The sequence below is a fragment of the Hyaena hyaena genome, unplaced genomic scaffold, assembly GCF_003009895.1.
Source record: "Hyaena hyaena isolate Hyena2069 unplaced genomic scaffold, ASM300989v1 scaffold_181, whole genome shotgun sequence".
NCBI classification, from domain to species: Eukaryota; Metazoa; Chordata; class Mammalia; order Carnivora; family Hyaenidae; genus Hyaena; species Hyaena hyaena.
Window position 1 is genome coordinate 1,037,860 of NW_024080813.1, and position 144,179 is coordinate 1,182,038.

Below are 144,179 nucleotides of genomic sequence, written 5' to 3' on the forward strand. Positions count from 1 at the left end.
GGATTCTTTAGGATTTTCTAAATACAAAATCATGTCATCTGAATAAAGACAGTTTTACTTATTCTTTTCCAATCTGAATGCATCTTTTTTTCTTGCTTGATTGTGCAGGCATTTGCTTTTCATTTCAAGTAACTCTTTCTGTACTTTGTATTTACTATACAAAAATAGTTTTTATTTTAAGAATAAAAGTGATTATTATATAAAATACAAAGATAATATTGTTTAATTATGATATACTGGTAATTTTGTTAAACTTCAACTTAGAGTAATTACATATCAGACTTTTTATGATATAGCTTGTTTGAACTAAGTTTATGGGCTCAAACTTACATGTCTGTTTCAGAGATACAACAAACAGTGAAAATTTGCCTCCAATAATGCATAGTTTAGAAGTTCTTCATTTGGGCTATAATGGAATTTGTAATTTAATTCAGCTACAGCTTAATAGACTAAGAAATTTAAAATTCCTCTTTCTACAAGGTGAGTAGCCACACTGTCAATGTGCTTATTATTAAAAATTGATTTTGATAATCCTGCATGAACATTTACTTAAAACAGATTGACAAAAATATTTTAGTAATCACTAATGGGGTTTTCTTTGGTAATTCACATAAATAATGTAAATGCAATATTCTAGGACTAGAGAATATTGCATCTGTGCCCCTAGAAAATGCAATGTTCTGGGGCTATATATGGTATTATATCATAACTTACTCTTATATCCTATTCAGTTAAAAAAACAATAGAAAGTAACCAGTGAGAAAGTCACAAGAAATTATTAAATCCAGAATTGGGCTAGGTACTAAGAAATATACAGAAGCACTATATTATTGTAATTACATATAACTAAGATCGTCGATCTAAAGTAGTTTAAGATCTACCTATGGAAATATACTGAAAGAAAGATGAATCAGTTCCGAGTAACTATCCATTACCAATTTAAGTGCAGTAAGTTTAAAGAAAAGATAAATTGAAACATATATGGGATTCTTTGAAAGACTGATAGAATTTAGATGGAAGGTGAACATGACCAACAGTTTTGCAAGTAGTGGGGAGAAGGGTCACAAGAGCGCAGCTGTGGTGTTGATGGACCAACACTTGGAAAGGGACCAACCTGATAAAAACAGAGTGTGCACTTCTCTGAGAGAGTTATAAAGCTCTAAACATGATCAATTTGAAGTATACTGCTCATTTTGCAATTAAAAATGGGTAAGAGTTGTAAATCTTTAGAAAAGTAGAATGAGAAAAAAACAGTTTGAAATATTAGTCTAACAATAATTATTTAATGACACTGAAGAAAGATTGGAGGATCCATCACTGAGATATGTGGGGAGATATCTCTATAGTTGATCTGAGTATAGTAACTTTTTTCTGAAAGACAGGCTTTTCTAGACCATATTTTAAAAAATTTAGTGCATCTTTTTGCCTATCAAAGGTGCTTGTGAGTTGTGTCAAGACCATGGAGACTTAGCCTTAAAAGAACAAGAAATTGAGCACAAAAAATTACAGATTTTTAAAAAATACACAGATGTACAAAAAAAATGCAAGCAACCTAGCCCTGGAAAATTTCTTTTAATCTAATAATATAAAAGGGGAGTGTGTTCTCTTGCTATGTCAGCATGGCAAATCAGAATGGAGCAGCCTTATGCAGAAAGTGGGGCAGTTGACTCTGACAATAATGGCTACCACTTATTGATTGGGTCATTAGGCAAAGTACTTGTTTGCATAGATTATCTCATAAAACCCACACAGCAATTCAACATGATAAATAGTTTTATATACATTTTGCAAAAAAAAAAAAAATTGAATCTCAGTGGGGTTAAATAATTTACCTAAGTTTGCACCAGTGAATGGTGTAATACAGAGTCAAACACAGCTCTGGTCTGACTCCAAAACATATGCATTTTCTATCCACATAAGACATAATAAGGATCTGGGCTAGAGTGGTGTCACTGGGAAGGGTGAGTAAAAGGTGACTCCAAAATGCATTTTAAAAGAAGGAAATATTAGGACTTAATGACTAATTAGATATATACGGAGATGAAAACTATTTTTGTTCAAGATGTTTTCATGATTTCATTAGGAGATTGGGCAAAAGGAAGTAATAAAGCTAGATAAAGTCATTGGGAAAGGCTGCTAATTTGCAGTAAGGAATGATCAGGTTGTGTTATGACTATTTGAGATGTAAAAATGGAAATTTTTTAAGCAGTAGTACTGGACCACGGGTCAGGACTAAAAATTATACCAAAGGAGGTGACAGATGGAGTCATAAGTGTATGTGCTTACTGAGGAAGTAAACATAGAGAAAGAATAAAAGGCCAAAAGAGATATGGAGACACCTCTCCCAATATATACATCCCACTAACCCCAAACCCAGAATTAAGAAAGCTGAAGAAGTAAGAACCAATAAAGCAGTCCTATAAGAAATGTTGAAAGAAAACCAACCAATGCAGACCCTAGGCATTTTTTTAAAGTAGGCTCCATACCCAACATGGGTTTCGAACTTAGGACCCTGTGATCAATAGAACACATGCTCTATTGACTGAGCCAGCCAGATGCCCCAAGAAATAGAGACTCTAAATGTCAGAGGAAGAAAGGATGAATGGCCTCAAAGTCAAATGAGGGAAAGAATAAGATCTTTGAAAAAAATACTGGGGCGCCTGGGTGGCTCAGTCAGTTAAGTGACCAACTTCGGCTCAGGTCATGATCTCGCAGTTCATGAGTTCGAACCCCGCATCAGGCTCTGTGCTGACAGCTCAGAGCCTAGAGCCTGCTTCACATTCTGTGTCTCCTTCTCTCTCTGCCCCTCCCCCACTTCTACTCTGTCCCTCTCTCTGTCTCTCAAAAATAAGTAAATATAAAAAATTTTTAAAAAAAGATCTTTGAAAAAAATATTGAATGCAGAAAACTGGAGTAAACAAAAAGAAGAGCATTGATAATCACCAGAAGATCAGATTTGTAAACATGCAAAAAGCAAAAATCAAAGTGAAAACAATATAGAGGGAAGTGGTTCCATGGGCAGTAAAGACAACAGATAGAGGCTGCATACTTGAGGAGCTTGTCCCTAAAAATAAGGTAAGGGGTAAGAAGGTGGCTAGTCAAGTTATGAGCATATTTGGAGGTTTATAAAACAGTAAGTTAGGTTAAAGACCGAACAGAAGGAGATGGTTCTGAGATCAATCTAAAGAAGAAAGAGGGCAAAAGCTGTATAGGGAAGTACACAAATAAAAGCAATGATAAGATGAGGGCTGGCCAAGGTCCGGAAGAGAGAGCTTATGAACCAACCTTTTATCTGCTGTGTTAAATTTGCAAGAAGATGGGGATGGTGAATCTTTGGGAAAGGGCAGAGTAAGGCTGTATGGCATCAAGTTAGAATCTTAAAGATTAGGAGTCAAATTTATCTAAAATTTAACTATTTAGTTGAATAAGTGGGAGTTTTTCAAACAATGATTAATGTTCCTAGTTAAAGAAATGTTAAGACCCCTGAAATCACATTCAGATTAGTTTTGGAGTTTTCTTTCTTAAATCTGTTTAATGAACCTTCTAAAATGAATACTGCCAAAAGTGTGCTGTGGCAGACATTATTCAGTACCTGAAGCTATCCTGAAGCTATCCCATTAGGATTTTTTACACCATTGGCCTTAAAATATTAAAAGTGACTGTCTAAATGCATAATTTCATGAAGGTAATATATGAACACAACTGAGTCTCTTTTCTCAATCTGACTTGAATAAACTTTTTTTTCATTTACAAGCAAGGCACTGGTAAAGTTTCAAAGCCTGTGATTTAGTTCTGTGCAGGGTTGGTCACTTCTGAAGGCCTCTATTTTTGGCTTTTAGATGGCTTCTTTTCAAATGGCCTTCTCTCTATGTGCATCTGTGTCCTAATATCTTCTTATAAGGACACCAGACATATTGGATTAGAGCCCACCCCAATAACCTTATTTTACCATAGCTACTTCTTTAAAGACCCTACCTCCAAACAGCCACATTCTGAGGTACTGGGGTTAGAGTAAAAGGTCTAGGTTAGGCCTGGTGTTGCCACTTTTATGTCCCTATGCAAGTCACTGAATACCTCTGACTTCTCAGTTTTCTGATTATTAAAAAATGATAACATTTTCTCTGTCCTATTTTGAGAATCTATTAGAAAACACATTTAAAAGCATTTTGTCAACTCAAGGGTCTCCTCTTCTTATTAATTATAGTTATTATTAATACTTACAAAGCTATCGATTGCTACAGTAGAGAGAAATAATGAGTTACAGAGAAAGGATTGAGATTTTATAGAATGCAATGCTTCATTCATTTCTAATTTTTTAATGTGGCTATTGTGCAAAAATATGTTGAGAAATAAAGAACAGCATAATTAAGGTTTATTCTTCCAACTTAACAATATAACAAATTCATTTATTTTAAAAAATATTTAGATATATCTATTTGAATACCCATTAGAAAAATCAGATATACTCAAGAAGTATATCTTTTGCAGCACTTTTATACATCTGCTTTTGTCAATACCAACTATTTTAGCACTTAATTACTGAACAGACAGATTGGGTCAGTTCAGCACATTGTATACATCACATCTTGATCTCTCAAACATAAAGGAGAAATTTTAGCACATATTATTTGATGATGATTCTACCATCCTATAAACTACATTTCCATTTCTCCTTGGAAATATGTTCTTTTTAATATTTTATTTGTTAAAAAATTATTTTATAAAAAATATTTAAAGGAAGATAGGTAACCTTTTACTCAAGTTTGGGCTCGCTTGACATATCATAACTTATCTTTCCTCAGGGAATGAAATCAGTCAAATTGAAGGGCTTGACAATTTAGTAGACCTTCAGGAATTGGTAGTGGACCATAACCGCATCAGAGCATTTAATGACAGTGCCTTTGCCAAACCAAGCTCACTGCTGGCACTTCATCTGGAAGAAAATAGACTACGAGAGCTGAGCAAATTACAATCTTTGGCAAAACTTGAGAAACTCTTCCTAGGATATAATAAAATCCAGGTAACATTTTTTGTTTTTTGTTATGAAATTACAAGATTTAGCTCCTCTGAACATAAAGCTTCCAAACACATCAGTGGAAACTTTGCTACTGTGTTAATTATCATTTATATGCCATGTAAATACTCCACGAAGCAGAGACATATAAATAGTCTGTGATGCAAAGATGTTCACTCTGCTTCTAGATTTATAAATCCAACCTATCCCACATGTATTCACCTACTAAAAAAAAGTTAGCTCTAAATGTTCTAAGGCTCCTCCAGCAGTCCTCTCTAAGAGATCTCTTTTGTTCTTGACTGCTCTTGTTCCAAGCTATTTATTTCCACATCTCAATCCCAGACTTCCTCTGGTGCTTTAAACTTGGCATATGTCCTTGGTCTACTTGACACTTGAATCAATTCCTGATAATAGATCTTGACCTGACTTTAATATTCCATCTCTACTGATTCAAGTCTTCCCTATATAAGGTCCTGCTTTAGGACCTGTTCAGAATTCAACCTATTTTCAACAGACACTGTCCCAATGAGCCTGCCCAGACTCTCTCCTAACACAGTATTCAGATAAGAGGGTTGAAGGTATACATAACCTTATACAGCCCTAACATTTCTCTCAGTGCTTTGGTGATGATCTGTTAGCCTCTTTCTTACCAATTTTACTACTTTTGCCCACAATACCTCTAAGACAATCTCAAAGACAAAGTGAAATGTGGATTGTCAGCCAAGAGCAGAGACCAAGTATATCTTGCCCACATTTGATCAGTATATAGCATAGTGCCTAGTACATAGTAATTATGCAATCAATATTTGTTTGTGGCTCTACTTGCTAGAGTTCAGAAAGTCTTTTCTGTAGTGATATAAATGCCTGTTCAAGGCTAGAAGGAAATTGTGAGCCCTGTCCTTTTCTACATAGCAACTAGGAAATATACATACAGAGAAAAATGGCATACAACTACTTTTATCAAAGTTCAAACAACATTTACCTGAGAAAAGCCTTCTAAACTGGCAAGGTTCTTACAAAGTTTTATTCAGAGTACATCTAAACTGGAAAATTGCAACCCAGTGGAAAATCTTTCCACTGACAGCAACTGAGCTGACACAAAGGATTGTCATACCATACTTAACATGAATCAGATCTTACCTAGTACCAAGCTTTACTAATAATTTCAATATCTCAGACACAGTGTCTGAGATATTACTATGGCTTCTCAGATCCTTTCTTTCTACATACTGTCTAGCTTAGATTGAAATATAAGATCTCCAAGTGAGATTTTGTGTGAGAGATTTTTTTGTGAGTGATCTCTTATAACAAGGGAGTGTTTCATTTATGAAATACCTCCACTTTATACTTGAGTTTACATGATATTTTATAGGGAGCCATGCCTGATAATTCTATAGTTTTAGGTTTCTTTACCATAAACATTCCTTAACCAGGGAGATACTGCTAAAAGCGTCTCCATATATAAGGGCCTTCCTAATGAATATTATTGGTCCACTTGACAGCACAGCTATTTACCAGCATAACAAAGAGATTGGACCAGAAAATCTGATTTTTCCCAGGCGTATCCCTGCCCACATCCCCACCCTCCTAAGTCCCTAAAGGAGATGAATGAATGGCAGATCTGCCGTTGTAACAACTTCCTCTCTAGTAATTCAAGCAGGATAATGCCTATTCAAGGTTATTTTTTATCAAAATTTAATATAGAGGCTAATGGACAAACTATATGATAAATCATGGGAACTTATACATATATCAATATATGTATATATACTGAACTTATGTATATATCAGTATATGTAGATATATCATATATGAGTGAAGGGAGGTATTGATTGTTTAGTGATCAGTCCTCTTTTGTTTATTTTTATTCTTGAAGTAGTATTTTTCTAGAACTTAGATTGATCATTATACCATCAAACTTATTTGAACTACCAATATTATAGTACCTTAATATGAGTACACACTTAGCTGGAAAAAGATGAACTGAGATGAGTAAAAAAGTTAAGTTAGAGATTCTGTTTAATTCTACTCAAAATATTGTGTTCTTCAAAATTCTTAACTCTCCATTCAAATTTTCTTTGAGGGTGAGATTTTTTTTCCTCTGGATTCATACCAACATGGGTAGGCAACACCAGCATTAATTTCTACAAATAGGCAATCAGATTATAACCCTTGGGTTGATAAAGACTTCTAGAATAGGAGGGAAAAGGCTTAGAAAAATTTGGAAAACAACACTTCAAATGAAGTTATATGCAGCCCCACCACATTAACCTACTTTAAAATCTTTCATAAACTGTATATCCTTGATAATAGACTCTAGTGTGAAGCTTTTCACTTAGCCATCATGACCCATAATGTAGATTTGGAAAATTGTTGCCTATAGTCCTGCCTTCGTAAGTAGAATCTGAGAAACACAACTGAAAGGTGAGTTATTTAATTCAGCTTTTACAGTACTATTTGAATCCTGTGTCTAAATGATTCCTCTATCAGGCATTTGACAACTATGTCTACTTTTAAACATCTCAGTAATCGCCTGAAGCTGGAAATGACTCCAGGAAATAGTCCATTGCTACTTCTTGCTCTAAATGAAAGGCCCCAATCTAAGCCTAACTAGCTGTTACCTAACTAGGCTATTACCATGATTGCTGAAAGTGCTTATCCTGAAAATGTACTCATAGATAACAACCATTGATGTGCTGGTTAATGTTTAACAGCTGGCATTCCAGGAGGGGGGAAAATCCTGATCAACAGCATTTGCTAATTTCCATGGTATAATTTCTTCCCTCATGACCAAATTCAAGCTAAAACACCATCTTACATAATTCCTGAAAATTTACCAATTGACCTTTTTTGAGCCAGTACTAAGTCCAACACACCATTATAAAAAATACCCTACATTAAAAATGGAACAGGGCACATAGGTGGCTCAGTCAATTGAGCATTTCACTTCAGCTCAGGTGATGATCTTATGGTTCATGACATTAAGCCCTGCAGCGGGCTCTCTGCTGGTAGCTCTGACCCTGCTCCGAATCCTCTGTCCCCCTCTTTTTGCACCTTACTCACTCATACTCTCTCTTTCAAAAATAAAAAATAAACATTAAATAAATAAATAAATAAGAAGCCATTAGCCCTGTTTCCCAATTATGAACATATTAGTTTTCTGAATGTCTCTTTATACCAGCATTATCATCCACAAATTTAACACTCCATTTCTCACATTAATATCTTCCATGAGAAGACATTTTGATTAGAAATACTTCACTACTAAATACTGTTATACTCTGTTTCATTAGAGGAAATGATTGAGAAAAGACTTTTCACATTTCTATGCTTTCCAATCAGGCTTTAGTTCCACAGATAGGAATTACCTGTGAGTCAAACACATAATATCTCTATAGATAATTGGTCAGAACTTTTTCAAAGTCCTCCTAAATTTATGATACTTCTAAGATCAAAATTGCTAAGATCAGTCATTGTAGTCAAATTCCACTTCCAAATGGTCTAAAATAGGTCTAAATTTAGGAGATGAACTTGCTGTGTCTACTTGTCAATCCAAATAAGAATAGGAACATCTCAATAACTTTATTTTATTACTATAAACTAGCAGCAAACTGAAGCTGAGCTTGTTGCCTAAATTTTTACAGAAATAGCATATAAAAATAATTTTGCAAAAATTAAAATGTACTCACAAAGTTTCAGCAATGTTAGACAATAATAAATAATCTCATCCATAGGGAAGACAAGTCATTCAACTAGAAAAATAGTTTTCCAACTATAAATACTCCCAGAAAACATATGAGGATGCAGTCCACTCAATATCATATGTGCCTTTAAGGTTAAGGTTGTGTTTAAAATTATTTAGACTGGATTCACCTTCTTTTCCACACTTCTCAGTCAGCCCTCTGGGGGGATTAACCAACTATAATCTTAGCCTTAGATTATAACTTTTCTGAGAAGAAATTTGGTCTTTTCTTGCAAGTACTGCTGTACAGTTTATTTCCCATATTAGAATATCGTCTTTACCAATCATGCATTTGGAATTAATTGTACATAGATCTGTCCTTAATTAACATCACAGAGTTTCTCACTCAAGCTCACTTTGGAGAATTCAGCCATGAGCTAGCTGCAATTCAACACTTACATATGATTACTACAAATCAGTGTATATTTGAAGACTTGGATCCAACCAAATAATAACTTATTGATTAACTTTGGAACAGGATATGGCAGAACTGGAAAAACTTGATGGTATCTCTTCTCTCAGAGAGCTTACAGTTTATGGCAATCCAGTGAGTATGTTACTTTTCTAATTTATCAGTTAATTTACTTATAGTTGTATATAATTAATTTTTATATGTGAGAATTTTTTATGTTTCTATATGTACAGTCAGTTGTCTAAACACAATTTATTGACTACTGTCCTATTACAACTGGCTATAATATAATCTGCCATTGTCATATATAAAAGGATCTGTTTCCAGATTCTGTGTTGTATTCATTAGACTATTGTCAATCCCTGTACCAATATTATACTTTGTTAGTTATCAAAGTTTTATATTAAGTTTTGGTGTCTAGGAGAATAAGCACCTCCAATTTGCCTTCTCTTCCTCCTTCTCTTTTTCTTTCTTCACTGTCTTGGCTATTCTTGGCCCTTTACACTTCCTAGGAGTTTAAGGAAACAGCTTTTGAAGTTATATGAAAGTCTTATTGACATTTTAATTGGAATTGCATTGAATATATACATTAATTTGGGGAGAGGTGAAAATATTTTGCTTAGCTTCACAAGAAAGCCAATTGGCTGTGCTAACAGATCCCAGAAATAGGAGATCCTGAGCACCCAGTAAAAGGAAATGCTTGAGTGAATTCTTTCCACATACGAGGATAGGGCATTCTCCTAGCAATAAATTCCTTTCCAAGACAGAAAAGACAAGAGCTAAACATGCCCAGTTTAATCTTCCCAGGTTTATCAATTAAGTCACTCTGCTCGTCTTGGTAGAAGAGTGAAGGGGCTGAGAGAGCCCACTAGTGCATCATAGAGCTATTTCCACCAAGAAAGTATTTGTAGTATTTAGGCTTCCCACTCATAAGCATGAATGTCCCCACATTTATTTTATGTTCTTCAATAAAATTTATAGTTTTCTCCTAAAAGTTTTAACCATCTATGGTTTGATTTTTTCTGTTGTTTTAATAGCTATTTTGAACAATTCTTTTTACTAATTATTTGTGGCTGGAGTACAGCAACTCTGATTTTTGCATGGTCCTGATTTTTGCATGTTATTCTTTATCCAGGAACCTTGTTGAACTCTCTTTTTAGTTCTAATGTATTTTAATTTTGCTGGATTTTCTCTGTAGACTCTCATTATCTACAAATAATGACTATCATTTCTTTCCAATCCTCATGTTTTTTTATTTTCTTAGTATGTTGACTAGGACTTCTAGTACAGTGTTGAATAAAAGCACTGATAGTAGGTTACTGACGTCAAGAAATGCTTCTAAATTGTCACTATTAAATATGAGTTTGTTATACGTTTTGGATAAATAATCTTGAACATTTTAAGGAAGCTCCTTTTTTTTTTAAGTTTATTTTTGAGAGACACAGTGCAAGCGGGGGAGGGGCAGCGAGAGAGGAAGAGAGAGAGAATCCCAAGCACGCTCCTCACCATTAGCGTGGAGCCCAGTGTAGGGCTCCAACTCAGGAACCATGAGACCATGACCTGAGTCAAAACCAAGGGTCAGACGATCAACCAACTGAGCTACCCAAGGACCCCAAGGAAGCTCCTTTCTAATTCCAGTTTACTACCTGTTTTTATCATGAATGGTCATTGTATTTTGACTATTTGGCAATTCAGTTTTTCTCTTTAATCTGTTAATATGTAAATTACATTAATAGACTCCAGCGTTAAACTGTCATTAATCTGGGGGCTAAATACTATTTGGTCATGTTTTATACTTTGCTGGATTCAGTTTGCCAATATTTCATGTAGTATATCTTTGTTTATGAAAATAAGTAAAGTTATCCTATACTTATCTTCTTATGTTATTCTTTTAAATTCATCAAGGTTGTTCTTGCCTCATAAAATTAACTAGGAGCTCTCTCTCTCTCTCTCTCTCTCTCTTGCTAGTCTACAAATTAGCTTCTGTAGGAAAAATTTCACTCATTTGTTCCTTGAAGGATAATTACATCGTATCTCTAAAAGAATCTGGGCTCCATATTTTTTGAAGTTAGATTTTAAACTACTTATTCAAATTCTTTAAAGGCTATAAATCTAGTCATGTTTTCTATTTCTTCAAAAGTCAGTAGTGAGAAGTTATATTCTTCCATAAACTTGTCTTTTTTTATAAATTTTAAATGTATTGTTATATAATACTCTCCTGAATTTTTAAAATGTTCTCTATATTTGTGTTTTGTCACTTTTTAATACCCAAATTTGCCTTTTCTTTTTATCTTTTATTCTTGATAAGTCTTGCTAAAGATTTGTCTATTGTATTAATATCTTCAAAGAGCCATGTTTTGGAGTTATCAAATGGTTTATTTGTTTTTTATTTCATTAAGTCCAACCCTTAATTATTTCCCTCTTTTAGTTTCTTGGAATTTACTTTTTTAAACATTTTTAACATTATTATTAAAACTATTTTTAGCATAATACTGATTCTGTGGTTCAGCTTTTGTTTTAGGTTTTTATTTGAATTGTAGCTAGCTAACATACAGTGTAATATTAGCTTCAGTTGTACAATATAGTGATTCCACACTTAAATATTAAATACATCCCCTGATGCTCATTACAAGTGCAGTCCTTAATCCTCATCCCCATTTGACCCATTCCCCCCCACATCTCCTTTATGGTAACCATCTGATTGTTCTCTATAGTTAAAAGTCTGTTTCTTGGTATACTTCTCTCTCTTTATAACATTTTGCTTATTTTTTTCTTGAATTCCACAGATGAGTGAAATCATGTGGTATTTATCTTTCTCTGACTGACTTATTTCACTTCACAGTATACTCTCTAGCTCCATCAATGTCATTGCAAATGGCAAGGTTTCATTCTTTTTTATGGCTGAGTAATATTCCAGTCGTGTTTGAGTGTGTGTGTGTGTGTGTGTGTGTGTGTGTGTGACATTTTTATCCATTCATCAATTGATGAATGAATCGATGTCTGTTTCCATAATTTGACTATCATACATAATGTTACTATAAACATCGAAGTGCATATATCCCTTTGAATTAGTGTTTCTGTATTCTTTAGGTAAATATCCAGTAGTGCAACTGGTGGATTGTCAGGTAGTTCTATTTTTAACTTTCTGAGGAATCTCCATACTGTTTTCCAGAGTGGCTGACCAGTTTGCATTCCCAGCAACAGTGCAAGAAGGTTCCCCTTTCTCCACATCCTCACTAACACCTGTTTTTTTGTGTGTTGTTCATTTTAGCCATTCTAACAGGTTTTGATTTGCATGTCCTTGATGAGAGATATTCAGCATCTTTTCATGTGTCTGTTGGCCATCTATATGTCTTCTCTGGAAAAATGTCTTTTGTACCTTCTGCACATTTTTAATTAGATTATTTGGTTTTTTGGGTGTTGAGTTTTATACGTTTTATAAGTATATTTTAGATACTAACCCTTTAAAGGATATGTCATTTGCAAATATATTCTCCCATTCAGTAGGCTCTCTTTTAGTTTTATTGGTTGTTTGCTGTGCAGAAGTTTTTCATTTTGGTGTAATCCCATTAGTCTATTTTTGGTTTTTTTTCCCCTTGCCACAAGAGACATATCTAAAAAGAAGTTAGTATGGGCAATGTCAAATAAATTACTGCCCTGTGTTCTCTTCTAGGATTTTTATTGTTTTAGGTATCACATTTAGGTCTCTAATCCATTTTTAATTTATTCTTGTGTATGGTATAAGAAAATGGTCTAGTTTCATTCTTTTGCATGTAGCTGTCAAGTTTTCTCAAGCCATTTATTAAAAAGACTGTCTTTTTTCATTGGATATTATTTCCTGCTTTGTTGTAGATTAATTAATCACATGGTTCTTAACTTGTAACCATTGTGAGTTCATTTCTAAGTTATCTGTTCTGTCCCATTGATCTATATGTCGACATTTAGAACATATGATACCATACTGTTTTGCTTACTACAGCTTTGTGATATAACTTGAAGTGCAGAATTGTGATGCCTCCAGCTTTGCTTTTCTTTTTCAAGATTGCGGTTCCATACAAATTTTAGTATTGTTTGTTCTAGCTCTGTAAAAAGTGCTGTTGGTATTTTGATATGAACTGTATTAAAATGCATATTGCTTTGATTATTATAGACATTTTAGCAAGAGACAAAGAAGGGCACTATATAATAAGAAAGGAGACAATTCAATAAGAAGACATAACAATTGTAAATATGCATTCAACATGGGAGGACTCAACTATTTAAACAATTAATAACAGACATAAAAGGACTAACTGATAATAATACAATAATAGTAGGGGACTTTAACAACCCACTTACATCAATAGACATGATCATCTAAACAGAAAGTCAACAAGGAAAGATGGCTTTGAATGATATACTGGACTAGATGGACTCAACAGATATATTCAGAACATTCCATCTTAAAACAGTAGAATACATATTCTTTTCAAGTGAACATGGAACATTCTCTTGAATAGATCACATATTAGGCCACAAAACAGGCTTCACAAAATTCAGTAAGATCGAAATTATATCATGCACCTTTTCTGACCACAACACTATGAAACTAGAAGTCAACAATAAGAAAAACAATCTGGATAAACCACAAATAAATGGAAGTTAAATAACATGCTACTAAACAATGAGTGGGTCAAGTAAAAAAATAAAATTAAAATAAATTTTAAAAATACATGGAAGCAAATGAAAATGAAAACACAACAGTCCAAAATCTTCAGGATGCAGCAAAAGTGGTCCTAAGAGGGAAGTATACAGCAACACTCGTCTACCTCAAGAAGCAAGAAAAAAAAATCTCAAATAAACAACTTAACCTTAAACTGAAGGAGCTAAAAAGGACAACAAATGAAGCCCAGAGCAAGCATAAGGAAGGAAAAAATAAAGTTTAGGGCAGAATAAAAGATATAGAAACTAAAGAAATAATAGAACATATCAATGAAGCCAAGAGGTGGTTCTTTGAAAAAAATTAATAAAATTGATAAACCTTTAGTCAGACTCATCAATAAGAAAAGAGAAAGGACCCAAATAAATAAAGTCACAGATGAGAGAGGAGAAATGACAACCAACACCACAGAAATACAATTATTAGACAACCTAATGGAAAACTATATGCCAAGGAATTGGACAACCTAAAAGAAATGAATACATTTCTAGAAACATATTAATTACCAAAAGTGAAACAGGAAGATATAGAAAAATTTAACAGACCAATAACCAGCAAAGACATTGAATCAGTAATCAAAAAACTCCCAACAAAACGTCCAGGACCAGATAGCTTCACAGGGAATTCTACCAAACATTTAAAGAAGAGTTAGTACCTATTCTTCTCAAATTATTCCAAAAAATACAAAAGAAATTAAAACTTCTAAATTCATTTTTTGAAGTCAGCATTACCTGGACCAGATATCAAAACCAGATAAAACACCATACACAAAAAAGAACTACACTTCAATATCTCTGAAAAACATAGATAAACATAGGGGCGCCTGAGTGGCTCAGTCCGTTAAGCAACCAACTTCAGCTCAGGTCATGATCTTGCAGTTCATGAGTTTGAGCCCCGCACTGGGCTCCATGCTGACAGTTCAGAGCCTGGAGCCTGCTTCAATTTCTATGTCTCCCTCTTTCTCTGCCCCTCCCCTGCTCATGCTGTGTTTCTGTCTCAAAAATAAATAGTGGAGGAGGCAAGATAGTGGAGAAGTAGGGAGCTCCGTACATTTTGCTCACCCCCACCTCTCAAACAGAGAAGGCCTGAAGCCATAGGACACTGAACCGCAGGAGTTTGGCAGGAAAAGGAGACAGAGTCTGCTGAGAAAACAACCTCATAGGGCTACCACAAGAAACAAGCCAAAGTACACATGGTGGAGAGTCCCAAATACCACGAGGAGTTGGGAAATAAAATAACCAAAGTCTCAACAATAGATACCAAGAGACACCATTAAAAGAACACTTCCTGCACTTGCAGGTGCAGAGTGCATAACAAGCTTTTAAAACTAACAAGGGACAGAAAGCTAGCCAAAATGACAAAACAGAAGAACTCTCTTCTAAAGAAATTCCAGGAAGAAACGACAACTAAAGAACTGCTCAAAACACATATAAGCAACATAACTGAAAAAGAGTTTAGAACAATAGTCATAAAAAATAGTCAAAAAAAAAAAGTCATAAAATCGCTGTGCTTGAAAAAAGCATGGAAGATATCAGAGAAGCTATTGCTACAAAGACTATGGAGCTTAAAAATAGTTTTGATGGATTAAAAAATGCTATAAATGAGCTGCATAATAAAATGGAGGTGTCCGGTGCACAGATTGAAGAGGCAGAGAGGAGAACAGGCGAATTAGAAGACACAATTATAGAAAAAGAGGAAGCCAGGAAAAAGAGAGACAAACTGACCCAGGAACACAAAGGAGAGTTCAAGAGCCGAGTGATACAATCAAACGGAACAATATCTGTATCATAGAAATTCCAGAAGAGGAAGAGAGAGGGAAAGGCGCTGAAGGAGTACTTGAACAAATTACAGCTAAGAACTTCCCCAATCTGGGGAAGGAAACAAACATTGAAATCCAAGAGGCTCAGAGAACACCCCTCAGACGTAACTTGAATCAATCTTCTGCACAACATATCATAGTGAAACTGGCAAAACATAAGGACAAAGAATTCTGAAAGCAGCTAGGGATAAAAGGGCCCTAACATACAAAGGGAAACCTATCAGAGTAATTACAGACCTATCTACTGAAACTTAGCAGGCCAGAAAAGAATGGCAGGAAATCTTCAATGTGATGAACAAAAAAAAATGTGCAGCCAAGAATCCTCTACCCAGCGAGCCTGTCATTCAGAATAGAAGGAGATATAAAAGTCTTTCCAAATAAACAAAAATTGAAAGAACTCATCACCACTAAACCAGCCCTACAAGAAATCCTGAGGGGGACTCTATAAGGGAAATGTTGCAAGGAACACAAAGTACCAGAGACACCACCACATACATGAATCCTACAAAGGACACAATGACTCTAAACCCATATTTTTCAATAATAACACTGAATGTGAATGGACTAAATGCTCCAGTCAAAAGACATACGGTAGTAGAATGGATTAAAAAAAGAAAATCCATCTATTTGCTGTCTACAAGAAACTCATTTTAGACCTGAGGACACCTTCAGATTGAAAGTAAACGGATGGAGAAATATCTATCATGCTACTGGAAGGCAAAAGAAAGCTGGAGTAGGGCCACCTGGGTGGCTCAGTCAGTTCAGCATCTGACTTCAGCTCAGGTCATGATCTCACGTTCATGGGTTCGAGCCCCATGTCGGGCCCTGTGCTGCCAGCTCAGAGCCTGGAGCCTGTTTCGGATTCTGTGTCTCCCTCTCTCTCTGACCCTCCCCTGTTCACACTGTCTCTCTCTCTCTCTCAGAAATAAATGAAACATTTAAAAAAAAAAAAAAGAAAGCTGGAGTAGCTACACTTATATCAGATAAACTGGACTTTAAAGTAAAGGCAGTAGCAAAGGATGAAGAAGGGCATTATATAATAATTACAGGATTTATCCATCAGGAAGAGCTAACAATCATAAATGTCTACAAACTGAATATGGGAGCACCCAATACATAAAACAATCACAAACAGAAACAATCTATGGACAAGAATGTGCTAATAGCAGGGGACTTTAATACTCCACTTATAGCAATGGATAGATCAACTAGACAGAAAATCACTAAAGAAACAATGGACTTGAATGGCACATTGGACCAGATGGATCTGACAGACATATATAGAACTCTACATCCTGAGACACTCCTCAAGTGTACATGGCACATTCTCCAAGATAGATCACATACTGGAACATAAAGGGGCCCTCAATAAATATAAAAGAATGGAGATCATACCATGCACACTCTCAGATCACAATGCTATGAAACTTGAAATCAACTGCAGGAAGAAGTCTGGAAGACCTCCAAAAACATGGAGGATAAAGAACACCCTACTAAAGAACGAACGGGCCAATCAGGCAATTAGAGAAGAAATTTAAAAATATATGGAAACAAATGAAAATTAAATACAACAATCCAAACTCTACGGGATGCGGCAAAGGCAGTCCTAAGAGGAAAGTACAATGCACTCCAGGCCTATTTCAAGAAATTAGGAAAAGCGCAGTACAAAATCTAACGGCACACCTAAAGGAACTAGAAGGAGAGCAACAAGAGCACCCCAAACCCAGTAGGAGAAGAGAAATAATAAAAATCAGGGCAGAAATAAACAATATCGAATAAAAAAAAAAAAAACAGTTGAACAGATCAATTAAACCAAAAGTTGGTTTTTTTGAAAAAATAAACAAAAATGACAAACAAAAATGAGAAGCCAGGCTTCTCAGAAGAAAAGAGAGAGCACCCAAATAGACAAAATCATGAATGAAAATGGACTTATTATAACCAACCACTCAGAAATACAAGGAATTATCAGGGAATACTATGAAAAATTGTATTACAACAAATTGGACAACGTAGAAGAAATGGACAAATTCCTAAACACACACTACCAAAATTCACATGGGGAGAGATAGAAAATCTGAACAGACCCATAACTAGTGAAGAAATTGAATCAGTTATCAAAAATCTCCCAACAAATAAGAGCCATGGACCTGATGGCTTCCCTGGGGAATTCTACCTGACATTTAAAACAGAGTTAATACCCATTCTTCTCAAGCTATTCCAAAAAATAGAAATAAAAGAAAAACTTCCAGATTCATTCTATGAAGCCAGCATCACTTTGATTCCCAAGCCAGACAGAGACCCAGCAAAAAAGAGACTACAGGCCAATATCCTTGATGAATACAGATGCAAAATTCCTCAAGAAGATACTTGCAAATCGAATGCAACAGCACATAAAAAGAATTATCCACCATGATCAAGTGAGATTCATTCCTGGGTTACAGGGCTGGTTCAATAGTCACAAATCAATCAATGTGATACATCACATTAACAAAAGAAAAGATAAAAACCATATGATCCTGTCAATAGATGCAGAAAAAGCATTTGACAAAATACAGCATCCCTTCTTAATAAAGACTCTCGAGAAAGTTGGGATAGAAGGAACCTACTTAAACATCATCAAAGCCATCTATGAGAAGCCTTCAGCTAACATCATCCTCAACGGGGAAAAACTGAGAGCTTTCCCCCTGAGATCAGGAACACGACAGGGATGTCCACTCTCACCACTGTTGTTTAACATAGTGCTGGAAGTCCTAGCATCAGCCATCAGACAACAAAAGGAAATCAAAGGCATCAGAATTGGCAAAGAGGAAGTCAAACTTTCACTCTTCGCAGATGACATGATACTCTACATAGAAAACCCGACAGACTCCACCAGAAGCCTACTAGAACTGATCCAAGAATTCAGCCAAGTTGCAGGGTACAAAATCAACGTACAGAAATCGGTTGCATTTTTATACACCAATAATGAAGCAACAGAAAGAGAAATCAAGAAACTGATCCCATTCACAATTGCACAAAAAACCATAAAATACCTCGGAATAAACCTAACCAAGGATACAAGAGATCTGTATGATGAAAACTATAGAAAACTTATGAAGGAAATTGAAGAAGACACAAAGAAATGGAAAAACATTCCATGCTCATGGATAGGAAGAATAAATATAGTTAAGATGTCATTACTACCTAAAGCACTCTACACATTCAATGCAATTCCAATCAAAATTGCACCAGCATACTTCTCAAAACTAGAACAAACTATCCAAAAATTTGTATGGAACCACAAAAGACCCCGAATAGCCAAAGTAATACTGAAAAATAAAACCAAAACGGGAGGTATCACCATCCCAGACTTCAGCCTCTACTACAAAGCTGTCATCCTCAAGACAGTATGGTATTGGCACAAAAACAGACACATAGACCAATGGAACAGAATTGAGAACTCAGAAGTGGACCCAAAAGTATACAGCCAACTGATCTTTGACAAAGCAGGAAAGAATATCCAATGGAAAAAAGACAGCCTTTTTAACAGATGGTGTTGGGAGAACTGGACAGCAACATGCAGAAGAATGAAACTAGATCATTTTCTCACACCATGCACAAAAATCAACTCAAAATGGATAAAGGACCTGAACGTGAGACAGGAAACTATCAACACCCTAGAGGAGAAAGCAGGAAACAACCTCCTTGACCTCCACCGCAGCAACTTCTTACTTGACACATCCCCAAAAGCAAGGGAATCAAGAGCAAAAATAAACTGTTGGGACCTCATCAAGATTAAAAGCTTCTGCACAGCCAAGGAAACAACCCAGAAAATTAATAGGCAACCAACGGAATGGGAAAAGATAGTTGCAAATGACATATCAGATAAAGGGTTAATATCCAGAATCTATAAGGAACTCACCAAACTCCACGCCCGAAAAACAAACAACCCAGTGAAGAAATGGGCAGAAGACATGAACAGACACTTCTCCAAAGAGGACATCCAGATGGCCAACAGACACATGAAACGATGCTCAGCATCCCTCCTCATCAGGGAAATACAAATCAAAACCACATTGAGATACCACCTCACGCCAGTCAGAGTGGCTAAAATGAACAAATCAGGAGACTCTAGATGCTGGTGAGGATGTGGAGACACGAGCACCCTCCTACACTGTTGGTGGGAATGTAAACTGGTGCAGCCCCTCTGGAAAACAGTGTGGAGGTTCCTCAAAAAATTAACCATAGAACTCCCCTAGGACCCAGCAGTAGCACTGCTAGGAATTTACCCAAGGGTTACAGGAGTGCTGATGCATAGGGGCACATGTACCCCAATGTTCATAGCAGCACTCTCCACAATAGCCAAAACATGGAAAGAACCTAAGTGTCCGTCAATGGACAAATGGATCAAGAAGATGTGGTTTATCTATACCATGGAATACTACATGGCGATGAGAAACAATGAAATCTGGCCATATGTAGCACAATGGATGGACCTTGAGAGAGTTACGCTGAGCAAAATAAGTCAGGCAGAGAAGGACAGGTACCATATGTTTGCACGTATAGGAGGATTAGGAGGAACTTAACGGAGGACCATGGGGAGAAGAAGGGGAAAAATAATTGGTGAGAGGGAGGGAGGCAAACCATGAGAGACTGTTGAATGCTAGAACAAACAGGGCTGATGGGAGTGGCAGAGAGGGGAAGTGAGGTGACGGGCATGGAGGAGGGCACTTGTGGGGATGAGCATTGGGTGTTCTATGGAAACCAACTTGACCATAAACTATTTAAAAAAACTAAATAAATAAATGTTAAAAATTTAAAAAAAAATAGATAAACATAGATGCAAATATCCCCAACAAAGTACTACCAAACCAAATCCAACAGTACATTAAAAAAAAATAATTCACCATCAAGTAGGATTCATTCCTGGATCACAAGGGTGGTTCAATACTTAGAAATATATCACATTAATTAAAGAAAGGATAAGAACCATATGATCATTTCAATAGATACAGAAAAAGTATTTGACAAAGTACAACATCTATTCATGATAAAAACCTTACACAGAGTAGGTTTAGATGTAACATACCCCAACATAAAAAAAGGCCATCTATGAAAAACCCACAACCAATATCATCCTCAATTGGGAAATACTGAGAGCTTTTCCTCCACAGTCAGGAGCAAGACAGGACTGTCCACTCTTACCACTGATATTTAACGTAGTACTAGATTTCCTAGCCACAGCAATCAGATAACAAAAAGAAATAACAGGAATCTAGATCAGCAAGGCAGAAGTAAAACTTCCACTATTTGTAGATGAAATGATAACTCTCTATAGAAAACCTGAAAAACTCCACCAAAAAACTGCTAGAACCGTGAAATGAATTCAGTGAAGTCACAGGATACAAAATCAATACACAGAAATCTGTTGCACTTCTATACACCAATAATGAAACAACAGAAAGAGAAATTAAGGAATCTATCCCATTTACAATTGCAGCAAAAATGATAAGATGCCTAGGAATAAATCTAACCAAAGAGATGAAAGACTGAAAACAATATTGTTCTCTGAAAACAATAAAACACTGATGAAAGAACCTGAAGATGACACAATGATTTGAAAAAAACATCCCATGCTCATGGATCAGAAGAACAAATATTGTTAAAATGGAATTTACTTTAAAAAAATTCTTAAGTAGCCTGTCTAGTTCATTAATTTCTAACACTTTTCTAACTGAATAAAGTTTTAGGTTTCAAAATACTGCTTAGCAGCAGCTAAAAGTTTTGATATGTAGTATTTTTCCTGTTCTTTATTTCTTAAAATCTACTCTCCAAAAGATTTCTTCTTTATTCCATAGATTATTGAGAGGGGTATGTGTGTGTGTGAATTTCAAGCCTATGAGGTGTTTTTTGTTATCCTTTTGTCTTTTATTTCTGTTACTGCGTTTTAATCAGAAGAGACAGTCTCTACATCTTCTGATATTTATGAAACTTTCTTTCTGGCCTAGAATGTGGTCCATTTTTAAAATCTTCATTGTATATCTTAGAGATGTCTCTCCATTAATGTATGTGTATACACTACATTAGAAAAAATATATTGTTGGTGTACCTGAGTGGCTCAGTCAATTAAGTATCCAACTCTTGATTTCAGCTCAGGTCTTATTCTCACCATCATGAGATAGAGCCCTGCTTCAGGCTCCACACTGGGCATGGAGCCTGCCTGAGATTCTGTCTTCCTCTCTTTTTGCCCTTCTCCCCCTCCCCCACTCATACTCTTTCTCTCTCTCTCTCTCAAAAAAATAATAAATTGTTTATTCATTCCCCTTTGATGAAAATGTGTTTCTTTCTGTCTCTTCTTCATGATCACAAGCAGTGCTATATACTTTTTCTTTGCCGTCAGTCCCCCAAGAGCACCCCCACATTCAGAGATTTGCTAAAAGGACACAAGTAACTTAGCATATAATTGTACCTGTGGCTATAATTTATTACAACGACATAGTGAGGATTCACAGCCAGGTGATGAGGAAAAAAGACACAGGCAGAGTCTGGAAGAATCGATAAGTAGGCTTCCTTATGCCCCTTCTCTCCCATGAGGGGTCACACAGTAACACTCTTCACCCAGCAACAAAAATGCAGCAACATGTGTTTATGTTTCCACCCTGGAAATTCCACTACACTTAGCATTCAAGAATTTTGTTGGAAGCTGGTTACATAAGGACCCTATGCGTACCACATACCAAAACTCTAGACTCCCAGAAGGAAAGCAAGTTGAGTATAAATCATATCATTTGTGTAAGCAGTCTAGGCACAGTGAACTGCCTTTAATCAGTTAAGGAATGGTGGGAACACTTCCAAAATCCAAGCACCAAATAATAGTCAAGAGCTATCCTTGCAAGCAGACCTTTCTAAAGATAAGTATCAGGCCTACTATGTTAACTCATCCTATACACCTTCTTACGTACACATGCAAATATTTTTCAGAGTAGACTGACAAACTGTGAAGGGAGGGATCATACAGTCCAATAGGTGTGTATTGAATTCAATTGGACAGAGCCTATGGGAAAATACCATGTAAGTTTCAAAGAAATTACTTATGAATTAATTTTTATAGCATAATCCTATTCATGAATTGAGATTGCCTATAGTTAACGAGCAATATTATACACTCTAAAGAGAGACTAAACCTCTAAATAGTAGTCTCAGTTAAAAAAAAAGTTCTAATCTTCATTTAATATAACAAGGAATTGAGAAATCTTTCAAAAAGGGAGCTCATATTTGTATCATCAAACACTACACATTAGCTATTATCTGTCATTTTTGGTACCTATGTTAAATTTCTTTCTCTATAAAGGTTAATCTTTGAAATAAAAGGTTTTTTAAAGAAATAAATTGTTATTTTCAACTTTTTTCAGATCTGTAGAAAAACACTACATCGCCACATGCTCATATTTCGGCTGCCTAACTTACAGATGTTAGATGGAATTCCTGTGAATTCAGATGATAGGGCAAAAGCTGAATTTCACTTCTCTGAACTCCAAGCAAAGAAAACTTCGGTAATACTTCTATTATTTATACTTTTCCTTTTAAAATATATAATTATTAGCAAATTAAAACCAATTTATTGGGTAAATCTGGGCTATGATGGTTTTTGTTTTTTGTTTTTTGTTTTTGTTTTGTTTTGTTTTGAGAGAGAGAGACAGCGTGAGCAGGGGAGGGTCAGAGAGAGAGGGAGATACAGAATCTGAAACAGGCTCCAGGCTCCGAGCTAGCTGTCAGCACAGAGCCTGACGGGGGGCTTGAACCCACGAATCGTGAGATCATGACCTGAGCCGAAGTCAGACACTTAACCGATTGAGCTACCCAGGTGCCCCTGGGCTATGATGTTTTGGTAGACCATTTTAATATCTATTTTAGTGATTACTATCAAAAAGCACCGTGATCTAGTGAATAGAGCATATACATACACACTAATTTCAGGGAAGCTCCTTTTTCTAATAATGTAGTTTGATATAAAGAAAATTTATTTGGGGCGTCTGGGTGACTCAGTCGGTTAGGCATCCAACTTCAGCTCAGGTCATGAGCTCACAGTTTGTGGGTTGGAGCCCTGCATCGGGCTCTGTGCTGACAGCTGGCTCAGCCTGAAGCCTGTTTCGGATTCTGTGTCTCCCTCTCTCTCTGACTTTCCAATGCCCACGCTGTCTCTTTCTCTCAGAAATTTAAAAAAATAATATTTATTTAAAGTCATGGGGTGCTTGGGTGGCTTAGTCAGTTAAACATGCGACTTTGGCTCAGGTCATGATCTCATGGATTGCGAGTTTAAGCCCTGCTTTGGGCTCTGTGCTGACAGTGAGAAGCCTGCTTCAGATCCTCTGTCTCCTTTTCTCTCTGCCCCTTCCCTGCTCTCTCTGTCTTTCTCTCAAAAATAAATAAATATTAAAAATAAAATAAAATAAAATCTGTGTGCCTCTTGCTCAATATGTGAGATAATACTAGATGGTACAAAACTATAACGTATCACTTCTATAAACAGAAACTAACAAACTCTTTCAGTTTAGCAGATAGGAAGGGAAGGAAGGAGTTCTGACCTCAACACTCTGGACTATATAGTTCATCTAACAAGGGACATGTGTGCTTCTTTTCTTGTCATCCAGAATAATTGCACCTTTTACCCATGAACCCTAAAAAGGTATCTGACCATGACATGAAAGAGTTTAGAGAGAGAAGCCACAAAGTATACCATTAGGAAATTCTGTCTTTGGCCACCAGGATTCTTCATGACCATCCTGCAAAGACTAAACTTAACACAGAAAAGCTATGGTTTTTGAACAAAGAAGTAACCTTATTAGAGCTGTGCCTTTGCAAGGCTTGAGAAAGAAGAAGCTGGAAGCAGGGAAACCAGTTAAGAGGCTTTTAGAGATTATGAAAACCTAGACTAGGGTGGGCCAGTTAAGCAGGTAAGTGAACCTTCAAAGTGAATGAAAGCCACAGAGCAAGGACATCAGTCAGTTAACAAATATTACCTTTGAAACTCATATTGAAAAGAAAAGATTACCATAGATGCTTTCACATAATCAATAGATTACCCAGCACTCTCCATCCTTTCTGAAAAAAAAATCAATTCCCAGAGCACACTGGAAGTTTGATACTAGAAGGCTCTTCTCCAGCCCACTTCTGCCTTCAGCAGTAGATTTACACATTTATCAAGAGCTGGCTGTTTGGTCAAAAACTTATATGTGAGTTCTCTTATCTTAAATAAACAGATATGCTCTAAATGCAAATTTTAAATTACTACTTAGGTATTTCTATGAAAATCAAAATGGGGTACTTCGGAAAATCTGGATAAAGAGCAAATCACACATACACAGACAAACAGTGTCAAGTAGGTTGGGAGAAAAATCTTGTAAAATATGAGAAAAAAATACACAAATTCAAACACAATATGTGGGGAAATTATTTTAAAAGTTTTGGTGTTCAAATTTTCTCCACATGTCTTTAAATTCTTACTACTTTAAAGAAACCAAAACTGGAAATTGTAGGCAAAACTTTAAGGATGGATTTATCTAAGAACAATCAGATAAAATATAAATCAAGGGGTTCTTACAGAAAAGACCTTACCCCTTCATCACAAGATTGATGAGTACATGTACATTTATGTTTCATGTCTAAAAATAGGTGCATCTGGGTGACTTAGTCCACTAATCATCTGCCTCTTGATTTCGGCTCAGGTCATGATCTCATGTGTGTGAATTCAAGCCCTGCATGGGGCCCTGCACTGATGGTGGGGAGGCTGCTTGAGATTCTGCCTCCCTCTCTCTCTGTCCCTCCCCTTCTTGCTCTCTCTCTCTCTTAAAATAAATAAAAATCAACTTAAAAATTTTTAAGTAGATTTAAAAATCAAACATGAATTATACATATAATTCTTAGTTATTCCCTGATTTTTTTTCATTAACCTTGACTTTTTCTGGTTAACAAAGGAGCTTCTATTATAGGTCAAAGTAGACACAGAGACCTTCAGGACTTAAAGTTGTACAATGTTAATAAAGATTATCTACATTAGGCAAAGGAGGTTGGTTCATTTGTAGGTTATATCTACAAAAATTGTTTTAAAAATTATGCTTTGTGAAAAAAAGTCTTAGCTACTAATTTGTATACTAAGAAAGAACACCATCTAATATGATCCACTGAGATTACTGTCACAGGTCCCAGTCTTTCAAAAGAGAGCGAGCAATAAAAATTTAGGTCAGTGATGTAAGGCTCCTTTCCCTTTCTCTATTTTATATTCCCGGAGTAAGTAATTTCTTACTTCCAGAAGTGGAAAACTAAAGGAAACTTGAGTTTCCCACTGTTGCTGTAACAAATTACTCAAATTTAGTGGCTTGAAACAACACAAATGTATTATCTTACAATTCTGCAGGTCAGAAGTCCAAAAACTGGCCTTACAGGGCTAAACACAGGCAGTTAGTTCTGCATTCCTTCTGGAGCTTGAGGAGAGAATTTGTTCTTTGCCTTTCCAAACTTCTAGAAGGTATCTGCATTCCTTGGTTCACAGTCCTCTTCCGGCAATAGCATCGCTTCCACCCCTGATTCCATCTGTACATCTTTGTCTCTTACCCTTCTGACTCCCCTCCCTCTTATACGGACTCTTGTGATTATACAGAGACCACCTAGATAATCCAAGATCATTTCCCCACCTGAAAATCCAATGTAATTATGCCTGCAAAGTCCCTTTTGCCATGTAAGGTAATGTATTCACAGGTTTTGGAGATTCGGATGTGGACATCTTTTGGAGCGGCGTTATTCTGCCTCCCAAACCACATTGGTCTCAGTGAGAGATCTATAAAAACTGTCATATTAAAATTTATAAATTGCATTTAAGGTAATGTTGGCTAATTTGAAAAATTACATATAAATTCACCAAATTACATATAAGAAATCACTTAGAACAACTTTAAAGATCCTAATTTCTACATATATTTTTTATTAGTTTCATGGCAGAAAAAATACACAGACTAGAATTCTAGTGGATAAGTATTTCACTAAAGGGTTTGCTTCTTGGTTATTCTTTTCTATTTTTCATATAGTGAATTCAGATTTTTCCCATTACTATATATGATATGATAATATGTCTTGAGTGAATCTAGACATGTAGTGTTGCCATTTGAATCAGTGTCATATATAAGAATTTAATTATTTTTCCACTTATTCTACATGTAAACATTTTATTTAAAAATCACTTTTTGATTCATCTATACATGGTTAATAAGATAAAGGAGATATTCAAAGTCTTTATTTTAGAGAAATCCTTTTTTAGGTTTATTTTTTAAATATTATAACGTTTATCTATTTTTGAGAGAGAGAGAGCACGCACACATGCACACATAAGTGGGGGAGGGGCAGAGAGAGGAGACACAGAATCCAAAGCAGGTTCCAGGCTCTGAGCTGTCAGCACAGAGCCAGACATGGGGCTTGAACCCACACATGGTGAGATCAAGATCTGAGCCAAAGTCGACCCTTAACCAACTGAGCCACCCAGGGGCTCCTCTTTATTTTTAACTAATCTCTATACCCAGTGTGGGGCCTGAACTCATAACCCCTGAACTCATAACCCTTAACCAACTGAGCCACCCAGGGGCTCCTCTTTATTTTTAACTAATCTCTATACCCAGTGTGGGGCCTGAACTCATAATCAAGAGTCACATGCTCTTCCAACTGAGCCAGCCAAGTGCCTCAGAGAAATCTATTTCAAGAGTCAATACCAATGCTTATTTTCATGGCTAGGCTAAAATTGAGCCATCATTTCTTTTAGTTATTCAGAAGACACAAAAACAGAATCCTTTTCAAGTTTATCACTTCAGTCTAATTTATTTTTCTTTCAGTTACTGCTGTTTTTCTTTTTTAACAGCAAGTAAAGAAGGAAAAATTAACTCTAAAGTTGTCCCTTAAACCAAAACATTTTCGTCCTTTTGGTTTCAGAAGATTTGACAACCTTCTAGATTAGTGGTGGGAAGAAACTCTACAAAGGAATTAGTTAGGGAATTTGGGACTGAATATCTTTAGTGAAAAGCCTGATACTTTAGTGCTCATTACAAAGCTGCATTCTTGGTAACACTTATTAAAACAGGGAAACTGGCCATTTTACGCAAATGGCAAACACTTATATCTCTAAATAAGTTGAATCATCTATTCAGAATTTATATTTTTAAAGTATAAACAAGGTCAGTCTTAATGAAGACAAAGCAAGCATAAATTTCTAGGGAAACTAAGAGTTTCCAACCTAAAATACTTCTCTCCTCTGTTTGCTGATTCCTGAAATTCTTCTAAAAGCCTCTTAATCCTCAAGTAACTTAAAATGTAAACACCATTTAGAGAGTTAGCACATTCATTAAAAGTGATTGTTATAAGATGCTTTTCTTAGTCCCCACTTATTTACTTGTTTTTGAAAACCTAATTAACTGCAAGACACCTGATGAGGTAATGTGAGAAATATAAAGATGTCAAAGATATAATTCTTACCATCTAGAAATTCCTGCTTGGTAAAAAAAAAAAAAGAAAGAAAGAAAGGAAGGAAGGAAGGAAGAAAGGAAGAAAGAAAGAAAGAAAGAAAGAAAAGAAAGAAATGTTACAAAGGAGAAAAAGCTTAATTCTCATTTTCTTAATTTTACACTTACCTTGTTGAAATCTTTTGGAGAGGGGGAGATGCCATCACACTACTGATGAGTACAGTACAATCTGAAAAGATAGAACATAAGGTTCGGAGGGAAGTTAAGAGATCAAAAGACTGTTTCCATTTCTGCCTTATACCAACTCAGTTTAGGCATATAACTCCTGACCTAAAGAATTTTAAATTGATTATCAAGTGGGGCTTGTAGTAAGGACTAAATCTATTGATCTGAGTTTTGGAGATTCTTAACTGGTTTTATTTTATTATTTTATTTTTATTTTATTATGTAGCTCATTCCTGTTACCAACTCTCCAGTGGATGGAGGGTCATTTGGCCAAGTGAAAGCTCCTCCCATAAAGATAACAAATGTAATTCTGCCTAGTGGATTTAGCCATTACTTGGGATCTGAACTTGGGATCTTAACTCCTGAAGCTGAAGGTATTTTGACAAAAAGTTTCAGAATGAATGTAAAAGCAAACACTTCATTTGAAAAAAAAAATCTCACATTACTTCCAATACTACTTAAAATTACATTTTTAAATTTATAGTTCCTAAGATTGCATGTTTGTTCAAGTTTCAAGTGGCCATTCTGATTTGAGAGTCAATAGTATTTCGGGGTTTTGCTCCACTCCTAATATGTTGTAACTAAACATTTGCTCCTAATGTGAACTTTGTGATACTTGCCCAGTTATTTTCTGAATTATTTATTTCAAAGGTTTTGTTTCATTTTATGTATTTCATAGCAAATAACTGCTAAAACCAATTCTTTTGTACATCCTGCTAAAAGTAGAAATCAGAGGTTTAAAAATATCTGTGCCAACACATTCTTGGGGTACAAAGAGAAGATCATATTTTATCCTTGAAACCACAAGTAAACCATGCAGCTCATACTAGAGATAAGTCTCAAGAGGTAGAGCTTGAAAGGAGGACGTATATTAAAAGGACAGGCATGGAAATGGTTTCTTCTATTATATACATTTTAATTCAGGCTTAGATGAAACCTATTCCCTAATTCCAGATCTTCACTGGCTATCTTTTTGGTGAAACTGGGGGTAGCCACTCCTGTCAGGGATCACCTCTTCCATTCCTTGTAACATCCCACTTTGCTTGGAACTGAACATCATGAATTTATAAAATGATCTAAGAGCCTACCAAGAATAGTAGATTGCTCTGTGTGATTATTTCAAAAAGAAACTCAGTTAAAAGAAACCCAAGATGTTATTGTTAAGATGTTACTTTTTTTTTTTTGCTTAACTTATTTTTCATACTTCTACATACTAAGTGGCTTCAAGATTTTAGTCACAGTGAGAACTTTTATGCTTTTGTCCAATAGATATAGCTATCAGTAAAATAGAACATAGCAAATTTTTAGCCTCCTTAACAGCACAATGTCCTCTTTGGGAATGGCATCAGTATCTTTTTTTTTCCTGGCTCTAGTTCAATCCTGGATTCATCTCCATAACATCCCTCTCAGATCTGTCTTTAAGATTTGTCTGTGACTATTTTTTAAGTTTTTCTTTAAGAGTCTTATAATTTCTCTCCTATCTTCTGGCTATATTGCCCCACTTTTTATTTTGAAAAATTATGGTCACTTTGTCTGTACATTGATTATAGCACACAGCTCTAGATATTAATATTTTTTAAAATTATCTAGAAATAATCAAATAGATTCACTAACTCAGAAATTTAGGTAGCATTGAGTGCTAGAAATATATTCCAATTCTATTCAGCTGAAGGGAAACCAAGCTTTGTTACTTAACTCATTTTATTACTTACTGCTTCTCATTGTCTCACAATTTCTAATTTCAGACAAAAAAAACAAGAATGCAGGGATTCTGACAAATAATCCTCGCAGTATCCATGCAGAAATAGCTTTTCGGCAACTCAGAGGGATAAATCTCTCTCCGTCTCTTTTATCACATCAGAATATGGCATCTCCAACTGCACAGATGTACCAGAGCAACCCAGATGAGGGAAGGTAAAACTATCCTGTGTTTTAATATCATTTCTCATCATTAAAAAAAAAACCTCCCCAAATTTGCTAGTCATGTATAAAAATAGGAAACATTATTATATACTATTATTTATTTACTGAGAGCTGGGGAAACTGTCAGATAGCATAAGGCTTCTTCTCCCACATTCACAAAACCTTTCCGAAAGTCCAGTATATCTACATCATAATTCAAAAAGACTTAGACATGGCTATCAAGGTAGAATAGTGCTCGACTAATGCTTCCATGAGGGAACACTGAAATAAACAATTGTAATTGTATTCTCTCTGAAGTCACTTCTCACTAAATATGCAAAGCAGTTCACTTACATTTTGAACAACACATAAATTCAACTCTGAAATCACAAAACACCAAGAATTTTGTAGATTCTTCAAAACTCTTCTTGTAGTTCCCACGTGCCTCTCCTCCAGTCTGGACCCTAGCCCTGGAGGCCAGCTCAGTGCCTAAGAACCCGCTACTTCTCTTGAAGAATTCACTTTGTTAAACACCTGTCCGCCTAGATTTCCAGTTATCACCTGTCCCCAGCTTCTTTGGAGCCAAGCTCCAGTTCGTCTATTAGTGACCTACTCAGCAGTAGATCTAGTAGGCCTGGCTCTTGCTGTACTGACTTCCTCCCTATTCTATTATCAGGATAGATATCAGGGTAACCTGATTCTTAAATGCCCAAAAATAGGATCATTTTCTCTATTGTACTGTCTTTTTGAAATTGAACACGTATAAATACAGAAGTTATTTACTGCAGAATTACCTTAAATTAGCTGATCCGTTAAGAAAATAAGTCTTATTATTTAACTTATAAATATTTTACTTCTGACAGAATTCCTGGCAGCCACTTTCCAAGATCAAATCGAATGTAACTGCCTAAAGAGAAATGAATATACACCAAGAAACTTATTTCTGTTTAGCAGTTGTACAAAAATCAGCAGACAGTGCTGGTGAAAAAATATATATGATAACCATGTTACTTATTTTACTGACGCACTTCATTTCCATATGATGATAATTTCTGTCACCTTGGTTGAATTTTATTTTAATATCACCTCTCTTCAACTTTCTTTATGGTTATCTTAATTGTTCATTTGAATTTCTATATTAGAAAAATCATGAACCATTGTATTATACAATTTGAAAAGATAGAAGTGGCATAAAACAAAGTCCAGAGAATCAAATATTCAATGCTGATATTGGAAGCATTTAGTTACAAACCCTTATTGTGGCCTGTCATATGAAGATACTAAGCAAAGGTAATTCTAGTAAGTTCGCATATTTTATTTGTTGAATATTTGTTCATTTGGAGTTACCTAAAACTAAAGTATACATTTCTTACCAAACACAGCTATTACTATGGCAAGCTGAGCTTTGCTCATTGAATTACAAACTAGTTTTTTAGGACTACAATGGGGGGGAAGTACCCTTAGGCCAGATCTATCCTAAAAATTGTTTAGAGATGCAAATTATGGGCATCAGTAGTACTTCCTGAAGGTGGCTAACTGCAGGTGCAACAGCGCATTCATGCTCTAAGAATGAAAAAGCACTATTTCAAATACAAAATGTGTTAATTGTACCCATAGTGATATAATTGTACAAGCAGTTTGAGGCTAAAAAGAACATATGTTCAAACTGAGTAGACACTTTTAAATTTGAGACCCTTAATAATTTTATTTCCCTGGAAATAAATTTTCTAAAATGTTACGCTGCATAGTACTAGGGCACATCACAAACCAATCAAATATGGTTTTGAATTTGATTGTTTTATTAAATACAGTTCCTTAAATTAATGACTAAATTGCCAATCATATTTTGATATAAATGGTCTCTACAATTCATGAATTATTCTACTAAAATTTTCTAAGTACTGGTTCAACACTGCACGTAGTTTTCATACTATTTTAGATGTTCCTTACATGAAAAGAAACCTTTACTAAAATATTTGTATTTTATAATCTATCTAGAAACAGGCTTAAAGATATTTTGGAAACTAATTCCAATGTGTTTGCAACAATTTTGTATCTTTTCTTCTTCAAATGCTGTATGTTTTTGATTTAATCATGTAATGCTTAAAATTTCAAACCTAATACAGATTGATTTTATACTTCTTAATGTGTGATTTCTAAACAACTGTTACTTTTAGGTGAAAATAAGATCCTTTGTTCAAAAAGCAACTCTGCAGTTCTTATGATGTCCAGAAGATGTCTTTGTTGCCCTTTAGTTTTAACAACTGCTTCCCTTACAGCACATGGATAGTGTCTACTGTTCATTCTTTGTTACTACCTCGGCATCGCCGGCTTTTTTTCCTTTAATGATAATGTACAAATGAAATACTGACTATATGCTCCTTTTATAATGAAAATTGTCTTTTTAAATAATAAACTGGGTGGGAAAAATAAGTACAACTAGCTTTCACTAGAGTAAAAGAATTTACAAGAATTAGAAAAATATAAAGCAGGAAAACATAACTCATTATTCAGCATCCACTTAACATTTTAGCATATTTTCTTCTAGCCATTTTTCCTATCCATTGGGAATATATTTGAGACGTATCATTTGATTTTTATGTAATACACAGTGTTAAATTTTGACATATCATTTCTATTATAAATTTTTAATTACATCTGATTTTCTTGAAAGAAGCAAATGAATTTGTAATACATAATTTGATAATAACATTAAAATAATATGAACATGTATTTAGGCATTACTAGGTGTCATACAGAAAATAGACACAGATCCAAACTTTAGAACATTTTAACATAGAACATGATAGGGGCGCTTGGGTGGCTCAGTTAGTTAAGTGTCCAGCTTCAGCTCAGGTCATGATCTCATGGTTCATGGATTCAACCCCATGTTAGGCTCTGTGCTGACAGCTCAGAGCTTGGAGCCTGCTTCAGATCCTGTATCTCCCTTTCTCTTTGCCCCTTCTCCACTCTCTCTCTCTCTCTCTCAAGAATAAAAACATTTAAAAAGGGGGAAACGTGACAAATAATTTCATATAAAAGCATTGAGGGGGGGATGATTACAAACAATTGGCACAGTTCTGAATTTTTTCTGCCATGACAGCAGATGACACTGACATGACAATCCCCTGGAAATGCCCAGATAGGTTAAGCTGTTGGTTATGTGCAGTTCATAAAACCATAGCTATAACTTCATCCCCTTCCTGTTCAACAAAACAAAAAAGTGTAATTGAACATGAGAGATGTTTTCATAGAAGTGACTTTAGATCTGCCCTAAGTTATTTAAGAAAGTAATTCACAAACTGAGCAATTTTAAGTTACAGTTACAAATTATTTGTAACATACTTCACAACTAATTACAGCACAACAGGCAAGTAGTGCTTTAAGTTTACAAACTACTTGCCCATATTTTACATGGTTTATCCTAATAACCACTCTATGAAGTAGATAAGACATTTATTGTCTCCATTTATAGATAAAGAAATTGGCTTAAGGAAAAGAGTAGATATCATACCAAATCCTAAGTTATTTTCAACTCCAAATTCATTACTTTTTCAATTACTACAAGTGAATTGACATTTAATTATTACTAATATGCTATGTAATCAGTTGTTGTAGAGCCCTAATGTATGTAAAAGCTATAAACTATTCATTATCTTCCAGTATACTTAGCTCAGGGAAAATGCATAATTTCTACAGTAAAATTAGTTCTTTGCTCCCAGCAAATGTCCTGACAGATTTATTTTCCATGCAGTCATATCCATAAATATAGGACTTGTTTTAAATTAAGAAACAATTCCACAAACAACCTTGAAAGCTAAAGTTAGGGCACTTTATAGGTTAGGAGCCTATAATGCTGAACTGAATACAGATGATGTCAAAGTGGTCTTCTGATTTCTGTAAATGAAGATTGACTATAATAATTATCCAATAAGAACTTCATTATTTACTTCTATTTGTATTGTTCTAGACCTCTCTGATTGTTGACACAAAATTAATTATGGTTATGCACATATTTTTGCCTAGAGTGCTTAGTATGCACTGTGTGTATGTTTGCAGGCACTTACGGCCAGTTTTAAAATAATCCTTGCATTTAAGTAACATGCCATTTCACTATTTATTCATAATATTTCATACATTATGAAAACTGTTTAATGTTTTAAAACATTAGATCTTACTGTTTGTCATGCTGTAGGCTCTTAGCTTCAATTAAATGCTACTTATATAAAAAGAAGTAAATTATTTATAGCTCTGTAACAGTAGAAGCAAGCACTTATGGCCAAGTGTTGGTTATTCAATGAATCTGATCAGATCAGTCTTTTTATGAGATAGAAACTGGCTGGGGTTTTTTTTTGTTGTTTTTTTTTTGATTCCTCCTGGTGTAATACTTAGAGCTTCTGGATGACCTCCAAGTGCTTAACTACTTTTCTTATTCATCTCTCTGCATTTACCTTCATTAATGGAATATTTTTAAAGATTTTTTTTTAAGTAATCTCTACACCCAACGTGGAGCTCGAATTTACAACCCTGAGATTAAGAGTCTCATGCTCTACCCACCTCTACTATAATATTTTTAAGGGAAAAGTATAAAAATTGCAATTTCAGCTCATAGTTGCATTTTAGAACTAGGTCAGCAAGAAGCACACAGTTATTTTATTAGTAATGTTTTATTTCTGGAAGTTTTTATCTTATAAAAATATGAATTATAATATTCTCTATTACTCTTTTTCTTTCATTTGTGAATAAAAATCCTTTGTAAACTACTGAAAAAACATTTCTCAGACCAAATTTGTGCATTTTTTATCTTGAAATTTTGTTTTGGTGATGATTTTTCCTTATAATTAAGATAAAATGAATGATTTTATAGCCAAAACATGAAATGCTGTAACCTCAAATAGAATAGTACATTCAAAGGAATTCAGAAGTAGCTTTGAAAGTGGTAATTATCTGAAATCAAATTATTTATCACTTATGTTTTACATGTTAGGCCATACTTTAACTATGTGGTCTCTTAGGTAAATCAAAAGGCCAATTCATCAACATCATTGTTTTCCATATAAAATACATGTGATTCTGAAATGCTAAGCTTAAAATTAGAATAGATTTTGCTTATATTGTGTCATTTAAAATAAGAGTATTCCCATAGGCTCTGAATAAAATTCTGTTAATTAACTTACAAATGTTTAAATATATTTCATACCAGCAGTTACATTGTTAAACATTACAAAGAGAAACAAAGGTTAGTGATGATCTTAACTATTTTTGTAAACCATTTAAGGTTACATTTATTTTTAAATAACTATTGGTTTTAAAGCTGTAGATTTTAATCAGGGATCTGCATGTTTTACACTTTGCTTATTTTAAAACATTTTTTCTAGAAAATGTTTTAGATAATTTTAGCAGTTTGGCTCTACTATTTGTTCCATTTTTAATTATAACATAATGCCCCCTTTTCCCCCAAAATGTTCTGCGAGTATGTTTCTCAAAGAACAACCAAAAGAGACTAATCTATAAAAAAAATATATCAATAACATTTTTAAGTTTCCAATTATTTCTTATTTCTTCCCATCAATTTGGCTGAAAACAGGTATTTACAAACACTGGTAGCCTACTTTCTTATGGTCTTTCATTTTTTTTATGAAGTGCTTTAAAAGAGTTCAATCAACCTTAATGGTGCATTTTTAGTTAAGGAAATAGAATGCGGAGAAGTCAATTTGAGCTCCCAGACGAACAAGTGTCTTGAGAAAGAATAGGCGTAAATGGGTTTAGAAAACAGGGAGAGTAGGAGTAAAATGCAGTGAGCAGAGCACTCAGGGAAGCCAGATACAATGGAAAGAGTAAAATACTGCAGAGCTTTTTAAGCTACATACAATCGGAACAATGGACTTGATCCAGCCATCTATGTTAAACTGTTAAAAGGTGAAAAGCAAGCTGGAATTCTATAAAGAGTGTTGAGGAACAGTAGAATGAAGAGCTTTAAATCTAAAGAGAATGAATGCAGTCATTCAACAGAATGGAAATGAAGTCAAAATTGGCATATTTCCCTGGTTAATTTACCTTGTGAAGGACTCTGTTCAGTTTTATGCATTAAGCCATTATTAGCAACGAAATAGTCTTTAAATTGCCACCTTTGGAGTTTTTAAGCAACATAGTGTGCATCTATAATTTTCACTTGGACATACCACATACTCATACACATATACATGCAAGTACAAAAACTTGAAAAAGAAAACTAATCTAGAGTAACACATGTAATGCATACACTAGAATGCTGTGCAATGATTGAATGGCTTCATTATTTTTTTAATTAGCTGGCCATCAATCAGAAGAGGTTTTATTTCTACATTTTTGGAAAACTTTTATTGAACGTGTTGATATACTTTCCTGACTTAGTACCTAGAACAAATAAAATTCTCTTTCCAATGATTTATGGTGACTCTGGGTGACGGTTGTGCATGATTTACAATTTGAGAGAAATGTAGCCAAAGAAAGTGTGTGGCATGTATCTTGTACAGAGGATATCACCTTGAAAGTTGCTTCTGGCCAAGATCTAATATTATACTGTTATTATGTTTTAATGAAGGCAGGAGTATATCTGTGGAAACAGATCTAAAACATCTATAACTAGAAACTAAGTAAGACTAGAGCCCAACCGTGAATAGGTTGTACTATTGTTAACTCTCAAAAAGAATAATTATGAGAATATTAAACACAAAATTGTCATCCTTTTTTGTTACTACATACTTTAAGTACTTATTCATTCTCTTTAGACTTAGCATTAACTGACTAATGCTGACATTATCAAGGATTTAAAGGGTAGCTACAACAGACTTCAATAATGAAGCATGCCAGGTATCATGGAACTGTTTCAATATAATGCTAATTCCAGATGTTTTTCAACGCATTGGAAGAAAGTAAGAGTAGAAATGTGTACTTACAACATGAGTATTTCAGTTACTTTAGTATTTAGAAGAGAAATCATTAAAAAAACTGTTATTAAATATAATAAAATCCAAACTTACTTTTTAAAGAGCATTATTTCCACAGAAGAAACAAAAAATGAAAAAAATAGTTTTTACTTTATTCTTCAAAAAGCGCATAGTTGTTTCTAATATTAGATTCTGCACTTTATTATTTTTTAAGAGAGAGAGGGCACAAGTGAGCTAGGGGCAGAGAGAGAGAATCCCAGGAGGGGCAGAGGGAAAAAGAGAGGGAAGTAGGGCTCACCCAAAGCAAGCTCCTGCTTCCTGGAAGAGAGGCTCCGGCTGGCCGGATGTGGGGCTCGAACTCACCGGAAGCATGACTTGAGGCGAAGTCAGATGCTTAAGACTGAGTCACCCAGGTGCCCCCTGCATATTTTTTGATCAGTTATGTTACATTCAAAAGATCAAAGAAGAATACTATTGTGAGCCTAGATGAGGAAAATGAAGTGAAAACAAAGCAGAATAGTGGTATCTAAAGTAATTTTATTAATATTTGGCTATAAATAAGTTTGACCTCCTTAACTGGACCATAAATATTTAAATTATTTAAACTTTGAGATAAATTATTAATATATACTGTTTTGTTTCCCACAGAATTTTATAATTTTATTTATTATGTCTATAATGAGTCTTTCCATGATATTTGGAGGGGAAAGAACAAAAATTATTTTTTTTAATTCTAAAATCTACTCACTAATTTAACTGATGGCATAAGGTTGTGAAAAAATATTAAAAGTTTATGGGCTTATAAATTGTTTAAAATTGATACTCTTCCTTTGATATTTATCACTTATTCATTTGCATGTGTGACCAAGCTTACTACAGCTAAATGGTCTATATATTAAAGAGATAAACACATGAATAATATGATAGCAGAGAATACAGGATACACAAGTAACAAAAAGAATGATGTAAATCAAAGAGCTATCCTCCTGCATAATAGATCACTTCTATTTCATGATATTATACTTTTACTGTTCTTTTGCACTTATAAAAGATGTATATCTCACCATCTGGGAGACCAAAACCTCAATTATATACAGTTATAAAATCTTCAATTGAACATATTCAGTATAACAAAGAAAACAATATTAGAGCCAATCCCAAGATCTATGAAATTATTTCCTCTAGGAATTATAAACTTGGAAGACTTCAGAGACTTGCCAAATAACTTAAATGAAGGAGATCAGATATAAGAAAAATTAACAGCAAGAATTATAATCAACTGCACTTTTACTGAAATAAGATGTGCTAGTTTCCATTTGCTCTTCCAGATCTACTTTACACTTTTTTCCTGCTTTGTGACTCTAATGAATGACCCATGGACAGCATCGACCAGGGTTCTTGTTCTATCTGGCAGTTGGCCAATGGAAGACATTAGCCAATGAAAGACAGGACAGTGTATCAAAGAGAGTGAGAATGAATAAAATTAATGCTTTATTAGTAACTATATTCCTTTACAAGAGTGCCAGCTCTTCTTGTGCTCTCCTAAATCTCTCTGGATTCTCACAAACTCCCTCCTCTTACACTTTAGGCCTGAAGCTGTTGCAGATTTGTAATGCATCACCAATGCTGGTCTTCTATAATTCATTACTCATCTGGTTTGAAACTGACACCTGACACCTTTTTCTTCCACAGCAAGCTGTGTTTTTTGTTGTTTTGTTTTTATGTTAGAGAGAGAGAGAGATAGTATGTGCATGAGCCAGGTAGAGAGACAGAGAGAAAGAGAGTGAGAGAGAGAATCCCAAGCAGGCTCCATGCTCAGCACAGAACCCAACACAGGGCTTGATCCCATGACCCTAGGAACATGACCCGGAGCGAAAATCTAAAGCTGGATGCTCAACTGACTGAATTACCCAGGCGCCCCTACAGCAAGATGTTAACGTGAGATTGGAGTTGTCATGCACAGCATGAAATATAGACTTCAGTTCTAGGAACCGTATTGTTAGTCTCATGGCCAAAAAAAAAATGTGTTCACAAATATAGGAACTTTAATTATGGATAAAATCTTTGCAGTTTTTACGTACTGCTCCTGCAATGTCTATAAACTTCTGGTATTTCAGTGAAACTTTATTTTTCAGTTCACTAAATTCCATTTATAACAATTCATTCCCATTATCAAAATTGGGGAAACTGCAGAATTAGTTCATGTTCATAAAGTTTGAAATCATGTAAACATTGCAATCTATAGTCTTTAATGCCACAATGTTATAAGTGTCATACTGGGGCACCTGGGTGGCTCAGTCAGTTGGGTGTCTGACTTCAGCTCAGGTCATGATCTCACAGTTCATGGGTTTGAGCCCCACATCAGGCTCTGTGCTGACAGCTAGCTCAGAGCCTGGAGCCTGTTTCAGATTCTATGTCTCTTTCTCTCTCTGACCGTCCCCTGCTCACGCTGTCCCTCTCTCTCTCTCAGAAATAAATAAAAAATGTTAAGAAAAAAAAAAAGTGTCATACTGGCCATCACTTGCTTTTCTGGAAATTAATTTTAGCCTAAGTAAGGGGACTAGATTACTTGTCAAACTTACAAAGATAAAACTTCTCTAGGATTGAGTAAACTATCTGTGTAACCACTAGTGGATGTTTTTCCAGAGAAATTTGCAAAGCAATTAGATGTAATATCAGCCCCAAAAGGCTGGTTCTTAAACCAATCTTCACTAGTGATCTGAGCCAAGAATTTTGTGGATGATTTGCACAAATCAATTTTCCTGGTTGAAAAAACTCTCTTCAAAACTGTGCTTGACTAAGCACCAAACCCATTATGCATCACAGCAACCTGTCGGACTGTGGATCCGGTTCATTAAGTTCCCGGACCCATTCCACCCCCATCTGAACCGTGAAGTTTTCCCCTCGATTGTAGGTGATTGTCTATTTAGGGCTGAAAGTCTAAATAATTCTTTTTCTTTATTATTAAATCTTACTAACTACTGCTCTATGCCATGCTCCAGAATTTTCTCTTTATTGGCAGCCAGTATTTGAAGCTAATTGTCCTTCTCTGTAGTGGTTGATGGTGATTTGTTTTTTATTGTTCCTGTTGTTGTAGTTATTGGTTATTATGTTAGAAATTGGGGGACAGTGATTCATTTGTCTATCTTAATTTAGAAGTTCCTACCTGAAGATTTTCATGTCTTTCCCAAACACAAAAATAATTTATGTTCTACTTTAGTGTCCAAAATACTAAATAAACCTGTATTAATCTAAAGGGAACGTAGTGTATTAAAGATTGGTTTTTATCAAAGTTAGTAGAAATAAAATGAGTTTGATTAGCAAATTCAGGAAGTGTATACATAGAAACTTTTTAGGAAAGTTTGAAAAAATAGGAGATCCAACAGAAGTAAAGAGTGTTTTGCATTTTTTCAACCCAAGGAGTAAAAAAGGGAAGGATCTTACCTACCAGGATTATGGTTTTGGTAAAGATTAACTTCATGACTACTCTTGTTTGTTCTGGCAATGGGAACCTCACCAATGAAAGTGATATTATAATGAAAGCAAAAACAAAAAACCAAACTCATGCACATGAATTACATGACAATCAAAGGCAAAGTAACTCACGGTCTGGATAGCTCTACCTTGGGAAAATATCTAGGGATGTTAGGTGTGAGAGTGGTTTGTGCTCTTTTTAATCAGATAACGTAATCAAGTGCTATGTATCCATAGTAACTTACCTGTTGTGTTTATGGCAATCACAACCTGGGTTTTTGCATGGAGAAAATGGAGTTGCTTATCTTCCTGTCTAGTATAAGATGGCTAGGGATTTAGGGAATTGTAGTTCCTTGTTGCTTACATAGCTTTCCCCATCCTTTGCTGTGGGCCCAGGTTTACTCTGCACAAAGAGAAAAGTGGGATTAGAACTAAGTCAACACAGAAGTTCCTTGCTCCCATGAAGAATCATATTAACCCCACAAATGGAGATAACTGGATCATACATCTGTGCTCTTCTCAGCAGCAGTAGAAAATGCCACAAATAATTTAACATCTGCACACAATATTTTTCTGTAACTTTTGCAAACATCTCAGTCATATCTTTAATTTACTGATGAAAAGAATTTCTAATCAGGTTCACCTTTACAAATCTTTGTTTCTAATCAGAGTACATAACTGTCTCCTGCACTCGATAAACTGTGTGGTATAAGAAGAAATATGTTCCATCTTTCTCCCTGGTTTCTGACACAAAGCTCCTAAAACTCTTGGAATTTCCTGAGTGATGGGGAAGTATCTTTTGTCATTCATAAGGAGCCCCTTTAGAGCACAGCTGAGTTTATGCTAATGAGGCTCCGAGAGAGCATCAGGATGGAGCTGGTCATTAGAAAAACCAAGTGATTAGAGAGTTGGGACTTTCAACCCCACTCACGACCTCTGGGAAGGGGAACTGGGGTGGAAGCTGGAGATTATAGATCTATAACAACTCTTCGGTGAGGGCTTGATGAGCTTCCAGGTTGTTACACCCACATAGCGGGATGGTTGGCACACCCAGCTCCATAGGGACAGAAGCTCCTACACTAGGGACTCTTGTGGACGTTGCTCTATGTACCTCTTCTTCATCTCTATATTTATAATCTCTTCTATAAGAAACTGGTAAACACAAGTAAATGTTTCTCTGAGTTCTATGAACCACCTGAAACAAATTAATCAAATTTAAGGAGTGGGTTGTGGGAACCTCCAATTTTTTAATCTTTTTTTAATGTTTTATTTATTTCTGAGAGAGAGAGAGAGACAGCATGAGCAGGGGAGGGGCAGAGAGGGAAGGAGACACAGAATCCGAAACAGTCTCCAGGCTCTGAGCTGGCTGTCAGCACAGAGCCCCATGCGGGGCTGGAACCCATGAACCATGAGATCATGACCTGAGCTGAAGTTGGACCCGACTGAGCCACTCAGGTGCCCAGGAACCTCCAATTTATAGCCAATGAGTGAGAAGCACAGGTAACAACTTGAACCTGAGGCTGGTGTCTGAAATAGGGCCAGTCTTGTAAGACTGAGCTCTCAATCTGTGGTATCTGATGCTATCTCCAGAGAGACAGTGTCAAAATTGAGTTAAATTTGTGAAACACCTAGTTGGTTTACCAAGAGTTGGGAGAATTCTCGGGGGTGTGGGAGAAAAACACATTGGAACAAGTAAAGAATACTGATGACTACAGCAAAATATCACAGGTAAGAATCATCTCTGGGTATTAAAATTAATAGATGGCACTATAAGCAGCATATTAGAATGGCCTCTAAGAACTTCCCCACAAGATCCTTTTATTTTATTTATTTATTTTTTTACAAATAGTTTATTGTCAAGTTGGCTTCCATGTAACACCCAGTGCTCATCCCCACAAGTGCCCTCCTCCATGCCCATCTCTCCCCTCCCCTCCCACACCCATCGGTCCTCAGTTTGTTCTCAGCATTCAAGAGTCTCTCATGGTTTGCCTCCCTCCCTCTCCCCCACTATTCCCCCCCTTCTTCTCCCCCACGGTCCTCCGTTAAGTTCCGCCTAATCCTCCTATATGTGCAAACATATGATATTTGTCCTTCTCTGCCTGACTTATTTCGCTCAGCATAACACCCTCAAGGTCCATCCATTGTGCTACACATGGCCAGATTTCATTCTTTCTCATTGCCATGTAGTATTCCATCGTATAGATAAACCACATCTTCTTGATCCATTCGTCCGTTGACGGACACTTAGGCTCTTTCCATGTTTTGGCTATTGTTGAGAGTGCTGCTATGAACATTGGGGTACATGTGCCCCTATGCATCAGCACTCCTATATCCCTTGGGTAAATTCCTAGCAGTGCTACTGCTGGGTCATAGGGGAGTTCTATTGTTAATTTTTTGAGGAACCTCCACACTGTTTTCCAGAGGGGTTGCACCAGTTTACATTCCCACCAACAGTGTAGGAGGGTGCCCGTGTCTCCACATCCTCGCCAGCATCTATAGTCCTCTGATTTGCTCATTTTAGCCACTCTGGCTGGTGTGAGGTGGTATCTCAGTGTGGTTTTGATTTGTATTTCCCTGATGAGGAGGGATGCTGAGCATTGTTTCATGTGTCTGCTGGCCATCTGGATGTCCTCTTTGGAGACGTGTCTGTTCATATCTTCTGCCCATGTCTTCACGGGATTATTTGTTTTTTGGGTGTGGAGTTTGGTGAGTTCCTTACAGATTTTGGATATTAATCCTTTATCTGATATGTCATTTGCAACTATCTTTTCCCATTCCATCGGTTGTCTATTAGTTTTATGGAGTGTTTCCTTTGCCTTGCTTTTAATCTTGATGAGGTCCCAACAGTTTATTTGCTCTTGATTCTTTTGCTTTTGGGGAATGTGTCAAGTAAGAAATTGCTGCGGTGGAGGTCAAGGAGGTTGCTTCCTGCTTTCTCCTCTAGGCTTTTGATGGTTTCCCATCTCACATTCAGGTCCTTCATCCATTTTGAGTTTATTTTTGTGTATGGTGTGAGAAAATGATCTAGTTTCATTCTTCTACATGTTGCTGTCCAGTCACAAGATCCTTTTTAACTACAAATAAAAAAATGCAACTTTGCAGTGGAAAAACCTGGTAAACACCACTTTAAGTGATCAAATATAGTGTCACCAATAAAATATATCAATATCCTGATACAATGCACTGATAAGGGCACATCAGGTCTGTGATAATCTCACCAAAAATACATAATCTGATCATGAGAAAATAACAGAAAAACCCAAACTAAGGGACATTCTACATGTAACAGGCCAATAACTTTTAAAAAGGTCAGGGCATTGAGGGGCACCTGGGTGGCTTAGTTGGTTAGGCATCCAGTTCTTAATTTTGCCTCAGGTCATGATCTCACAGTTTGCAGGTTCAAGCCCCGCTTCCGGCTCTGTGCTGCCAGTGCAGAACCTGCCTGGGATTTTCCCTCTCCCTATCTCTCTCCCCCTCCCCTGCTCATGCTCTCTGTCACTTTCAAAATAAATAAACTTAAAAAAAATTAAATATAAATAAAAAGGTCAAGGGCTTTGAATAATGAAAACTGAGGAACTGCCATAGATTATACGAAACCAAGGAGACATAACAACCAAGTGTAAAAGGTGGGATTCTGGATTGGTTCTTGGACCAGGAAAAGGACATGAGTGAGAAAACGAGTGAAATCTGATAAGGTCTGTAGATTAGTTAACAGAATTCACCAATGGTAACAGCTCACACAATCAACAGGAAGGCTGGAAATCCAGGCTCATAGAATGAGCTCCATGGAGAGCTGAGTGGTTAAAATCACAGGCTTTACATTGGAATGAATTAGGGTACCAATGCCCTGCTGCTACCTGGGTCTTACTGGGCCTTGGATATTCCTGCTGCCATCAGAATGGATTCTAACTATTCCTACTGCTTCGCTGTCCATGATTACATTGAAAGCCCCAGGAAGATGGCCAAACTTATACTGCCTGCCTAAACCTTAATTAGGAGAGTTTAAAATAAGCATTGGTACGTTTCACCTTTCCAGATAAGAGCTGTGGTCTGCCCACTAAAGCTTCTACAGTGGCAAACAAAAGAAAAGGATTCAAATATTGGGGAGCTCGGTTGGTTAAGCTTCCGGCACATGGTTGTGAGATTGAGCCCTGTGTCTAGGTTTTGGCTGGGCGTAGAGCCTGTTTAAGATTCTTTCTTTTTCTTTCTCTCTCTCTCTCTCTATCTCTTTGCCCCTCCTCCACTCTCGGTCTCATTCTCTCAAAAATAAAACAAACAAAAAAAAGTGGGCAGCTGAAAGGTGACAAATATGCAGTATATGAAATGATTTAAACTATTTTTATGGGTTTTTTGGTATTGTATTGTATTTATTTTGAGGGAGAGCAAGCACGAGCAGTGGAGGGGCAGAGAGAGAGAGAATCCCAAGCAGGCTCCACACTCAGCTTGGAGCCCAATGCAGGGCTTGATCTCACAACCATGAGATCATAACTTGAGCCAAAATCAAGAGTTGGATGCTTAACTCCCTGAGCTACCCAGGCACCCCTAAACTATTTTAATGGAGTTGAACAGAAACATTGATGTTTATCTAGAAGTTTTTAAAAATTGGCTTCACTATAAGATGGGTATAGTAAACTATGGGAGTTGTTCTTTTTGTCCGCCCAGGTAATTTCCTACCTTCTTTCTTCAGATTCTTTTGGGAAACTCTTCCTCAACTCTATGTTGGTGTTGGGGCTGCTGATGATAGGGGTAGGCACACAGGACCTGAAGTTGAGATATGGACATTGGAAGAGTGATTTATTTCTTCAACTGCAATTCTTAACTGCGAGGATGTGAGTGGGAAGCCTCTGAAGGCATTTGCAGTCTTTTTTTTTTTTTTTTGGATACAATCTTATGATCTACTCTTGAACTTCTCAGTTATGTGAGCTAATACATCTTTTGGGGAGTTCAAGTTCTGCCATTTGCAACAAAAGTATTCTGACATAGTGCAATGCATAAGATCTAGAAGAAATAACTGTTTTGAGTTCTAACAAAGAGTAATGAAGAAATACAGTTCCCTCACTTCCCACAGCAGGGCTAGGAAGGATATTGGGTCATCAATTATAAAACAGATTAGTTTTGAAAGTAAAGAAAATGCAACTCCTGTTAGAATCAAAGGAACTATGGCTTGGGGAAAGAAAAGCTGTGAAGTGAATTGCTTGAGAACGTCAAAAGCAGGAGTAAAAGACCTAGATTAAAGATATACCACCTGAAATTCATGTTTGATACAAGAATTTCTTAATAGGAAAGAAATAAATGTTTTGTAATGTTAATTCTTTTAATAAGGTTAATATTTTTAAAGATTAGAATTTGGCCTACATCAGGTGGTATAAAGCTTAAATAATGTAACAAAAGTCAAAGGATCCACTGTAGTCAGATTTATTATTACCTATCTATAAAATCCTAATTTCTCTGGACCTCTGATTTCTCACCTCTAACACAGCATCTCTAAAACTGTGATTGAACATTGAGAGTTCATTTCAGGGGCGCCTGGGTGGTTCATTCGGTTAAGCATCCGACATCCGACTTCAGCTCAAGTCATGATCTCATGGTTCATGTGTTCGAGCCCCCCATCGGGCTCTGTGCTGGCGGTTAGCTCAGAACCTGGAGGCTGCTTCGAATTCTGTTTCTCCCTCTCTCTCTGACCCTCCCATGCTCACGTTGTCTCTCTCTCTCTCTCTCTGAAATAAATAAAACATTTTAAAAATTTTCAGTCTGACAGTTACATTTTTTTTTTGCTACTAGCAACATACATGCTTTAGAAAAGCATAAAAAGTAGAGTAAATTTCAAATCATGCATTTGAGCATAACACCATATAATTTGATACGCATCTTAAAATTATTTTTCCAATTGCTTCATATATTTCATTTTTTCATTGTAGTATACTTTTAAATCTATTAACTAACTCTTCTTTCAACTTTTGAGGTATATCTAGAAATCCATCCATACCTGCAACCACTTAAAATATTTTTATTGTGTAATAAAGTATACAGAATGTAAAATTTACCATCTTAATATTTTTAATTTTTTTGAATTGTGTGAAATACACATACAATTTACCACCTGAGCCATTTTTAATTGTACAGATCAATGGCATTAGTATATTCACAGTATTGTGTAATGATCACCACCATCTATCTCCAGATCTCTTTTCACCTTGCAAAACTGATACTCTGTACCCATTAAACAATAACTTCTCCATTCCTCCTTTTCTAAGCCCCTGGTAACCACCATTTTACTTTCTGTCTCTCTGAATTTGATTACTCTCCTATAGATGGAACCATACAGTATTTGTCCTTTTGTGGCTGGTTTATTTCACTTAGCATTACGTCTTCAAAGTCCATCCATGTGGTAGCATGTATTTCCTTCCAAGCAGAATTTCCTTCCAAGACTGAATAATATTTCATTATATGTACATACCACTTTTTGCTTATCCATTCATCCATCAATGGACACTTGGTTTGCTGCCACCTTTAGTGGAATAATGCTGCTATTGTAAATAATGCTGCTATGAATATTGGTGTACAGATATCTCATCAATCCCTGCTTTTGCATCTTTGGGGTATATACCCAGAAGTAGAATTTCTGGATTACATGGCAATTCTATGTTTAATTTTTTGAGAAACCACCATACCATTTTCCACAGCAGCTGCACCATTTTATATTCCCACAAATAATGCACAAGTATTCCCATTGAGAACTACTTCTCTACATTAAAATGTTTTGTTATGTTTGAATAATGTTTCAAAAACATTGAAATGATCATCTAACCATGATAATACAGCTATCATTTTCTAGAATCTAAGTCTTTTCATTTGTATATCTCACAGAACTGTAATACTTTATACAATTTTTTTTCTGCATTTTACATCTTGAGCATTTTCCATATTACAAAGCCCAAAAATATCATTTTAATGTCTGTATTATATTCAACCAAAGGGATGAGGAGCCTGGGTGGCTTAGTCGGTTAAGCGTCCGACTTTCGCTTAGGTCATGATCTCGCGGTTCGTGGGTTCGAGCCCCGCGTAGGGCTCTGTGCTGACTGCCAGCTCAGAGCCTGGAGCCTGTTTCAGTCTGTGACTCTCTCTCTCTGACCCTCCCCTGCTCACGCTGTCTCTCTCTCCTAGAAATAAATAAAACATATAAAAAAAAGAAACAAAACAAAGGGAAATACTATTTTTTCTTAAACATTGGACATTTGTACATTCAAGTTGCTTCCAATTTTACGTCATTAACAATATGCAATAAGGACATTTTTCTTCTGAGGAATACTTTCTGTAGGAAGGTATTAATCAGTTAAAAAGTCTACATGCTTTTACAGAGTTGTTGGCCAGTATTACTACATTTATTTCCAAAGGGGTCATAACAGTTTGTATTACCCTAGCAATCTCACCAGAGTGACTCTTGACAGGAGGTAGTTATCCTTCCATGCCCATCTCTCATTCTCTCACAAGCTGCCTATCACCTTGTAAACACACAATACATGTTTACTAATTGAATTCATGAATGAATGAATAAGAATGCCATTTAACTGAATCTTCACCATTACCGAATCTTATTTTGCTTGCTAATTTATGATAGTGCATTTTAGAGGGGTTTACACTATTTTAAAGCAATAAAAAATTTGGCTTGCAAATGAGAAGTTTTGTAAGAAATGAATCTTGCCAGCATAAAGGTCTTGGTATTTAAACATTTTTTCCATCCCTTGCCAAGTATAATGTAATTTCCCTCAATTATAATCTTTCATTCTAAACATAAAATAGTATTGTGGGATCACTTTCCTAACTTGACATCTTCTGTGGTATTGGGTAGAGTTAAACTTTATTTAGCATTTATGTATCAGCAAACAAAATACTATCAGCCATACTCAACTCATCATAACCAAAATGTAATTGGCTCTAAGTTTTCTTTATCTTGTTCATTTTTCTTGTGAATTTTCTATCCATTAAACCGTGGGTTCTTTGATATTAAACAATGTTTCCTTTTCATCTTTGTATAAAATTTTGCATTGTAGGAATCTATTAGTCAATATTTTTTGGTATATATATTATGCTATATATTTATTTTGTTTGCTCTAATTGAGAATTTTAAAGAATCACGATAAAAATAAATTATATATGCATTAAAATACACATTAAAAGGACACTCTCTTCATGTTAAAGTACTAGAATAAAATTATCAGATAAAAAGGAAGATTTAAACTATCCTGATATTCAATGTAGTATTCAATTCTTCACGGGTTGTAAATTATAATGGGAATGTTACAAAACTGTCAAATTCTTCCCAAAGCAATCTTCAAGTTAATCAACATAGACAATCATTCTTTTCATTTCTATGGCAATGGGAAAATTTTAAGCAATATCTTTTGATTGGAGTTGTCTTGAAAATTGCTTAGTTGGAGGCCTTATTTTAAAATGCAACAAGCCTGAAATATTAAATGTAATTTGTCATGCAGCCTAGAGAAAGAATGAAGCATTTGGTTCATTTTTCCTAATTGTGTCTGATTGCTGCCTGGGTAGCTCCAGCACTTCTCCATCTTCAAAATCACCTTCCAGGGCTTCAACATCTTTGACCATTACTTTTAATCAAAAAGGCTAAACATAAAATATCTTGACGATTATACAGCAGAAATCTTAACAATACTGGCTTTAACATTTTTATTTAATTGACCTTAGAGAGCCCTCAAAAAGTAAACTGTTAATGAATTCTGATTAAAGTGACAAATTACCTAATGTTAACACTGACATAAATCACTGTCCCAGGAAAAAGTGGTCAGTACTAAAGTCAGCAGAATTTAGTTTTCCAATGATAATCATGTTTTGTTAAGCCCTGCTTAACAATAAAGTTCATTCTTATATTTAAAGTGTGGTTACTTAGAAAATTTACACACCTTAAAAATTTACATGAATTTCCTTCACATTAAAAAGCACTATTTTCTTAAATATCCACTATCGTAATCTGAAGTTCTCATGTCCATTCATCCAAGAAGGAAGAAATCATTTATTGACTTAATGTTTTGCCAAGAAGGTGAGGAAAATATTTGGTCTAGTAAATAGGAATTACGAAAAGACAAAGATAGGATTGCTTTTTTTCTGAACAGAATGAGTCATTTTGAAAGGAGGTGGTAGTGGATGGGATATTAGTGCTATGATCCAAAGGAAAAGAAATTAGCTCAGGGCCCTCCCTGTTGTTCACTTTCTCACGACGCAAATATTCACTATGTGCTCCAGAAGAAAAAGGAATAAAATTCTTCCTGAAGGATTCCTCCTCACATTCAGGTTAGTATGTTTAAGATGTACAATATCTTTAAAGAAAATGTTGGGGAAAAGAGACACAGATTTAAAAAGAAGTCTTTTCAGAGAGTACGTATGACTTCTAGGATTTCACAGTCGAATGTTCAGACCAGAGTATATTTAGGCATACCAATGATAGAAGAACAAGTTGCGCAGGGATACTGACTGAGTTGTGCAATTAAAAGTGTATGCCTCTAAGCTAATTGGGCAATTCAGAATAAAAATATTTCATTTGATTTTTTCAACATAGAACATGAGTTTTATTTTATTTGGCTTTACTACATGTGTTAGGTCATATATGCCCTTAAAAGAAACCTTGTCTCTAAAATTTTATTCATTATTGTTGCCAAGAAAAAAAGTTATTAGGGAAAAGATTTACAGGGGGAAAAAACCCATAGGCTAGTTTTATATAAAAAACAAGTAAAAATGATCCACAGTTTCTTTAAGTTTTTATTAATACCAGTTAACATACAGTGTAACATTTGTTTCAGGTGTAGAATTTAGTGATTCAACACAACACGCTCAGTACTCATCACAACAAATGCCCTCCTTAATACTCATTCCCCCACCCATCTCCCCTGTATGTTTCTTAATACATGGTTGCTTCCACAAGTTTATGCATCTCTTTCTTGCATGCTGCTCTTTGTTGTGACATTTTCCACTAATTACAAAGTATTTAAAAAAACTTTTAGTATTTTATTTCTGAGAGAGAGAGAGAGAGAGAGAAAGCAAGCGAGCATGAACAGGGGAGGGTGAGAGAAAGAGAGAGGGAGACACAGAATCTGAAACAGGCTCCAGGCTGTGAGCTGTCAGCACAGAGCCTGAGGCGGGGCTTGAACCCACTAACCGTGAGATCATGACCTGAGCCAAAGTCGGACACTTAACCGACTGAGACACCCAGGTGCCCCTACAAAGTATTTTAGGAGGAAAATTTCTATGTAAAAATATGAATCCAGTATTTGGCTTGAAATTGATACGTAACAGAATTTTAACTTTGAAGATTGATAATTATTCTAACATTCGTTTCTGTACATTGGTTTTCATTGAAACTAAAAGCATAAAAAGCAGCTCTGGGGGCGCCTGGGTGGCTCAATCGGTTAAGCGTCCAACTTTGGCTCAGGTCATGATCTCATGGTTCATGGGTTCGAGCCCCGTCGGCCTCTGTGCTGACGGCTAGCTCAGAGCCTGGAGCCTGCTTCAGATTCTGTATTGCCCTCTCTCTCTGACCTTCTCCTGCTCACACTGTGTCTGTCTCTCTCAGAAATAAATAAAACATTAAAAAATTTTAAAAAAGCAGCTCTGGTAAAAATCAACTAATTACTGACATAAGTTTTATGAAAAACTGTTGTACTTTAAAACTATATTGTTAAAAACGAGCCAGGTATGAAAATTTCTTCTGTTAACATTTAGTTATTGCCAGTTCAATAAAATAGGATTCCCATATATTCTATTTTACATGTTATATATAACATACATTTTGTATACATACAAGTATTTTACATATACACATATCTGTATAAATACACTAATACACATAAACTTTACATATATACTAAAAATTAAAATTTCATATGCAACATTACAAAGAAATTCTAATAATCTTGATAATGTATATATAAATTCAGCAAAGGCTCTCATTTACTATAAAATAAACTCACTTAAAGGATTCCTACAGATACATCATTGAAGTGGTCCAGATTCTAAGCAGTCTCTGATTACCAGGGCTCAAAATTTACCAATACGCCAAACTTATTATAATATAACTGAAATATAACATTTAAAAATAATATAACATTTCTTTCCCTGTGAAAGCATCAATACTGTAGCCACTTACTCATAGAAACTAGCAACTACATATTCCAATTATTTTTTGGATAAAGGAAATAGTATAAAAACAAAAATCCACTATGCCACTTTTCTTGTTATATGGTAGCTTGGTGGGTTTTGGTGGGGGTGGGGTGTGTAGAGATATTTTTTATTGTCAGTTTAGTTTTGTACATAATTTTATGTTTAAGTATTATAAAAGCAATACATATTATTAAAAATATATTAACAGCACATGAGTAATATAAAAAGTAAAAGTTCCCCATCTCATCAAACCTCAAATTAACCTTAATTTCTATCATAGTTCCTCATGTAGCCTTCAAAAATAAGCATATACAAAAGATGCTTATGCATACATCTAGGTTTTACATAAGATCATACTATAATTTTTAAATTATACAAACCATAATTTTTAAATGTTTTACTTAAGTTAGACATGTTTACATAGCAATTACATGTAGATATACCCCCTTTTTTATGTAATTTATTTAACCTTCCCCTATTAAAGAATGTTTTGTGTTTTCCTATTGCAAACATTCTAAGTACATCTTTGTACAAATATTGAGAAATCTATAAACATGGGATAACTGTAAAGTATATTTCTAGACATGAATGTCTGTCAAAGGCAACTGCAGAGCCAAGCAAAATTTCAAAGTGTACCTCCAATCTACTATGCCACCAACACTGGTTATTACTGTGGTTGCTATTTATATTTTATGCATAAATTTTGTTGTTTATATTTACAGCTTATGTACAATGCTTTTATTGTGTTTTTTGTGTATGTGTGTATAGTGTCTTTTTTTCCCCAAACTGTGGTTTCATTTCCCATAAATATTTATTTGTGAGTAATCTTTAGTTTTCTTGTTTTTAAATATACTAACCTAAAGAGGGAATCACAATTTAAGCTACAGGAAGTAATTCTAACCACTGTGGACTTTTCCATTCAATAGCAATAGTATCATCATGAGTCTGGAAAGATTGTGAGAAGCTATGTAAACTTTTGTCTACCTTCAGACAAATTATACTAACTCCCTCTCCACCCCACCCCCACACACATTCAATTACAATTTCAAATAAAAATTTTATAAGGCAACCTGTTCATTGCACTTGTTTATATGTTCATTCTACCGGAAAGTGATCATGTTCACATGATCCAAAACAGTTGGTACATTTATAAATAAATGAGTTAGCAGGCAAATGCCAGGAAAAGGATATCTAAGAACTACAGCTTTAGCTTTAGCTTTCAAAATGAATATTAAGACATATCCTTGGTAACAGTGTCAATAGAAGAGGTTAATTTATGTTCCAATCTTAGTGTAGGACACAGGGAATAAACACTATGAAATCTGCATAGCCAGGTCTTATTTACGTGTACCAAAATAACGGGAAATCATTGTAAGTAATTGAGATCTATGTGTACCTTAATTTTTTGTAAAGAGTCAAATGAATATGCATATGGATATTTATATAGAGTTTGATCTTTCAATGATATATTCATAAACCCTTATGAAATTTAACATAATTTAAAAAATAGTACTCTAGCCTTTTAAGTATTCCAATTCAGTGATTTTCAGTTTACCAAAAATTCTACTGCACTCTTTTCAAACAAACACCTAAAAGAAGTTTCCAGTGGGGACAACTTTCTAAAATAATATTAAACAGGGGCGCCTGGGTGGCTTAGTCGGTTAAGCGTCCGACTTTCACATAGGACATGATCTCGCGGTTCGTGGGTTCGAGCCCCGCGTCGGGCTCTGTGCTGACTGCCAGCTCAGAGCCTGGAGCCTGTTTCAGTCTGTGACTCCCTTTCTCTCTGACCCTCCCCTGCTCACACTGTCTCTCTCTCTCTCTCCTAGAAATAAATAAAACATTTAAAAAAAATAAAAATAAATAATATTAAACAGTCCTGAAATTAAAAGTCTAATCTGTGAAGTTACTGATGTGAAATAATAATCAAATTTAAGAACTATATGAGAAAATTAAAGAAAATTCTTTTTGGGGAGAGCAAGAGTGAGCAAGTTAGCAGGGGAGGGGCAGAAAGAGATAGGGGGAGACAGAATCTTAAGCAGGCCTTGATCTCAGGACTGTGAGATCATGACCCGAGCCAAAATCAAACGTCAGACGCTTAACTCACTGAACCACCCAGGCACCCCTTAAAAATTCTTAAAACCAAAATCTGAGAAATTCTATCCTTTTCCCTGTACACTCTTTAGAAGTTAATCTTTATTTTTCAGAATTATCATTTAAAATACATTGTAATTTACAACAAAGTTTAGAAACAATGGCAAAGCTGTGATTACAGTATATATTATTTATTTTATGGTCCTAATTATGAATGTTTATCTAGTATGAAATTTTTTTCTATATTAAAGGAAGTTGCAATATTAAACTTTATAATTAACAATTGGTCACTTCTTGTCTTTACTTTATTGATAAATAAAATTGATATACAATGTTACATTAGTTTCAGGTGTACAACACAGTGACTGGACAAGTTCAAAAGTTATACTATGCTCACTGCGAGTGCAGCTACCATCTATCATCATAGTACTCTATTATATACCATTGACTATATTCCCTATGCTGTGCTTTTCATCCCTGTCACTTCCATAAATGGAAGCCTGAATCTCTGTCCTTCACGCATTTTGCCCATGCCACTATCCCCATCCACTCTGGCAACCATCAATTTGTTCTCTATATTTATCAGTTTGTTTCTGCTTTTTGGTTTTTTTAGATTTTGCATGTAAGTGGGAAAATGTGGTATTTTTCTTTCTCTGACTTATTTCACTTACTATAATACCCTACTCCTTGTATTTAATAGCCTCATAACTCAATGTCACTCAACCTATATGCCTGTAAACATACTAAAATTGCTGCCCATCACATGCCCATTCACATGGTCTTCATATACTTTTAGATGCATATGTTTTGTGACATAAAGAAATTATATGAATTTAAATGAGCCATTTAAGAAATAGATCATCTCATTTTACAGTCCCTTTTTTCTCTCCTGGTGGTTTTCTTCATGTTCACTAGTATCCAAACCTTGGCATTCTCTTTCAATCTCATGATTCCAAATAGCTTTTTCTTTTTCTTTTTTTTAAGTATGCTTCACACTTAGCGCAGAGCACAATGCAGGGCTTAAACTCAGGACCCTGAGATCAAGACCTTAGCTGAGAACGGGGCGCCCGGGTGGCTTAGTCGGTTAAGCGTCCGACTTTCGCTCAGGTCATGATCTCGCGGTTCGTGGGTTCGAGCCCCGCGTCGGGCTCTGTGCTGACTGCCAGCTCAGAGCCTGGAGCCTGTTTCAGAGTCTGTCACTCCCTCTCTCTCTGACCCTCCCCTGCTCATGTTGTCTCTCTCTCTCTCTCTCCTCGAAATAAATAAATAAAACATAAAAAAAAAAAAAAAGACCTTAGCTGAGATCAAGAATCAGATGCTCAACCAACTGAAGCACGCAGGCACTCCTCAAATAACTTTCTTTTTCTAAATGTAGACTACTCCTAAATCTCTATGCCTTGACCTGTCTCCCAAGGTACAATCCTGTATTTGCAAACTGGTCCTTAAACACAGAATGCCTCAAAGCGGACTATCTTTCTTTCCAAACTTATTCTTCCTATGTTTACTTTAGGGTTCCTCAAACTTTGTGGTCACTCAGCTTGAAGGTTAGGCTCATCTTTTTGTTTTGGTCTCCTTACTCCTCCACCCATCCCCACCCTGATCCAATCCTTTACCAGATCTTAGCTGTTACTATTGCCTTGCCCTGGAAGCCTCGCTTTCAAATTCTCTGCACCACAGCTCCGCTTTAAATCATCTTATCCTTTTTGCTGCAGCTCTGCATTATTTTCAGAGTCCTCTGGTCAATGGTCTGTGAGCAACGGGGCAGAGTGAGGCTTTTATAATTTTAGTTTTGTTGGTTTTACTTTATGGTAAGAGGAGTAACTTAAAAATGGGCATTACCATTACACAAAAACAGGTTATGCTGCGATAATGACTGGGTAAATATTTTCTCTGGCTGAAGAAGCAGCTCCAGATTTATGCTAATATTTCCTTGTATGTCAATCAGCAGCGTTAACAAAAAAACAAAAACAAAAACAAAAAAACCCAAAGAAAAACAGAAACCAAAAACAAACTGGATTTTTTGTTTAAACAACAAAAAAACGTATCATGAAGACATTCAGATAAATGCTCAATTCTAAATCTCATTTATTTAAAAAATCACTTATTTTACTTTTCTGCAGCAGAGATTCTTTATGTTTGAAATGAGAATATTAAGCTATGTCATAAGGTTAAGATTAAATAGGGTCCATAGGTACCTGCCTTCTGCTCTAAATATTTGTTAATTGAATGATTGGTGCTCCCTATAAGATACCTCCTTTCCCAGATCTTTATTCACCTAACTTGTAGTTATTTTATGGCTCCAGGCTCATCTGTTTATCACACACTCTGGTATTACTGATGTCCTTGTTAGTCTCTCATTACATTTTGGTAATTCCTTAAGGGTAGAAATCATGTGTTATTCGACTCTGTATCTGCAGCAACAGGTGTGGTTCCTGGCAAACAACATCCACTACTTCAGTAAATGCTCAACGAATACTTTGTATACACTAGTAACCAAAGGCTTTGTACCATAAGCTTTACCAATTTTATTCTAAGTGCACACTAACCAACACATTGGAAAAAAGAAAAAATTTAACAACCAAATATCTACAATAGGTATCACAACAAAATATTCTCCTTGAATTATATGTAATTTAAGGTGACAAAAATAAGAGCCTCTCCACATAAAGACAATAGCTTATTCTCACTAAGCACTTAAGCTGTGCCTAACTGAGCGATTTGGTTATTTAATCCAATCTATACAACTCCCTGTGAGATAAAAATTTCATCTCTCTTATTTTACACGATTTGGAAACTGAGCACCAGGAAGATTAGGTAACCCCTAGATCACACAAGTAGTGAGCTGTGATGTCAAGATTCCAACAATCTGGGACTTCATACCTCCAGAGCCTGTACTGTGAATCACACTATACTGACTTCTAGCAATTGCAGATGCCTCAGAGATGCTAAACGTGGTACCCGGACCCATGATGAGGAATGCTGTTTTCCCTCAAAGTGAGGGGAACAGTAAGGGTGAACCAAGAGTGTGTCTCCCCCTCACACTGAACTATGAAAGGTTCTACCTGCTGTGTCAGGTATGTGTACGTTAATTAAAACTGCACACGGTTTTCTTCCCACAATAAGCTACAATAAACTACACTTTCCCTCTGAATAGAGTAAGCCTTGGTTTTCTTTTAATATTAACACACACACAAATTTCCTTACGGCCTGAAAACCTAGATGCTTGAGAACCAAGCCATCACTTCCAGTGAAGCCAGAAAACAAACAAACAAAAAAAGCCGCATTTATAGTTTTGAGGTAAAGAGATCCAAACAAGCCAGTCCTTGAGCACTCAGGAATTCCGAGTATACAGAATTGCTAGTGTCAATCACGCAGGAAACAGAAGTACCTTAATACTGACAAATTGACTTCAGGGTTCCCTTAAAGAGCCTCTAAATCATTTGTGACCGATTTCCAATTTAAGGCTCTAAGGGGCCGCCTTGTAGACTTCCAACCGGCAATCCAGGAGTGAGAAATCAAACTTCACTGAAAATGGAGGCCGTGGGCGCAGGGCATTTAACTTTAAAAGTAGTAAAACTCGGATTTTGCGGCTCCCTGCCAAAGATTCCCGGATCTTAAACTACCACTAAGTAGTATCAGTGGGCCAGTCAGGGCTTTCCGCTCCCCACTCCCCCGCCATTAGGATAGGGGGCTTTGTCTTATTTTATTAACAGCTATCTTCCTAGTAGCATGATTCAACGATGGGCATTTTGGTTCCTTGCGTTTAAAAAGGCAGCCACATATCCACTCAGAGAGAAAAAGTATGCAATAAAGGGCACTAGCTAGGGCGTATATTCAGTTCCAAATCTTTCACGCTGGAGAGGACGTATGAAGTGTCACTAAAAGCATTTATTACCGTCGGTGTGCCGGGTGGTGACGGCCAAAGTGCGGATGCGGTTAATGCAAATGGCGAGACCCCGAAGGGTTACAGTCACCCTACACTTCCGAGACGGCGACCAGACCTCGGATAAGCCAGCGCTCGCGAAATGGCTGCCGCACGTCAATCGGCCAGAAAGCACTACTCCCTCCCTCGGGCACGTCACGTCACCAGGGAAACGGCGCTTTGCGTAGGGGCGCAGTCAGGGTGAAAGTTCAGGGCTGGTCCGAAGACCCCCTGCGCTTTAGTGGAAACCTGTGGGCGCAAGGCGCTGCCAGAGCCCAGGCGTCTCCCACGATCCCCGGTGAGGGGAGCGTGGACGCAGGCCCGGAGTGAACAAAGCGCCCTTCTCCCCCAGCTCCGCCTCGCTCGGCCGGCGGTGAAGTAAGCGCCCCGAAGCGAGCACGATTCGGGGGCGGGGCGGGGCGAGCCGGGCGCCCGAACCGCCCCCGAGCGCGATCTCGGTTCCGCGACGGTGGCGGTGGCACCCGCTGGAGTTGACGTTAGCCATGGAAACGCGGAGCTGGCTCGGGTGCGACCTCGGGGAGCTGGTTGCCTGGCCGCTACAGCTTCTCTGCTTTCGCGTTCGGGTCGCAGGCAGCCTCCGGGCGGGATCGCCCAACCCGGGTTTACCTGCAAAAATGCGGTCCCCGGGATTCCTTCCCACCGCCTCTGCTCTCGGGTGACTCGAGGTACGTTCGATCCCCGACACCCACCTGGGGGCTTCTTGGTCACCTTAATTTCCAGGACTGTGCAGAGTCACGTTGTTGTTGCAGTTTCAGTTGCCGCACATTTCTTGTTCTTCGTTATGAAACCTTCAAATGCGCTTATTGCACTTTTTAGACGGAAGGTGAACTCAGTGGCTAGAGGAATCAATCCATTGTGACTTTTAAGTTTTTTTCAGAAGACTGCTTTAGCTTGTTAATAGCGTTTTTTTTTTTAATTTTTAAGTTTATTTATTTATTTTGAGAGAGCACACGAGCGGGAGAGGGGCAGACAGAGAGAGAGAGAGAGAGAGAGAGAGAGAGAATCCCAAGTAGGGTCCAGGCCATCAGCACAGAGCCGCTTGTGGGACTTGACTCCACGAGCTGTGAGATCATGACCTGAGCTGAGATCAAGATGCAGAGGCTTAACCTACTGCGCCACCCAGGTGCCCCCATAGCGTTCTGTTTCTGAGAGACGCTTGTCAGATGGAAAATGGTCCTTTGGGTCTTGATGTAGTGATGTCCTTGTTACACCAATACAGTTTACAAACTGCGTCCTTAAGGTAGTCCTCTACTCTTTCCTTATCTGCAGCTAAACCACTTTTGCCCCAGCGTGGGCATCTTATGGCACCCTGAACATGAATAACTCTTTTCCCCCTGATCTGCCTCTTTTTAAAACTCTGTCAAGAACTAGTGTTTACTTCAATGAAATCTACAACAGAGGTTATCTATCAGACCTGTGAATTGATTATCTGCTCTTTACCAATCGTTTGTCTTGTGTTCGGCTATATGATATTAGGTACATTCTTTTTGTTTTGTTTTGTTAAACCATTTTTTTTTAAGTTTAGTTATTTTGAGAGAGAACGAGACAGTGTGAGTGGGGGAGGGGCAGAGAGAGAATCCCGCACAGGCTCCTGGCTGCTAGTTTATAGTGGGCTCGAAGTCCTAAAACCTTGAGATCATGACCTGAGCCAAAACCAAGATTCGGAGGCTAAATGACTGAGCCACCCAGGTGCCCCAGATCTTTCTTATAATTGGGGCGAGACCACCGTTTATATTATTTGGTGTCCACCGCCGCCCACGCCAAATCTCCAAACTTTTATCATAGCATCCAGAGCTAGACTCCATGAGCAGACATTGCCATTTTAGTAATTTAACTGGGGCACCTCTCAGCTACTCCTAAATTTCCTACCAGTTATTAGTAGATAAAACCTGGTCAGGGAACTTTTCTGTTTCATTTTCTTTTGTAAAAACTAATATTAACGCTGTGTGTATGGTCACTAACTGGAATTTAAACTTTTTTTAAAAAGCTAAAAAAATTAAAGATTTTAAAAAGTGTACAATTAAATGGTTTTTAGTATATTGACTGAATTATGCAAGTATTACTGTAATTTTAGAACATTTTCATCACCCCTAAAAAAGGCCTTAAAAACAGAACAAAAAGTAAAAAGTAAAAAAGGGGGGAGGGGCACCTGGATGGCTCAGTCGATTGAGCATTTGACTCTTAATTCTCACCTCAGTTGTTATCTTAGGGTCATGGGTTCAAGCCTCACATTGGGCTCCCCACTGGGCATGAAGCCTACTTAAAAAAAAAAAAAAAAAGCCCTATACTCTTTAGGAATTATTCCCTATCCCACTTGTCACTGTCCCCACCAGCCCTAGGCAAACGTTAACCTATTTTCTGTCTTTGTAGATTTTCATCCTCTGGACATTTCATATAAATGGAAGCATACAATATGTGGCCTTTTGTGATTGTCTTCTTCCATTTAGCATTATGTTTTCAAGGTCCGTCCATGTTGTAGCATGTATCAGTACTTCATTCTTGTTTATATCCTAAAAATATTCCATTGTATGGATATACCACATTTATTTAATCTGCTAATGGACATTAAGGTTGTTTCCACTTTTGGAAAATTAGTATTTCTGCTATGAATGTTCATGAACAAATTTTTGTGTAGACTTATGCTCTCATTTCTTTTAGATAAATACCTAGGAATGGAATTGCTAGGTCATATGGTAACTCTGTGTTTAGCCTTTTTAGGAATTGCCGGACTGTTTTTCAAAACAGCTGCACCATTCAACAAAACTACATGTGGATTCTATTTCCTCCACCACCTCACCACTACTTGTTATTTTCTGTCTTTTTGATAACCGGTCAGGTGGATTTGAAGTGATACCTCATTGTGGTTTTTGCTTTTCATTTCTTTAATGAATGAGTAATTATGTGGAACCTTGTCTTGTGTACTTATTAGCTATTTGTATATTATCTTTGGGGAAATATCTATTATAATCCTTTAAACTGACTTATTTGTTTTTGTCACTGTTGAGTTGTAAGGGTTCTTTATATATTCTATATGTAAGTCTCATATATGATTTGCAAACATTTTTTCCTATTCTGTGGATTGTTTTCATTTTCTTGATGATGAGAATCTTTTCTTCTATACACTTTGCCACTTGTGTTTATCTCTTATCAAGGAATCCTACATGCCACTATCCTCATGCTGGCTTAGCTAACAGAAGTTTCCTATTTTGACATTTTGGACATTCTTTTGAGGCCCACTGTTCCCTAAAAACTCTTTCTCCCAAATTATCCTTCCGTTTCTCTCACCTCAAAAATAAGATTGCCTTTCATTTGGTAATGGCTCAGTATGATTGAAAAACAGCCACCAACTGACATTGTGTGTAGATAAAGTCAGTTATTATCACTGGTTCTCGAGAGTTTTCTTTTCTGTAAAGTAAGTTGAATTATTTCTGGTAATCCATGTGATTGGTAGACTTCACTCACCTGATACTTGATTTTGAAAGAAAAACTGGTTAATCGCTTTGCGTTTATAATTGGTAAGTTGTGTGCAGTGTGGGAAAGGTAGATTGAGATAGAAGCCGAAACATCAGCTGGCCTGGCATATTTGTGATGCGCTGATATGACCTTTGGCTATTTTCTCCCATATTAGTTTTCCAAGAGTAATGGAGTGCTAACAGTTCATATTCTTGTGTTATACTTTTGGGAAGGGTGAATCATAGAACCGACAACTCATTATTCTACCTGTGAAGCTTTGCCAGTATCTGTAATAAATAGATCCTTTGATCTATCTAGTTACCTTTTCCAACCATTCATAGTTATCTCTACAAATCAATTCCTGTGAATTTACAGAAAACTCTTAGATTCAAAGACCCTTTCCAAATCTTGAATTTGAATAAATGCCATTTGTTGATCAGAGAGATTTTTTGTACTTGTTTTTTCATTTTAAGGCTCTTTTTAAAAAAATGTTTATTTATTTTTGAGAGAGATTATGTGTGTGCATGAGCTGGAAAGGGGCAGAGAGAGAGGAAGAGAGAAAATCCTAAGCAGGCTCCATTCTGTCAATGCAGAGCCTGATGTTGGGCTCAAACCCAGGAACCATGAGATCATGACTTGAGCTGAAGTCAGATGCTTAACTAACTGAGCCACCCAGGCGCCCCAAGAAGTGAACACTTAAAAAGAAAAAGAGGCAGAGGACACAAAGAGGCAATTTACAAAGGAATTAAATGACTTTTATCTACATATACACACATATGTATAGTGAATATTCTCAGAAAGATAGATCATATTAATGAAATAATAGGATTCTATAAAAAGGAACATCCAGGAATTAAATGTATTCTTTGAAATTAAACATATGAGAGCAAAGATTTAATGAAATTTGACAAATATATTACGAGATAGTAAGTTTCCTGAAATATAACAAAAATACAGTTGATGCACAGTGCAGAAGTGCTCAATATATGTGTGTAGATTCAGTGTCATCTCATACCTGTTATAAAATAAAAAGAAAAATTACAAGTGTTGGCAAGGACGTGGAAAAATTGGAACCCTTGTACACTGTTGGTAGGATGCAAAATGGTACATCTACTATGGAGAACAGAGTGGAGGAACCTCAAAAAATTATAAATAGAGCTACCATATGATCCAGCAGTCCCACTTACGGGTATATATCTGCAAATACTGAAATCAGAATCTCAAAGGGATATTTGCCCTCCCATGCCCATTGCAGCATTGTTTACCATAGCCAAAAAGCAGAAGCAACCTGTTGTCTATCACCAGATGAATGGATAAAGAAAATGCAGTATATACACACAACGGAATATTATTTAGTCCTAAAGGGAAGGAAATCCTGTCACATGTGATCACACGGGTAAGCCTTGAAGATACTATGGTAAGTGAAATAAGTTAGCCAGAGAAGGACAAATACTGCATGATTCTACTTATATGAGGTATCTCTAATTGTCAGACTCCTAGAAACAGAGTAGAATGAAGGTTGCCAGGGACTTGGGGGAGGAAGACTTGCTATATAAAGTTTTAGTTGTACAAGATGAATAAATTCTAGAGATCTACTATACACCATTGTGTTGTTACTTTACAATACTGTATTATACACTTAAAAGTTTGTCAAGAAGGTGGATCTCATGTTAAATGTTCTTACCATAAAAAAAAAAACCCGAATCCAATAGAACAGGAAAAAAAAGTGTGGATTCAATGAATGAAATTAACCAGTCAAAATATGATAGATTAAAAACAATTAACCTTTACTAAACAAAAATCATACAATTGGCTAAGAAAACTATAAATCTATTATAATCCCCCCAAACTGCCACTTTTTCTTATTTTATTATTATTATTATTATTATTTCCTTTTTGGGATTTTTCAGGTTGTTATCTTGCCTGATTCCTGCATTAAAGTTGAAAAATAAGAATTCGCTACTGGTACATTGCCAGATTGATCTGTTTCTCACCCTTCTGTATAATGCTCAAATTCCAAATAAAGCAGTATTTCTATGGCTATATTGTTGGCCCACTTTCAGAGTTGCATATGAAAAAAACATAAGGCCAAAATCAATGTTGTGATACCGTCTTTATCCCTTAACCTTTATTTTCAAAGCATTCCCCAGCCCCCAGTCCTTCAGCCATTTTTCATTTTAACATGCTGGAGGCTGCAGCCATACAAATGCATCAGTCTGTTTAGGAATCATCTCTGAGACTGTATGCTAAATTCTCATTCCAGAAGTAAGTTTTAATTCTGAATTTATTTTCCATTTTAGTAACCCAGATTAAGATTTAGAAGATCTCACTGCGGGTGCTCGGTGGCTTAGTCAGTTGAGTGCCCACTCTTGATTTCAGCTCAGGTCATGATCCCAGGGTCATGGGATCAAGCCCATATAGGGATCCTTGCATCGCGTGGAGCCTGCTTTAAGATTCTCTCTCCTCCTCTCTCTCTCTGCCCCTCACCCACTTCCTCATGTACACATTCTCTCTCTTTCTAAAAATAGGAGATTTCTTTGTATAAATGTTAAGTGTTGCTCCCTATAAAGAAAATATTTTTTAAAATTTCCAGGATCTGTAATTAAATATCTCACAGTATCAGTTTATCATAATTTTTGCTTTAATGAATTTCTAATTTCTGTCATACAGTTCTCTGTGTGTGTGTGTGTATATATATAAATATACATATTTATATATATTTAGTGGTTTATTTATTTTTGAGAGAGAGAGAGAGTATGAGCAGGGGAGGAGCAGAGAGAGGAGAGAGAATCTTAAGAGGATCCAAAGCAGGCTCTGCACTTACTGCAGTGAGCCTGATATGGGGCTCAAACTCATGAACTGTGAGATCATGCCCTGAGGCCAAGTTGGACACTCACCGCCTAAGCCACCCAGGCACCCCTGTACAATCCTCTTTTATCCTTAAGATATTAGAAAAAAATACCCATACTAGAAGTAAGCTTTCCACCAATCTGATATACTTGCTACTTGTCAAATTTCCCTCATAATCTTTTTTCTTATGTAGCTTTATTCATGACATTCCTCAATTGGTATATCTTTTCTAAGTTTATTTATTTCTTTTGAGAGAGTGAGAAAGAGAGAGAGGCAGAATCCCAAGCAAGTAAGCTCCGTGCTACCCCAGGCACAGAGCCCATCTCAGGTCTCGAACCCATAAACCTGCACAATCACTACCTGAGCCGAGATCAAGGGTCAGACACTTAACTGACTGAGCCACTTGGGTGCCCCTTGATTGGTATATTTTTTAATTCTCCTTGGCTTAGCTACATCTTTAAGATCGTAATTGAAGCCCAGGCCAGTATTTCTCAAAGTAGTTTATGTAGAACACTACACACATGACCTGTTACTAGATATGGTAGGAAAGTTAGGTTCCCAAAGTTTGAAAAATTCAAGTGATACATTTTAGCAGGTTTGCAGTGGTGTTTTTTGTTTTTTAACTTCAAAGATGTCTCAATGTCTTTAGTTTGCTGATATCTACTGTGACTCTTCAAGGTGACATCTAGTGTGTTATTTATCAAACTTCTTTGACCATGGGCCCCCTTTTAAGAAACATTGTGTAGGGCAAATAATTCTGTATCCTCCAGCCTTTCTTTTAATATCACATGAAAATAATTCAAATCTGAACATTGTCTTCATACTTCTTGATGTGCTTTCACTTCTTTTGTGATTGCTTCTGCCTTATTTTGACTTTTGTACCTGCTGTTTTATCTTTGCTTTTCACTCCAGTATGAGCTAGTTCCTTCTTCTTGACAAAGAGGAAGTTAAAATGTAGCCTAGGATAGGGAGCAAATTAAAATTGAATTTCGGTCACATTAAAATCCTACAGCCATTTCCTTCTCCGTCCCAGAAACCCAGCAGCCATAGTTCCTCCTCAGCCTCACCCTTTTCCTATATTGCTTTGGGACATACTGCTCTAGGCAAAATCTTCTCTGAGCCAATAATACTATCAATAAGTGCCATTCTTTATTCCCTATTAAAAAACTAAAATTTTCTAAACACTTAAAAACTGGGAATAAAGAGTTTACAAGTTTACTGTTATGAGTGGGGCAGGATATGTAGGAAGAAGGTTTTCAGAAACAGTGAATATTCCCAACTTCCCTTTTAAAGAGCAGTATTTAGTGTTTTCTTTTAATTTTAATCTTATTTAAGCTATACCATTAATGTATTACATGCCTCTCCATGCCAAGGTATTTTACTGAATATTATGGAGAATCAAAGTGTCTCAAGATTTGGCCCCAGCCCGGGGCGCCTGGGTGGCTTAGTCGGTTAAGGGTCCGACTTTCGCTTAGGTCATGATCTCGTGGTTTGTGGGTTCGAGCCCCACATCGGGCTCTGTGCTGACTGCCAGCTCAGAGCCTGGAGCCTGTTTCAGTCTGTGACTCCCTCTCTCTCTGACCCTCCCCTGCTGTCTCTCTCTCTCTCTCCTAGAAATAAATAAAACATTAAAAAAAAAACAAAAAACTCCTAAAAAAAAAAAAAAAAAAAAGATTTGGCCCCAGCCCACAAATAACTAATGAGTACAGAAAGTAAATACAAATGAAAATATAACAGGTAAAGAGGTGAACAATACAAGAAATGCCCTATGTTGTTACATGTTACAGGATGAGAAGTATGGACAGACAGTGTTTGTTATACAGAAAGAAGAGAGGCACAGTTCGACCTAAGCATTCTGGGGAATTTTCAGAAAGGATTAGACTGAATCTCAAAAGCTGACCAAAATTACTATTTAGGGAAGAAAGGACATCCTAGGATGGAGAGAACATGAGCAGAGACACCCAGAAGGAAAATGGCGGGATGTGTTTGCAGGACAAGGAGCCAAGTGTTCTAGAGGTCATTTGACAATTTGAAGAGGTGTCAAAACATTCTATGTAAAATACACAGACACATGGTCACACTGTAGTATGTATGCTGTCTGGAACTTTTTACACCTATACAAACCATATACAATCATGTATATAGACAGGTATATGTACTCTTTTTTAAAAAAAATGCAAATGGCATTATCAGTGTGTTTATTTTACTTTTCAAAATATGGCATCTTTCTGTTTCCATATCAATAACAGATCTTCAGAGTATTTCACTGTTTGGAATATAATCACAGAATACTCCATTGAATGGGACAGAACATTTAAACTAAATTCTACAAAAGATTCAGAAGTACTAAAAGGTAAATGAATATGGATAGTAACATGAAGCTAGATAATCTGGTTATAAGATATCTTCAGTTTCTGACTTTCTTGCCCAGAGAGCCATTTCACCTTGTTTCTGATTTGCCTCAGTGGAGCAGGAGGGACCAACTTTTACTTAACTCCGTGGGAGAATTTCAGGTACCTCCAGTCCCTTGAAAAAACCCAGGCCAGACATCAAGTTCCTTTCTGATGGCATCTTCTGTAGATAATTGAAATCAGAGTATTTACACCTGCTCAAAGGAATGTGCCCTTACTTCCCCTTAAGCTTCTACAGAACAATCATACCAGAATAGAGTACACTGAGCCTGATATCAGGACAGGACGTAAGCTCGTTCAGAGGGGAGGGAGGCAATTTTTTCATTCCTTGAGATTGAACCATCAGTGACTAAAGTTCCATTTGGCCCTGTAGTTATGTTATTTTGTGAGTATTAGCACGGCTGTCATGTAAGTAAAAGCTATGACTTGTTCTGTGCAAAACTAAGTCCAGTGGCTGGAAGATTAAATATGGTCAGTGTTTATAGTAAAAACCTTCCTAACAGTGTAACAAGAGGTGCTCTAAAGTAATCATTCTTAATGATGACCCCTAAACCTTTCATGGTACCAGAAAACCATCTCTAGGGCTCATACTGATTGGGTAGGACTGACTTTCTGAAAGACTATTTTAAACTGAAGAAAGAACAGAAGAAGAAAGAAAGAAGAAAAAAACAAAAGCTATTTTAAGATGGCTTTAAATGTGTGTGTGTGTGTGTGGTAAAATACATATAGTATTTGCTATCTTAACCATGTTTAAGTGTATGGTTCAGTGGTATTAAATACCTTCACATTGTTGTGCAATCATCACCATCATTCATCTCTGACTCTTTTCATCTTGTAAAACTTTATACCCATTCACATAGTGGAAACATCCTCTTCCCTCAGCCCATGGCAACCACCGTTCTACTTTCTATGATTTTGACAACTCTAAGTACGTTGCCTTAGTGAAATTCTGCAGTATTTGTCTTATTATGATTGGCTTATTTTACTTAGCATACTGTCCTTAAGGTTCATCCGTGTTGTAGCATACTGCAGGATTTTTCTCCTTTTTAGGGTTGAGTAATACTTTGTTCATCTATTCATCCTTTGATGGACACTTGGATTACTTCCATGTTTTAGTTATTGTGAATAATGGTACGAACATGAGTTACAAATACCTCTTTGAGACCCTGCTTTCAATTCTTTGATGTATATGTCCAGGATTTGAATTCCTAGATCAAATGGTAATCCAGTTTTTAATTTTTTGAGGAACCAACGTACTGTTTTCCATAACAGTTAAACCATTTGATATTCCCACCAAGTGCACAGGAGTTCCACTCTTGCACATCCGCACCAACACTTGGCTGTTTTCTGTTTTCCTTATAGTAGCCATCCTAGTGGGTGTGGGGTGGTATCTTGTAATAGTTTTGATTTGTGTTTCTCTAATGATTAGTGGTGTTAATCTTTTCATGTGTTTATTGCTATTTATATATCTTCTTTGAAGAAATGTCTATTCAAGCCCTATGGCAATTTTTGAATTGGTTTCTTTTGTTGTTGAGTTTCGGAGTTCTCTATATATTATGGGTAGTAATCCCTAATCAGATAGATATATGATATGCAAATATTTTCTCCCATTCTGTGGTTGCCTTTTTACTGTGTTGATAGTGACTTTGGTGTTCACAATATTTAAATCTTCATGAAATCTAATTTGTCTGTTTTCCTTTTGTAACCTGTACCTTTGGTGTCATATCCAAGAAGTCATTGCCAAAGCCAGTGTTGGAAGCTTTTGTCCTATGTTTTCTTCTGAAAGTGTTATTGTTTTAGGTTTTACACTTAACATCCATTTTTAATTTTTGTATATGGTGTTTAAGGTCTAATTTCATTCTTTTGCATGTCAATACTCAGTTTTCTTCACACCATTTATTGCAGAGACCGTCCTTTCCCTATTACCTTGTCAAATATTTGATCGTATATGTGAAGATTTATTTCTGGGCTCTCTATTCTATTTAACTGGTCTATGTTTCTTTCTTTATGAAGACGGCTTTAAACAAATTTTTCTTTTCCAACCCAACATATCCCTGAGGTAGTACTTTGCTAACTACCTTGTGTCAGGCAATAGTTTTTCAAAATAAGCTACTGAGTATATCCCAGGAAAAGGAAAAGTTGAAGAGTAGAGAATCTGTATTGTTTGATACTGAGGTTTTTCTGGCTTTTAAATGGAAATAATCTAGAGTAAAACACATAAAGGTCCTATTATTATTTCATGTTTTCCTAGTTTTGGTAGATTTTGGAAACTGACAGCATAAAGAGAAACTAAAAATTGAATCAGAAAGTGGTTTGCTTATAGTAACATAGCTAATAATTAGCATTTGCTCTGACATCTAGAGTTTTTTAATTTCCAGTTTATTGTTCTTTCTACTGCATGTTGAACTACCAATGGATTTTATTGAAATGTTACTATTTTATGTTTACTTATTTATTTATTTATTAAATGTTTATTTTTGAGAGAGAGAGAAAGAACACACCAGCAGGGGAGGGGCAGAGAGAGGGGGAGACACAAAATCTAAAGCGGGCTTCAGGCTCTGAGCTGTCAGCATAGAGCCCCGTGTGGGGCTTGAACCCAAGAACTGTGAGATCTTGACCTGAGCTGAAGTCTAATGCTTAACCGACTAAGCTACCCAGGCACCCCGAAATGCTACTATTTTAGCAGGATTTAACTTTTTAAATTATTAGAAAATCCTAAGTTTATTATAATTACTAAATGATATGACTAATAGTATTTCTGTTTCCATATTCCATTTCTCATTTCATTTCAAGTCAAAGGAATTAAAGAGAATATGTTCATTTCATAGAGCAGAGTTTGGCCAACTATGGCCCACGGACTGAATCTGGCCCACAGGTACGGGCTTTATCAGATAATGCTTTATAGGGCACAACCACTCATATCCATTTAGGTATGTATTATTTATGGCTGCTTTCTGCTACAACAGTAGAATTGAGTCATGTAGCAGAATGGAGTCATAGTAACAGAAATCATACGGTCCACTAAGCCTAAAATATTTACTCTTCTGCCCTTAGAGAAAAATTTTGCTGATCCTTATAATAGAGGAAAAGTTGAAAACCAAACATTGAAAACTCTTAGGAAAATGATTAAAGCACTAGCAGATTTGAGTTGAAAGCACTGGTTTTTTAAATATTTCTTTGCCTTCAAAATCTAAAAATGTCAATTTTAAGATCTAATTTAATTAGATCTAATTTCCATTAATTTAAGATCTAATCCCAAATAATAAGTTCTAGATAAATTACAATGAATATGCTTTTTTTTTTCCAAATAAAAAACAGCTTTGCAACTATTTGTTTAGTGCTGCATCTATGTCAGGCAGTGGAGAGGAAATAGAGAAGTGAAGTTGTAAATCCTGCCCTTGAAGGAATTAAGGAGGTAATATAGAACTGAGGAGTACCCCCCCCACACCCATCTTATAAGTATGACATTTCAAGTAGTGACTTTTTTCTTTTTCTTAGAGACTGCTGTGTTACAGAAGAGGATGTAACTTTCAGAATAATCCTGAATGAGAAGAATGAGTCCAGATGTGCCTCTGCTGAATGATTACAAACAGGACTTCTTTCTGAAGCGCTTTCCACAGACCGTTCTTGGAGGCCTTCGATTCAAATTAGGCTATTGTGCCCCTCCTTACATATATGTTAATCAAATTATCCTTTTCCTGATGCCATGGGTTTGGGGTGGATTAGGGACACTTTTGTATCAATTAGGGATTTTGGAAGACTATTACACAGCAGCACTTTCAGGTGGACTAATGCTTTTCACTGCATTTATCATCCAGTCCACAAGTTTATATGCCAGGAACAAATCAGTGACGGTAGAAAGAATGCTAACCACAGATATCTTAGCAGAGGAAGATGAACATGAATTTACAAGTTGTGCTGGTGCTGAGACTATCAGATTTCTAATTCCTGGCAAGAAATATGTAGCCAGTATGGTTTTTCACTCTTTTCTTGCTGGGTTAGTGTGTGGTCTTGGAACATGGTATCTGCTCCCGAATAGAATATTCCTGCTGTATGGCAGCGCAGGAGGCACTGTTCTGCTGTTTGTCTTTGGATGGATGACATTATGTATAGGAGAATATTCATTAATTGTAAATACAGCTGCAGAGACTGCGACTTTCCAAACCCAGGATACTTATGAAATCATTCCTCTTATGAGACCTCTTTATATTTTTTTCTTCATTTCTGTAGATCTTGCACACAGGTAATAAGCTACCAAATACTTTGTTGCTTACTTTGTTTTTAAGAATACATAGTATGAGCTCTCCTTAGTATTAAAAAACTGAATCTATGAGTTGAAAATCATCAGACCAAACTATTGGGTGATAATTGTTCTGATGATTCATCCCTTTGGAATAATCTCTGTTAAACATTCATACTAAAGCAATAATTGAACCTTACTGAAGAATTAAAAGAAACCCTTTGGTAAGAGAAATCAGCAAAATTTCAGTTCTGCATTTCACTTTAAATAAAGAGCTATGTTCTATAAGATAGCCTGGCTGAGACCTGTGAAAAGTGATGGAATTTTCCTGTGAGGGTCTAATGAAGAATATAAAATTTATACACATAAATACTATGTACAGATTGAATTTAAGATGAATAACTTATTTCTAATTTTGTTGTAATAACTAGGAGGGATATTGACTTTTTAAAAATCGATTTGCTATAGAAGAAAAATAGATAATAAGAGTTTCTAAACAAAGCTGTTTACGAAACTGTTTACAAAATTGTTGGATAACTAACTCCCTTTGCTCGCCTTTTCTAAATCTGACTTTCCATTCTCTGTTTCTGTAGATTGCAGCTTTCTGTCTCAAGTGTTTATGTCCAGATAGAAATGTAAAGGCATTTAATGGACTGTCTTCAAATTCATATATCAAAGCCTGTCCCCCAGTGTGATTGTGATTGGAGGTGGGGTCTTTGGGAGGTGAATAGGAAAATGAGGGTGGGGCCTTGGTCTGATGGGATTAGCACCCTTATAAGAAGAGACACCAGAGAGCTTGATCTCTCTCTCCCTCCACTATATGAGGATACAGTGAGATGGCTGGTGTCTGCAAACCAGGAAGAGAGTTCTCAGCAGAACCTGACCATGCTGGCACATGCTTGGACTTCCAGCCTCCAGAATAATTTCTGTTGGTTAAGCCACCCAGTCTGTGGCATTTCATTATGGCAGCCCAAGCTAAGACAGATTTTGATACCAAGAGGTGGGTTGCTCCTGTAACAGATACCTAAAAATGTGGAAGTGGCTTTAAAATTGGATAATGGATAGAGGCTGGAAGAGTTTTGAGGTTCATGCTACAAATGTGGACTTAAAGGCATTTCTGGTGATGTCTTAGAAATGAGAACATGTTTTTAGAAACTGAAGGAAAGGTGATTTTTGTTCTAAAGTAAAGTGGCACAGAACTTTTTAATTTTTGTGGAAAGTAGAACTTGAAAGTGATAAAATTGGAGAGAGAGGTAAGGAGATTTCTAAACAAGTGGCTAAAAGAAAAGCCTGATTCCTCCTGACTGCTTGTATGAAAGGAGAGATGAATTGAAGAAGGAATTGCTAAGCAAAAAAGAATCAAAACTAGAAGATTTGGAAATTTTTCAGCCTAGCCAGATTGCAAAAAAATGAGAAAGCATGTTCCGAAGGGAGCACCAAGAGTGTGACTGGACTGTCACTAAATAAAGAGTTCATGGATTATATGACCAAAAATACTGCCAGTTTGAAATAAGGGGGTCAGAGACCGGATGAAATGAACTAAGGCTGTTAGACTTCTTAGATTTGACAGATCTTTAAGATGAGGGAGAAATGACCCCCAAAGTGATTCATAGATTGTCAGGGCTCTTTACTTGGTTTCAATAAACTAGAAGCTGGAAGCCCTGGAAACACTTGCCCTATGAAGCCTTGGGGTGGGACCTGCACCCAGAGCTGTTTGGTAACCCCAGGGGCCTGGAGGGCAGAATATGGAACCAAGAAGATTCTTCCTCAGCCTTAAGATCTAATGAATCTTATCTTCCCTTGCTAGGTTTTGGGCTTCTTTAGACCCTGTCATCCCTTCCTTCTTTCCTGTTTCTTCCTTCTAGAATAAGAATGTTCTAGGGGCGCCTGGGTGGCTCAGTCAGTTAAGTGTCTGACTTCAGTTCAGGTCATGATCTTGTAGTTCGTGTGTTCGAGACCCGTGTTGGCCTCTATGCTGACAGCTCAGAGTCTGCTTCGGATTCTGTGTCTCCCTCTCACTCTGCCCCTTCTCTGCTCGTGCTCTGCCTCTCTCTCACTCTCTCAAAAATAAACATTAAAAAAAAAAAAAAAAGAATGTCCATTCTGGGGCTGACCCACTGCTTTATTTTGGGAATACATAACTTGTCTAATTTCACAGGTTCACCGCTGGAGAGGAATTTTGCCTCAGGATGGAGTGTACTTGAGTCTCACATGTATCTGCTTTAGGTGGTAGACAAAATTTTGGACTTAAGCCGTTAGAATTGATGCTGGAATTTTTTAAGACTTTTGGGTTTGTTGAGATATAATGAATGTATTTTGCATGTAGGAAGAACATGAATTTGGGAGACTGGGTTAGAATGTTAAGGACTGAATGTTTGTGCCTCCTTAAAATTCATATGTTGAAGCCCTAACTCCCAATGTGATGGTATTTGGAGATGGGGTCTTTGGGAAGTAATTAGGTCATCAGGGAAGTCCTATTCTGATGGGATTGGTGCCGTTATAAGAGGAAAGACCAGGGAGCTCTATCACTCTCTTTCCACCATGTGAGGATGCAGTGAGAAATTGGCTGTCTGCAAGGCAGGAAGAGCGTTCTCACCAGAACCCACCCACGATGGCACTGATTTTCTTGCCGTTAGAACTATAAGAAATAAATTTCTGTTACTTAAGCCACCTGGTCTGTAGTATTTATTATGGAAGTCTGAAATAAGACATTTAAAAATATTTAGCTATTTTGTATACTGAAACTGACCTATTCTTGGGTATCCATTTGCTACTTCTTAAATCTTAGTATCTTCTCATTGTGCTACATTTGTGGACCAGAGAACACTCTAATATTCTTGTTGTTCTTCACCTAATCAAATATGTAAGGGGAAAACTAGTTTGTGGAAAATTCATTTATAGTTGTTTGTTATTATCATTACCATTTATTAGCTATAAAATATATTACAGTTAAATACTTGGTTTTGAAGTTAGCAATAAAATTAAGTTTAAAGATCTATGTATACATTTGACCCCTTTTTAAAGATTTAAGTTTATACGATTATTTTCAGAATATAGATCCTTGAGTTATTGTCTCACTGTGCTGTTTCTGAAATCAGATATAATATACCTGCTATAATACATTTTTGCATTTAAAATGATGCTCTAGGTTCTTTAAATTTTTTAAAATCTCAGTTAATTTATAATTTGATTACCTTGACTTTCTGCATTTCTTATTTCTAAATGAAAGAACATAAATGTTTTTTACTACATTGTAGTTGGATTTAATATACAATCTTTGTGTTTACAATTTGATTATTACAAAGAAGTTTTTTTCAACTAAAAGGAAAAGACAAAAGCAGGCCCAAATGTATTTGTATAGGAAAAAAATGACATATTTGTGCAGAAAAATTACTTCCCACTTGAATTAGAAATTTTTAGCTTCTGGTTAACAAACTAATAAAGAATCAAGATGATCTTTATATAGTAGGTATGATACTGCAGATAAAAATGTATGAAATGTACGCACTGTTCAAATTTGAACAGTTGTCAGATATATCAAATTGTTTCTTAATTTATTTCAGAGAATGTAAAAGTTGAAGAGACAAGCCTCACAATATAATAATATTTTCTCTTTCCTCATTCTTTATTCTACTCAGTACACTTGTGTATTAATTTTAAATGACTTTTTCTGTACATTTTTATCAAAGACCAATATTAAATCTACAATGATTATAATTCATAGACTCTCAGGAATTGTTTGAATGTATGACGCATATTTACATCATCTTAGCCATTATAAACATCTGTTTCCTGGACATGTGGATATGATGTACGAAATCTGAAATATTTTTATAACTGTTAGATTTAAATAAAGTTTTTTTCTTGAGGTCTTAGACATTTTGCCCTAGAAAATTCTTATTACATTATCAGAAATAAAATTTAAACATATTTTCCATATGAAAGACTTAACCACAATAATCACATTATTTGGGCCTGAGTCATACAAGAAAGTGATCATGATGTTTTGTTGCTCAAAATACGAATACTTATCTTTATGTATGGTATTCTTATATTTAAATAAATTTTCTATGTCATTGCTTATTAAGAACAAAAAGATTTAGGGAGGTTAAATCAAATTTGGGTAAAATATTTTCTGAGTATACATTATTTTTACACAAGTTTTACTATCCTTGAATATATTAGAAAGAGAAATGTTTTCTTTAACAAGTAAAATAACTACAGATCTGCATGTTTTCCTTGACCTTCCTGTGGTTTATTATGTGTGGTTTGATTTTCCTTTTTGTTACTTGAGTATTTTCTTCCTGGAATGAAATACATTTTAAAACTATACTACAAAAAGTATTGTCCTCTAATTTAGCATCATATTGTTAACCTTGTATTCATTAATTCTCTGCTTATAAAATTTGAAGGACATACATTATGAGACAGAGTGCATTAGCTGACATAGTCTTGATATCTTTGGAGCAAACACATTTTGTCATTATTATATCCATAGTTGCTATACATTTGCTTCTGAGCTGTTAATATATACTCAAGTGGACAATTATTACAGAAGGTGCTTTTCTCCTTGACTTTGATTCCTAGCAGCCTAGGTATTCAAGTACAATTATGCTGTAAATTTTGATACTTAGTTTTCTCTTTTATAAGTTATCTTTGGAACACTGTAAGTAGTAGGACATTATTGGCTTCCAGACAATGTGTTTGGTCAGCCTTATTTAAAAAAAAAATAGTAATATTTTGATATTGTTTATTCTTCTGTGCTTTGAGTTTTTATTAAATCATTTAAAACCATCTAATTTTTAACTGGTAAATGCTGTACCAAGAACCAATTTCTCTACTTTATAGAAACCATCTCTAATTTATGAAATTGTATTTTGCAAGTTTGTATGCTCTATAAAATAAAAACAATACTATAAATGCTAGTTAAATTCCCAGGCCAATCCATAGAGACATATTCATAGCCTAATATTGCCAACTTTTGATATTGATTCTACTGACTTGAAATTCTGGGACCTGGGGGTAAGACAGTATGGGAGGAATAGGATAAAGGGAAGAGCTTTCTTTGCTAGCTACTAATGTTATGAACATCAGTAAGGCTTTGGCTTTCCTAGAGTTACTTACAATTTTAAATTAGAAAATTTTAAACTCTCAAAAATCATTGGTAGAATTTCATCCAATTTAGGTTAGACAGTTAAGGGAGAAATATTTTTGTTCTGAGGTCAGTTCAGTTTTACAAATCCCTAAGTTCAATTATTCAGTAAATTGCTTTTAATTTCTTCTTTCCACATTCGAATCCACATATTTTCTAAGTGCTAATCTTGTACACAATTGACTAGGGGTAGTGGCTGGAATGGGAGAAGGACAATGGTCACAATTTACAAATGCTGATATTTTGCAGTTTGGGACTAGGATCTTTTTGTAAACGTTCCTTTGTTTTGGGGAGTGGGTTGCATGTGTTTTATTTTTCCTGGGAAGTTCCTCTTCTGTATATTTTATATGATTTAAATGTGTTCTTTTCTCATAGGTTTATGGTAAATATACCAGCTCTAGAACAAATGAATCAGATTTTACACATCTTGTTTATATTTTTACCCTTTCTGTGGGCACTTGGGACTCTGCCCCCACCTGATGCACTTTTCCTGTGGGCAATGGAACAGGTTTTAGAGTTTGGCCTTGGAGGCTCATCTATGTCAACCCACTTACGGTAATTATTTTAAATATTAAGGTTCTGTGTAACTTATTCTTAAAGTATAATTTTTCTTTTTAAGTAAATCTTTCTCTTTTTCTCTGCAGGTTATTAATAATGTTCATCATTTCTGCTGGAACAGCAGTAACATCGTATTTCATTCCCAGCACTGTTGGTGTGGTTCTTTTCATGACTGGACTTGGGTTCTTACTGAGTCTTAACCTAAGTGACATGGGTTTTTTCTTCAAACACAGTGTGACTGGATATAGAGTTGGAAGCAAATCTAAGGCTTTACCCACTGGGTCAGAAAAACAGTTTACTTGGAAGGAATGCCTTTTCTATATTATTTTATTAGTCTTGGCTCTCATAGAAACTAGTTTGCTGCATCTTTTTGCTGGTTTCTCACAGATTTCTAAAAACAGTCCTCAGGCTATTATTGGCTATATTTTGATGATATTGCTTATAATACTGTGGCTACTTAGAGAAATTCAGAGTGTCTGTATCTTTGGAATTTTCCGAAATCCTTTCTATCCAAAGGATGTGCAGACTGTAACTTTATTCTTAGAGAAGCACGCAAGGCTTATGAAGATTGGTGTTATCAGACGGATTTTGCTAAATCTAGGTAAGAAGATAAAATCAGCTAACTTTGTGTTTTAGCTGGGAAGTTATGGGAATATTTTTGTAATATATAGCATACAGGCATCCATTCTTTTATGTTTTGGCTTGTTTCTTAGTTTTTTAAGTTAATTGCTTAACTGTGCTGATAGAAGAACTGATATCAACCAAAATAAAATGTGGTAGAAGAGGTTACTTTGCCTTAATTAAATAGGTCTCTTTTTGTTTGTTTGTCCTAGTGTCACCTTTCGCTCTGATAGCATTTCTTTCATTGGACAGTTCCTTACAAGGGCTCCACTCTGTGTCTGTCTCCATTGGGTTTACAAGAGCTTTTAGAATGGTAATCCTAATAAGCACTTAATAGTATTTTCCTGTTGCTAAGTTTATGATTTTGTTTATTCTAACAGTTCACTTAAATTATCAAATTCTGCCTAGTAAAATGGATAATCTGTGTACTGCAGGTGTGGCAGAATACAGAAAATGCTTTATTGGAGACAGTCATTGTTTCAGCAGTGCACTTATTAATCTCCAGTACAGATGTGTGGTGGAACAGAAGCCTAGATACAGGAATCAGACTCTTACTGGTAAGTATACATTTTAATAGCTTTATTGAGATGTGTTTCATATACCATAAAATCATCCACTGAAACGCAATTTTACAACCATCACCACAGTCTGACTTTAGACCATTTTCAGCTTCCCAGGAAGAAACTTCATGTATGTTAATGTCATTTCCCCACACCCCATCCTCCTTCCCACCCAACTCCCACTCCAGCCCCAGCAAGCATTAATATACGTTCTGTTTCTGTGGTTGATATATTTATCAGGTGATGGATTTTTAGATTCTTTGATTCTTTCCACTTTCTGACTGTAATGAATAATGCTGCTCTGAACATTTGTGTACACATTTTTGTACATGTGTTTTTTTGGATGTATGTTTTCATTCCTCTTATCTGTATCTACCTAGGACTGGAATTTCAGTTCATAGTAAGTCCATGTTTAATGCTTCAAGGTATTGCCAAACATTTTTCCAAAGCGGTTGCACCATTTTACATTTCTACCAACAACATATGAAGATTCTAACTTCTCTACATCCATACTAACAGTTGTTATTATCCCACTTTTTCATTATTATCATTCTGGTGAGTGTGACTTGCTATCCCATTGTAATTTTGATTTGCGTTTCTCTGAATGCTAATGATGTATCTTTTGATACATTTATTGGCCATTTGTATATATTTTTTGGAGAAATTTCTATTCAGATTCTTTGTCCGCTGTACATGGATTAGCCTTATTGTTGAGTTTAAGAGTTTTTTTTTTTTTTTTTTTAAATATATTCTGGATACAAGTTCCTTGACAATATCTGATAAATAAAAAATTTCTTCCATTCTGTAATGGAATGGAAGATTTTTTTTCTTTTTCTTGATAATATTCTTGGAATATTTCTTTTTCTTGATAATATTCTTGGAAGCAAGAAAGTTTAATTTTGCTAAAGTTCAATTAGTTCTTTTTTCTTTTGTCACTTGTATTGTTCGGGTCACATCCAATAAACACTGGGGCCTATTCCCAAATCATAAAGATTTACTGTGATTTCTTCTAAGAGTTTTACAATTTTAGCTCCTACAGTTCAGTCTATGAACTTTTTGAGTTTATTTTTGTGTATGATGTGAGGTAGAGTTACAAATGCATTCTTTTTATATGGGTATACAATCATCCCAGCACCATTAATTGAAAAAACTATTCTTCCCTCAGTGATTTTTCTTGGCATCCTGGTCAAAAATCAAATGACAGATGTATTATTTCTGGACTCTCAATTCTTTTCCATTCATATATGTCTGTCCTTATGCCAGTCCTATATTATCTCTATTCCTGTACTTTGTAGTAGGGTTTGATATTGAGAAATGTGAGTCCTCTAACTTTGTTCATCCTTTTAAAGATTGTTTTGACTCTTCTAGTCGCCTTGTATTACCATGTAAATGTTAGTTTCAGTTTTTATAAGAAGGCCTCTGAAACTTTGATAGAGATTACCTCAAATCTGTAGATCAATTTAGGGATTATTGCCACCTTAAAAGTATTCTTCCCATCCATGAGCATGACATGTATTCATATTTAAAAAAAAATTTAACATTTATTTATTTTTGAGAGACAGAGCATGAGCAGGGGACAGGCAGAGAGAGAGAGAATCTGAAGCAGGCTCCAGGCTCTGAGCTGTCAGCACATAGCTGAATCTGGGCTTGAACTCACAAGCTGTGAGATCATGACCTGAGTGGAAGTCAGATACTTAACTGACTGAGCTACCCAGGCGCCCTTCAGGATCTTCTTTATTTCAACAATGTTTTATAGTTTTCAGTGTTGCAAGTCTTATGCTTTCTAAAAATTTTTCCCAAGCATATTTTTCTTTTTGATGATACTATCATTGGAATTGGTCTCTTAATTCATTTTTTGTTTTTTAAATTCATTTTATTGCTAGAGTATAGAGTATAATTGATTTTTGTTAATGTCTATTTATTTTTGAGAGAGACACAGACCATGAGCTGGGGAAGGGCAGAGAGAGAGATACACGCACACAGAATCCAAAGCAGGTTCCAGGCTTTGAGCTATCAGCACAGAGCCCAATGCATGGCTCAACCCCATGAACCATGAGATCATGACCTGAGCTGAAGTTGGACACTTAACTGACTGAGCCACCCAGGCGCCCTTAATTTTTTTTTAATATTGATCTTGTGTCTTAAAACCTCACTTCTATTAGTTCTAGTATATTTTTAGTGGATTTTTAAGACATTAAGTATATAAGATCATGTCATCTGCAAATTAGATAGAGTTTAAGTTTGTTTGTTTGTTTGTTTATTTATTTATTTATTTATTTATTTCGAGAGACAGAAGAGTGGGAGAGGGGCAGAGAGAGAGGGATCTTGCCTCCCAGGAATAAATCTCATTTGGTTGTGACCTAAATCCTGCTTATAAGTTGCAGGATTTGTTGGCTAGTATTTTTATGTGGTTGATACTTACATGTATCTCTACCTGTCTTTTCTTGTCATGTCTTTGCTTTAGATATCAAAATAGCACTGACATCATAGAATGAGTTAGGAATTTCATAATAATCATTCTTAAATGTTTGATCATTTTGTTATGTATCTTAAATATTTTATAGTATGTAGTATTTTGTAATATGGAAGCTACTTGAGCCTCAGCTTTTCTCTGTGGGTAACTCTTAAATTACAAATTCAATTTCTTGTTACAGGTCTGTTCAGTTTTTCTATTTCTTCTTGAGTTGCTTTATGTTTTTCTAGGAACTTGTCAGTTTCATCTAAGTGATCAAATTTATCAGCCTAAGTTCATAGTATTTTCCTATAATCCTTCTAATTTTTTTTCTATAATATGGATGGTAAAGTTGTCTCATTCCTGATTTTAGTAATTTGAGTCTTCTCTATTTTATTATTGGTCAGTGTAGCTAAAGATTTGTCAGTTTTGTTGATCTCAAAAAAACCAGACTTTGGTTTCATTGATTTTCTTGATTTTTTTAATATTCTCTATTTTATTAGTTTTTATTAATAATCTTTATTATTAACTTCCTTCTGCTTGAGGTTTAGTTTGCTCTTTGTTCTCTAGTTTCTCTAATTTCTACGGTTATTAGGTTATTGATTTAAGATGTTTCTTTTGTTAAGATAGCCATTTAAAGCTAGCTATAAATTTCCCTCTGAGCATTGTTTTAGCTGTATCACAAGTTTTGGTATGTTGTGTTTTTATTTCATTCATCTCACATTGTTTTCTCATTTTTTTTGGTGTGATGTTTTCTTTGACCCATTAGTTATTTAGCAATAGGTCTTTTAATTTTTTTTAAGATTTTATTTTTAAGTGATCTCTACACCCAATGTAGAGGGCTTAAATTTACAATCCCAAGATCAAGAATTGTATGCTTTACCAACTGAACCACCAGGTGCCCCCACAGTGCATCTTTTAATTTCAAGATTTTACAATTAATTATTTCTGTTGTTGATTCAATTCTGTTTTGGTTAAAGAACATACTCTGCATGGTTTGTATGAACATACTTGGTATGATTTTAGTCTATTAAGGTTTGTCTTATGTCATGACTTCTGTTTCTTAATCTATAGAATACTCTAAGATAAGAATAAATTAAGGATAGTTGCTTAACTATTTACCACTTCTGGTTCTCATGACTTAACAAGCATATAATGCAATATTTAGTCAACCTTAAGATCTAGCTAACACTCTATTGGTTCTCTTCCACTATCAAGTATTTTATTTTTTAATGTTTTATTATTTATTTCTGAGAGACAGATAGAGACAGTGCGAGCAGGGGAGGGTCAAAGAGAGAGGGAGACACAGGATCTGAAGCAGGCTCCCGGCTCTGAGCTGTCAGCACAGAGCCCCATGTGGGGCTCGAACCCACAAACTGTGAGATCATGACCTGAGCAGAAGTCGGATGCCCAACCAACTGAGCCACCCAGGCACCCCCACTATTAAGTATTTTAAAGAGAGCTTTTATAAATTTTTGTTTTTTCTCTCTTTTTTTAAAGTTTATTTATTTATTTTGAGAGAGAGAGAGCATGCATGTGTGTGATAAGGGGAGTGGTAGAGAGAGAAAAGGAGAGAGAGAATCCTAAGCAGACTCTATGCTGTCAGCACAGAGTCCCATGCAGGGCTTGCTCAATCCCACAGACAGTGAGGTCATGACCTGAATTGAAATCAAGAGTCAGAGGCTTAACTGAGCCACCCAGGCACCTGGAGAGCCCAAGCTCTTAAAATTGTAGACTCATGGGGCATGGGTGGCTCAGTCAGTTCAGCAACTGACTCTTGATTTTGGCTCAGGTCATGATCTCATGGTTCTTGAGTTCAAGCCCTGCTTCAGGGTCTGTGCTAACAGTGCAGAGCCTGCTTGGGATTTTCTCTCTCCCTCTCTTTCTGCCTCTCCCACATTCATACATGCTCTCTCTCACAAAATTAATTAACTAAAAATAAATAAATGTAGACTCATTTATTACTTCTGAAGTTGGAGAAAATTGTAACAAAGTATGTCATACAAGGGCTATTTCCTCAAAAATATTGCAGCAATGAAAAAATACCGTTTTCCTCATATGACCTTGAAAATTCATGAAGTCTTTAAGAATAAAAAGATCATTTTTCCATCTCTACAGGTTGGTATCATGCGCGATCGTCTGATTCAGTTCATCTCTAAACTGCAGTTTGCTGTAACCGTACTTTTGGCATCGTGGACCGAGAAAAAACGTCGAAAGTCGACCACCACTTTGTGTATACTCAACATTGTCTTCTCTCCAATCGTGTTGGTCTTCATAGTTTTGTCTACACTACTCTCCTCTCCGTTACTCCCCCTCTTTACCCTTCCTTTGTTCTTGGTGGGCTTTCCCCGACCTGTGCAGAGTTGGCCAGGATCAGTGGGTACCACAGCCTGTGTGTGTGCAGATACCGTGTACTACTACCAGATGGTCCCCCGTTTGACCACCGCACTGCGGTCTGCAATGGCAGCTGGAAGTTTAGGTAAGTAAATGGCCTGTGCTCACAAAATCCTCACCAATGTATTTAAAGTACAAAAAACTGAATATATAGTAAAAGTCTTTTGGTCCAACCATTATGTAGATTCTAATACTATGATATATGGCAGAAGAACTAAATATGAAATAGAAGTATGTCCCTTGCTACTTATTTTGAGGTAAATAAACTCATAAAATAAAAATAAGAGAAAATTTCATTAAGGTGATTTGACAGTTTTTTAAAAGCATTTTCTTGAATAAAATCAGGTTATAGTCCTACCACTGAAACATGAAAAAACCTTATCTACCAGGATTTCTATGAATCTATGTGAGTTCACATCAAGTAAATGCAATGGCTTAGACCCATAAAGATTAAAAACCAGCTTTATATAATATCAGATTGAAGAACTTAGGGGAGTTTGTTCATACCTTATTAGTTACTGTATAACAACGTAAGTAGTCTGACAAGGTTACAGGACAAGATGACAAAAGCTATGGCCAATGATCAGTAGCCTCCCAAAATGAAATGCTATGTAAGTATCAGCAAGAAAATATATTTTTGATGAGGATGAACTAATTTTATGAGTTAATGCTTTTATCATACACTAACTAAAAATTCAACTATATTGTACTTCTTGAGGTAGGTTTTAGATAAGGTGCAAGCCGATGCCCAAGGTGTGTTGTCTCTTCCCATATACCTTAGCCCTTGAAACTTGTTTTAGAAATATCCAGTGACATGTTAGCAAATTGATTCTAGGCAGAATGGTAATTTCATATTAGAATTTTCTTTTAGTTTATTTATTTATTTTTGAGAGGATGCACCTGAGTTGGGGGGTGGGGGGCAGAGAGAGAATCCCAGGCAGGCTCCACACTGTCCGTGCAGAGCCCAATGCTGGGCTTGAATTCAAACCATGAGATTATGACCTGAGCCAAAATCAAGAATCAGAAACTTACCTGACTGAACCACCTGGGCAGCCCTCAAATTAGAATTTTAATGAAATACTTGTATTGAGGTTTTCTGATGATCTACTTGTTATCTAAAATATGTGAGGTGTGGCACCTGGGTGGCTAAGTCGGTTAAGCATCTGACTTTGGCTTAGGTCCTTATCTCACAGTTCATGAGTTTGCATTCTATATCGCGCTCTGTGCTGACAGCTCAGAGCCTGGAGCCTGCTTGGGATTCTGTCTTCCTTGTCTGCCCTCCCCTGCTCACTCACACACTCTCTCTCAAAAATAAACATTAAAAATTTTTTTTAATAAAAAACAAAATAAAATATGTGAGGTAATTTAGGAAAAACTTAATAGTACACATTTCTTATTAAAAATTTTTTTTAATGTTTATTTATTTTTGAGAGACAGAGAGCACAAGCAGGGGAGAGGCAGAGAGAGAGAGACTTAGAATCTGAAACAAAGTCCAGGCTCCAAGCTGTCAGCACAGAGCCTGATGCAGGGCTTGAACTCATGAACTGTGAGATCATGACCTGAGCCAAAGTTGGACACTTAACCAACTGAGCCACCCAGACGCCCCATGTAGTACAGATTTTTTAATGAATAATCATTTTTTCTTTTTCATAGAAAGTATTCTACATTTTTAATCTTTTCATCCAGTTCTAATCAATGTTTATTATATAATACTATGCCACTTTAAAAAAAATACCTGAGGCCTGACTCACATTTGAAGTAAGAAATAACTTAGTAATAAGGTAGAAATTATACTTTATTATCAAATCAATTACATTCAGCCAAGAAGTGTGTCATAAAGTATTCCTTGGCTGGGGGGGGGGGCGGTGGTGGAGCGGGGACAATGAGGTAACATTTCACACACATCTGATTGGCAGAAATGTAAAAGTCGGACATTACCAAGTACTGGCTAGGGTACGAGAACAGGAATTTGCTGAAATTTGCTGGAAGAGAATATAAATTCATATAACTACCTTGAAGAGTAAATTAATAGTCTGTAGTAAAGACACACATATCCTATGGCCTAGGAATTCAGTTTTAGATTCCATAGTTCTAATTCGATTCTAATTCTAGAGAAACTCTTGTACATGTGTTCTGGGGGTTCCAAAAACCATATCCAGGTTTGATGATTTGCTAAGAGGACTCACAGAGCTCAGTATAGATTAGTACTAACAGCTAAGATTTATTATAGCAAACGGCTGCAGAACAAAATCAATGAAGAGAAAAGTTATATGGGGTAAGACATGGTGCAAGCTTCCAGATGTCCTCTCCCTATGGAGTCACACAGAACATGCTTAAGTCCCCAGGCACATGTTGTCACAACATGTGTGGGTTATGGTGACTACCAGTTATTTGGGGTTTTATTGAGGTTTTCTCATGTAGGCATCCTCTGCATGTACCAAAATTCCAGACTCGCAGGCGGAAAGCAAGTGTTCCATATAAACTGCATTGTTTACACAGACTGTTCAGGCACAATGAGATTTATCAGGGAGAGTGGTGAGGATTCTTCTGAAATACAAGTTCCCAGGTGCCAGCCATCAGCCAGCTTTGCAAGCAGGACTTTCAAAGGGTAGCAGTCAATTCTGCTGTGTTAACTCTACTGCACAAAATGTTCTGTAGGCAGACTTGAACAGAGATAATTTTTTCAGTATTATTATATAATAGAAAACTTGGAACAATATGGAATATGTTTATTAACAGGGAAATGAATGTTCAAATTTAGCTATATTCATACAATGAAGTCTCAACCACGGGTACAGTAATAACTTTTCAGCTATTTGCAGTCAACATGGGCAAATCTCAGAGACATAATGTTGAGAGAAAACTAATTTCTAAATTTTTGCACAAGTGTGGCAGGTAGCATTTTATTTACACTTTAATACCACAAAACATTTTTGTATGTGTGTTTATAAAAATGTCCAAAATGCTTTAAATAATTAATGTGAAGTTGGCTTTTATACATTTAATATTTATCCTCCTATATTTAACATGCAGTTAGAAGTTTATATAACAGGTTCTAATCTGTTGTTTCTCTGAAAAGTATATCCTTGAATTTTTATGTATTATCACCTATAAATTTTCTCTTCTCTCCCTGTTCCTATAAAGGCCTTAATTTAATACCTCCTAATATGCAATGAATCATTGTTTCTATTCTTGACATAAAGAGAGCATAAAAGGAGCTATGAATCATTCCAAGTGTGATCAATTTTGAAGATTCACATGGCAAAATAAAATAAGCCTGAATATTACTTACTTTTTTTTTCTAATTTGTTTTAGGTCTCCTCTTACCTGGGTCTCATTACTTGGGCCGTTTTCAGGATCGTTTAATATGGATAATGATTCTAGAATGTGGCTATACTTACTGCTGTGTTAACATTAAGGTCAATGTACATTTTTTTATAGTATGTGTGTAAAATTTTACCTGTTACAGACACATCATAAACTGAATAGCTGAATTTAAGAGTATCAATAAATTACCTGTGAAAACACCTAGGGATTTTAAAGTATGTTTCAATTAGCACGTATTGATAGGTAGACTAGTACTGATCATTTAATAGAGCATAGTAAGAAAATATACCAGCCCCCTTTTTGTCTGGTCCTATTCTTTTTATCCCTATCTGGTTGAGCATCTCAAAAGTGTGACTCGGTAATATTTTTTCCCTCCTGTATTGTTAAGAGGGAATTCTCTGGTCTTGGGGACCGGCTGCTCCTGCAGGAGACGGTTAGTAGCTGTGGGGCAGAGGAGTGGGATGTTGGTGGAGAGGCTGGAACTGGGTGTGCGTTCCCTGCCTCCCCCCTGCTCCATCCCAACATCTGGAAGAGTTAAATCCAAGGAGGGGACCAAATTGATGGCATCATAGCCCTCGCACAAGTCTCCCCTCTGCTCTGGGAGAACACGGTCAGCATCCCTTCTTGGGCAAGGTGTGGTTTCTGTTATTAATTAATAAGCGTACATGTTTTTTTTTTCTCACTTTGTTTCATTAATGAAATTCTGTTAGCTCATTGCATGTCACCAGTGAAAGAGAAATTCTATAATAAAAAAAGTCTCTTTAAGAATGAGGTAAAAAAAAAAAAAAAGGAATTCTCAACTTAATAAAAAAACAAAGAAAAACCTGATTCTTACTCCCCTACCTGCTACACCAATGTTTTCTCTTTTTAAAAAACAAAATTCTTTAAGAGAATTGCTTGTAATCAAATCCCACATTTCATTTCTCCCATCTCTCTTCCAACTGTGCTTTTTGACCCTATTACCTATTGCTGTGCCAAAACTGTGCTTGTCAACGTCTCCACTGGCTATCACATTGCTAAATCCAATGATCAGTTCTCAGACCTGCTCTTATTTGACCTGCCTGCAGCATTTGGCACAGCCGGTTTTCTTTTTGCTTGTTTCTTGCTCATTCCTTATCAGTCTTCTCTTTTCCTTGATCTCTTGCATGAGATGACTTTGACATCAGAGTGCCCCACAGCCCAACAGTCCTTGGTGACATTTCACAACTGTTTACTTCCATGCCCCACAGGCAGTCCCACAAGACCTCCTGTTGGCTCTGTCTTTAAGCCGTATCCTGTATCCCACCACTTTTTACCACCTTGCTGTTAGCTATCTTTATCTCTTTCCTGGGTAATTGCAGTAGCCTCCTAATTGGCCTCCAGCTTCCACCTGTGCCTCTCTCTTGTCTGTTCTCAACTAGAGTGATCTTTTATAAAGTCAGATCATGTCACTTCTCTACTCAAAACCTACAGTAGGTCTTTTTTTTTTATTCAGAGTAAAAGCCGGGGCCTCGAATGGTCAGTCTCCCTATTTCCTCTTGGCCGCATCTACTACTTGAATCCTCTCAATTGTCCTCACACAGTTAACTCCCTTACCACCTTCAAGTCTTTGCTCAAATGTCACCTTCTCAGCGAAGTCTACTATGGCTGTCCCTTATATTCCCATATGTATTCCTCTACCATCCAGCTCTCCTAGTCCTCCTTGGCTTGCTTTACTTTTTTGTTATTTTCATAATACTTACACCTTCAAACAAACTATGTAATTTACCTATTATTTTCATTGTTGATTGTCTATTTCCCTTTACTCTCTAATGTAAATGTCACAAGGGCAAGGATTTCCATTTGAGGGGATATATCCTAAGCCCCTGGAACAGTGTCTGTCTGGCACATAATAGGCCCATGATAAATATTTATTGAGTGAATAATGAATGAGTCAATGTTTTTGTCTTACCACAGACTAGATAAAATTGCTGGTGACTAAAAAGTTTTTTTCTTTAGCCCAGTGGTTCTCAAAATTCAGTTCCCCAGATTAGTAATATTAACATCTCCTGGAACTTGTTAGAAATGGACATTCTTGGGCACCACCTCAGACCTACTAAATCAGAAACTCCAGAGGGGAGCCTAGCAATCTGTGTTTTAGCTGACCCACAGTGATTCTGACTCACGTAAAGTTTGAGAACCTAGTCTAACCAGTACAAATAGGAGAAGGCAAATTTCATGCAAAATATTGACGGCATTTTCATTTCTTCACTTAGGCTCCATTTTTTAAATGGTATGGTTTTATAATACCTAATAATGTGGGTCCTTTATTGCTCTTCTGTGCTCTGTTATGCATGTAGTATAAAGATACTTTTTTGGTGGCTATCTTTGTTTCTTTTTTATTTTTTGGACACAAGGTGGCTTAGCAGTACCATCTTACCAACATTTACATGTTATATGCTTTAAAGTTTACAAAGCACTTTTATTACTTAAATCTTCACACCCCCGTCTGCTGGGATTATTTTTCTTTGAAAGAGAAGGAAAAGGAATCCTAGGATAAAGTGACCTGCTCAAGGTTGTGTACTAGTACCTGGTAGAGCCATGATTTAAAAATGGGTTCAGATGTCACATTTCATGTTCTTTCCCTGGATCCTAGTACAACCTGACAGCATTGTCTATTAAAGGCACAGGTCTTTTCATAAAAATGTGTAAATGATAGTAATAATAATACCAAACAGTGACTTTGTCCATCCTCTTCAAGGGATTCCTTCTAGGGAAGTAATAAAAGTGTGTTTAAAATTCATACAAAAAATAAAATTCATATAAAAACACATTCATCATATTCATTCATTCTGTGGCTACTGTGTGCCAAATACTGGTTTAGGTACTGCAGATATAGTAGTAACCAAAAGATAGCTGCTGTATGGAAATTACATTATAGTTGGAAGAGACAGTAACCAAATACATAAATCTGTATGATATGATGATGATGATGTTATGATAATTGAAAAACTGGAAGAAGAAAATTTGAATAATTTATTCAAATTATGGCATATCTATACAATAAAATAATGTTCTCATATAAGGTAGGACACAAAACTACTGTATATAGTGTATAATTCCAGTTTTGCCTTTTGCCCTCTAAAAAAATTTATATTTAAAAAACTTTATGTAAGTGTGATTCAACCTCAACTGTACATACAGTCTTTCAAAATTATGGTTATTTTCAATAGTCAATTAAATTCTTTTGCCAATTTCTAGTAGCATCTCTATAATTTCTTTTAAAATGGTAGCATTATTTTTCACCTCTGTATGCAACAACAAATTGTAAAAGTACTAATAAGTGTGAGTAAACGTGTGGCTCTTGAGTTAAAGAGATTTTTTTGCATTTTCCATATTTTCATTATGAGAATCCAATCCATGAGCATGTACAAAAGTCGTTGCTTTTCTCTGTGTAATAAGGACTCAAAAATTCAAGTAACTTTGTATCTCGTCTTTAGGGCTTAGAATTGCAAGAGACATCCTGTCATACTGCTGAAGCTCAAAGAGTTGATGAAGTGTTTCAAAGTGCCTTTGAACAAGGATATGCAAGAGTTTGTTCTATTAATGAACACTTTGGAAATGTCTTGACACCCTGTACTCTTTTGCCAGTAAAACTCTACTCTGATGCCAGGAATGTTCTATCTGGCATAATCGATTCTCATGATAACTTAAAAGAATTTAAAGGTGACCTTATTAAGGTACTTGTGTGGATACTTCTTCAACACTGCTCCAGAAGGCCCAGAGTGCAGGAGGTTGTTCACAAAGCTGAAGATCAAGGGAAAGCATCTCTAATAATCCTGCCTGCTTTGAGTGCTTCACCACAGACCCAATCCCCAGAAGACACAGATAGTTTAAATTCAGAGATTTTGGATGACTGGTCTGATGATAATGTTTTTGGTGATGAGCCAGCTATCAAAAAAGGAAAAGAAGAAAAAGATCAATTAAAAGTTGTTCCAGGTATAAATTTGCCTATTCCAGGAGCAGTGGAATCACAGGAGGTTGGTGATCATTCAGTAAGTACAGTTCCTGAAAATAATCTTTACAAGGCAGTTGTATTGGGATACCCTGTTGTTGACAAAGGAAAACAAAAAGACATGGCATATATCCCTCTCATGGAGTTCAGTTGTTCTCATTCTCACTTGTTAAGCTTACCTGAAGAGTGGACATCTAACTGTTTGCCTAACTCCAAAATGAGGGAGATGAACTCATTATTTCCAGAAGAGTGGTACCAGTTTGTTTTAAGGCAGTTGGAATGTTTTCATTCAGAAGAAAATGCCTCAAATGTACTGGAAGAAATCGCAAAGGACAGAGTTTTAAAAGACTTTTATGTTCGTGCAGTAATGACTTGTTATTTTAGTTTATTTGGAGTAGACGCTATGGTTCCCAGTCCTGGTCACATATTAAGAGTTTACAGTGGTGTTTTGCCTTGGTCCCTTGCATTGGATTGGCTCACAGAAAAGCCAGAACTGTTCCAACTAGCACTGAAAGCTTTCAGGTAATTCGTTTTGATTATATACAAATTGTAACTGGCAGAAAAATGATTTTTTAAATAACCTAGAAGGAGAAACATTTTTATTTCTAATTTTAAAAAATAATCACTTTGCTAAAAATGGAAAAAAAATGCTTAGTATGTATAGTGATTATACCAGGAGTACACTTTAATTTCTACTTCCTTGTATTTTATTTATGTGAAGAACCTGTTTTTCATATGGCTTATTGGATTTCTTCACTTTCACTTCACTCCATCATTTCTCCCTGAAATATGTAGGATTTTAGTTCAGTGTCTTAAAAATATTGATTGAGCAAAATCTATTTCATCTATAAAGTGGATTTTATAAATTTTATTTAAAATTTTAAAATTCTTTGTTTCTCCATTTTTAAGGTATACTCTGAAACTCATGATTGATAAAGCAAGTTTAGGTCCAATAGAAGACTTTAAAGAGCTGACTAACTGCCTTGAAGAATATGAAACTGACTGGTACATTGGTTTGGTATCTGATGAAAAGTGGAAAGAAGCAATTTTACAAGAAAAACCATATTTGTTTTCTCTGGGGTATGATTCTAATATGGTAAGGTTTAAAATGTGTTTTTAAACATTTTCATATATTAGCCTTAAAGAACGGAAACCAGTTCTAAAGTATTTGAGCTAAGTGATAGAGATATAACATTCTGGGCATGGACCTGTTAATCATATTATTAAAGTATTTGTAATCATGACTTTGTGGCCAACATAGTACAGTCCGAGAATGACTGGTTATTTACTTTTGCAAACCTAATATGAACTCATTAAAAATGTTGTGTGGCCATTGTGCAATAACTGACCTGTAGGATAGCCAAGTAAAGTTAATATACAATAGCATATCCTACTAAATGGATTAGATTCCTATGGCAAATTTGAGTAATGAGTTATCACTTTGGATTGGACTCCTAGAAGAAAAATTAATTTATAAGTGGCAAAGCATTACTTTTGCCAACATCCATGTTTTATCTGAAGCAAATCTGACCTGTGAAAATTCAGGGAGACTCCAAATAGGGAATGACTCTTTTTTTCTTTTTTTTTAAGAGAATAGTGCCTGTTCTCATTACATTTAAAATGTCATGAAGTGTGCACAGTATGATTCAATGTTACACACTCATTGTAGGTTTCACATCTGGCAGTGCAGCTTGGGGAGCTTCGCAGATGTGCTCCCTATCAAAAATGATGAAAATTATTTTGAAAAACCATTTAAAGACTTGGAAATGGTCCAAAGGACATAAAGCAAATGAAGGAATATTTATACAAGAGTACTGACTAAAACCCAGCAATAGTGAGAGACTGCAGTATTTGAACCAAGACCCATTCCTCCCCGACTCAGCTAGACAGAAACTCTGCTTGCATTGATACCATCAGGATGGGTTCTGTCTCACTTCAGCTCCTGGTTGAGGACTCTTTTCCTGGGAGAGGCAGGGCATCAGCATTTCTTACCTTCCAGCTACCTGTTGTGAGGCTAGGTTCTGGGCATGTGCGGTCAAGAGGTAAGAACTCCTTTCTGCCCAACCCATCTCTTTGGATGGAGGCTTCACTCTGGACTTGGTGATGCTGAGAATAGTGGAGACCTGACCACCCTTACCTGCTTGGCGGTTGGAGGTTCTACACTGGGAGAGGCAAGCAAAGAAGACCCAAGGTTACTGCCCCTCTTCTATGTCCTAAAGCAGAGGTGTCTCAAAGAGAAGCGTGCCATTTTCTCACCCCCAGATACAGGGCTCTGGCTCAGAGGTTTTGCCCAGTGGGAGAAACAGATCATTAAAACAAAAGAGAACTCTACATCTCTTTCTAAAGGAAATTATTTTATTTGCAACAGTGTGGATACATTGACACCTAAGATGCTCTCAAAAACAATGGAGCTTGTGATAAAAAGTAACTAAGAGATTGGGGCTAGATGGCTAGCCAACCTAGATGGCTCAGTTGGTTAAGCATCTTACTTTTGATTTTGGTTCAGGTCATGATGTCAAGATTGGGGAGTTTGAGCCCCACATGGAGCTCTGCACTGGCAGCACAGAGCCTGCTTGGGATTCTCTGTCTCCTTCTCTCTCTCTGCCCCTCCTCTCCTCATGCTCTCTCTCAAAAATAAATAAGACATTAAAAAAACAATTAAAGGGCTATGGTAAATTTGTTAGAGATATAAACTAAACTGTAAGCTTGGTAGATAAACAGAACCAGGGAAAGAAACCATAGAGAAAACCTTCCTGTGGTCAAAAAAAAAAAAGGAGCCCAAGCTTAATTGGGTCAGTCTGTGAAGCGATTTACATTCCAGGTCATTGTTGAAAATGTAAAGCAACGGCCTGGCAATAATAGGAGCTTAGCAGCTGGGTGTGAGTACTTGATAGATGAAGAGAGCCCTGCTAAACCCACTGCCATCTCCTGGTAACTGAGCATTCACAAGGTTGCACTCCCTGAGGAACCACATCAAAGACTTCACACTTATGGGGGAGTTAGGGATTAACTTGACTAAAATCATCCAGCTACTCACTAAACTAAGCCAATAACATTATATAATATTGTTATAATAGTAACACCGAAAACATGCAAACAAAACAAAAATAGATAAATAGGACTTTATCAAAAGTAAAACTTTTTGTGCTTCTAAAGGCACAATCAAGAAAGTGAAAAGACAACTCAAAGAATGGGGAAAATGTTTGCATATATCTGATAAAGGACTTGTTACTAGAATATTTAAAGAACTCTTATGACTCAATAAAAAGATTTTTATTTAAAATATGAGCAGATTTTAAAATGAGCATAGGATCTCTTTAGATATTTCTTTAAAAGGAGATATACAAATGGGGCAGTAAATAAGTCCATGAAAAGATGTTTCAACATCGTATGTCATGAGAGAAATGCAAATCAAAACCACAATGAGATATCACTTCATACAAGGACATACTATGATGGCTGAAATAAAAAAGGCAGATAATACCTATTGGATGAGGATATGGAAAATTAGAACTCTCATACAGTGCTGGCAGAAATGTAAAGTGGTAACAACATTCAGAAAACATTCTAGCAGTTTCATAAATGATTCAGCTTAGAGTTACCATATGACTCAGTAATTCCACTCCTAGATATATACCCCAGAGAAATGAAAACACAGATCCACATAGAAACTTGTACATGGATATTTATGGCAGCATTATTTATAACTGATAAAGGTGGAAACAACCCAACTGTCCATCAAGTAATGAGTGAATAACCAAATTGCAGTTTATCCATACAATGGAATATTAGTCTACCATAAAAAGGAATGAAGTACTAATACATGCTACAACATTAATGAACCTTGAAAACATTATGCTGAGAAGCCAGTCACAAAAGACCTCATATGATTCCTTTCAAAATTTCCATAAAAGACAAAACTATAGAGATAGAAAGTATAGTAGTTGCTTATGACTGGGAGAATTAAGGGATAGGAGTATAATAGCTAAAGAGTACAGGGTTTCTTTTTGAGGTCATGAAAATGTCCTGAAGTCATGGAGATAGTTGTATATGTTTGAATATACTAAAAAACTACTGAAATACGCACTTTGTACGAGTAACTTGTATGGAAATGTGAATTATACCTCAATAATGCTGTTTTTAAAAAGAGCCTATTGAGTGATTGTCCACTGACTAGTATTTATGACTTGGGCATCGTTGAGACCTGACATGGTGAAGGAATAGAGAAGGAAAGGAAAGAGAAGTAGCTGAGATTTTGCTGTTTGGGTGACTGAATGAATGGGTATCATTTCAAGCTTATTTCAGAGAGCTACCAAAGAGAGGCGATTCTTGATTCTGAAGACAAGCAACTCGTGTGTACATTTTATTTTTTTATTTATTTTTTTTTTACAAATAGTTTATTGTCAAATTAGTTTCCACATAACACTCAGTGCTCATCCCCATAAGTGTCCTCCTCCATGCCCATCCCCCCTCCCCCCCACGTCCATCAGTCCTCAGTTTTTGTCAGCATTCAAGAGTCTCTCATGGTTTGCCTCTCTCCCTTTCCCCCACCATCTCCCCTCTTCTTCTCCCCCTTGTTCCTCCGTCAAGTTCCTCCTAATCCTCCTATACGTGCAAACATATGATATTTGTCCTTCTCTGCCTGACTTCTTTCGCTCAGCATAACACCCTCAAGGTCCATCCATGTTGCTACACATGGCCAGCTTTCATTGTTTCTCATTGCCATGTAGTATTCCATGGTATAGATAAACCACATCTTCTAGATCCATTCATCTGCTGATGGACACTTAGGCTCTTTCCATGTTTTGGCTATTGTGGAGAGTGCTGCTATGAACACTGGGGTACATGTGCTCCTATGCCTCAGCATTTCTGTATCCTTTGGGTAAATTCCTAGCAGTGCTATTGCTGGGTCCTAGGGGAGTTCTATTGTTAGTTTCCTGAGGAACCTCCACACTGTTTTCCAGAGGGGCTGTACCAGGTTACATTCCCACCAACAGTGTAGGAGGGTGCCCGTTTCTCCACATCCTCGCCAGCATCTTCGTGTGTACATTTTAATACACCACTTTCTGTTTAAGTTTGCCTAACTAAAATGGAAGTTTTCTCTGAGTTTATACATAAAATGTAAAGGCCTGAATATATCTCTCTTTTTTTTTTTCTTTCCTGTCCCCCTTTTATACTTTAAAGGGAGTTTACACTGGAAGAGTACTTAGTCTTCAAGAATTGTTGGTACAAGTTGGGAAGTTAAATGCTGAAGCTGTTAGAGGCCAGTGGGCCAATCTTTCCTGGGAGTTGCTTTATGCCACAAACGATGATGAGGAACGATACAGTATCCAAGCTCATCCACTGCTTTTAAGAAACCTTACAGTGCAAGCAGCTGATCCTCCCCTGGGATATCCAATTTATTCTTCAAAACCTCTCCACATACATTTGTATTAGACTCCATTTTGACTTGTAAATGTATTGTCATCAAATGAGATGTTTTTTTCATTCTAGAAAAGTAACAATGTGATTCCTCCTAACTTCACCGGACTTCTCTCCTCCTACAAGTCAGAGCCTCAGAAAAGCTAAGCTCTGTAAAGTTGATTCTCTTAGCAATCTTAATGGTTAGAAAAACAAACAAACTTTGTATAACATAAAAGTTAGAACTAGTTGGCCAATATTTGCACCCTGTGGATTGTGATAGGCTTTAGTAAATATAAAATATTTGTATAAGATTAGATAATGAATTTTTTAATGCTTTCTTAAATATGTGATAGGGACTTGCCTTACAGAAGTCAACACCTTTGTAATTTTTATGTACTTAGAGAAGATACACATACCAGTGTTTTTAAGTAATGATAATCGATCCTATTGAAGACTGCAAAATGTATATATATTTATTTGAAATATTAAATTTTATAGTATTTTCAAACTTCATGCTGTTTTATTTTAACATGATCTAAGTATTTTCATATCATCTCTTCATTTTCTTTTCATTTACTTCAATTCAGAAACTTCAAAAGCCTTTAATAAAACCTCTTATAATAAAATATTTTCCTTTCCTTTCCCAGTATCCTATTGATATATGTGAAAGAAACTGGGTTTAACTTGTTCTTCAGGATTAATGGTGTTTGTTGACAACATAATGAGTTCACTGCTAGAGGCCATTCTGTAGATCTGGCTCTTTAAGCATTTCTTTTCAATTGAATATACTGCTTCTTAAGAATGACTTACCCAATAGGACTAATGGTTACTAGTGTTATAGGTATCTGAGCTAAAGACAGAAATAGTAGAAAAATTTTCATAACATGATCAGGATATTCATTCTTTTGCTGCTTATAGATACAGAGAAGAGATTGGTGGTTGCATGAGGAGGGTAGGGGTGAGTGAAGTGGATCAAAAGGTATAAACTTTCAGTTTTAAGTTAGTCATGGGGATATAATGTACCGCATGGTGACTGTAGTTAATACTGTATCACTCATCTGAAAGCTGTTAAGAGTAGCTCTTAAAAGTTCTCATCACAAGAAAAAAAAATTGTAAGTGTGTGACAGATGTTAACTAGACTTGTGATCATTTCACAATATATACAAATATTAAGTCATTATGTACACCTGAAACTAATACATTGTTATCTGTCAGTGATAGCTCAATTAAAATATTAGTAAGTTGTGGCGTCTGGGTGGCTCAGTCAGTTAAGTGTCCAACTTTGGCTCAGGTCACAATCTCGCAGTTAGTGAATTCGAGCCCTGTGTCATACTCTGCGATGACCTCTCAGAGCCTGAAGCCTGCTTCAGATTCTGTCTCCCTTTCTCTCTGCCCCTCCCCTGCTCTTGCTTTGTCTCTCTCTCTCTCTCAAAAATAAACATTAAAAAAAACTTAGTATTTTCTGAATTGCATGATCAATGTGGCCAATAAAGATATTAAAACATGCTTCCAAGGTTGTCCCTTTGAAAAAACACTTATGATACACGTGGATTTGTTTTATTATCTAATTAGATAATATAAGATTTAAGATAAAAAGGGATGATGAAATTTTTTGTCCTTTAGCCTTAATAGTCTCAAATCTCAATAGAAAACAATACTAACTCTTGCTTCAGAGAATAACCTTGGAAGTTGATTAAAAATCATTACAAGGTTTTATTTATTTTTCTATGTTTTTTTTCCTGAAGAGTATACTTCTCATACTTCTGTGAGGCAATGCAAATATTAGAATGAATGGTTGGTATGCTAAGAAGGCAGATGTAAATGTTTACTAGAATATGGCTATAAAAAAAAAAGATGAGGAAAGGTCTCAACACAATAATCTAAGTTCCTACCTTAAGAAACTAGAAAAGAGCAAAATAAACCCAAAGTGAGCAAAAGGAGGAAAATAATAAAGAGTAAAAATCAATGAAATTGAAACTAGGAAAACAATAGAGAAAAATTTTAAAAGCAGTGGTTCTTTGAAACTTTTCAATAAAATTGATAGAATGAAATAAAGAATATCACTACAAATAGGGGCACCTGGGTGGCTCAGTCAGTTAAGTATCTGACTCTTGATCCTAGCTGAGGTCTTGATCTCAGGGTCATGAGTTCAAGCCCTGCACTGGGCTCCACACTGGGTGTGGAGCCTACTTAAAAGGAAATAAAAAGGTATCATTACAAATCAAGCAGACATTAAAAAGATAATAAGGAAGTACTATGAACTTTATATTCATAAACTTGACAACAGAAAATGATTCAATTCTTGAAAACCAGAAACTACTAAAACTTGACCAAAATGAAAACTGAGATTAAATAAACAATCTCAATATACTATAACCACTAAAGAAATTACAATTTTAATTTAATATCTCCTGAAAAATAAAGACTCAGATACTCTGGCTTCTTTATTTTTAGATTGATCCATGTTGTTGCATGTATCAATAGGTCATTTTTGTTCCATTATATGCAAGAGTCCCCAATTTGTGTATTCCTTTCATCTGTTGATGGACATTTTGGTTTTTCAGTTTGGGACTATTGTGTAAAAGCTGTTGTGAACATTCATTTACAAGTCTTTGTATGGACATATGTTTTTCTTTTCTCTTGGGAAAAAACCAAGGACTAGAATGGCTAGATCATAGCAGGTGTATGTTTAACTTTTAAGCAATCACCCAACTTTTCAATATCAATTGTACCACTCTACATTCCTACCAGAAGTATATGTGTATGAACTACAAATATACAACCCTAGAAGATGCAAACAAATCTATAGTGACAGAAAGTACATCACTGTTCACCTGGGATGAGATAGGTGAAATAATCACAAAGGGTCACAAAAGAACTTTGGGGGCTGATGATATCCACCATTTGCTCTCTTTTTTGTGCTAATGGTTTCCTAAGTGTGGCCATATATGTCAAAACATATCAAATTGTATACTTTATGTGCAGCCAGTACATCAGTTATAGTTAAGTAGAGGTATTGGAAATATTGAGATGTTTACTGTTTAATATAATTTATTCAAGAATTTAATCAGTTATTTAGCCTTTAAATAACTGATTGTGACTGAGGTCTTATGTGAATTACTGGTGCACACAGTAGTTGGGCAGGCTAACCCTAAAGCCATAGCTTCTACTAGTATCTCTTCTAACCGACTCCCCAGCTATCACCTTGCACAACCCCATCTCTGCCTCACTTTTAGCACTGATAGAATGAGCACACCCTTCCTTCAAAGAGTGATTCGAGATAATGGTTAGGAAATAAGGGGTCAGTGCAAAATAATAAACACTTTCTAAAAAGTCAGTCTGTGAACATTTGGTTTCACAGCTCGGGACTATCTCTGACAAAATGAACTTTGACAAAAAGCTGCTTTCCACTTTGGGCTGCTCACAAAAAAGCCCATGGAAGAGAAAGTTTATACATAGAAAAGCATGTCATTGTACATGGCATAGAAAAACACCATACAAATGAATTTTTTAAAGATCATTTTAATCTATTTATGCCTCTTCTACCCTTCATTGGCTGGAACAATTGAGCAAACTGAATTCATCTTTCCTTCATCCTGATACCATGCTGTTTTCAGTCTGAGTTTTCATCCATGACACTGTGGAGGACTGCCATATTCTCAGCAAACCCTAAACACTGGCGTGACAGTGGCAAGGTCTGGAGATTCAATGATAAAACAAAACTGACCTGGATTCCAACCTCTTGAAACCTTCATGTAAATCCTACCCTTTTAAGGTTCAGTGCAAACCACCTTCCCCACAAAGGACTTCCACACTATATTCTGTATGTGAAGGAGGGGTTTCCATGGTATAGTGGTTATCACATTCATTTCACACTATTCTATGCAAATCTCCCCCTTTTCTGAACTATTTGTGCTGACCATCTAGATCATGCCATGTGACATATTTTGTAGTATTATAGAACTGTTTCAACAATTCATCTTTTTGTTTTTACCCCAGGTGTAGTATATTCAATTAATCATTATTCCCATTTTCATCACTGGTTGCGCAAGACCTCTCTCATGTGTTTTATCCTTATACTACACCCTCCAAGCCCTCCGCATCCTAAGCTACCATTTCAGTTAATCTAGTGTGTATCTTTTCATTGTGTTTTCTACAAATGAGCACTACCTTCTAAGCACATAAATTTAAGTGTATGTAAACAGAATTGTATTATTATAGTTCTTTACTTTCTCCACTGATCACCACGCTTCTAGGATATATCCGTGTTGCTATGTGTTCATTTATATTATTTATTCCATTGCTGCTGTACCCCATCGTGTACCTCCGTCACCTTCCCCCTTTTGTAAGGATAGCCACCAGGGTGGCCTTCAACTTACCCAACAAATGTTCTAGTTATTTTATTCATTTTATTTGGACTATAGCTAAACTATTAACTGCTTATAAAAAAGGAACATGTTTTTCTTGTCAAGGAATATTTGCTGATTTTCTATGGTGGCGTATATATGTTTTCTAATGTAAAGTGGTAAAGATTAAAGTAAAATTAATAATAATAACTAGAATAAGGAGTTGCCAATGGAGTCTTCCTGAGCTGACTTTAATCCTGGCTTTACCCCTTATGAGCTATGTGACTTCGGGAAAGTGATATATTTGTTTTGAGCATCTCTTTCTTCTTCTATAAAGGTGTATAATACCGCATACCTTAGTGGGCTGTTATGAAGAATAAATGAATTAACTCATACAAAACACCTTAGAAGAGCAAACAGCCTATGACAGGTGCTGAATAATGGCTGTTATGAGCCCTACCTACAGTTTCAAACTATAGTCATTTGTACCCATCAGCTCTTTTAAGAGACAGGACCATTTCAGATGCTTCTTTATATCTGCTTATTACCCCACACTGTTTCATGTAATGTCCCATACATTTACGTTTAATTATTTTTAATTAAACTATAATTATTTGGTTGGCATTCTGCTAACTTAGATTTTAAGTATATATGCTAGAATAAAATGCTTTTATTAATCCAAGAATGTAGTATGTGTTAATACCTTTATTGCAAGATTCATGGGAATCTTCTATCATTTATTACATGTCGAAAGGAAAGCTGTATCTATTAAAAAGTAAAATCAGAAGTTAGTCTTTAGTATATAAAGATTGCTGTTTTCATTTCTCCCTCCAGTAGCTTAAAAAAAAATCCAAGTATTCCTCCTTCAGTCATGTTTTGTCTTCCAGATTTTAAAGTAAGAGGCATCTGCATCCTGTAACAGAGAGTAACATGAATCAGTGTCTCCATATATTTACTATTTACTCGGTTTTTTGCTTTTTTTGGTTTTTTGGGTTTTTTTTTTTTTTTTTTTTTTACAAAAAAAAGGAGCCATATCATTATTTTTCACTGTTAAGAATTCTTAGGGGCATCTGGGCGGCTCAGTCAGTTAAGCATCTGACTTCAGCTCATGTCATGATCTTGCAGTTGGTGAATTTGAGCCCTGCACCAGGCTCTATGCTAACAGCTCAGGGCCTGGAGCCTGCTTCAGATTCTGTGTGTGTGTCTCTCTCTGCCCCTCCCCCACTTGCACTGCCTCTCTCTCTCTCAAAAATAAATAAACATTTAAAAAAAATTAAATAAAAAGAGTACTCATAAAACCTGGGCAAATGCTTAAATTAGGATAAAAATCATAGCCAGAATTCTAGATCTGTGGGGCTTAGTATCATTCATATTTCTGTGGGGCTTAGTATCATTATCATCTCCATCAGGTATAAACATCATTGATTAGCATCTGCTCATGGCATTTCTTAAATACTAAAACTCTTTTTGGACCAGCATATCATACCTACATTGATTTACCTTAATAAATACAAAGAAGAGGTCAGGATTGAAGTATCTGACAGATAACTCTAATATTATTTGTGAATTTCTAGTACCTTGCTTAAAGACAAGGCAATTCAATAATCCTTAAGATGTGACATTTCATTTGGGCAGATATGCATTTATCACTTCTAAGAGTTTGCACTAAGACAAAAAAATATGTAACACAATTCAGTGCAGTTATTGTTCTTGATCCTGAAAAATAACATATATTCATAAAAACAAAGTTCCAGACATAAGGTTCCCACCCTAAATGATAGAAACAAACTCAAATATTATCAACAAGTAGATTTAGTTTGGGATAAAATATATTGGCATTATGTTAACAAAGATGCCTTATAAACAAATCTCAATAAGGAGATGGATATATATATGTATCCATATTTCTATTTCTATTATATATATAATATAGAAATTTATAGAATTTCTATAGAAATATATAATAGAAAATAATTGGAGAAAAGAAGCAGGAGGAGAAAAGTACAAAGAGTGAGGAACAATTTTTTAAAGTTTATATGGTTTTATGTGAAGAATGAGGAATTTTATCTCAGAAATAGTCTTCAGAAATGAAAGGATGCCCAGTTTCTCGTAAGAAAAGTGATTAGCAATAAGACCATGTAATGATCAATATATTAAAGATAGTGGTAAGAAGAGAAAGGCCATCATTTTAGCAAAGTCTAGATGTAATCAAATGCTTGATTTACTGAGTAATGTCTATATTTTACAGTTAGATAATCTATAAAGAAAACAAAATGACATTCTTGTGTATGTTCCAAAGAGCACAACTGCTACAATGGCACCAAAACTCTAGCCCCTAGTGCTCCCCACCCCCCGCTTCCCTCTAAAACAATCATTTCTATAATGTATTCTTTCTCTGCCCTATTGCTTAAATCTCTGATCTTTATTTATTAGCTAAACATCCTGTTACCATCAAAACAGAAGCATTAAGAGCTAATACTTAACAAGCAGGATATTCCAAGATGTGTTTTAAGGCTTTCCATGTACTCACTCACTTAATCCTATGACTAAGTGCATCATTAATCTCCATTTTGTAGCTGGGGAGACTGACATAGAAAAGAACACGTCTGAGACTGAGGGATGAGGTCATGGTACAGAGCTGGGATTTCAACCCAGGTAGCCTGGTAGGAGGCTCCATGCTCTTAACCAGGATGCTATCACCTCCCTAACACGGAGGCCTTTCTTTCCTCAACTCCTATCCTTCACTGGGCATAATATCACTATAGCAGCTCAAATGTGAAATTCAGATGTAAATCTTTAATGAAGCTCTACCTTTTTTTTTAAGTTTTATCTAAGTAAACTCTACACCCAACACGGGTTTCTTTTTTTTTTTTTTTTTTATGTTTTATTTATTTCTGAGAGAGAGAGACAGTGTGAGCAGGGGAGAGTCAGAGAAAGAGGGAGACACAGAATCTGAAGCAGACTCCAGGCTCTGAGCTAGCTGTCAGCACAGAGCCCGACGCAGGGTTCGAACCCACAAACTGTGAGATCGTGACCTGAGCCGAAGTTGGACACTTAATCGACTGAACCATGCAGGTGCCCCAACCAACATGGGTTTTGAACTTACAACCCCAAGATCAGGAGCTGCATGCTCTTTGTACTGAGCTGGCCAGGCACCCCAGAAGAAGCTCCACCTTTAGAACCAACCCACACTACCATATCCTATATTACCAAACACTTATAAATGACTTGGTACAAAGCAAACTGGTCCACATTACGAGTTGGTAGAAAATAAATAGACCCCTTCATTTTTTAAGTTCTGGACTTATTAGTGCATCATGGAAGTTTTATAACCTTTAAGTCTCTATAAACATTTTGTTTTGTTTTTTGCTTTCTTAACTAATTTATCTTCACTAACCTGCACAAATTAAGTACCTAACAATTTGTGGATGGCTTAAATAGTAGAAGGTTATATAATGATACATATAGTATGCTCCCACTGAATAATTCTCTTTCTATATCAATCCCTGCTAACTTATTTCTAAAAGAAGGTAGTAGTCATTAAAAAAAATACTTTAATAATAAAAACCATCCACAGAAATACCCTTTCTTTGCATAATCCTATCCATAATTCATTCTGTTTTCTTGCTCTTCAAACTTTAAATTCCTGTGATGGTCACAATTTTCTCTGAAATGGCCCATAATATTCCTCACTTAGCTATAAGAATGAGTGCCAAAAGAATGAATAATCACCATATTTTTTCTGACATGGACATTTTGGTACATCTCATATAAGCACAGTGCTTCCAGAATAAGGCCAAAGGAATCAGCACTACACAGAGTGAGTACGTGAGTTTTCACGGTATGGTAAGTGATTGACAGAGTTAAGTACAAGCTGAGGCCTCATCTGGGAGAGAAATCAGAGGGGAGGCCAGGGATCAACCCAAGGAGATGATACCAGGTAAGAACTTGTGATGAAAAAGAATGGAGAAAGAATATTTTGACACATAAACTGGTCAATCAATAAGTATAGAAGATAAAATGACAGTCTCTGATTTGATTTTACCTTGCAGAAACTTCTTTCTCTAAGACCAGTAGTTATTTATACTAAACCGACAGATATGCATGGAGGATACAATACTTTTTATATCTTTTGTATTTATGTCATGAAGTTGATGGAGGGTTAGTAAGAAAAGTTTTCAAGCGCTCAAAAATTTCATACTTTCTACAAGACTGATATGTATTTAGAATTGTATAAATTGGTCTTACCAAACCCTTCTTAAAGTTCTCAATTCTTTTCTTCCCTAGTATGTTGGTCAGCCACCAGGCCCACGTTGGCATATACTGCCACAAATATGCTACTAATAAAAATGGTTGCTCCGCAATCCAAACTTCTTTCAAATCATTGGCCATGCTGATTAACATCAGCCGTACACAACGACTGGTCGCCATCTTGTGGGTCTGGGCTGCATCAATGCCTATAGACTAAGAAAATGTTAAAAAAAAAAAAATTAAATGAATGATGGGTATTTATCCAAGATATTTCACAAAACTTTTAAGCTAGAAAGGACCCAGAGGTCATCTAGTTGATGACTCTTTCACTAGGACTTCATGCCCCCTTAGGAGTCCTCCTTGGAACTAATAGGTGTCTATAAACTGTAATATTTCAAAAAGCCTAAGAGAAATCATACACTGACCAGATAAGACCATACAGGCTAAATAAAACATGAAGGTTCTTTGCTTTTATTTACATCACCTTTAATGTATTTAATTAATTGATAATTACATATCAATTTAGCAATAACATTTTTTAAACAAATTACTAATATACACATTTAGCAAGTGAAATTCTATAAACCATGGAGTCCATAGTGAACAAATCTGGTACTGCTAATCTAGGTAACCCACTACCATCCTACAAATAAATAAACTGAAGCCCAGAAAGGTAGTAACTCATCTGTGCTCACACAGATCATTAGCAGTAACCAGATCTACCTTCCAAGTCACTTGATTCCTACAACAGTGTGCTTCTTCTAGTTTACCTTAGAGTCTCCACAGAAAATGTGAAAATATAAATTATATCTGTAAACATTTCCATAGAAGCATAAACAGATCTATGTCTCAGCAGAAACTGATCTTCATGGAGAAGAAGAAAAATTTTATGGTCTTTGGTGGGATTTTGTATCACTGAGTGATCCTGGATTCATCACAAGGAATTTGTCATCCACTTGGTAACTCACCATGTGCCGTCCATGAGCTGAGGGAGTCACAGACCTGTGGTTACACACAGGTGAAGCTAACCTAAAATTATTGCAATTCAGCAAGGTTTTTTCTAAGCTCCCTCACCATAGCCCCTCTTTAAAATCCCAATAAAATTTAGTGTGCTAGAATTCAGCCACACAGAACCTTTCAATGCTGCTATAATTTGAATTGATAGAAACTGAGTTTTTAAAATGTTGAGAGCCCACATAATAGTTGATTATTTATAAGTAGTATCTTGTCAAATTCTTTAGCCTTTATTAAAACTGAATGCCTCAGCACTATCAGCTAACCTTACCAGTATTCCTACTGCCCTGAGTTAAGTTTTGCAAATAATTCATAACATGGTAACATGTTCGAAAAAATTCTAAGCACAGTGATGCAATACCAACATATAACTACTAAAGCATTCAAATTATTCTCCAACTAGAAGTTTTTTACCTTTTCAACTGCTTCAGACAGGGCATTCTTCACAATATTTGATTGCACAGGTCCCGGACAAATATTAGAAACAACTATACCTGGGTAAGTAGCAAGTTCAGTTCGGAGACAATTAAAAAAACCCTAATAGGCCAAAAAAAGGGGGCGGCAACAAATAAAATTAAATGCATGTATCTCATGTTTACTATTAGCATGATATTACTTTTCTTCAACTTCTTATGTGGGACATTAGCACATTATCAAAATGTTTTGAAACGCCAATAAAGGACAGGAAATCTCATTGGGCAAGCTCATTAAACATTTTTAACTGTAAGATGGGGAAATCTAGGGCACATGGGCTGGTCGGTCAGTTAAGGATCTGACTCTTGATTTCAGCTCAGGTCATGACCTCACAGTTCATGGGATCAACCTCCATGTCACGCTCAGTGCTAACAGTGCAGAGCCTGCTTAGAATTTACTCTCTCCCTCTCTTTCTGCCCCTCCCCTGCTCACATTCTCCTCTCTCTCCCTCTCAAAAATAAATAAACAGTTAAAAAAAAAAAAAAAAAAGACTGGGGGCAATCTAGAACAGACATCCTCAGGCATCATCATCTTCTAGTAGGAATAATTCACCCCTTCTGACAGTGGTGGCTGACGCCATCAGTTATGTTTCATAGTAGCCTTAAACAGCTAATCCAGAGTGTGTTCATTTATGATCCAACATTAAACAGTTACCAGCTCTTAATGCTGACCATTAACAAACAGTGGCTATAAGGGTTCACGTTGTCAGGGACTAATAAAGTTCCTGACTCAGATGGACATGAAAAAAGGCTTTGTAAATTAATGAACTCTCATATCCTTAACCTTTGACCTCTCTACAGCGAAAGAGGAGAGAGGACACCATGAAAGCCAATATATCAGTTGTTAAACCTCTCCTTGTCTGAAATCACATCTAGTATAAAGTGTGTGAACTTTTCAATGATCAATAAATTCACTCCACAGCTTGTTTGGAATCAGAGAAGGAAATGTGTTCTTCAAAAAGTACTTCCTAGTCCTAGTGTCCAGCTATTGGTTTAACTAACTAGAGTCTCAACCTGCCACACTATATCAGAGGATTGAATCCCGTAATAAAACAGTGAGTCCTGGAAGGAAGCCCAGACAGCTCAGGTTGCATTTTACTAAAAGTACTCTGCATGTCATGAAGATATTTGGCTGCGTTTCCTCATCCACCTGCCTGAGACTTGCCCAACTGCTCTGCAGGAAGTGACTACTACCCCATTACCAAATATGGGGAAATCATCAGTGTAGCATTCTGTTTCATCACTTTCTGCAACCGTCTCTCTCCACAGCAGAAAGAGGATACCCTAAAGAGCCAAAGCTTCAGATCCTTATGAATCTGTGATGGCCATTCAGCTGTTGCATCTCATTATTCCAACAGTGAAACATTCTACTCACACTACCTTTCAACAGTATTAGTTATAAACTTTATGTATCCTATTAGCCTTAGGAGCTAATTTGTTCCATGTTACACTTTAATAATATTTCTTCATATCCGTTCTTAAGCCAATGTTAAAAAGTCATCTGTTTCTATATTCACAGCTAGGAAGTTATGTAGCCCAAATCAAACTTTTTTTTTTAAATATTTTTATTTATTTCTAGGAGAGAGAGAGAGAGAGAGACAGCGTGAGCAGGGGAGGGTCAGAGAGAGAGAGGGAGTCACAGACTCTGAAATAGGCTCCAGGCTCTGAGCTGGCAGTCAGCACAGAGCCTGATGCGGGGCTCGAACCCACGAACCGCGAGATCATGACCTAAGCAAAAGTCGGACGCTTAACCAACTAAGCCACCCAGGCAGCCCCCAAATCAAGCTTTTATCTCAGCCTCTCCCTTGATTAGATTTTATTCAGTGAAGCTACAGTAAATAGAGTCAAGCCTAGACCCAGTAGGGATATGAAGCCCAGGTCTAATCATCCAGTGGGGAACTCCTATTTCTGACATGCAAATATAGTGAGACTAGATAAAATAAATGCCAACTATAATGGGGAAAGAAAAAGAAGTCACAGAAATGGGAAGGGTGAGTACAGCCTCAAGTGTGTGCAGAAGAAATGGGGGGTAAACCCCAAATTTCCATGAAGATGTGATAAAAATGAGGATAAGGGTGACATGTTGAGCAGACTCTCCACTTCTTTAAGGTAGGGGCCATATCTTGTCTTTATATCCCTAGAATCGATTGCTGGGCACGGCATCATACAGTGTCAGTACTCAGAACATGTTTGCTAATTAAGAAGAGGCATGCAAGAGTCAAATCTTTTTTAGCATCTTCTGGGGATGTCCTCTACCAAAGGTCTCCTTGGGTCTCTCTTGCTGTCTCCCTCTCACTGCTCACTTCCAATGACCTCTTGTAGTGAGTGATGGATGTATCTCCTATACACATATTTAGATCAGTACTATCTCAGCTGAGTTTGAGCAGTCTTACCCGGAGAGCATGTTTGCTGGCACAGTATCCACTAGAAAGGGGTGCAGATATGATACCCAGGAGGCTATTCACAGTAACGATCTTCCCTTGCTTCTTCTCGATCATGTGAGGCAGAACACACTTTGTCAAGGACAGCGTCCCCAAGTAGTTAAGCTCTATTAGCTCCTTGTAGACGTCCAGGCTGGTGTCCACACACAAAGAACGTTGAGATCTTCCAGCATTGTTGACCAGAATGTCGATCTAGTTAAATAAAATCAGGAAAGGGTCACTTTGGGGATGATCTATAAATGGACTGATGCAATTCTTAGGGATGGTTGGTTATATTGCTAACTTGAAGAATCAATGGAATGGAATGGTGAATTTCTAGAAGTCAGCAATAAAGAGATAAAACAAAAACCAGAATTCACCTATGGAATTAATTTCCCAACAGAAAAATAAAAGGCACAGTGAATTTTAACATTCTTTTGTTCTACATGGAGGAATTAGTACTTATAAAGGTATGGAAAGTACTAATTACATATATCCAAAGACTTAGAGTATAAGAGACTCATGGGCATTGATCTCACTGCATGGACCATTTGCCTAAAGCCCTTTCAATGACAAGACACAAAGAAGGGAATCTCTTTTGTAGCTAGCTATTTCAAAGAAAGACTTACCAATTCAAAATGGCTACTTACTTTACCAAACTCCTGGAGGACTGCTTTGGTAGCTGCCTCATGGGAACTTCTGTCAGTCAGGTCAAGTGGCAAAACAAGTATATCTTTGTCTTTTAAATTGTCATTCTCTAAATAAAGACACTTAAAAATTAGTGCAGAAGTTATGAGATGGCTCAATTAAGCTTCCTGCTATTTGGTGTTAAGTTTAACACCCACCCTATAACTGGGCTTGGCAAAAACTCATTTCTGGGTGGCCTGCTGGCCTCATTTCTCAGTGACCATGAGGACTGGCAGTAATAAGGCAACATCTTATCAGACAAAAAGCTGGCTGGGTACACAGGAAGTAGTATGGCTCTCTTCAACTTGAATACAGTCAGTCTAACATTGCAACAGGCTCTAAAGGAAACCAAGATTATATTACAAGCTAAAAAAAAAAAAGCAAAATTTTAGAGCTATTTCTTTGGAAGTACAGAGGTATATTTGTTTTATGATAGGCTCAGAAAGTATAGCTGCTCTTTTACACACATTAAAAAATAAAAATTTATGCTTCATATTAGGAAGACACTCAGAGTTTCCCAGTCACATGACACACAGAAGAGGATTCAGAGATGCAAACACATAACAGGACACAATCTTGAAATTGCCAATGAGAAACATGTTGAGCTACACTGGCCCTTTCTATTATTACTCATCAAAAGAATAAGACTCTAACTTTTTGAAATACAGCAAGTAAAGCCAGTTAAGAAAAACAGGCAGGCAGAGGAAATAGATGAGGTACAAAAGTTTTACGGGCAAAGTGTTAAATTGTGAAACATCAATTGTTTTAAAAAAGAAATGGAAATGCTTGCACCAGTGATCTGACAGATAAAAGGAAAACAGTCAGCCTCACTCTAGCCAAGATATGCTGACATGGTTCATTTCTGCCAGTATAGGACCTGCAAGTCTAAACAACCGGAGAACAACTACCATAGGAAGTGTCCCAGGGCAGAGCATACGAGGCCTCTTGGGAGCAATACTGTGAAAGAAGCCTTGTGGCCTTGCTACTGACTCTTTTTTGGGTGGTTAACTCTATCAGCAAACTGAAAGAAAAATGTGACAAGAATGACAGGTAGAGAAATGACCCAAAAAAAGGTCTGCTTGAAAATTCAAAATTCTCTGGGGCGCCTGGGTGGCTCAGTCGGTTGAGCGTCCGACATCGGCTCAGGTCATGACCTCACAGTTCGTGGGTTCGAGCCCATCGGGCTCTGTGCTGACAGCTAGCTCAGAGCCTGGAGCCTGTTTTAGATTCTGTGTCTCCCTCTCTGTCTGACCTTCCCCTGCTCACGCTGTCTCTCTCTCTCTCTCTTTCTCTCTCTCTCTCAGAAATAAATAAAACATTAAAAAAAAAAGAAAATTCAAAATTATCTCATTTTAGGTCCTAAATGTCCCATGACAAATAACCTGCTTTCATGTGAACACGGCTATACCAAAACCTAAACCCAAAATATAAAATAAAAATTAACATTGTTGCTCTTTATGTGAATATGGATGTTACCTCAAGCTGCATTTTAAAGCCTAATTCAATTCCTGTTCTTTCATTTTTTTTGTTCTTTCATTTTTATAACAAAAATCCTATATTGTCCCATATGACTTTAATATCTGATATTTTAGCAAAATGAAGAAGGATCCTTTCTAATTAAGCTTTTATGATTACACACATATATGCCATACATAAGAACCAAACTGTTCTTTCTCTAAGACAAAAGTATAAGATATGTGGTCACTGAAAATCCACCAGCATTCAGGGCGCCTGGGTGGCTAAGTGAGTGAAATGCCCGACTTCAGCTTCGGTCATGATCTCACGATTCAGTTCGTGAGTTCAAGCCCAGCATGGGGCTCTGTGCTGACAGCTCAGAGCCTGGAGCCTGCTTCGGCTTCTGTGTCTCCCTCTCTCTCTGCTCCTCCCCGGCTCATTCTCTGTCTCTCTCTCTCAAAAATAAATAAACATTAAAAAAAAAAAAAGAATATCCACCAGCATTTGAAAGAATTGGTGGTCACTCTCTAATATCAAGAGTCAGCACAAAATAAAAGTAGAATTAGGCACACACAGATCAATGGAACAGAATAGAAATTTAGAAGTAAACCATAATTATAGGGTCAATTAATCTTTGACAAAACAAAAAAGAATATCCAATGGGAAAAGGCAGTTTTTCAACAAATGGTGTTGGGAAAACTGGACAGCAACATGCAAAAGAATGAAACTGGACTACTTTCTTACACCATAAACAAAAATAAAATCAAAATGGACTAAAGACCTAAATGGGAATCATGAAATAATCAAAATCCTACAAGGGGATATAGGCAGTAACTTCTTTGACATTAGCTGTAGCAACTTTTTTCTAGACAGGTCCCCTGAGGCAAGGGAAAGGAAACAACAGCAAAAATAAACTACTGGAACTACATCAAAATAAAAAGCTTCTGTACAGCCAAGGAAATTATCAACAAAACTAAAAGGCAGCTAACAGAATAAGAGAAGATATTTGCAAATGAGGTATCTGGAAAAGGGCTAGTATCTAAAATATAAAAAGAACTTACAAAAACTCAACCCCCACAAAACAACCCAATTTAAAAAGGGATAGAAGTTGCAATGACATGGATGGAGCTAGAGTACTATGCTAAGGGAAATACATCAGACCAGAGAAAGACAAATACCACATGATTTCACTCAGATGTGAAACTTAAGAAACAAAACAAACAAGTATAGGGGGGAAAAAGAGACGAAGAGGCAAACAAAGAAATAGACTCTTTTACAGAGAAAAACCATGGTTACCAGAGAGGAGGAGGGTGGAGGGATGGGTTGAATAGGGGATGGGCAAGAAGGAGTGCACTTGTGATGAGCACTGGGTGATGTATGTAAGTGCTGAATCACTATATTGTATACCTGAAACCAATATAACACTGTATGTTAACTAACTGGAAACAAATTAAAACCTTAAAAAAAAAGGAAGAAAGTAGAAAAGCATCAGAAAAGAAAAGGAACGGGCAAGAGCAGCTACTGAAGAGATGCTGAAAGAAAGAGGATTTTGATCCAAGCATTCAGAGCATCTGGAACCAGAGTGGACTGCCCAGGAAAATCCCACTCTTACCTCTAAAGTTCTCCAAACCGCATTTGTATGTGAATTCTGGTTGATTTCTAGGGAGCTGCTGTGGTTTTAGATTTACTCACCAAGGCACCTTCTCTTCACTCTTTCCAGCTCCTGCACTCTTCTGGCTGACAGCACGAGAGAGACTCCTAGTTTGGACAGCTGGTACACCAGCTCCTCACCAATCCCACTCGATGCTCCAGTCACCCATACCACCATATCGGTCAGCTCCCATTCTGGTGAGAAGTAAGTGCAGATTAAAGGCAGAAACTAAGCTCTGGATTATACCCATATATCAAAGATTACCAAAATGATAGTCTTGAATAATACCACGAAATATGAAGATAAAATGCGCGGAGTTTAAAAATTTTAACATCCTAGGGGTTCCTGGGTGGCTTAGTCAGTTGAGCATCTGACTCCTGGTTTTCACTCACGTCAGAATCCCAGGGTCATGGGATCCAGCCCCACACTGGGTTCCATGCTCAGCATGGAGCCCACTTGGGATTCATTCTCTCTTTCTCTCTCCCCCCACCACCATCTGCCCCTCTCCCCCACTTGCACACTTTCTCTAAAATAAAAAAAATTTGTTTTCAATATCCTATATTTATGGCCTTGATTCTGGTGATGTTCTCAGAGGTATATACTTACCTCAAACTCACTGAGCTGTATACTTTAAATATGTAGTTTTTATGCTAATCATACCTCAATAAAGTGATATAAAAACTTTTAATTAAATATCCTCAGAAAGCACCTATTTTTTTTTAAAGCATGAATACAAATCATATTAGTAACAGATACCAACATACTATTTTGTATATTCCTGACTCAGGTGAATTTTCCTGACTTCATTCTAGGACAAGCCTTATAACTAACTTGATGGTCTGACTCCAAGGATCTATTTATCTATGTATTCAATTGAGAAAAGTTAGTCTAAGTGAAATAAAAGTCTGTCTGAACTTGCCTTCTCACTTTCCTTATCCATGAAATGAGGGATTCAGATAAGATGATCAGTAAAGATTCTAACCAGTCCTGAATTCTATTATTCTAATTTCTTACAGTAGAGGTATTGAAGACAAATCTGAATATAACAAGCTCTACTCTATGGTATGGTGGTATCATTGTAGATTTTTGTTTTCCTCATTTGTCAATCATATCTGATGCCAATCAATTAAAGGTCACTTTATAAAAGTGCTCCCCAAATGCCTGAGCTTTCATCTTAGAGACTAACAGTTGGCCCAAGATAAAATTCACATGATAGAGAAATGGAATGCTGTCCTCTGCTTGTCCAATTATGTTCTTGTTAAAAACTAAAAAACGTTACAGCACTAAAGCAATGAGAAGTGGTTTATTCTCCTTTTCTCCAATGAAAAACTTACTTGCACTGCAGGACATGAGAGCCACTGTCTATCTGAATAGCAGGGGAGGAGCTAGATGTACCTGGGCTTCTTTTTTTATTTATTTTGAGAGAGAGCAAGAAAGAGCACTCATACGTGCCAGAAGGGGAGGAGAAAAGAGAGAGGGAGAGAGAGAATCCCAAGTAGGTTCCATGCCATCAGCACAGAGCCCAAAGTGGGGCACGAACCCATGAACTGTGAGATCATGACCTGAGCCGAAGAGCCTGAACTCAACGATGGAGCTACCCAGGAACACCACACACCTCTGATTTTAGATCATAAAAATTAAAATTAGGAAATCAGTTTACTGTTTTAGTCAAACAATTCTAAAACCTAACTGTTCAGGTTAATAGTACAAGCACTGAAGTCTGCCAGGATTCAAATTCCGACTCCATCACACACAGCAGTAAAATGTCCCCACGTGAGAACTTGGTGTCTTAATTTTCCACAACTGGAAAACTGGATTAATAATAAAATCTCCCTCACAGCTCTGTTGAGAAAAGTGACTTAAAACAAGTACCCAGAGCAGTATCTGACACATACGCAGTGCTTAATAAAATGTCATTATTGCTTAAAGTGTTTAACAAATAAACTTTTCAGCAGCAAAACAAAGAATATTCACCCAATAACGTGTGTTCTAATTTCTCTAGCAAAGGGCAATGGGGTTACTAACTATAATGATTTAATACTTTTTTTATTATTTCCTATGTGCTTAAACATATTACCTTATTAAAACCCTTACAAGAAACTTTTGAAATAAGAATTATCTCAATTTTATTTAAAAAAAAAAAGGAAGCTAAGATTACAGGCATTAATTTACCCTACTAGACTGTAAATACCCTTAAAGCCGAGACCCTATGTGCCTTGTTCACTGTTCAGTGCCTAACACAGAGACTGGCATATAGAAAAACTCCATTGATAACTATTGAGTAAACATCCAACAACCCTAGCAGAGCTCAGATATAAGCCCAGTTACAGGGACACCAGAATGGTTCAGTGTTCAGTTGAGCATCAACTCTTGATATCAGCTCAAATCATGATCTCTTTGTTCATGAGTTCGAGCCCTCATCAGGCTCTGTACTTACAGAGTGGAACCTACTTAGGATTCTCTCTCTCCCTCTCTCTCTCTCCCCAACTGGTATTCTCGCGCATGTGTGTGCACGCTCTCTCTCTCTCGGTCTCTGTCTCTGTCTCTCTCTGCCTCTCAAAACAAATAAATAAGCTTTAAAAAAAAAAATCCCAGGTACATCTAGCTCCAAAGCCCATACCCCGACCACTAGCCTACGGTGCTCACATTTTAAAATGTTCAGTATATTATTTCATTTTTTTAAGTTTATTTATTTTGAGAGAGAGGGAGAGAGAATGCCAAGCTGGCTCTGCACCCTCAGCACAGAGCCAGATATGGGGCTCGAGCTCACGAACTGTGAGAATGTGATCAATATTTTAAAACTTAACCTATTTCTTAGCCATTCAAGAAAATACAATTTGTGTTCAGTTAAGAGGTTTCATGTAGATATCTGAACTAAGTTTGTAACCATCCCAAATACTATATGTAGGCTATAATTCTTTCCTATTGTATTTCCATTTATAGAAACGCACAAGCAAGAACTTCATCAGGAATAGTAAAATGTATATTCAGATAATAATCATTTACTCACTCATTGACTACTCAATGTTCCAAAGTTCTGCAACACTCAGACTACAGGGTGAACATAGCTGTTCTAACTAACTAGCACAGAACTAACAAAAATTTCTTCATTTTTATACCAATAAGCAAATTATTACTTAAAACCAACAGTGAAAACTCCTCGGCTCATGTTTACCTTAGTACAACTGTACTTCTGGCCCCTTTCTTCCCACCATGAAGAAGAAAATTTTTGTACTTAGCACCAACTCTTGTTTACCAATTCCACAGACTGTAGCGTAAATAATGGCCTTCCCTACAGAGTCTCTGAAAGCAGATTCTCAGAACTGGAAGGAAATTTAAGAGTTCAACCCCCAATCCAGTTTGAGAATTCTTTCCTCAAGTTGTTGACTATGTCTACTTAATTCCCTCACAGAGTGAGGAAGCTAGTTACCTCCAAAGCACCCCCTCCTTTTTAGACTGGTCTAATCATTCAAGGGAGCCATGGATTCTTTTTTTTTTTTTTTTTTTTTTAGAGAGAGAGAGCATGAGCAGGGAAGAGGGGCAGAAGGTGGGAGGAGGAAGTGGGAGGGAGTGGGAGAGAGTGGGAGTGGGAGAGGGAGTGAAAGAGAGAGAGAGAGAGAGAGAGAGAGAGAGAGGGGGAATCTTAAACAGGCTCCATGCTCAGTGTGGAGTCCTATCCAGGGCTCGTTCCCTAGACCCTGGGATTGTGACTGAGCTGAAATCAAGAGTCAGATGCTCAACCTACTGAGCCACCCAGGCGCCCCAAGGATTCTGTCTTATACTGTGATACACCTTGAACTTCTGCTGCCCAGCAGCAGTCAGCAGCAGTTCTGCCTTGTGGTAACAGGAATAATAAATCAGGCCTGCCTTACACATGACAATCCCTTGTACATCTGAAGACAGCTGATGTGTCTTCCCTAAATCCTCTCATCTTTTGCAAGGCTAAATAAAGACCTCCAGTATCTATGACCTTCCCTCAGATGACATAGCCCCAGGTTTCCTCACTCTTTGGCTCACACCCCACTGCACAAACTCTAGCTGGTCAATGTTCCTATTGAAGAGAACTGGCCGCAGAAGGATCTTTGATTCCCGTAGGGTGTGTACAATGGCTGGCTCAGCCACCGAGGTGTCCCCAGTGTGTGGCCCAGAGGCCAACAAGGACAAGCACACAGAAGACATCTGTCATGTGCTGCTATTCGTTGCTTCAGGCACTACATGCCTCCCTGGCTTGCCTAATCTTTTATGGTGATCATTTCACAGTTCACTCCCATAGAGGTTACTGCCAACAAAAACCCGAGGATTCCTCAGATGTGTTCCTGCTGGAGACTTTTCTTGCTCTGGACTTGTGCCATGGGTTTTTCTGGATCTATGTGCAGTGTCTAAGATTAGTCCCCCTTAGATTTCACCATGTAAGGTATATGCTTGGGAACATGGAGAGTTTCTTTAGAAGGATATGTGAAAGCGACAATGTTGGTTGTCTCCAGAGAGGCATACGTGGTGGCTGGGAGGAACTTTTCACCATATGTCCTTTTGTATCTTTCTTTTCTTTTTTTAATTTATTTTTGAGAGAGAGGGAGAGAGTGAGAGCGCGCAAGTGGAAGAGGGACAGAAGAGAGAGGGGAGAGAATCCCAGGCAGGCCCCACAGTGTCAGTAAGGAGCCCAACGTGAGGCTCAAACTCATGAATGTTGAGATCCTGACCCAAGCCAAAGGCAAGAGTTGGATGCTTAAGCAACTGAGCCACCCAGGTGCCCCTCCTTTTGTATCTTTAAATTTTGTAGTATATAAGAATATTGTTTAGTTTTTAAAGAGACAAAAATAATAAACCTATGGAGAAGACAAGAATTATTTATTTAAAAAAATTTGTTTTTTACCTTAACAGAGTCTGCCCATCTTTCCAGTCTAAACTGTTTTGGGAACCTGATGGGAACCTGAGTATATCTCCATGTTCCTTTAATTTTCTTTCATTATCAGCCTCCTCCCCCTCCCCCAACCTCCAGTGGTCTCTCTAGTCATTTTTTTCTTAAAATCCTCCCCAATGAAATTTTAACTCCAGATACACTGTGTACTGCACATATATCTGTGCTTTATAAATAAAAGGAGTTCTAGAAACTTTACTTTCTAGTCAATGCAGGTTTAAGAATGACTAAATTTAAAAATAAAGTTAAAAGTTAAATTAAAATTTAAAAGCCATTACCATTTAACATTATAACTTTATTTGCTGAATAATTTTAATGTGATTTATTTACTTAGATAAGTGACAATGTATCAAATTATTATGCAAATCGGTCAATTATACAAGTATATAATAATAATAGCAATGTAATGAAATGCTTCTTAAAATCTTCAAAACTATTTTTCCAGCCAAAGTAAAATACTGAAAAAATTAAATGAATTTCTTAAAAATTATTTTTAGGGGCACCTGGGTGGCTCAGTAGGTTAAGCATCCAACTTCAGCTCAGGTCATGATCTCATAGTTTGTGGGTTCGAGCCCTGCATCGGGCTCTGTGCTGACAGCTAGCTCAGAGCCTGGAGTCCATCTTTGGATTCTGTATCTCCCTCTCTCTCTCTGATCCTCCCCTGTTCACGCTGTCTCTCTCTCTCTCTCTCAAAAATAAATAAAACATTAAAAAGTTATTTTTAATTCCCTTAACTTTTAGTTTTTGTTTGTTATACTATAACCTGTAATTTAACTAGCTGTTAGATATTCATTCATTGTCAATGTTTTCCCTTTCCAGCACTTGACATGACTAATAGATCAAATAACTTTTACAGAATTAAGTTTTAAAAAGAAACTATTTTTATGTAATTCTCAAAGTCCAAGCTAACATAAAAGCACTCTGAATCAAATGTAAATATCCACAAAGCAACCACAAGGCATCCATCAGGCAAGAGAAGTTTCTGATCAAGAGAAGGTCTGACAGGGGCGCCTGGGTGGCTTAGTCGGTTAAGCGTCCGACTTTCACTTAGGTCATGATCTCGCGGTTGGTGGGTTCGAGCCCCGCGTCGGGCTCTGTGCTGACTGCCAGCTCAGAGCCTGGAGCCTGATTCAGAGTCTGTGACTCCCTCTCTCTCTGACCCTCCCCTGTTCATGCTGTCTCTCTCTCTCCTAGAAATAAATGAAACATTTAAAAAGAAAAAAAAAAAAAAAGGTCTGACAATCCCACCGTCTATCTGCCATACTTCGTAGCCTTGACTTTGCACAGGTGTACTGTATTCTCCATGAGCTCATAAGGTCAGCACTCCAGATGTTATACCCAAGAAAATGCAACGAAGGAAATGAAATATTAAGGAATAAGATTTTGTCAGGTACGGTTGAGCTTTTGAAGGGACACAAAACACTGTACCACCTAAGTTTTGTTTGGTTTTAGTCCTGAAGAACCTGTTTTGACGCCCTTGAAAGCCATATCCCTCCCCTTCCGTCCCAGGCCTGTTGTGAAAGCAGTCTCTCTTCTGAACTGCTAGCTATCACTTCCAAGTAAACTTCCTCACATGCTTTTTGGGTATTTTCACACAGGAAACTAGGTCCAGGGAAACCCCACTCCCCTGAGCCCTGATGGATCCAAAGCCTAGCTTTGGCTTTGAATATTGGTTTCCCTAACTGGAAAATAAGATTAATAACGCCTGCTTCGCAAGAGTCTCTGTAAAGGCTAGAGGTCGCGTGTGTAAAGGGCGGTGCACCCTGCTTTTAGCACAAATAATGTGGTGAGTAAACGACCACCAAATTTCAAGCAGGGCACAGATAAAAGTGGGATAGGGAGAATGCCCCTCAAGGTGCCCGTAATGATCTCTGGGCAAAATGCCAATCCAGTTCTTTCTAGGGGGATAAGTAGGTAGGGGGTGACTTCGGGTTATTTCATTTTATTTCACAACTGCGGATGAGGGAACAACTTCAGGAAGTCGAAAAACCGAGCTCCAGTTCTCGAAAGGAGGCTCTCGTGCAAACCGAGGGGACTGGCTCTGTGTCTCGGCACAGCCGCGCACGCAGCAGCAGAGTCCCCGCGAGCCTGGGGAGAACTTCCAGCACTGAGGGCGCCCCGCCCATTCCAGCGCCCTCTTACTTTGGCAACCAGGCAAGTCCTCGCTGACCCGGACGACAGACAAAGGGGCAGACTCGCCTTTGGGCCCCGGCTTTTTCCTCCCCCACCGGGGCCCCAGGAAAAGGCGCGGGGCCCGATGGGGCGCGGGGACAGCGGGGACGGCCGCACGGAGTCCAACCTCCCACTCTGGAGGCGCGGCTGCCGGTCCTCACCTGGGCGTCGCCCCTGCCACTCAGCCCACATCAGGGTCAGGTCGCCATCCGCCCGCAGGAAGCGCAGCACCTGCACCACGAGCGCGAGGAGCGCGCACAGCGCCAAAAGCCAGAGCAGCAACTCCCAGCTCATCGCGGCCGCCCACGCCCGGCTCCGCCTGGGAGAAGACAACGCAGGAGCCGCGCCGCAGCACACGGCGTCAGCGCAGCCGCCGCCCCGCCGCCCCGCCGCCCCGACCGCCGCGCCTCCCCGGCTCCGCCCAGAGAGTGGACCGGAGGGAGGGGCGGTCTGGGCGCGCCGCACCGGCGGGCGGGGAGCCGCGTCCCGGGCCGCGCGGAGGGGGTGGGAGAAGCCTGCACGCCCCGCCCAGGGCCCCGAGCCCGCAGCTGCTGAGCACGCTTCGCCGGCGTGTGCGCTGTAGGAAGGGTAGCGGCCGGGACGGAACGCGTGGATTGCAAAGACTCGGCGGTACTGCTGTTAGTACCGTAGCCCCAAGGTTCGTAATACCAAGAAGGATTCTTTAGCAGTTGTTTTGAGGGGATATAGTTTCAAGTGTCGGGTTGCGTCAAAAGGAAGAGCACAGATAGTCCAACCTTTGAATGCGACTTCCTCCAGCCTCATCTTTATTTTAACTGAATAGATCGAACAAACTACCAAACTGTTTTCCACCCCACCCCATGCCCCACTCCACCCCCGAATTAACCAGGTTTATGGAATTGGGCCCTTGTTGATTTAAATATGGAAAACATGTTGCATAAGACACTTGCCTTCTTATTGGACGAGAAAGTGCAGTTTCGGCCAAAATTGTTCATGAGCACTAGCTCTAGGAGCAGGACTGGGGGCCAGAGCCAAGCTGGTTCCGCCCTCGGCAACCCTAAGTAAATTATTTCTTCATCTTTATATAGTCACAAACAATAAGGAGATTTAAGTAAGAAAATGTCTGTAACAGGCAGAGTCGTTCATACACAATAATTAGATTCATTCTTTTATGAGAATGCATTCTCATTAGTTATTATTTATTGTTTCCGTTATAATTTTTACTTCTTAGAGTCCAACCTGAAAGACAGGGACTTTGGTTATAAACGTCTATATTCTGGGAGTCTCAGCCCCATGAAAAAATTCCAAGAGTTTCCTCTGAGCCTGTTTCCCCTTCTGTAAAATGTAAGGGCTGAATTAGATTTAGTCCTCCAAGCCAGACCATACCATGGATGTGAACGGGGATTCTCCATCCCACACTCTAGCCCTGGGGAGGGTGAAAGGGGAACAGAGCTGTTTCTGTGGAGAATTGCGATAATAAAACTATAATGTAACAGTAATAAAACCACGCTATAATAAAACCACACAGTCTTTTCACCTCACTAGCAGTTCTTGCATTGGAAAATGAAAACAAATTAATATACAAATGTCAACATCATAAATTTCATCTTACTTGAATAGAAGCATAATTCATTTTGGAATTCAATTAGATGTTTAAACAGTCACTGTGATGAGAAAAACAACAGTTATAGCCAGTATCTTTGCAGTGCATAATTGTCCTAATTTATCTATTGACCAGTGGGAAAAACCCACCCTCAGAATCTGCTGCTTCTGGTAAAAACACTCAGCAAGTTCTTATCACAGTAGCATCTGTCAGGATTGCCTCTTCCCATTTTGCACAGAATGTATCTCAAAACTTGGAGCCTAAGTACTGAAAGCAAATGAAAGATGAATAAATGAAGGGACTCCCAAAGGCCCATGGAGCACAAGGGTCAGAGCTGTGGAACCCCAGCTTCTCCTGGATTAGTCCATTCAGGAGCAGACAGAATTTCAACCAGGTATAAAACTCCAATAAATTAAAAAAAAAAACTGATTCAAATATAAGCTACATTCTTCCCTCTATGAACAGAGAAACATAAATAACTGCAGAGTCAAGGAGAAATGCACTCTCAGCTGGGCCCCTCCTTCATTCCTGTTGTGAAAGAGCTTTGCTGCTCCCTCTACACGCATCTTGTGATTTTTTCATGAAGCCAGGACAGTGCTGAAGTAAAGCAGCCATCATGTAAGTCCCCACGACTGAAGCAATGGTCCCTCAGGACAGGATCCTTTCACAATTAGAGAAAAAGATGAACACCATATGCTGTATTTCAACACCTTACCATGTGATTCTGACAGCACACAAACTTATTCTTAGCTGAACTGTTTTGGCAAGCCAAATCTTAGTTTGGTGCTAAATATCCTTGCCCCCAAGCCATGATTTACATCCCAAAGCAAACAGCATGATTAAAAACAGAGAGAACAAATAAATACATAAATAAACAATATAATCAAAACACCACTAATAACATAAAATATCAAGATACTATTTTTGGTTAATTTCCACTAGAAATGAGGTTCAAAACACTTAATTGCTTCTTGCTAAATGCTTACATGTGTTAGAATTAGGAATGTTTTTTTAGGGGTGCCTGGGTGGCTCAGTCAATTGGGCATCTGACTTCGGCTCAGGTCATGCTCTCACAGTCCATAGTCTGTGTGGGTTCGAGCCCCACGTCTGGCTCTGTGCTGACAGCTCAGAGCCTGGAGCCTGCTTCGGATTCTGTCTCCCTCTTTCTCTGACCCTCCCCTGCTCATGCTCTCTCTCAGAAATAAATAAACATTAAAAAAAAAATTTTTAAGAATTTTTTTTAATGTTTATTTCTGAGAGAGAGAGGAGCATGCAAGCAAAGGAGGGGCCATCAGAGAAGGAGAGAATCCCAAGCTTGGGATCCCACAAACCACAAGGTCATGTCCTGAGCCAAAATCAAGAGTTGGCCACTCAACTGACTGAGCTATCCAGGAGCCCTCTAGAATTAAGACTTTAAAAACAAGAGGGTTTTCAATCCGCAAGCCTCATAGGGCCCAGAAATTAGGCCCTATGTAGAGTGCACAGAAATTAGGTCATGACTGAGAATAATGGATGGTCAAATGGAGAATGTGCTAAGTGTTGATGCAATAGAACTTCCATCCTCTCCAATTTCTGGAATACCTTGTATGCTCTGATGTCAAAGGCTGTTGCTTGGCATAAATATAACTATAAAACAGTGTTGAAAGCAAAAGACAGTGGCTCCCCTCCTCAGTGTTTTATTTTCCAGCCTTGCCTCCCATGCTTCCCTTTTCTTTTGTCTTGAAATGTGTTGAAGAATGTTACCTGCAATAATTAAGTTTCCTTAAACAGCCCTTACTTCTCCCTTTCCAATCTTATTGCAAACCTCCAGCCCTGTTCCCCACACCTATCCTCCTCTAGAAATAGACTTTTGTGGCTCTCCAGAGACATAATCATCACTTCCCTAGTCTCACCTATTTTTAGAACTACTTCTGAGGGAAGTACATGAAATAATCTCTAATTATTTTCAGGGTTAATATATTATTACCCTAATGAAACTTTAAGCTCCTTGAGATAAAGTAGCAAAGCTCGTGCTTCTTTTGAAGAGTCTGCAGTACTTAGTTTAGTGTTAATACAACAAATGATAAGCCCACATTGAATTGAATTCTCTTTTTCTTGAAAGTTAAACTTCTGTGAAGTTCTCAAATAAAGTTGTTATTAGAATAAAAGTTGTTAGAACTTAACAAATAATCTTCCCTGAGTGTCACTAAAGTGATTTGAATAAAGCTCCAACCAAGGCCTTTTGTATAATTGGTGCCCTTAGTTTTAAATTTCAGCTGTGATAGAGTGATACCCCGTTCTCTCCTTTTAGTAATGGTCATAATGGTCACTTTTGGGGCAACTGGGTGGCTCAGTCGGTTAAGTGTCCAACTTTGGCTCAGGTCATGATCTCGCAGTTCGTGAGTTCAAGCCCTGCATCAGGCTCTGTGCTGACAGCTCAGAGCCTTGATACTGCTGCAGATTCTGTGTCTCCCTCTCTCTGCCCCTAACCAGCTCATACTCTGTCTCTTCCTCTCTTTCAAAATTAAACATAAAAAAAAAATTTTTTTAAGTAATGGTCACTTTTGATGGTATGGGCTCAGGCCTACTCAGATCAACCAGGATGAAGGCAGTTGTGTTTAAAAACCTGTCACATTCCATAATAGAAGGGCAAAATAAAAATAACTTTAAAAATCCAGACCCTCCATTACTGGCAGTCCCTGGGGAGAAAACAAAAACAAAAACAAAGATCCTAAGAGTAGAAACAGGGACTAAGGAAGTCTGGGCGATTATTCTTCCTGAAAAACAAGAAGAGGTTTGTGGTTTTTGATTGGGGATATTATCACAACCCTCTAGATACTTTTGAAATTTTGTTGGATGTGCTTTGTTTTCTCTCTCTGTCTCTGTCTCTGTCTCTCTCTCTCTAGAGTGCCAGTATGAGCTGGGGAAAGAGGCAGAGGGAGAGAGAGAGGGAATCTTAAGCAATCTCCATGCTCAGCACGGAGCCTGATGTGGGGCTTGATCTCACAACCATGGGATCATGACCTGAGCCGAAACCAAGAGTCAGATGCTCAACTGACTGAGCCACCCAGGTACCCCAAGATATGCTTTGTTTTCATAGTGCCAGGTGGCCTAAGGCCAGGAGTTCTAAAGATCTGGGCAACATGTAAAGGCATACCCAACAGAGAATTGTCTGGCCCCCAAAGCTCACAATGCTCTTGTACAGAAATCTTGTATCCATTGTGAAGAAGTGCTCCTTGATCTATTCCCTGCTTAACGGAAGCATTCCTGCATCCTCTGCATCTGTTTGCCTATACTCCATATATAAGCATTCATGTCACTGTTTAGTATTCTGATATTCTGCAGGCAGACATGGTCTTACTTGAATAGTCTTCTGTCTCATATAAATGATTTCCTTATCTTTAGTAATCTTATGGGATTCCTCAATAGGAAAATTTGCGCCATTGGCCACATGTAGTTCTGCATATTACTGAATTGATTATCTCTTCAGATAGGCAGATATCCACATTATCTTTTTTTTTTCAATTGTTTTATCATTTATTTGTGTGGGTTTTTTTGTTTTCTTTTTTTTTTACAAATAGTTTATTGTCAAATTGGTTTCCACATAACACTCAGTGCTCATCCCCAAAGTGCCCTCCTCCATGCCCATCCCCCCCCCCACATCCATCAGTCCTCAGTTTTTGTCAGCATTCAAGAGTCTCTCATGGTTTGCCTCTCTCCCTTTCCCCCACCATTTCCCCCTTCTTCTCCCCCTTGTTCCTCCGTCAAGTTCCTCCTAATCCTCCTATACGTGCAAACATATGATATTTGTCCTTCTCTGCCTGACTTATTTCGCTCAGCATAACACCCTCAAGGTCCATCCATGTTGCTACACATGGCCAGCTTTCATTGTTTCTCATTGCCATGTAGTATTCCATGGTATAGATAAACCACATCTTCTTGATCCATTCATCTGTTGATGGACACTTAGGCTCTTTCCATGTTTTAGCTATTGTGGAGAGTGCTGCTATGAACATTGGGGTACATGTGCTCCTATGCCTCAGCATTTCTGTATCCCTTGGGTAAATTCCTAGCAGTGCTATTGCTGGGTCATAAGGGAGTTCTATTGTTAGTTTCCTGAGGAACCTCCACACTGTTTTCCAGAGGGGCTGTACCAGTTTACATTCCCACCAACAGTGTAGGAGGGTGCCCGTTTCTCCACATCCTCGCCAGCATCTAGAGTTCTCTGATTTGCTCATTTTAGCCACTCTGACTGGCGTGAGGTGGTATCTCAGTGTGGTTTTGATTTGTATTTCCCTGATGAGGAGGGATGCTGAGCATCGTTTCATGTGTCTGTTGGCCATCTGGATGTCCTCTTTGGAGAAGTGTCTGTTCATGTCTTCTGCCCATTTCTTCACTGGGTTGTTTGTTTTTCGGGCGTGTAGTTTGGTGAGTCCCTTATAGATTCTGGATATTAACCCTTTATCTGATATGTCATTTGCAACTATCTTTTCCCATTCCGTTGGTTGCCTATTAGTTTTCTGGGTTGTTTCCTTGACTGTGCAGAAGCTTTTAATCTTGATGAGGTCCCAATCAGATATCCACATTATCTTGACTCTCTTAAACATGAACAGTTCACTGTATTATTCTCTCTCTCTCTCCCTCTTTTTCTTTGTCTCAGTCCCAGCCCCCTTCTCTCTCATTAAATGCTTCCTTTTAAGTGTCCCCTTACATATGGCAGTAAATGTTTTTTGTTTTCTGGGGGTTTTTAAGAGGGAAAGAGTGGGAGAAGGGGACAGAGGAGAGGGGGGGGGAGAGAGAGAGAGAGAGAGAGAAGGAATTTTAAGTAGGCTCCACGTTCAGGCTGAACATGGGGCTCTATCCCACAATCCTGGGATCATGACCTGAGCTGAAATCAAGAGTCAGACACTGAATTGACTGAGCCACCCAGGCACCCCTAGCAATAAATGTTCTAATCAGTGGTGATAGTTACTAACATCTACACATGTGATAAAATTGAGTAGAACTATAGACAATGCAAACACACCTACATACAAATACATATATGTGAAGCTGGTGACACTTTAATAAGGTCTATAAACAGCACTAACCACAATTTCCTGGTTCTGTTACTGTTCTGAAATTATATAAAATGTTACCTGTGGGAAATATGGAGCGAAGAGTACACACAGGACCTCTCTGTACCATCCTTGCAAGTTCCTGCAAATCTGTAATTATTTTAAAGTAGGAATAATTTGTGGGGCACCTGGGTGGCTCAGTCAGTTAAGCTTTGGCTCAGCTCATGACGTCATGGTTTGTGAGTTTGAGCCCTGCAGCGGGCTCTGTGCTGATAGCTTGAAGCCTGGAGCCTGCTTCAGATTCTGTGTGTCTCTCTCTCTGCCCCTCCTCCATTTGCACTCTGTCTCTCTCTTAAAAATAAAGAAACATTTTTTTAAAAAATGCTTTAGGGTGCCTGGGTGGCTCAGTCAGTTGAGCATCCGACTTCAGCTCAGGTCTTGATCTCATGGTCCATGAGTTCAGCTCTGTGTCAAGGGCTGTTCTAACAGCTCAGAGCCTGGAGCCTGCTTCTGATTCTATGTCTGCCTCTCTCTCTGCTCCTCCCCCACTCCTGCTCTGTCTCTATCTCTCTCTCTCCCTCAAGAAATAAAATACCATAATTTTTTTTTAAATGCTTTAAAGTAGGAATAATTTGTCGTAAGGTGCTTGCACTACCTGTGAAGCAAAATAGTGTTATTTTAAAGTAGACTTGGGTTAATTATAAGTGTATATTGCAAATTATAGGGCAATCACTTATAAAAGGAAATAGAAAGTATAATTGATACGCTAAGAAAGGAGAGTGGATTAGTCAGGGCTCCAGAGAAACAGAACCAATAAGGTGTGTGTGTGTGTGTGTGTGTGTGTGTGTGTGTGTGTGTGTGTGTATGTGTGTATGTGTGTATGTAAGAAATCTGTTATAGGAGTTGCTCATGCAATAACGGAGATCAAGAAGTCTCATGATCTGCCATCTGCAAGCTGGAGAACCAGAAAAACTGGTGTAGTTCAGTTCAAGTCTGAAGGTCAGAACCAAAAGAGCTGATGGTGTAAATCACTATTCAAGACCAAATGGCCAAGAACCAGGAGCACTGATGTCCAAGGGCAGGAGGACATGGATGTCCCAGCTCAAGCATAGAAGAAATTTGTCCTTCTGCTTTTTTGATAGGATTAAATGATGCCCACTTGTAATGGTGACGGTGATCTTTACACAGTCTACTGGTTCAAATACTAATCTCTTCCAGAAATACCCTTAACAAGGTATCAAATCTTCCCAATTGATCTATAGATTCTATGTAATTCCAATAAACCTTCCAGCAAGTTATTTTGTGGAAATTGACAAACTGAGTTCTAAAGTTCATATGGAAAGGCAAAAGCCCGGAACAGCCAGCACAATACTGGACCAGAACAAAGCTGGAGGGCTGACACTTCTTGACTTCAAGATGTACTATAAAGCCACAGGAATCAAGATAGTGTGGTATTGGTGAAAAGAATAGGCAAACAGATGAATGAGCCAAATAGCCTATAAATAGACCTACATAAATAGAATCAACTTATCTTTAGGAAAGGAGCAAAGGCAAGATAGTGTAGCAAAAACAATCTCTTCAACAAATGGTACAGAACAACTGGACATCCATATGCAAAAAAAAAAAAAAATCTAGACACAGACATTCTACCCTTTACAAAAATTAACTCAAAATGAGCTAATGATCAGAGAGCTAGATAGAAATGCAAAACTTTAAAGCTCCTAGAAGATAACAAAGGAGAAAATACAGATGACATTGAGGATGGTGACAACCCAATTTAAAAATAGGCAAAAGACCTGAATTGATGAATTTTTAGATACAACACCAAAGATATGATCCATGAAAAAAATACTTGATAAGCTGGAATTCATTCAAATGGAAAATATCTGCTCTGCAGAAGACCATGTTAAGAGAATGAAAAGACATGCCACAGGTAAGGAAAAAGTATTATAAAAGACACATCGGATAAAGGACTCTTACCCAAAATATACAACAAACCCTGAAAACTCAACAGTACAGGGACATATGTGTGGCTCAGTTGGTTAAGTGTCTGACTCTTGATTCAGCTCAGGTCATCATCCCACAGTTTCTGAGTTCAAGCCCATCAGGCTCTGCTGGCAGCTTGGAGCCTGCTTGGGATTCTGCCTCTCTCTCTCTCACACAATAAATAAATAAGCATTAAAACTCAACAATACAAAAACAAATAACCCAATTTAAAAATAGGCAAAAGACCTGAACTGATATATATCAAGAAGATATATAGATGACAAGCATATGAAAAGATGTTCAACATCATATGCCATTAGAGAATTGCAAATTAAAACAGCTATAAGATACAACTACATACCTATTAGGATGACCAAAATCTAAAGCACAGGCAATACCAAGTTCAGACAAGGATGTGGAGCAAAAGAAACACTCGTTCATTACTAGGGCGATGCAAAATGGTACAGCCATTTTGGAAGACAGTTAGGCAGTTTCCTACAAAACCTAACATACACTTACTCTACAGTCCAGTGATTATGCTCCCTAGTATTTACTCAAATGAACTGAAAATGTATGTCCATACAAAAACTTTCACATGGATGTTAATAAGCAGCTTTATTCATAATTGCCAAAACTTAGAAGCAACTGAGAGGTCCTTCAGTAGGTGAGTAGATAAACCATGGTATATCCAGAGTATGGAATATTATTCAGTACTAAAAAAAAAAAAAAAAAAAGTGAGCTATCAAGCCATGAAAAGGCATGGAGGAAACTTAAATGCATATTGTTAAGTGAAAGAAGCCAATCTGAAAGGGTTACATACTGTATAATTCCAGCTATATGACATTCAGAAAAGGCAAAACTATAAGTAAAAAGATCATCGGTTTCTGGGTTTGAGGGTGTGGGGGTAGGTAAAAACAAGCAGAACACAGAATTTTTAGGGCAGCAAAAATACTCTATATGATATTGTAATCATAGACATATTGTGTCATACATTTGTCAAAACCCATAACATGTACAATGGCAAGAGTGAAGCCTACTGCAAACTATGGACTTTGGGTGATGATGATGTGCTAGTATAGCTTCATTGATTGTAACAAATGTACCTCTAGTACAGGGTATTGTCCATGTGTAGGAACAAAGTGTAGATGGGAACTCTCTATACATTCTGCTCAATCTTGTTGTCAGCCTAAAACTGTCCTAAAAAAATAAAACTTTTAATTTTTTAAAATTGTGAATTTCACCTCATTGGAAAAAAAGGATAAGAGTTTGGATTTGTCCTCCAAGTTGTTGTTTCCCCACCCCTGACACAGATGCTTTCGAGATAGGGGCTATTGACTCTCTAATGCCTGGTGTCTATTAATAGTCATATAGCAAGCAGCTAGGTGGTATTTGTTTAGGGCAAGTCTTTGTGACCAGCTCCAACAGCCTTACCTTTTTTTTAGCCTTCTGTTCTTAATCTGTTATAAACTACACAAGAACTTTTCTCAGTTCAACTGTTCCAGGCAATTCACAATGCTATATAAATTTAAGGATCATCTTTCCATTTCTGTAAGACAAGCCATTTTGAGACTAGGGAATGCATTCAATGTTAGATCATGCTGAGTTGTATTGTCATCTTAACAATATTAAGTCTTCCAGTCCGTAAACATGGAATATCTTTCCGTTTTTGTCATCTTTAATTTCTTTCAGCCATGTTGGTATTTTTCTGCCTTTTACCTCTTTGGTAAATTTATTCCTAATTATTCTTTTTGATGTTATTGCAAATTGAATTTTTTCTTTAATTTCCTTTTTGCATTATTCATTGTTGGTAGGTAGAAACACACTGATTTTTGCACGTTGATTTTGTATCCTGAAATTTTGCTGTATTTATTAGCACTAATAGTATATTTGTGGATTCTTGGGGAAATGGATCATATCATCTGTGAACAGAGAAAATTTTGTTTCTTCCTTTTCAATTTGGATGGCTCTTATTTCTTTTTCTTATTTAAGTGCTCTAGCAATTGCAGTACCAAATTGAATAGCAATAGTGAAAGCCGGCTTTCTTGTCTTGGCCCTAAGGTTAGAGGGAAAGCTTTCAGTATTTCAGCATTGATTGTGATGTTAGCTATGGATTTTTCATAAATGCCCGTTGTGTTGAGGAAATTTCCTTTTAAAAAAAATTTTTTTAATGTTTATTTTTGAGGGAAAGAGACCCCACGTATGAATGGGGAAAGGGCAGAGAGAGGGAGACAGAGTGTCCAAAGTAGGCTCCACATTGACAGCAGAGACCCTGATCTGGGGTTCAAACTCATAGAACTGTGAAATCATGACCTGAGCCAAAGTCAGACACATAACTGACTGAGCCACCCAGCCACCCTGAGAAGATTTCCTTTTAATCCTAGTTTTCTCAATGTTTTTATCATGAAATCATGTTGAATTTGTTAAATGCTTTTTTTGCATCAACTGAGATGATCATGGGGTGTTTTTTTCCTTTCAGTTTGTTAATGCAGTGTGTTACATTGATTGGTTTTGTAATGTTAAATTACCCTTGCATTCTTGGGATAAACCTCACTTGATTATGGGGTATCACCCTCATAATAGGCTGTTGGATTTGGTTTGCTAGTATTTTGTTGAGGATTTTTGCATCAGTATTCATAAAAAATATTTGCCTATCTTTTTTTCTTATAGTATCTTTCTCTGGCTTTCTTCAAGGTACTATTGGCCCTATAAAGTAAATTAGGAAGTATTCCCTTTTTATTTTTTGGGAAGAGCTTGAGAAGGATTGGTATTAATTCTTCCTTAAAATTTTAGTAGAATTTCCCTATCAAAATTGCAAAGCCATTTTCACAGAAATAGAACAAACAATCCTAAAATTTGTATAGAACCCCAAATAGCTGAAGCACTTTTGAGAAAAAGAACAAAGCTGGAGGCATCATGCTTCCTGATTTCAAACTATATTACAAAGCCATTTTAAACAAAACAGTATGGTATGACATAAAGACAGACACACATAGATCCATAGAACAGAGTAGAGGGCTCAGAAAAAAACTCACACATATATGATCAATTAGTTTATGACAAAAGAGCCAAGAATATACACTAGGGAAAGAACAATCTTTTCAGTTAATGTCAGGAAAATTGGACAGCTACGTGCAAAAGGACAAAACTAACCACTGTCTCACTCCATACACAAAAATTAACTCAAAATGGATTAAAGACTTGAATGTAAGACCTGAAATCATAAAATTCTAAGAAGAAAGCAGGCAATAAGCTCCTTGACATAGGCCTTGGCAATGGGTTTTTGGATTTGACACCAGAAGCAAAGGCAACAAAAGCAGAAATAAACAAGTGAGACTACATCAAACTAAAATTCTTTTGCACAGCAAAGTAAACCATGAACAAATGAAAGGTAATATATTACCTGAAAAGGGGACAATATCCAAAATATATAAAGAGCTAGTACAACTCAACAGCAACAAAACAAAACAAAACAAATAATCCAACTAAAAATAGGCAGAGGATCTGAATAGATATTTCCAGAGAAGACATACAAATGGCCAGCAGGTAAATGAAAAGATGCTCAACATCGCTAATCATCAGGGAAATACCAGTCAAACCACAATGAGTTATCACCTCACACCTATTAGAACGGCTATTGTCAAAAAGGCAAAAAATAATAAACGTTGACAAGGATGTGGAGAAAAGGAAACTCTTGTGCATTGTTGGGTGTATGTAAGTCAGTGTAGCCAATATGGAAAACAGTATGGAGGTTCCATTAATAATGGAACTACCATATGATCCAGCAATTCCACTTCTGAGTATTTATCCAAAGGAAGCAAAAACACTAACTTGAAAAGATATATGCATTCCCATGTTCATTGCAGCATTATTTATGATAACCTAGACTTGGAAGAAACCTAAGTGTTCATTGATGGGTAAGTGGATTAGGAAAATGTGGTATACACATAGAATGGAATATTATTTGGCCGTACAAAGAATGAAATCTTACCACTTGTGACAACATGGTTGGAACTTGTGGGCAATATGCTAAGTAACATGAGAGAGAAAAAGACAAATACTATGTGATCTTACTTATATGTGGAATCTTAAAAAAAAAAAAAAAAGCTAATTATAGATACAGAGAACAGATTGGTGATGCCAGAGGCAGGGGATGTGAGGTGGGCAAAATGGGTGAAAGTAGTCAAAAGATACAAACTTCCAGTTACAAAATAAATGTCATGGAGTTGTAATGTATAGCATAGTGACTGTAGTGAATAACACTCTATTGTGTGGGGCACCTGCGTGGCTCAGTCTGTTCAGTGTCCAGCTCTGATTTCAGATCAGTCATGATGTCATGGTTTGTGGGAATGAGATGGTTTTTGGGCTCTGCACTAAGCCTGGAGCTTGCTTAAGATTCTCTCTTTCTTGGGGCGCCTGGGTAGCTTAGTCGGTTAAGCGTCCGACTTTCGCTTAGGTCATGATCTCGCGGTGTGTGGGTTCAAGCCCCGCGTCGGGCTCTGTGCTGACTGCCAGTTCAGAGCCTGGAGCCTGTTTCAGAGTCTGTGACTCCCTCTCTCTCTGACCCTCCCCTGCTCACGCTGTCTCTCTCTCTCTCTCTCCTAGAAATAAATAAACATTAAAAAAAAAAAAGATTCTCTCTTTCCCCCTCTGCTCCTCTTCCCCACTTGCATTCTCGCCCTCTCCTGAAGATTAAAAACAAAAAATTTTTAATACTGTATTGTGTGTTTGAAAGTTGGTAAGAGTAAATTTAAAAGTTCTTATCGCAAAAAGAAAAAATATAACCTTACATCGTGATGGATGTTACCTAGGCTTATTGGGGTGATCATTTTGCAATATATACAAATATCAAATCATTATGATGTGCATCTAAAACTAATGTCAATTATATCTCAATTTAAAAAATATGATGAAGTAGTTATTGAAAAATGATACCTCTCATCTATAGTTGTATGTCTCCAAAGAGGATATTCACATGGACTTACAAAGCAGTGTCAGCTACAACCTCAACTCATCTGTCCTAATCTTTTGCTTCTACTCCCATTTGTCCACAGCTGATTCCCACAGAATCAGGTGTGGAAACCTCACTGCTTCCACTCACCATTGCAACAACATCAAGTTTGGTGTCAAGGCTTCTGTCTCCAAGGTTTCCATTCTGTAGGATAGTCACTAGTTCCCTGAAGAAGGGAAGAAAGCATCTCCTCCCTTTCTCACGCTTTATGTTTTGTTCTCTGTGCTCAGCTTCACAAAGGCTTGTGTAACCCCACCCCCAACCCCAGGTCTTACCAACCTCAAACCCTTCTCTCCATAAGAGCCATAGACCAACCAATCTGAGGACCTGTTAGGGACATCAGACACCACTGATACTCTGAACCATCCCCAGCAAAGCCCCAAAATAACCCCATAAAGGAACAATCATGGGTACTGGGCCTGGGAAAGTGGGGCAGTGTCTATACTACCTTGGTCTTGGCTCTGCGCTCAGAAAGGTAACTTTTCGTCAGTACTCAGACTGAGAAAGCACAGAAACTTGGATGTTTAGACAGCAAAGCTGATGACCATGCTTCTCCTTTGTACCAAAGGCACTTTTGCTGAATTCAAAGCATCTTAGGTAAAACTACCTATTGTCTGTCAGAGACTTCCTTTAAAAAAAATTAAAAATAAAAAACAAAATAAATAAATGAATACACAAAAAGCAGAAGCAGACCCATAAACAGGAGAACAAACTGATGGTTGCCAGAGGGAGGGGGGAGGGGAGGGGCAACATGGGTGAAAGAGAGTGGGAGAGTCAGGCTTCCAGTTATGGAGTGAATAAGTCATAGGGATAAAAGGCACAGCTTTGGGAATACAGTCAATGATACTGTAACAGCAATGTGCAGTGAAAGTGGTAGCTACGCTTGTGGTGAGCACAGCATAATGGATAGATTTATCCAATCACTGTGTTGTACACCTAAAACTAATATAATATTGTGTGGTAACTATACATCAATTAAAACATTTTAAGGCTTGGGGCTCCTTAGTGGCTCAGTCATTTAAGTGGCAGACTTTGGCTCAGGTAATGATCTGATGGTTCGTGGGTTCAAGCCCGGCGTCAGGCTCTGTGCTGACCGCTCAGAGCCTTTAGCCTGCTTCCAATTCTGTGTCTCCCTGTCTCTCTACCTGCTACTCGTCTGCTTGTGCTTTGTCTCTCTCACTCTCAAAAATAAAAATAGAACATTAAAAACTATAAAAGCATTTTAAGGCTTTTATTATGTACTAAATGTTGCATCTTCTATTGAGGGCATCCATGAGTAAGTCAGCACTGCCCTCTACTGGATGATCGATGTTTATTACTTACTGTGCACAAGATGATTTAAATAGGATTTTTGATATTTTTTTCTTAATTTCAATGAATAACGAATGGAAAGTAGGACATTGTAGCTGTCTGGATAGTCTTCCATGCTTATTAAAATGTTTATATTAAAAGCTGTTTAAAAAAGCTTCTTTTTCTAGTTTTGAGAATTATAAATTTAAAAAAATGAATTCAAATATGTTAACAAAGAAAGAAAAAGTCAGAGAGACAGAAAGAGGAGAGATGGAGAGGGAGAGACAGAAAATAAATTCTCATCAGAATAAATGGGTAAGTTTCTACTTTGGAAACCCCCAAAATAAACTCAAGTAAATGCTTTCTTTGTGATATCACCAGCTGCAGTTCTTCTCATGTGTATGCTAATTCTAGCTCAGGGGATTAACTTTCTATCTTCTTGAGACAAAATTTAAGCTGAGTTTACTCAACTATAATGATCAGTACTCCCTCTGTGAAAATGTTATGTTCCTATCAGAACAGATTAAATTGTGGTTGGTTGGGAGTCAGCCAGCAAACTGTTATACCTTACATAGTAATAGCATTAAAACCGACTGAAATCCAGCCCAAATTTTGATTTATAAGATAAGAAAAAATATACAGTAATTAAAAGATATTACTACTTGAGGGGCATCTGGGTGGCTTAGTTAGTTGAGCATCCAACTCTTGATTTAGACTCAGGTCATGATCTCACACACAGTTCATAAATTTGAGCCCCTCATCTGATTCTGTGCTAATAGCAGTGAGCCTGCTTGGGATACTCTGTCTCATGTTCTCTCTCTGTCTGCCTCTCCCAGCTCACACACACAGTCTCTCTCTCAAAAATAAATAAACATTAAAAAATATATATTACTACTTGAATAGCACAAGTCAAAAAAAAAAAAGTAAAGAAAAAGGGTAAAAAAAGGAATACCTATGCCATAAATTACTGTGACAAAAACACCTGGATGCAGTCTTAATAAAACAAATGCAAATTCAGATGAGCTATTATTTCTGGGTTAAAAATTCCCAACCCATACTCTCCAATCCCGACCTCCACCATCTCTCCCAGAAACCCTGGAAAGATCACGAGTTTGGCAGAGACAGCCTGGATCCAAGTTCCAGTTCTGCCATTTCAACTCAAGGCCTTGCTCTCCTTATCTATAAGGTCGAGATAATAATATATATCTCGCAGAGTCTGACAAAAATAGAATGAAATGAAGCATGTAAATCACTTAACACAGTAGCTGGCACACATTAGGTTTTCAATAAAAACATTCTTTTCCTTCCAAACTCCTACATCCACCCAGTTACCAGACAACTCCAGGTGACATACAGGCCATCATTTCCAAGCAACATGTCTAAAACTCTTGTCCTTCTCCCTCCTCCTTCCCAAGGATGGCCACCATTATTCACCTCGCTATCCAAGCCAGACACTTGAACATCTCCCTGGAGGCCCTTCTCCTCCATATGTGCTTTAAAAATTCCTTTTCTGCCTTTGAGACTCAGTTCAGATGTCAGTTCTCCTGAGAAAAGCCTGTATTTCTTTGCTCCTCTCAGGCTGAGTTAAGTTCTTGATCTTGTCCCATGTTTCCAAACTCCCTAAATATACCTCTATTAAAGAACAGGTTACCCCACATTGTGGTGACTCATTTCTCTTCCACACTGAGCTATGGGTACTTTTAGAGCGGAGACTGTCTTATTCAAAGTTTTCCCCCCAAGTTGTAGCATTGCACCTGCCATGTGAATATGCTGAAAAACATCTGGGTGATAAATGCAAAAATTGATTCATGAATTAATAATATATTGTTGGAGTTTCTAAAATGCTCATCTTACTCCTTTCTTCTACAGAACAACAGTTAGGAGTCAGCCCGAGAATGCCACGTGGCCCTACAAGCCAAAACCAGGCTTCCTAGCCCTTCCCCTCAAATTTACATTTCTAGACTCTGGAAGTTAGGCAAGATTTGCGGGGCAGGCACCTGCCTCATACCTATCAAACACAGAGATGAGACAAGCCTGCCTCTGGAAGCCCACCCTTAGGCCTTGACCCAGGTGTGCTTACTCACGAATTAAGGGCAAGGGAGGCTATGTGCTCTTTGCAGGGAGGGCAGTTCTGGAAAGGAGAATGTATACGTTAGTTTAAGTTGTTCCCTGCACAGGGTCCCCGCTGAGGGGCAGGTGAGGCCTGAAATCCCGCCCATGCTCCATTAGCCAAGTGGGGCATGCTGGTTTGAGTCTGTGTTGCAAAAAGATACTGTCTGCTCATCAAGCCCTGTGGTCATCCCCTGAAGGCTGTGTCTACCCAGAGGGGTAGACACCTTGTGAAATGGTTGGTCATTTTATTTTGATGCGCTAGGACAGGAAAGGACGTGTTCTCCCTAAGAAAAATAGGTGGAGGCTGGGGCTCCTGGGTGTTTCAGTCAGTTAAACGTCTGACTCTTGCTTTTGGCTCAGGTCATGATCTCACAGTTCATGGGATCAAGCCCCACGTTGGGCTTCATGCTGACAGTGCAGAACCTGCTTCTTTTTAAAAGGAAAATAGGCGGGGAGAAGAGATTTAGCATTAGCTGAATATCTACTATGTGCCAGACACTGGAACACATGATTTGGATAAACCACTTCATGCCATTCAAATAAATCTGTAAAAGATGGTGTCTTCAGATGAATATACTGAGGATTAGAGCTGGGATGACCACATAAGTGAGGACACTTGGATCCGTCACTGTACCACCACTCCATCATACTTTGTGCTCTGACAGCAGAACATCCTAGTGTCAGTAACTTATCCTTTAGTATTCCCAGGAGCGAAAGAGCATGAAGTTGAACAATGCAAACCCAACCATTATCCCAATCATGTGAGCTGAGAAACGTGATCAAGGCAGTACCCAGTTTTCAAACAGGTACAAAAGTTCATTCCAGGACTAGTGGTGCCTGGGTGGCCCAGTGGTTAAGCGTCCAACTTCGGCTCAGGTCATGATTTCACTATTCTTGGGTTTGAGCCCCGTGTCGGGCTCTGTGCTGGGCTCTGTGCTGAGCTTGGAGCCGGGAGCCTGCCTCGGATTCTGTGTCTCCCTCTCTCTCTGCCCCTCCTCCACTCACACTTTGTCTTTCTGTCTCTGTCTCTCTCAAAAGTAGGTAAACATTAAAAAAACTTTTTTTAAAAAAAAAGTTCATTACAAGATTACAACTTTGCAAATATTTTTTCTAAGCTATAAATGAAAATTAGGCTCTTGGGCAAGCTCACAAAGTTGTTTTTCATGGATTTGGAAGCTTAAGCCCTGAAATAGAATGTCTCTGATCCTCTGTGAATATTGAGTCCCTAATGGTCCTGGGTACCATTACCAGCTGGTAATTTCCAAGATGGATTGACTAGCTGCATATACAGGGGGCTTATAAGGCAAGTAATATAAAATGAGGGATCTATATAAAAAGTCCTACAAGTAAGATTTGGAAAATCTCCATTGCAGGGTTTCTCAAGCTCAGCACGACGAACAGTGTCATCTAGGGAATCCGCTGTTGTAGGGAACTGTCAGGCACATTGTAGGATATTTAGCAGCACACTACCCTCAACCCACAAAATGCCTGTGAAAACATCCCAGCACCAATTTTCAGTTTACAACCAAAGAATTGCCCCCTGGAGGAAAAAAATCACTCTCCATTGAGAGCTTGGAATGCGATGGTCTCAGAACAGTGGCTCACAACCACTTCAGTCCTCTGTAGCTTTAAAGGCCAGAAACCCAGCTTTCTATGGATAAACTACTAATATGCAAAGACAGATAACATTTTAAAAAATAAAACACAAGCTTTGAGGGTTATGATGGATTATTTGTAAATCCTTCAAAGATTTAAGGCATTTAAATATCTAGGACTTTTTAATACCTGGAAAGATTTAACACCATTTTCTTGAGTAAAGGGTGATCAAAAATTCCTTTCCAGTGTCGTAAAATATACCGTTCCCTAGAACAGTCTAAGATTTTTTAGGTGAATTATGATATGCTTGTTTTCAGGTGGTGATTTGGCATCAACAATTGGCCTTTTCTTTGGCTGTAAACAGAAAAATGTGGGTGTGGACATAATGAAGCAATTGTACAGTTGGAAATAGTGAGTAACTCACATCCCTCTTAGAGAGGGGGTCATGCTACCTTCACAGCACAGACCAAGAAAATTCCCATGATGCTAAGAGAAGTTTCAGATTCCACACAATAATTTGAATCCCTTACTTTTTTCTCCCATCCCATTATTCTCTGCTTTCAAATGAACAAAAAGTAGTTACCTTCACAGGCTATCAAGCTAATGCCCAATTGCCCCCCTGGGGGAGTTCAAACTCCCTTTTATATGAAAATTAGAATTCTTATCTGATCAACATCAAAATCTCCATTCAAAGATGAATATAGAGGCAGGAGTTGCTGTAGCTTTCTAAATGTTACACAAAACAGACTAAGGAATCAAATTTCAAGACTCTTCTGTCCTGAATCCTCTGTAAGCATTATACATTCTCCACCTGAACACTGAATTCTGGGAGCTACGTGTTGCATTAAACTGACCTCTCTCTTCATTCACATCCCCTAATAACAAAGCTTTCAAAGAGAGTCAAAAAATTTCATGGTTTGTATTTGAGTATCAGGAGTGGTTAAGAGTGGGGACATGAGAGCCATATGTGGACCAGGACCCAGAATCTCAGCTCTCCACTTACTGGCTCTTGGGAGACCCTTGGTATATGTGCTGCAAAGCGAGCACTCTTGGGAGACCCTTGGGACACTTATCTCAGCTTGTGTGCCTGTTTCCTCATCTATCCAATGGAAATAATCAAAAGTGCTACTTTTTAAGGTGGTCATGAGTAATAAATGAGTTTTAATTTCTAAAATGCATAGGCATGCCTGGATGGCTCTGTAGGTCCTGGATGAACTTGATTTAGGCTCAGGTCATGATTTCCCACACCCATGGGATCAATCCACGCTCAGTGTGGAGCTGGCTTGGGATTCCCTCTCTGCCCCTCTCCTGTGTGCGTGTGTGTTCTCTCTCTCTCTCTCTCTCTCTCAAAATAAACAAACATTGAAAAAATAATAATAAAGTGCATGGAATGGTGCCTAAGATCTAGCAAGTGCTATACAAGTATTTGTTAACCAAAATTATAAAAAGAGAAATACGAGGCTTTTGTCCCATTATTGCAAACAAGTCATGTCCTAGGGGAAAATGAACAAATAAGTGTCTTGTCTTTCCTACCTGCACTTCCTTCTTTCTGTCTCTTCTTCCTTCTTCTATGTTCAACTTGAGCCACCTTTTCAAGTTCCTACCAGGGTGTTAGCAGATCACAGATGGTGATGTTTAAGGTTGCCAGTCTAAAACTTCCTTCTCCAAGGGGCCTTTGAATTCCCCCTTGGAGACTCTGAAAGGCTGAAAAGTCACCAGAACTTAAAGGAAGTGAGTCCACAATGCTGACATATCAGTGAGGCTGACCTGGGGAGAGTAATGCAAATTCTTACCTTTGAGCCCAAAAGTTAAATTTAAAAAAAAAAAACAAGCAGCCTCAAATTTCTGTGTGCTAGCATATGGAAATTGTGGCACTTTCTTGAAATGAGTCATCCTAAGCCCAAGTTAGAAGCAGACATAATTTCCAGATGTCAAAAATTTTTTATTTTTCACTAAATAAAAAAGCAAGCAAGATGAAGCATGGTTCTTAATACTGCTTCTCTTCCTAGCTGTTAATGTTTACTCACTTCTGATTTTCCTAAGATTATCCCCTTGTAAGCTGTGGCCTAAATGCATTTAAATTGCCTTTGAATATCCCAAGCAATCCTTACTACCATGGAAACAGAACCAAGGATATGCAAGATGACTCCTCAGGGGCATAATTTGGTGCTTTAGATACTTTTGATTGGTTGCTCCCTGCACTACACCCCGTCTCTGAAATGCAATTGTGTTGGTTGTATTTATTTTTATTATCCATGAGAGCACACAATTCACCAAGTAGTGGAAAGTGCCATTCATCCATCAAAGTGCCTCCAGATATTTATAATCACAGGCAGCATTAGCAAGGGCAAATCTGTACGCATCAGAAAGCATGGGCAGATTGATCCAGAAGGATTTAGGCATTTGCCCAGTGGCCTAGGTAACTTACACTTTTTGTACTTTTGTTGGTGGAGGAGAAAAGGGCATGGCCTAGTGCCCCAAAGAATGCTGCCTGATGCTGTGGCTCTTGAAACTGTGACTTGGCAGTTGTACAGTTCTGTATAGAGGACATGAGATAGTAACAATAAGGGACAAAAACAGAAATATCCAACTTACGACTCTTTTGGTAAAGTATTTATAACCGTAATAAAATACCTTTGGTGTTTCTCACCCATGTGTAAAATGGCCATTTCTGGAGTGTAGAATTAGGGCTTGCACTCAGTTTGAGGTCAATGTTTATAAACTAATGATCTTTTTGGAAGAGAGATTAGGTATAAAGAATAGATATTGCCCTTGCCTGTTTCATCAAGCCATGATGAAGACAGGAGAAAAATGTCAAGGTCATGTCTGTCTCTTTTGTTCAAAAAATACCACCTGAGACTTGAGTATCTATCTCAGCCACTTACAAGCATAATTTTCTCATACTTTCCAAATAATTAGAGTCATGATATGTGCAAAGGCACAAAATAAATATTTGTGAATTTTTATTCTTTTTTTTTCTTCCCTTTTTGGGGGACTGTGAATTCTCTGGGCATAGTCAAGAGACCAACCAACTGCTTCTTAGAATAAATGATATCATGACAATGAAAGGGCACAAAGACCAGACAAACTGAGCCTACCTGACCTTCACCCTGAATAGAAATGATTTTGACGTTTAGATGTTAAAAGATGCTGACAACTAAGTTTAGTTTCCATGGTATATCACAGTTACTACACAGCTATGGTAAATATAAATAAATATTAATAAATATATTCACAGATATTTCTGATAGAAATCTTTCTAATAGATGAAGAAGGTGGACCTATAGATTCTGTGAGTGGATGTAAAATTGACACGTAGAAATTTGAAAGGAAATTTTAATAAAAATCAGATAAGTGAAAAAAAGAACTATTTTTTAAGTTTATGTCTTTATTTTGAGAAATAGAGAGAGTGGAAGGGGCAGAGAGAGAGAGAATCCCAAGCAGGCTCCTCAGTGTCAGTGTCCTCAGCTGGAACCCACAAACCATGAGATCATGACCTGAGCCAAAAACAAGAGTCAGACACTCAACCAACTGAGCCACCCAGGCACTTTCCTCCCCCTCAAAAAAAATATTTCGTAACTAATTAGCAAAAGCAGTTCAATTATCTATTAAATGCTCACTGCTATGGAAGGGGAAGCAGACATATCTCATGTATGTGGTTACCTGTATCTTTTGAACAAACTCCTTATATTTGGGGAAGTTGTCAAATAATACAGAACTCATTTTCCCAAGTTCCTTTGCAACAAGAATATAGACCTGTAATCTACAAATATATCCAATTAAGAGGTTGATATAGAAGACAGAAATAGGAGGAAGTACATGATGCACAGAATTCATTTCCTGATGGAGATGATAGAAGAGGTGTCCAGATTTGAGGGCACTGGTATCAGCTGCTGCTCAGACTCAGCAGGTAAGCTGAGTGTCTCCTGATAATAACACAATCTTCTCTGGAACAGCCCTACATTGCCGTGTGGGTAAACTCCACTCCTTCAAGACTGTGGAGCCTTCAGACTTACTCTCCGGACCAATAAATTCCTTAGTTTACAACTAAGAATGCTGATTAATATACTATATACATTCATACATCCTTGATGCAAATATGAACTGAAACATCATTTTTGTAAAGTGCTTTGGTATTATATATATCAAGATCCAGAAAAAATCTTCATCTCTGACTCATTAACCTTATTCTAAGAATTTATGCTAAGAAAATAATGTAAAGGAAGGAAAACGGCTGTATGAATGGGCACAATTTAAAATTTCAAGGCATTAGAAACAATTTGAAGAATCTACACCAGAGGAACAATTAAGTCGGTTATGGCATCCCCTTGGCACTCAGTAGAATTCCAGACTTTCCACATGTAAGTGTTTAGGATACAATTTTGTTGGAGGGAGGCCAGGGGGCTCAAAGCTGCATTTAGACAGAGAGCTTACTCTTTTCCCTTAGACTGAATATTTATTTGGGATTGCTTGTGAGGAATAAAGAATGGAGTTGCGGGGAACTAAAATCTTCACCAGCAATCTCCCCTAGACCTGCCACTATTGGCAGAAAATTACACAGTGAGTAAAATAATTTTAGGAAGCTATGTAGCACAGTAGGAAAAAATGCTCATGATATCTTGCTTAGGGAATAGAGCTGAAAACCAAGTATATCTATGTAGTGACTACAGTTATATAAAAAATTGAATTACTAAATTGAGCCTGGTCTGGAAGGAAACACAGAAAAACAATGTGATTTATTGAGTGGCAGAATTGTCAATAAATATTTTGTTCTTGTTCTCTGCTGATGTCATTCAATGCAACAAATATTTTTATGCCTTAGGAAATTGCCTTGTGGTCAAAATAATATCCTTTCTTTGGTAATGTTTCAGTGATATTATGGCAATAGAGCCACCTTCACAGTGACGATGACCTTGGTACCTATTGTCTTCCAGCAGGATTAGGCTCAATCTGGTCTTTACTTTTGATGTGTGTGTATCCACAGGACTAAAGAAAAAAGGCACCACTTTAAGAAATCACCAGCTACATAGGTCTTTCCACCTGAACCCTGAAAACAAACTTGCTCACATGGAGGAATGGGGTGCTCAACCATGACCCAGAAATTCCACTCTTAAGTATTTACCGTGGCGAAACTATTGGCACAAGTGCACCAGTAGATAATCACAAGAATATTTATAGTAGTACTATTTCTAGTCACCAAAAACTGAAAAACAGTTTAAGTATTCATTAATAGCAGAAGGGATTTTTAAAAATGGGTAAATATATGGTGTAATCACATGATACTATATAATAGTATATAATAGTATCAGGGATTATATACAAACTACTTTTAGACTCAATCAAACAAAGCTCATAAGCATGACAATGAATGGAAGAGGCAACATACATGGTATGACTCCATTCATAAGAAGTTTAAAAGCAGACAGAATTAAACTATGCTATTTAGGGATGTATAGAAAATTGGTAAAACTCTAAAGTAAAGTAAAGAAATGATTAACTCAGTTGTCAAGATAGTAGCTACTTCTGGGAAGGGAAGGGAAGAGGGAGTTGTGCCTGGAAAGAGGCACACTGTGGCTTCAGGCCTGGAAGTTTTCTTTCTTGATTAGATGGTGTTTTGCAGATTATTGCTTCATAATTTTGCATTAGAAAGTGGTACATTTGTGTTTTACATTCCTTTCTTTGTGTATGTTGTAGTTTATATTTTGAAAAATAAAAGAGAGGAGACTCTAACAAAAAGGTCTGTGTCAGGAGTGAGGAGGTGGAGAAATCACCTTTTCTAGAAACAGAAACTACATTCAGGTAACTCAAGTAGGAGTTGAAGGGTAGAGAAGTTAGTTGAGACATTGGTTAATGAAACTGAACCACCTTCAGGATTTGGTTGTCCAGAAACATGGTTCAGAAGCTCAACTTAGTAAATAAATGTGATCTTTTGAATTCCTCAAAGCAAGGTATCAGACCAGCAAGAAGGGTGCCTTTGAAAGGTTTCCAGGCAGTGGAAATGAGAGTTCTCTTCAGGTCCTAGAAGCTGGTGCACTGGGAGGAGTCCCCCTTCAGTTCAGGCGACACCTTCTCCTGCCAACAGAGACACTGAAGTTGCAGCTTCTGGATCTGAATTAGGGTGTTCATCACTGTCATGAAGAGTCATGAACACAGGCATGTTTATTAACTGGCCAATTCCCAGAGGGCTTTGTGGCCCATAGAAGCTCTCTGAGATGAAGGGGAAAGCGTTTCAGGGACTGTTAGCCTGGAGGCAGGATTCCAACAGTTTTCAATGGAACCTAGAATGGGAGAGTAATGAGGAGTAAAGAGCTGTCACTACATTTTGCCATGACCATTGAGGCCACCTGAATCACTGCCCTGGTTATGAATTGCTGCCCAAGAAGATGTAAGTTAAGCCTATTGAGCCTTCCTCCAACTGACTTGGAAAGCAAAATACCTGGCAATTTGTTCCATTGATCGGTCAGCATGGATGGTCTGCCCCAAACTAAACATTCTACCAAGAACCAGGAATTTGTATTGATTACTTGTGCATTTGAAATCTATCATTTAAAACTCAAACCTGAAGATTCTCACAGGCTCTAGTTTATTTTTGTGTTCGTGGCACACTATTAAACTTGAGAAGAAGCAAAAGAGATTACTCGATGCTCTTGCATTCTAGTGCTGAGCTTGACTTTCTTTTCTTTTTTTTTTTTTTACAAATAGTTTATTGTCAAATTAGTTTCCACATAACACTCAGTGTGAGCTTGACTTTCTATTGTCTGGGTGATGTACAACTGTGTAGGAGTAGAGATGAACTTCTAGATTCTTGTCTAATAGAGATGCAAATGATTTCTGTCTGGTAGAACAGGTAACCCTCAAAATTATATGTGGCCCTTGGA

At 37.2% G+C, this 144,179-nt stretch overlaps 3 protein-coding genes across 4 annotated transcripts in view; 2 read left to right on the forward strand and 1 right to left on the reverse strand.

The window, feature by feature from the left end:
- Positions 1–31,311, forward strand: part of LRRC9 (leucine rich repeat containing 9) — a 118,212-nt gene extending 86,901 nt beyond the window's left edge. The window contains exons 27-33 of the mRNA XM_039240754.1: positions 344–480; positions 4,803–5,020; positions 9,235–9,303; positions 23,078–23,218; positions 28,617–28,764; positions 30,136–30,304; positions 31,156–31,311. Of these exons, the coding sequence (XP_039096685.1) occupies positions 344–480; positions 4,803–5,020; positions 9,235–9,303; positions 23,078–23,218; positions 28,617–28,764; positions 30,136–30,304; positions 31,156–31,195 (922 nt within the window). The 3' untranslated portion in view covers positions 31,196–31,311. The remainder of the gene's footprint in view (positions 1–343; positions 481–4,802; positions 5,021–9,234; positions 9,304–23,077; positions 23,219–28,616; positions 28,765–30,135; positions 30,305–31,155) is intronic.
- A 26,801-nt stretch (positions 31,312–58,112) lies between these two features.
- PCNX4 (pecanex 4) lies at positions 58,113–95,764 on the forward strand. Of its 2 annotated transcripts, none has more exons than XM_039240765.1 (11): positions 58,113–58,575; positions 70,123–70,867; positions 76,392–76,571; positions 76,661–77,175; positions 77,408–77,508; positions 77,630–77,752; positions 82,326–82,686; positions 85,917–86,020; positions 89,387–90,423; positions 90,811–90,997; positions 95,086–95,764. In XM_039240765.1, the coding sequence occupies exons 2-11, from the start codon at positions 70,170–70,172 to the stop codon at positions 95,335–95,337; spliced, it is 3,558 nt and encodes a 1,185-aa protein (XP_039096696.1). In that variant the 5' UTR covers positions 58,113–58,575; positions 70,123–70,169; the 3' UTR covers positions 95,338–95,764. The 2 variants fall into 2 exon arrangements, with proteins under 2 accessions (XP_039096696.1, XP_039096697.1); XM_039240766.1 differs by lacking the exon at positions 58,113–58,575 and adding an exon at positions 66,480–66,566.
- Positions 95,765–100,335: 4,571 nt separating this feature from the next.
- DHRS7 (dehydrogenase/reductase 7) lies at positions 100,336–119,074 on the reverse strand. Its single transcript, XM_039240786.1, has 7 exons — positions 118,853–119,074; positions 111,643–111,795; positions 108,459–108,565; positions 107,782–108,021; positions 105,330–105,452; positions 103,899–104,114; positions 100,336–100,563 (listed from the first exon to the last, which is right to left on the reverse strand). The coding sequence occupies exons 1-7, from the start codon at positions 118,983–118,985 to the stop codon at positions 100,516–100,518; spliced, it is 1,020 nt and encodes a 339-aa protein (XP_039096717.1). The 5' UTR covers positions 118,986–119,074; the 3' UTR covers positions 100,336–100,515.
- Positions 119,075–144,179: the final 25,105 nt, after the last annotated feature.

Excerpts from the sequence above, each read along its gene's own strand:
- DHRS7 (XM_039240786.1), bottom strand. The coding sequence starts at position 118,985 with ATGAGCTGGGAGTTGCTGCTCTGGCTTTTGGCGCTGTGCGCGCTCCTC. Across the intron at positions 111,796-118,852 it reads GTGGCAGGGGCGACGCCCAG|AATGGGAGCTGACCGATATG; the intron begins GTGAGGACCGGC and ends ACTTCTCACCAG. Across the intron at positions 108,566-111,642 it reads AGTGAAGAGAAGGTGCCTTG|AGAATGACAATTTAAAAGAC; the intron begins GTGAGTAAATCT and ends GTCTTTATTTAG.
- PCNX4 (XM_039240765.1), top strand. The coding sequence starts at position 70,170 with ATGAGAAGAATGAGTCCAGATGTGCCTCTGCTGAATGATTACAAACAG. Across the intron at positions 77,509-77,629 it reads TTACAAGAGCTTTTAGAATG|GTGTGGCAGAATACAGAAAA; the intron begins GTAATCCTAATA and ends TGTGTACTGCAG. Across the intron at positions 77,753-82,325 it reads CAGGAATCAGACTCTTACTG|GTTGGTATCATGCGCGATCG; the intron begins GTAAGTATACAT and ends CCATCTCTACAG.